Below are 144,179 nucleotides of genomic sequence, written 5' to 3' on the forward strand. Positions count from 1 at the left end.
TTTCCTTCCAACGTTCTGGTTGGAAAGCTCAAATATAATTTATATGCACACAGAGGGGATTTTCTGGCACATTGCTTGCTTAGGATGCAGGTAAGAAGCTGGAGGAGGCCTCCTCGGGGGCTTGAGGTCTGATATGGAATTCTGTATTACGGATTACACTGAGCCAGCAGAACACACGGGGAGAATCACAATCCAGCTCCATTCTCCCCATCAGCCCTGTACAAACCTGCTCTCCGGGGCGCATCATTTCCCTTACGGTCAAATGGATGAATTACTTGGGGGGGGGGGGCAGGTCACTCTCAAGTAATAAAAATGATCTATTTTATTTTTAAGCCCCAAAATGCAGTCTTGCAGCAATTAATAGGCTGAGATAAGAAATAATATCAATAGCTAGGCCCTGATGGCTCGGTGCCAGTAACCATAGCTACTCAGAAGCTTAAGGTCCAAGGAGCAAGGTTTGAAGCCAGCCTGGGAAGAAAAGTCTGAGAGATTCTTATCTCCAAGTAACTAGCAAAAAGCCAGGAGAGGAGGTGTGCTTCAAGGGGTAAAGTGTGAGTCTTGAGCAAAAAGGCTAAGGGACAGTGCTCTAGCCCTGAGTTCAAGCCCCAGTACCAGCGCGCGCGCGCGCACACACACACACACACACACACACGCACGCGCGCGCGCGCACACACACACAAAGGAAGGATAACAAAACACTTATTTCTTCTGAACTCCTCTCCCTCCCCACTTCCCTTCCCCCCCCCCCCTGCTTAGCAGAGGATGCTACTAGATTTTGGGGAGCCATAGTAAATAGTAAATATCTCTACCTCTTGTCAGAACCACACTCGCCCACCAATACCACTCAGTCCCCTCCTTGGAACTTTTGCCAACATGCTTAATGAGGAATCTTTGGCCCCCCTTTCATTGCCTTGGTGCAGAAAGTTCATTTGGCTTCTGACTACAGCTTCAACTTCTTGTCCTGGGCCCTGAGCATCGAAGGCAGATTTCTAGACTCTTTCTGCCCTAAGTCTGTTTGATTTTCCTAGGATCCTCTTAAGTGGGATCTCAGTCAAACCCACTCTGTGTCACTCTCTTAGACTTGGATTTTGTAGGAGTGTCCCTATCCAAAGTTCCAGCCTTTTTTTTTTTTTTTTTTGACAGTTTTGGGTTCTAAGGCAAGAGCCAGACATCAATCTATGGTGTTCTCCAAACGTCAGGGCATACAGACTGAATTCTTTAAGAGATCTAAGGTGAGAGAGGAATGCTTTGCCCTTGGCTATGGGAGCAAAGGAGAAATTCTTACAACACCTATGACCTGCACTGAAGCCTACTTTGTCTGCACCCTGGGGCCAGCACTGACATCTACTCAAATACAGTAAACTGAGAGAATGTTCTTTTGCAACCCCTGTGAGGTAGTCTAGCACCTCCTTTGGAGTAGAGGCATATTAACAACCATTATCTAGGGGCTCTGTCAAAAATGGGAGCAAAATAAAAGCTTCTAGTTAACATCCTGTTACCAAATGTATTTCCTTTCTCTTTCCAATTGCCCTTGAGAGGTTCTCTTCTAAGAGGTAGATTTTGGAAAGAGTCAAATACCATTTGAAGAATCTTTGTATGGTGGTGAAGTACTGGGCTGTTGGATTAGGGCTGGCAATAACTTTGTAAGACAGGGGTTTTTATTAAAATGAGATTCATTGGAATTGTAGCCACAGCAGGAAGTTCTAGATTCTCTGTGAGTGTTATTTATAAGCTGTGCTTCTCAATGTTAGGTTTTTTTTTTTTAATAAATAAGGGAAATGATCCAAATCACAAACAAAAAAAAAATGTCTGCCAAAGAAAAAGAAAATGAGCAAGAATATAGGATTTCTTTGTAATTCTAAATATTCTGTCATGGTTTAATTACATAAGAAAATAACTTTTATCAGATAACCATGGCCTCCACTTACTTGTATGTACTCTTGTGCTGGATCAGTTCAGTCTGCAGATTAATAGAGTACAATTCCTAGCTTCTTGAAGACTACTCTCCAAAAAAGCTCTGGGCTCCTATACATCCTCAGCCTTTCACCTTGTTCCCTCCACCTCAGTCTCTAACTCTGCACCTGACCCTTTCCTCACAATTTGAGGCATTTTGGAACTTGGTCAGCAGGCCATTCAAAGGCACAGACTGAATCTTTATATACATTTAAAATAGAAGAAGCTGGCACAGGTGATTCACCCTTGTAATACTAGCTACTCAGGAAGCTGAGAACCAAAGTTTGTGGTTCGAAACCAAATGGTTCAGGAAAGTCCATGAAACTCAGAAAAAGAAGAAGAAAGCCGGAAGTGGAACTGTGGCTCAAGTAGTAGAATAGCTAGCCTTGAACACAAAAGCTCATAGACTGTGCCTAGGCCCAGAGTTCAATCCCCAGGACCGCCCTTCCCCCACACACACCAAAAAAAAAAAAGTCTGGAGCTGGTGGCTCACATCTGTAATCCTAGCTACTCAGAAAGCTGAGACCTGAGGATCGTGGTTCAAAGCCTGCTCAGGCAAGAAAATCCATAAGATTCTTATTTCCAATTTTAAAACCTACCAAAAGGCTGGAAGTGGAACTCAAGTGGTAGAAGAGTAGTCTTGAGCACAAGAAGATCAAGGACAATGCTCAGGCTCTGAGTTTGAGACCTAGGACTAGCACAAAATAAGCAAGGGAATAAAGAGAAATCAAGCAAGAGAGAAGGAGGAGGAGGGAGTAAGGAAAGAAAGAAGAAAGGAAGGAAGGACAAGCTTAGCAATAATGGCTTTGGCCTATAATCCTAGCTACTCAAGAAGCAGAGATCTGAGGATCAAGGTTCAAAGCCAGCCCAGTCAGGAAAGGTTATGAGACTCCTCATTCCAATTAACCACTAGAAAGCCAGAAGTGGAGCTGAGTTCCAGTGGTAAGTTTCCAGGCTTGAACAAAAAAGCTAGGGGACAGCACCCAGGTCCTGACTTCAAGCCCCAGTACTCACACACACACACACACACACACACACACACACACACACACACACACACACACACAAAAAAATCATGTATGATTCTGCATCAGAATACTCATGTTCAGCTGTGTGTGGTGGTGCAGGCCTGTAATCTCCACACTTGGAGGCTGAGGAACGAATATGACAACTTTGCGATCAGCCTGTGCCACATAGTGAGGCCTGTCCCCAAAAGAGAGACAGAAAGGCAGAGGGAGGTATGGGCAAAGGGGTCAGAGCTAGGGTCAGGGTGGGAATTAAGCAATTTTAAGGTTGTGGGAGTCGTAGACCACTTTTGAGAGTCTGACAAAGTCTGGCTATTCTCTTCAGAATAGTACCCTAAAACAGCACCATGTACTTGGAGGAGATTCTAGACTAGGGCTAAATTTTGGATTTTACTGTTTTGATTGTATAAACAGGACTCTCCATTCATTAAGGTAAGGAAAAGAGCAGTCCGTTTCCCTGGCCTGAAGAAGCCAAGAGTCCAGTAGTCAGGGCAGAATGGTGACTAGAAATCCATAGTCCCATACTCAGACACTCATCCGGAGCATTGTGGGGACGCTTGGAGTTCTAGAAACGAATGTTGAAGGGTTGGAATGGGCTGTGCCGGAGAGGAACCTTAGAATCGAGCGCTTTGAGAGACAACTGTTTAAAGGAGATAGGCCTGCAGACAATGAATGGTGCCAGACTGACTCAGCCCGGGCTGATCAGGGCGGACCTTACCTTGGGAGGCCAGCCAGGCAGCAATTGGACCCCAAGTGTGATAAGCATGGCACTGGTGGTCTAAGCTCCTGCTGGAGGTCATGGACCGGGGCGCCAGGGCGACGTTGGGGGCCTGGGATGGGGAAAGCCATTAAAATGCAAACGAGTACAGTTTTAGGAGGGACCCGGGAGAAGGGCCGGCGGGCTGGGGAGGGCCGCCTCGCAGTCACCCCGCGTTCACTGCCGGCCGGGGTCAGAAGTTGGCTCCGTTGTTTGTTTCCTACGATGAAAGCAAACCGCGGGAGAGCACGGGGCGGCGGGGAACTCCCTCCAGCCCGGAGGGCGTGAACACCGTAGCGGCCACGTGCAAGAGCCCCAGGTGTGCGCCGGAGGTCACCCCGGGTCCGGAACAGCACCCGCCCCGAGGAGGATCCCGGCTCCCTCCTGCCTTTTGTTGGGCGAGGAGCGCGCGGCGGCCCCGGCATCCACACCGGCTGGAGGAGGAAGCGGTTCGGCCGCACACTCCCGGCTCCGGCCCCGGTGACTACGAGGGACCCCCCCCCCCACCACCACCCAGGGCGAGGGGAACGGTGGGGCGGCTTGAGTGCGGACTCGGGGTGGGGGAACCCTAAGAACAAGTCGGGGGCGGGCCCCGGTGCGGCGGGCGGGGGCCGGGAGGGCAGATCCCACCCCTTCCTGAAGGCAGCGCCCTCCCCGCCGCGCCCGCCGCCGCCGCCGCCGCCTCCACCGCCGCCGCCGCAGGTCACGGCCCCGCAGGGCGAGCGCGGCCCGCCGCACCCCAGCAGGTAGGCGCGGCGCCCCCCCCCCCCCCCCGCTCCGCCCGAGGCCGCCGGGCAGCCAGAGGGCGTCCGGCCCGGCTCCGCGCCCAGCCCCGAGGCGGAGACCGGGGCACTGCAGCGGGGCTGGGCGGGCGGCGGGTTCTCCCGGCGGCGGGGAGAAGGGCGGGGTGGGGCGGGGGGGGGGGGGAGACCGGGACCGCGCGGCTCCGGCACCTTCCCCGCTGTGCCGTGGACCGGGGTCCCCGGGCGCCCTAGCGATCGCTTCTCGCCGCGCGCCCGGAGCGCCGGGCCGGCGTCCTCGGTCCCCGCCGCAGTGCCGCGGCCCCGGCCCGGCCCTTTGACAGGTGTCCCCCCGCGCCGCCGCCGCCGCCGCGTCCCGCCGGAGCGGAGGGGACTCTGGGCGAGGCCACCCCGAGTTTGACCTCCCCGGCTCGCTCCCGGCCCGGGAGGCGGAGGGGACCCGGCGAGGAGGCACGAACTTGCTCCGCTCGCCGCGCCGCCCGCCGCTCGCCCGGACGCACGCACCGGCTCGCCCCGCTTCCCGGGGCGCACACTCCGGGGAAGAAAGGGGGGCTCCGGCTTCTCCGCGAGGCCGCGCCGGGCGGGCTTCCCAAGCCCCTTTGGTCATCTGTGGTTCTTTAAAAAGTCAGCCGCTTTGGGGGTGGCGGGGAGCCCCCTGGTAGAGCGGTTTCCCCCTCCTTGAGATGAATCAGAAAGGGAATGGGGCTTTCCCCCATTTTCATTTCCTATTCCTTTTCTCCTTCCTCTTCCCTTTCCGTCTACCTCTGTCATTAAAAACAAAAATACTTTATTATCTCCCCAGCACGTCACCGATCGTTTTGGTTAGGTTTCTGTCAGCCCGGTCTTTGTCAGCTGAGCCAGGGATTGGGACCGAGTGTGAGCACGGTGTGGCCCGGGGGAAGGGGAGGCAGGCGCCGGCTTCCACCTTCGTCCTGCGGGAGAACCCAGAACAGAAGGAAGCGCTCTGGCGATCTCTTGGTAACGAAGCCTAAAGGGCGATGTTAGTTCCTGCTCCTCCGTGCTTGAATGGAAGAAAGAGTTTAATACTGCATGCAGGTCTGTAACTCCTTTCTGAGCTGCAGTTCATCAAAAAGGGTAGGGGGATGTGGATGTGTAAACTCCACGGTAGCCGGTAAAAAGCTGACCTACTTTAGAGTTTTCCATTTCAAGGAGAAATTGTTAGGCTCGTATTTGCGATATTTCAGATCAAAGAATATTACATTCTCAACTTTCATACATGCAGTCCTCAACTTTTTCTTTTCTGTTTCCTGGAGATACCATGTTTCCAAGATTAACCAGACCTGTCTTCTTCTAATGAACAGGAAGTGTGAGCTTAAACTTTAAGACATAGGCAGAGGGTTTTTTTTTTAATGATGTGTCCTTTATTTATACATTGCTTAATAAATGTTTTTGCAAACACCCATGTTGGAAGCTCACAAGCCGGACATAGTAAATAAAAGGATAAAGAAATTTTGCTGGCAATATAGACTGACAGATCTTATGGCATGGAGCAGACACATGAAAGTGTTTGGGAAATGCATGCTGTGGTAATCCGTCATTAGCTGAATGTGTTCTGCTTTGGGTTGTTGCACTTGGCAGTATGATGTCTTGATAGCAGTTGCTCAATTTTTGTATTTCTCACCAAATGACTTTTACACAAGTTGCTTTGGAAGGGAGATATTTTTCTATGGATTTTCCCCCATGAATAGCTTTATTATAGAATTACTACAGTCCTGTTCATATGGCCTTGCAATGGGGTGTGTGTGTGTGTGTGTGTGTGTGTGTGTGTGTGTGTTGTGGGTGTGCACATGCGTGCCCTCTTGACCTGCTTTATGATTGTCAAGAGGAAGGCACGTTGCTTCCCGCTGGGGTTCACACCTCTGTGGTACAGAAGCTGGATAAAGAGGCAGCTTGGTGCTTATGAGAGAGGAAAGGCTAGTTGGTCTCTTGTGGTCTTAGCTATTTGTGTCACTGTAATCTGTCCATTAGGGAATCAGTTCAGTAGCCAATTAAGCAAGACAAATAAGATAATCTATTACCTGTCCATCTTCCTCTCCCTAAGAGGACTGGGTAGCACTAAGAACCAGTACTCCTGGAGTGGTTCATGTGAGGTCCAAACGAAATGTAAGCCAAAATTCCCCAAAGATGCTACAAAGTCTAAGTATTATTGAATCTGGCTCTAAATTGATGAAAGATCATGAAAAGGAACTAGATCCAGAAGTGCAAAAAGTATTTTCCTTATTCTAACTCTAAAACAGAAATGTTTCCCTACATATATGTGTGTGTGCATGTGTATATAAAAACTTTTATTCCAAATTTATGTTTTTAAAAACTTGTCTAATCACTTTCAATCAAGTTCATGAATTATTGGAACTTGAACAAGTTATTGCTATCATCAAGTATTTTCTTTCTTATGTTTGTGCCAATACTGGGACTTGAACTCCAGGCCTCTCTCTCAGCTGGTCTTCTACCATTTGAGCCATCCCTTCACTTCTGGCTTTTAGCTGGTTAATTGGAAATAAGAGTCTCATGGACTTTTCTGCCCAAGCTGGCTTTGAACTGTGATCATCAGATATCAGCTTTCTGAGTAGCTAGGATTGTACAATCAAGTCACTGGCACCCAGCCCAAATATTTTCTGATACTTAGGATTTTGAGAAAAAATCATTAGTGGTAATAGAAAGATCTTAACAGAGATTTTTAGATCAGTTGGAATGATATTTTAAGATAATAATGGAATCTTGGGCATTTATTGTCAAATCAATCCCATACTATTCTGAGTCAAGCCAGTTCGAGTAGTTCAGAGCTTTTTATCAAGTAAGAAATGAACAGCTCCCAAAATACTTATAAATAGCCTTGTCTAGAGCAGTACTGCCCAGTAGAACTTTCTCCAGTGATGGGAATGTTCTATAAATTTAATACTTACCCATAAATCATTTGTGGCTATTGAGCACTTGAAAAATGGCTAGTGCAATTGAAGGACTGAATTTTACATTTTATTTAGCTTTAATTAATTTAAACAGTCACACAGGGTTCAACACTATTCAGTGGCTACCACATTGAACAGTATAGTTTTAAGTTTCTTCCATTCATCTCCTATAGAGATACATTTAGTGGCAATGCTTAATTAGAAGGAAGAAGAAATTGGCATTGATAGTGTTTGGAATTATGATTTTATTCCGTCATAGAAGAGTTATAAAAAAGCACCTACATTTATTCTGAAGAAAGTACTTTTTGCTGAAGTTCAATTCTATTCCTTTTAGTATAGGAGTTGGAACTCAGCGTCTCCCACTTACTACACACATTCCACCATTGAGTTTTATCTCCAGGCCTTTTTGCTTTATCTATATTTCATATAGGGTCTTGAGTTCCTACCCAGCCTATCCTGGACAGAGATCTTCCTATTTATACCTCTCAGGTAGCTGAGGTCATAGGTTTATGCCACTATTCCTAGCAAGTGTTTGCCTTTTAAATGTCCATATTTGCTATCCAAAAAATAAATAAGTATTCACCCAGCCTTATTTAGATATGTGTGTGTGTTTTCATGGACTTAAGAATGGTTTGCTCCTTTGCTCATTGTAGATGATTTATCGTAGAGTCAGGGCTTCAAGGCAGGAAGAAGAAAACCAGGGAAGTGTAGAATGTAGGTGGTTATACGCACCTGTTCTTTCCCTGGGCAAATGGTCACAGAGGCCCTGTGAGAAGTCTAACAAATGGGTACTCCTGGCTTAAGGAGCAGCTGGAGGCTAAAACATCTGCTTTGATGGGCCCTTGTTGTCTAATTCCTTTCCTTTAGGCTTCAAGCCCAGATCCTCTTACTCAGCCCAGCCTGGAGGGCTTACCAAATTCACTTAAAATATAACCTACCATTGCTTTTAGTAAAGCTATTAAAATGGGATTTGATTTAGCTTCTACCATGTTGTTTCCATTTAAAACTCATTTGCTTTGATTAAAGCCAATATTTTGAAGGTGGAGAGGGGCATATTTTTAACTAGGCTGTTTCACAAGACACTGCCTGTCATATTTTTCAAATAAATAACCCTCCCTTATCCAGTGTAGTAACCTTAGATACTTCTCTCTAGATGAGGGCTCAGGCCAGATATTCGGGGGTTCCTCTTATCTGGTGGGGGGAATTGTTCCTTAGACAGTTATTTAGAAATGTTCCAAATGTGTTTGGGAATACTAAATAAAGTACAGGTTAAAATAGCCCCAATATTGTCTCTGCTCAGAAGGCACTAACAACCTAAGGTGACATTTCCCAAGATATTGTCCATTCTACAAGATGACAGGGATGTCTGAACAAACTTATGCAAGTGCCAGACAGATAGGTAAGTGATAGATAATCTCTATTTCTACAGGTAGAGCTTATTAAAGCCTCAAAAACTAGGCACATATACTGAACATTTAAAAAATCTTCACTGGTGTTTTCAAAATTATTTTTAATATAACATTATAGTATTTTTCAAACTGCAGGTCTTGGATCTTGAGATCAATTCAGCAGATGTGGATCAGCAGTTTTCCTATGAGACAGTGTAAAACACAGTGGAAAATATCTCTGTGTGTCCTTCATAGAGAACATTACTAGAGTTGGATAAAACTTTTTTTTTTTTTTTTGGCCAGTCCTGGGCCTTGGACTCAGGGCCTGAGCACTGTCCCTGGCTTCTTCCCGCTCAAGGCTAGAGCACTCTGCCACTTGAGCCACAGCGCCGCTTCTGGCCGTTTTCTGCATATGTGGTGCTGGGGAATCAAACCTAGGGCCTCGTGTATCCAAGGCAGGCACTCTTGCCACTAGGCTATATCCCCAGCCCCGGATAAAACTTTTTTTTTTTTTTTTGGCCAGTCCTGGGCCTTGGACTCAGGGCCTGAGCACTGTCCCTGGCTTCTTTTTGCTCAAGGCTAGCACTCTGCCACTTGAGCCACAGCGCCACTTCTGGCCATTTTCTGTATATGTGGTGCTGGGGAATCGAACCCAGGGCCTCATGTATATGAGGCAGGCACTCTTGCCACTAGGCCATATCCCCAGCCCCGGATAAAACTTTTGGTTCTTTGGTGTATAGCAGTGACAAGGCCCAAGGCAGTAGATGATTATGAACACTAGAGAAACAGGACATCTAAGCTTCTATCCTGAGTCCTCACTACCTCATATATAGATATATACTGCATTTAATATAGAGGGTATATGTGGTATGTCTGGCATCATGTATATATACGCACATACTCATACAGTCATCACTAAATATGCATGTTCATTATTTGTGTTATTGTTATTATGTATATGTGTATACATGTGTACTCAGTCATGATGCAAAATATTGCTGGTGGATACACTAAGACAGCACTGACCAAGTGCTCTAGGCTGAGTGCTCTACTTGTTTTTCAGAGCAGTCCTTTGATGTCGGCACTGCTGTTATGCCACAGGATTGTATTTCAGTCAGTAGTGAAGGGAGAATCTGAACCCAGGCAGTCTGGGGAGAGACCACACATTCAACAACCCCATGTCCTGTATTGCAGTGTGATAGAGTCACACAGGTGGGCATCTGCAGAGCTGTGACAACTCAGGCATTGTGCAGTGTTACACAAGAGCAGAAATAAGATAGCAATATGTATTTTCTAGGTAAGAGGAAGTTGGGTAGGTGAGAGGGGAGCTACTGAACATTTGGACTAGAATACACAGTGCTGTGGCCAACCTGTGTCTCTGAAGCTTGGCTCCCAACAAAATGTGCATGTCCCAGATACGTTTCCAGAGGCACCTTCCTTTCTTGCTAGCCAACCCTTAAGTTCTACACACTGGTTTGCACCAAATAAATGTCACTTTCCTTAATCCCCCATTTTCACTACACTCTACATTATTTATCTTTTCAAAATCTCTTCCTGTCAGTGCCTCATAACATTTTTAATAAAATAAATGGAAAACATCTGGGAGAATAGCTCAGTGGTAGGAAGTTAGTCCAGTATCCTAGGCCCTGGACTATAACCCAGCACCACAACAAAAATAAATAAATAAAAATAAATGAAAAAAAATGGTATCTTAAGGATTTCTTATCCAATGAGATGTTTTCTATGCTGGTTCATACCTATAATCTTAACTGTTCAGGAAGCTGAGATCTGAGGATAGCCATTCAAAGCCAGCCCAGGCAGAAAAGTCCATGAGACTGTTTTCTCCACTAAAAAGACAAAAGTAGAGCTCAATGCTAGAGAGCTTGCCTTGAGAAAAAAAATAAAAGCTTTGAGACAGCATCAAGGCCTTGAATTCAAATTCCAGGATCAGCAGAAAGCACACACACACACACACACCACACATCTTAAAATTGAGAGTGTAATCTAGGAAATAAAAAAAAAATCTAGGAGGTGAGAGTGTGGCTTAGCAGTAGAGTGCTTACCTAGCATGCATGAAGCTCTGGGGTCAATCCCTCAGCACCACATAAACAGAAAAGGCCAGAACTGGAGATGTTGCTCAAGAGGTAGAGTGCTAGTCTTGAGCAAAAAGAAGGACAGTGCTCCGGCCCTGAGTCCAAGCCCCAGGACTGGCAATATATAAATAAATAAATAAATAAATAAATAAATAAATAAATAAATAAATAAATCTAATTCCTTACGGAAGTAGATTTGCGTTTTCCTTCAAAGTCAAACTATAAATGTAAATAATAATTTATTCAAAGACTCTACAAGGTGGACTAGAACAAATAGCAGCTTGCTATCATGTTACTTCCATTCTGAAGTTCAGAGAGTGCCTCTGACATACTAAAATTTCTGAAGATAATCAGATTTTGTTCAAGGCCACAGAAGCATGCATCTTTTTCATATTTCTTTATTTGTGCTGGCACTGGTGCTTGAACATAGAGCTAGAACATTCTCCCATAGTTTCTTTGCTCAAGGCTGACACTACCACGTGAGCCACACCTCTACCTCAAGGGGTTTTGTTGTTGTTGTTGTTGTGTTCTGATTACTTGAGGTAAGAGTCTTTCAGACTTTTCTGTTTGGGCTGGCTTTGAGCCACAGTTCTCAAATCTCAGCCTCCTAAGTAGCTCGGATTCCAGGCATGAGCCACCGGTGTCTGGCAGATGAATCTATCTTAATGGACAGTGATAGAGACTTTTTCTTGGAATACAAAGGGGTGAGATGTGCTATCTTTAAAAAGATACACTAAAAGTCCTATAACACTTCTAAACAAGTGTAGACCAAACTTAAGAAATAATTGTGCCTAGAGGTAATTAACTTGCAGTTTAAGTGGTATTATTTAATTATGAAGCTATTATAATGAATTTATAATGGCAATCAAGTGAATGTAAACATACATGTTTCCATACTAGCATAACCTTACAGTTCATCATGCATTTTATTTTATTTATTTTATGTGTGTGTGTCTGTGTATGCCCTGGTACTGGGCTTGTCTTCAGGCTCTGGGCATTGTCCTTTAACTTTTTTGCTCAAGGCTAGCACTCTACCACTTGAACCATAATTCTACTCCGAGGTTTCTGCCGATTATTGGAAATAAGAGTCTCATAGACTTTTCCCCTCAAACTGGCTTTGAACCTCAACCCTCAGCCTCCTGAGTAGCTAGGATTATGGACATGAGCTTCCAGTGTGTGGTGCACATTTCAATTTTTAAGATGTAGGTCTCTTTCAGTTATATTTTTATACTCATTTCAGTCTCTTCCAGCAATTCATTTGCTTACACATTGCATATGTATGTCTCCTTCCATTTAAATCATTGTCTCTGTGTTTAGAAATTACATGATGCCATTTTGTTTCATTTTAGGGAATTTGATCACCCTGAACCACAGCCACATCCTCTGTGTAAGCATTAACTGGATCACTTCTGCCCCAGACCTGTTTAGTACCTAGCACAGAGAGAGACCCTGTGCCTCACAAAGCACATGGCCTGTGATAGACTGAGTTTTGATGAATTCACATTTTACTACCTTTGTGTGGCTATTGGACTGCACAGTTGTAGATTGAACATAATGGCTTTGTGTGCTTTTGCTCCTTACACTTTCTGATGTTCTGTGCCCTTTCACTGAGCTGGCCAAACCAACCACTGACTCTGTCCCACGGTAGACTGGAGTGACAGCAGTTTTTCATGAACTGCTACCTTGGACAGCGCCAGAAGCCAGGAGGAGCAGCAGGCATAGGTTCTAGGCACCACCTTTGCACAGGGTATAAAATTGAGCTGCACCGTAGATCACTTAAATCTGAATCTTGGGAGTAGGAACTAAATACCACACTATTTTTAAAGCTCTCCAGATAATTCTATCGTGCTTCCCTGTCTGATGAGGTAGCCCATGTGCCTCCATTTTTCTCATGGAACCCCAGGAATGCCTTATGGGCACATGGTCCAAGAAATGGGCACATGAGGCCCGGAGCTGGTGGCTCACACCTGTAATCCTAACTACTCAGGAGGCTGAGATCTGAGGATTGAGATTTGAAGCCATCCCAGGCAGAAAAGTCCCCAGGAAACTCTTATCTTCAATTAACTACTCAAAAACTGGAAGTGGAGCTGTGGCTCAAAGTGGTAGAGCACTAGCCTTGAGAAAACTAGCTTAGGGACAGTGCCCAGATCCTGACTTCAAGCCCCACAACCAACAAAAAAAAGGAAGAAAAGAAAAGGGTACATGAAGATCAGTGAACCCCAATGTTACCCTACACAGGAAGACCCTATGTTATCTTTAATGATGGAAAGTTGGTTGTTTTCCTACCAAGCTTGTCTAGCAACAAAGACTCACTTAGCCAGCGGGACCACTGTGGCAATCTGTGGATTACAGAGGGTAGCTTCCAAACTGATGAGATCCATGCTCTTCCAATTCACATATCCAGTCGTTTCTAGTTATACATTCAAAAGATATTTATGAAGTGGCCACTGTATGTTTGTGATAGGCCACATGTGTTCACTCTGGGGGGGGGGAGGGACAGTAGGATAAGTAAAATAATAGAAAAATCACAGGATACTGCAAGACACCCCAAAAGGAACAGACAATATGCATAGGGATTACGTGAGAATTCCAGAGGTGGTGACAGCCAACTGGAGCCTTGTAGAGTCAGAAGAGTCTTCATAAAAGGGGAAATTAAATAAAAAAAAACCACACACACAAAAAAAAACCAGAGCAGACACCTCTAGGGTGAGGCCCTAGTGGGCATGTTGTATTCCCCAGGGACAAAACACCCTGGGATAGCTTCTTCTTCTCAAAGACTCTTCCTGCTACTTCAGCAGATATTTCTTGATGGAGTTTGGACTCAGGACCTCTAGATTGCGAGGCAAACTCAAAACCACTTGAACTTTACCTCCTGCCCCATTTTTCTTGATTATTTTTGAGGTAGAGCCTCACTTTATGTCTGGACTAGCCGGGGCTATGATTGTTTCCCTATGTTGGTGGGGATGACAGGCGTACAACATTGTGCCAAGCCACAGTGTTTTCCCCTTGCCTGGGATGACAGGGGCATGGTACTGCATTGAGATGAAGTCTCACCAACTTCCTTTTGTGCCTAGGCTGCCATTGAATCATGACCTTTTGATCTCCACTTCCCAAATAACTAGGGTTACAGGGGTGAGCCACTGTATTGGGGGGGATGTCCTTTTTCTTTGGAGACAGGATCTCACTGCGTAGTCTGAGCCAGCCTCTGATGTGAGATTCTCCTGTGTGTGCCTCCCAAGTGACAGGATTACAAGTGTGTACCACCCCACCAGCGTGTCTTTTCGTGGAAGGCTGATTTCACTTAATATAATTTACTGAAATTTGCCCGCATTGTGTCATGTCTTTGAATTTCCGTTCTTTTCAAAGCTAATATTATTCTACACATTTTAAATTTCATTTTGTCACTGTGTGAATATACACATATATGTGTGCATTTGTATACATAGGTGAACACATTATACACACATATATACATATACAAAAGAGTACCCTTAAAATGTAACAATGGGCAATACTTATCTCTAAATTCCGCATGTAAAATAAACACTTTGCTTTTTAATTTCTTCTTTCTGATGACTACTTTAGTTGCTTGTTTATTTGTTTGTTTCAGGACTGGAAATTGAAATCAGGGCCTCCCACATGGCAAGCGCGAGCGCTATACTTGAGCCAGCTCCATGGCCCGTTTTGGTTTTGAGCTGAGTGGTGGTCTCACTAGCTTTGCCCTGGCTGGCCTTGGACAGCTATCCTTCTGCCTCCAATCCCCAGGTAGCTGGGTTTACAGGCCCATGCCACCACACCCCGCTTCTGCATTTTGAAGTATTACAATGAGTCTATTTCCCTCTCATAAATGCTGAGAGAGTCAACCCTGCAGAGACTATGAGCTATGGTGTAGTTGCCCCCAGAGCTGGTACTACTTGTCCCTCTAGCTCGTCTTTTGCCACTTCCTGCTTGACTCTTGCCACACTGGTTCCTGCACATACAAGTGCTCAGAGACCTTGAGCCTTGCTGATGCTGCCACTCTGCATGGAAAGCCTCCCACCTATCCAAAGCCTCAGATCCCTGGAGATCCAGTCCAATCCTCCTGGCTTGCCCTCTCTAGCCTCGGTGCTGGGTTCCTCCGCTCTCTCAGCTCTCTAGTTTCAGCAGCAATCTCTGCTCATGCAACTGTTGCCATCTTTATATTCATACCATCTAGCACTTAGAGCTGCAGCTGGGGAGCCTCTGGATCAGAGCTGCAGGACATTTAGAAAGGAAGCTGGGGGCTGGGGATATAGCCTAGTGGCAAGAGTGCCTGCCTCGGATACATGAGGCCCTAGGTTCGATTCCCCAGCACCACATAGACAGAAAACGGCCAGAAGCGGCGATGTGGCTCAAGTGGCAGAGTGCTAGCCTTGAGCGGGAAGAAGCCAGGGACAGTGCTCAAGCCCTGAGTCCAAGGCCCAGGACTGGCCAAAAAAAAAAAAAAAAGAAAAAGAAAGGAAGCTGGAAAAGGAGATGGAAGGCTTTCCCCGAGGCCTTTCATTCCACTCTACCCTGCTGACCCTTGTGTGAACAGTGTAAAGATTTTTATAATAATTTGCAAATAGGTAACATTAAAAAATAAAATTGTATATTAAGGTGAGTGAAAGCAGATTTTATTTTTGTTTAGGTATTAGAGCTTGAATTCAGGGCCTTTCGCTCTTACCTGGCTTTTTCATTCAGGATTTTTCATTCAGGATTTCACTTAAGATCCCAGTTGAGCCACACCTCCACTTCTGGCTTTTCTATGGTTAATGGGAGATAAAAGTCTCATAGACTTTTTCTCACCAGTCTGGCTTCAAACCACAGTCCTCAGGTCTCAGCCTGCTGAGTAGCTAGATTTACAGAAGTGAGCCACAGTGTCCAGCCACATTTTTATCTGAAAAATTCTGGTGAACTCTTGCCCCGTCCCTGGGTAGGTGGACTGTACCTGGCCTCGGATGTAGGTACATCTATTTGGTGAATGAATACCTGTTAATTGTTTTTAAAGCCCTGGTAACTCCCTATGACTAAACTCCTCTTTCTTACATTTGCAGAGCTTGTCAGTCTATAAATAGGAGATGTTTAGAATCAAAGGAGGCTTTTATAATCGTTCTCCAGGTCACACAATAATGGACAGATGCTTACACTACCTGCATATTGACCCTTTGGGAGGATAAAAGAAGTTGAAAGATCTACCACTGCGTAACTGTGGGTGTTATGTTCAAGCATCTGGGGGTGAGAACTTAACTAATGAATCCTTGCTACTTTGATGTTACTGGCTATGCCTGGGCTGGGAGAAGCCGTTAGCATGGTACTGTGGTACTGATGTTTCATGCAGAAAACCTGAATGGACACCCAAACCACATAAAACATAGCTACTGCTGTGAGGTGGTTTGGGACAATTTTCCTATACTGCAAGAAACATCTAGGATCTTTAGACCTCCATTAAGGAAGGGGGAAGGAAAATGTAAACCAGCCTTGATAACAGTGGAGTTGAATTGATGGGAGACATCTTCAGCTCTCAGCCCACAAAGGATTCTTGTGATTTTTCTTAGAAGTGTAAGGGACTTTGCCATTGTCCGGGAGCATTTCATATTTGAAATGATGAGTGTTTCACAATACGCCACATATTGAAACAACATGTTGGTATATTGCCATCCATAGCCTGGCTTTGGCCCAAAGTCCCAACCTCTTACTTTGATATCTTCTTACAACTTTTTGTATATGTTGGCTAGACTAGGTGGTCCTGGCTTTGATATTGTTTTCTTCAGTTTTTGTTTTCATGTTTGTCTAGGAAGCTATTTAAAAAATGACAGCATAACTTTAAGTATTAGACTTGTGGATGCAATAGCCAGATATAGTAGTTCACACCGATAATCTCAGTACTCAGAAGTAGAAATAGAAGGATCAAGAGTTTGCTGTGGGGCTAGGGATATGGCCTAGTGGCAAGAGTGCTTGCCTCATATACATGAGGCCCTGGGTTTGGTTCCCCAGCACCACATATACAGAAAATGGCCAGAAGTGGCGCTGTGGCTCAAGTGGCAGAGTGCTAGCCTTGAGCAAAAAGAAGACAGGGACAGTGCTCAGGCCCTGAGTCCAAGCCCCAGGACTGGCCAAAAAAAAAAAAAAGAGTTTGCTGTGTCGCCCACAGCAAGACCGTATCTCAAAAAGAGGAGGGAAGGAAGGAGGGGAAAAGGAGGGAAGAGGAAGAGAAAGGAGAAAAATGGAAGGGCGGGGAAAAGAGAAGAGAGGAGAGGGGAGGAGAGGGCCTAATCCCTTCCTATTCTTGTGACTTAGATGAGCCATTCATTAAAGCTTAGAGTTTCCAATTTTCATCACTCAAAGGTGGATTTACCTGTCTGTCTCGCTTTTTAAACTTAAGTCCTTGAGAATAGGACTGTGGCCTCATCCATCAATGGAAATTCAATATACGGATGGGGCCTGGCAGGGAAGAACTCTGTAAATATTGTGTAATCTATCTCACCTACTTCTTCCCAGGCTGTCTGAAAGAGCAAGTAGGATGCACACACAACAGTAGAGTGCAGTGTTAAGAGCACACACAGGCCCTGGAGTCAGATTCCCTAGACCCTTTCCAGGGGGGTGACCCTGACTCCCGAATTCCTGGCAACATGACATTGGGCATTACTTTTGTTGCATCTGTAAAAGACTCCCTGGGTTATGGTGGGGATTAAATATAACTGGCATGGTACATAGTAAGCATCATATGTATGCCAGTCATGAATATAGCACATGAGTCGGTTTGCAGGGGCTTAGTCACACATAGGTGACATTTGTCTTGTGAGTTTTGCCAGTGATTAGACTAACATTAAGTACCTTCAGTTCCTCTTAGCTAATAGGACATCATTTCTTCGTGATCCACAACGGTTTGCTCCAAGACCCCTCCATTAGTTATCTAGGCTGACACTCTTTCAATTGAGCCATGCCTCCAGCTCTGTTTTTTGCTAGTTATTTTGGAGATGGGGGTCAAACCTTGGTCGTCCTGCTCTCACCTTCCTGAGTAGCTAGGATTACAGATGTGAGCCACCAACACTCAGCGTCACGCTAGTTTTGTTTCAAGGAATGCTTTTCATATGAAAGAATGATATTGCTTGATGGTTTAAGAGATACTCATTGTAGAGTCTTTCCATTCCTAGGTTTCCTGCATATTTTATAAGGAATGAGCATTAATTTCAACAAATATCTTTTTACCAGCCTTTGAGGTGATCTTTAACTGACTAGTGTATTCTATTCAAAGTAATAACTATTTGTGCTAATGACAAACCCCTTTAGGTCATGGGGAGATGGTTTTTGTTTGTTTATCATGATTATCAACATTAATTGGCAAGAGGCAGAAATAAGAGCCTAATTAGAAGAAATATAGAAATAGAATCATCTGCAAAAATAAGATCAGAGAATTGATCAAAGTATTATTAGAACTAATGAGTGTTCATATAAAGGGTTGGCTAAAACATGAAAATCCAAATTGCTTTTAGTTACAGAGAAAAAAATCTTAAAGATTGTTCTTCATATTGCTTGGAAGTATTTTTCCAGTTATCATTGATGTTTTAATTGTATAGAAGTTTAGCCTTATGTGGTCAGAGCTATAAGTATTTCTTTTATGTTTAAACTTAAGAAAATATCTTCCTATCCAGCTATTAGCAAAACATTTTTCTTCAGTTTACTAGTCAATGTTTCAAGTTTTTTATTTTATTCCTTAGTTAACCTAGAATTTATTAACTTAAGGATCAAAATAGATGGTCTTTCTACCCATTTAAAATTGTATTTTCTCATTTATGAAATAATTCCTATTGATTTCTTTTTTCATTTTTATCTTGAAGTAGTTGTACAAAGGAGTTGCCATTCGACAAAGCAGTTTATGAATAGGATGTTCTCTTCACCAGTGTCACCCCTCTCAGCATTCTTTTTTTTTTTTTTTTTTTTGCCAGTCCTGGGCCTTGGACTCAGGGCCTGAGCACTGTCCCTGGCTTCTTTTTGCTCAAGGCTAGCACTCTGCCACTTGAGTCACAGCGCCACTTCTGGCCATTTTCTGTATATGTGGTGCTGGGGAATCGAACCCAGGGCCTCATGTATAGAGGCAAGTGCTCTTGCCACTAGGCCATATCCCCAGCCCACCTCTCAGCATTCTTGCCTGTCCATCTCACCCCTTCCCTCACTCTTGTTAATGCAATAGGATATACATTGGATTTTTTTTTTTTTTACCACATTCTTACTGATTTCTTTGAAGCCGTTGCTGTCAGTCACAGAGAATTTTGTCCCTTAGGACATCTGACAATGTCAGGAAATATTTTTGGCTATTCACAACAGAGATTGGGGTGCTATGAGCATCCCAGAGGCAAGACAGAGGTTACCATGGCCAAGTGGGTCCCTTCGTAACAAACCATCTGCCATTACAAATTATCAGTAGTGTCTCCTCTGAGAAAGCGTATTTTTTTTCAAATTTTTATTATCAAACTGATGTACAGAGAGGTTACAGTTTCATACGTTAGGCATTGGATACATTTCTTGTACTGTTTGTTACCTTGTCCCTCATGGCCCCCTCCCTCCGAGAAAGCGTATTTTTAAGTTTCTCTTAGATTCATGGGTTTTTCCCATCTTAGCTATTATTAAATATATACACCATGATGTCTCATTACTTCAACACTGCTGTAAGAGGCCTAGCTGAGAAGCCACCCAACCTCACGGCAGTGCCTGAATTTCCTTGGTTGGGCTCACCTTGAAGCCTTTTCTAGATGTTTTAGTACATCTTTTTGCATAAGGGTGACTCATGACCGGGACTGGCATGGTTGCTCCTCACATTGGTATTCTTTGTACCTCGGAGGTGGCCTGTGGTCTCCTCTCCTGAACTGGTGATATCAGTCCTATACACCATACAACATTAGACCACTGCAAACCACTCCAAATTGCTTTGAAAACAATGCCACAAATTTCTGGCAATGCTAAATGATACAGAAACAATTACTTCATATTTTAGGGTAGGAGTTTGTCTTGGAGCTATGTATTCTGTGGATTTGTTTCCTGGTATTTTTTCTCCAAGACTTTATTATTTTTATTACTGTACCTTATGGTACACTTTATGTATGTATTTTATATCTAGGAACATGTGCAAGGGCAGTGCCCTCTGTGGACTTTTATGAAACCTGCGTAAAACTATGGTTGCTAAAGTTTAAGGTATATTAGAATCACATGGGAACTGTGTTAAGTAGACAAGACAGCCCAGATATCAGTGGCTCATGTCTGTAATCCAGGCTACTCAAGAGGCTAAGATCTGAGCATTGCAGTTCAAAGCCAACCCAGGCAGGAAAGTCCATGAGACACTTATCTCCAATTAGTCACCAAAATGCCAAATGTGGAGCTGTGACTCAAATGGCAGAGTACCAGCCTTGCTTGAAAAAAGCTAAGGGTCAGTGCCCAGGCCTTGAGTTCAAGCCTCAGTACCAACACACACACACACACACACACACACACACACACACACACACACACACAGAGGTCTCTTGATCATTTGCCCTCTCTCCTAATTCTGGAAAGTGGGTTGAAGCTGGGGAATCTGCATTTTAGTGAAAATCTGCAGTAATCTTCAGTTCATTACAGAAAACACTGATGCAAAGTAGTTGCTTGTAAGTGACTTTTTTTTTAAAAAATGCCTGTCCATCTTTGGGGGAACATCTTTTTTCTCTTTAGCAAACATCTTACATCTTGGACATAGTGAAGGTTCTTTTTTCCATTGCATCTTGTAATTGTTATTGCTAGTACACAGGAAAGCTATTGATTTTTCAGATGTTTGCTTTGTTTCCAGCCACTTTGCCCAACCCTCTTGTCAAGTTCAGTAGCTTTTTGGTTAAACCGTCTGTAGGTGTGAGACGAAGGTATGGTTGGCACAAGTGCATCCTTTGGGAACAAATGAGCTTGGCATCCTTCTTTACATTATACTTACTATTTCCAGTTTATGTGTCAGCACATTGCAGAAAGCTTCCAGAACATTGCTAAATAAACACAATTAAAGCCTACCCTTCATTTGTTCCTGGCTTTAATAGGAGTGCGTCTATTACAACTGGTGGTGCTGGCAATTGATTTTAGATAGTCCTTTAAGAAAAATAATATGAAGGGCATAGTCTGTTATTCCCAGTCTTCTTAATGATGTTTTAAAAAGCCATGGAATGTGTGAAGTATCCTCAGTGCTCTTTAAATATGTAAGTGATCTTTGCCTTTGCTAGTAAAATGTCTAACCTTCCTCACACATCTAAAAGAACTCATACAATTGTGTTGTCTCCTCTTTTCATACATTCAAAAATTTTATCCCCTTGAATAACAACTTCTCACCAATTCCCAGAGTTTTGGTTCTAACACCAGGCTGGCTGGCTGGTAGAGCTTCAGCAAATAAAAACCAAGGTTTCAAAGAGGACTAAGGGCCACTTTGATTTTGAATATGTAAAAAAAAATTGGTAATGTGAGTTACTGAAACAAACCAGATTTGTTGGCATTAAAACTTGTGAAAATGGACTGTGGCTCAAATGGTAGAGCACTTGTCTGCAATGCATTAGGTTCTGAGTTCAGTTCTCAGTACCATCAAGAACAAATAATAGAAACCTTTGTGATGCTAAGTTCTCTGATTCACATGCTTTAATTGGTCAGATAACATTTCTGTGGCCTTATAACTGATTGAGAAACTGACTATGTCTTGCTATTATTTGTTTGTGCCAATAGTAGGGCTTGAACTCTGGGCCTCAAGCTCTTGCTCGGCTTTTTCCCCCATGGTTAGGGCTATTCCACTTGAATTACACCTCCAGTTGTGGCTTTTTAGCTGGTTAATTGGAACTAGGAGTCTCTCAGATTTGTCTGGCTTTTGTGAATCTCAGATCTCAGCTTCCTAGCTAGCTAGGACTTTAGGCATCCTTATTTGATTTTACAGTTTTGGTTATCAATCTATCCTCTCTCTCTCTCTCTCTCTCTCTCTGTATATATATATATATATATTTCTATATATATATTTCTCTATATATCTATATCTGTAGATATCTTTATATCGTCTTTATATCTATATCTAAATCTATCTATCTGCATATAGAGATAGATACCTATCTATAGATATCTATCTATCTATATCTATCTATACATAGATATAGATAGATAGATCTTCCATATATATATATATATACAAAGAAGATAGAGCCAAAAGAGATTTTCCTGAGACGTCGGTAGGTAAACCTTCCCACCGACTACAGACTCAGGACAACAAAAATGGACATTTTTTCTTATTTCTATCTTTTTAAGAAGCATAACTTTGGACCTTAAGGAACATTAGTAAAGAATTATATGAAGTTGTGCAGGTCTCTAGGTATTCTCACACTGTGAGACCAAAGGAGGATATTCCTAGGAAAGGAATACAAAGGTGCAGCACCTATGTGCATCTGTGCATCTGCTCCTATAAAATAGTATTTATTGAGATGAACTTCAGGAAATGGAAATAAGAGGTTTTTTTCTTTGTTGCTGTTTTTGTTTTCTTTTCCTTTTGATTCTTTATCTGTCTTTGGGAGGGGTAAGCTGCAGAAATGGTGGGACATAGAGTAAACAAATGCAGCTGTGGTACTCACTTGATACTGTGTTGAAAATGAACTATATAACTTATGGGTGGAGGTGGGAGAGAAGAAGTGGGAGAGAGCAAGGGACAGGGTGACATTATTAAAAAAAGAGATATATTTGTGCTGGGAATATGGCTTAGTGGTAGAGTGCTCGCCTTGCATGCATGAAGCCCTGGGTTCGATTCCTCAGCACCACATAAACAGAAAAAGCCAGAAGTGGCGCTGTGGCTCAAGAGGTAGAGTGCTAGCTTTGAGCAAAAAGGGAGCCAGGGACAGTGCTCAGGCCCTGAGTTCAAGCCCCAGGACTGGCAAAAAATAAAAATAAAAATAAGAGGGGGCTGGGAATATGGCCTAGTGGCAAAAATGCTTGCCTTGTATACATGAAGCCCTGGGTTCGATTCCCCAGCACCACATATATAGAAAACGGCCAGAAGTGGCGCTGTGGGTCAAGAGGCAGAGTGCTAGCCTTGCGCAAAAAAGAAGCCAGGGACAGTGCTCAGGCCCTGAGTCCAAGGCCCAGGACTGGCAAAAAATAAAAATTTAAAAAATAACAATAATAAAATAAAAAGAGATATACTCTTTATCTGACTGTACATCAACTTTATAATAACAATAAAATGCATTAAAAAAGCAATAACACAGAAAGATTAGTTAAATTAAATAATTATTTATTTAAATAAAATTATTTTATTTTAAAAACTACATGATTGAAAAAAGACTTTATAACTGCATCAGTTTAAAGTGGTTAAGAGTTCATTTTTTTCTTTTTATTCAGAGATAAAATTGTTCTATAGTTTTAATTTTTGAGATACGCTTATCAGATTTTAGCATCAAAAAAGTCTATGTTCCAAAAAATTGGATAACTCATACTTTTCCACTTACTAGAATAATCTATTTTAGCATTAAAATTTGCCTTTGCCTTTCTATAAAAGTTTTGCAACCACTAAAGAATAATTCTCAGAAAAAAAGAGAAATTGCTCTCATAGAGATATAAAAATGAACGTTGAGATTCATTTGAGTCATAATCCCCACAGGAACCAGGTAGATGGTATAATCACATAAAAGTGTTTGGAAAGGGACACATTATAGGTCAGTAATATTGAGTCATGCATAAATAGTGTTGAATAAATGTGCAAATGGGAGCCAAAATGGTAATTCTGTGGGTGAGTGAGAGGTGAGAATCAATTCAGCTTTTACTAGTGGAATTTGTGTGTGTAGAAACGAGGCATTTTGCATTGCTCTCAGTGACCTGTAATTTAGTTTTATATGGAATCTCCATAACTTTTTGCTTGGGCTGGCCTTGAGCCTCAATTCTCAATTCCCAGGCACTGTTTCCTAAGTAATTGGGTTTACTTGCCTGAGACCCTACCTGGTCCTCTTCCCCTTCTCTCGTGTCTTAGCCTCTCTCCTTACCTCTTTTTATTTCTCACTGAAGTGCTATCTTTGCTTTTTACCTTCACAGAGAAAATGGAGATTATGAGTCTTCTGTGAGGTTTCCCTCTTCTGTGGCTGCTTGCTTCTTGTGGTTCATTAATCCTTTGGCCACGCTCTTCTGCAGGATGTGGAGAAGTTGTGCCATCCCTTGTCTCTCCCCTTTCAACCTCCTTGCTTTCCCAGTGGCCACAAAATAGACTCAACTCGATATTTTCTGAGAAAGAAACTTCCTGACATTTATCTGAGCGTCTCTTTAATTATGAATATATATCTTCCTTTTTGTTCACAGCCAGCTTTGTCTTGAAGGCAGGTCACATTCATCATCTCTTCTTTCTGCCTCCTTTTTATCGCAAATCCTTACAGTAGAACTTGGATCTCAGCAATCCACTAAAACTGCCCTGCTATATTCCATGGCTGATGTGCTAGTTGGCAAATTCCTCAGTCCCCCTGCAAGCCTTCACCTTGACCTCCTTGCATCATTAGAGGTAGTTGACCAATTCCTCTCTCTGATTTCCATAATAAAACTTGCTGGTTTATTCCTCCCTACTTCCCTTTATAGTATCCTTTCTTCCTTCCACCCCTGGTCCTATGTCCTATCTGCAGCTCTGCTCAGCTCTCCTGCTCTCTCTGTTCTCCCTTCCCTGACTCATCTTCTCCCTTGTGCCTTCTCCCTGGGTGCTCCCTCCACCCTGTGCTCCTTCTGTCCCCAAATCAACAAGTTCAGCCTAAGCACTTGCCTGAACTCCAGACTCAGCGGTCTCTTGCCTTCTGAACAGCTCCATGAGTGCACCTCAAAGACACCCAAATACTTGACCAATCCAAAATAGCAGCTAATAGCAGCAAGGGAAATAAGAAGAAGTAGTAGTAAGAGAGAATAAGAGAGACCTGTGAAAAGGAGGAAACTGGTCAATGAGTTTTTCTTTCTCTCCAGTTGCCCCAGCTGGTTTGAAGTGCTTGCTACCCTCTCCCAACTCCACCTTTCTTCACCATAGCTGTGGCTCCCACAGTGTGGTCCCCAGGCCAGTCACATGCATGTCACCAGGAAGTATGAGGAAACACTCAGGCCATAGCCCACACCTACTAAATCAAAACCTCCTGGGTGGGGCCCAGCAGCCTCTCTGGGCAGTGCTGATCCTCCCATACAATTTGTGCATTAGCTATACATTCGTCATAGGCCAGCATCGTGCTACTTTGTCTGCAGGGAGCACCTTGATCCTCTCAGACAAAATTAATGACTTCCTCTCCTGTGTTTCCATCGTATTTTATTCATGCCAATTTGTAAGCACTTACTCTATTATAGTTAGCCCTGTATATGTCTGCCTCCTCCTTAGAGTATGAGATCTCAGGTAATTATTGATCTTCATATTTCCAGCTCTGGGCATAGTGCCTAGCACAAAATACACATAGATCATATCATCACAATTTACTATTATTTCTCACTGTTCCCATGACCCTTTTTCATTCCCTTCTTGTCCTTGCCTTTTCTTTCTTCCTTCTTTCCTTGAACCTGCCTTCTGGGTATGAATAAATAATCAGAAAGAGACCTTACCCTCAAAGGTAATGTTTTTATTGCATTTGAGCTTTCCATCCTCTTTCTGTCTGTGTCGTTCAAGGTTCAACAAGAGAAGCAGGCCACAAATGGAGCTATATTTATATACACATGCATGCGGTTGGTTAGAGTTATTGGAACTTACGAGGATATAGAGTTGCTTAAGCTGTCTGTGTAAATCTGTTGTCTTCATTTATGAGGCTTGTGCTTGACATGAGCTTGGATGAGAAAGATGGATGCAAAGGAGATAGGAGAGAAAAGCAAAGAAAATGGATCCCATAGCCAGGTCAGAGTCAAGGACATGATCAGGACATGTGAGGAAGCTGGAACAGAGTTGCTCCCCACGGCTTCTAACCTTGATGATGGGGGCAGGTTTCTACAAGACAGCCTGGTGCCATTCCTGACCCAGCCATCAGAGAGCTGAAGGAGGGTCCAGGGGAGGGAGCAGTTGCTGACCTTGCAGCTGCCTCATGTCAGGCAGGAGACTCTGCAGATACACTATGATGAGTGTGAGCTACAGAACACACACCAGCATTCCAAAGGTGAAAGCAAAATGCCCCTGTGCAGCCATAATTATTCCAGTGTTTATCCCCCACCCCACCCCCATGGCTGCTGATTTACTTCTGCCTCCAAGTTTTATGAAGATGGCTTTTGTGGCCATCCTTACTAGAAACATAGATGAAAGGAAATCCTGGAAATAATAGTTCGTGAGAGCCAAAGCCATCACGATCTCCATGTTTGATTCTGAAGTACCAGTTTTATTTTACTCTCTGAAGTAAAACATTAGAGAAAAGGGACAATTTAAAAAATAAAAAACAACAACAACAAAAAGATACAGCCAGATGCAGGTGGTTCACATTGTAATCTTGGCTACTTAGGAGGCTAAGGTCTGACAATTGCAGTTTAATGCCACCCCAGACAGGACAGTCCATATAAGACTCTTATCTCCAATTAACCACAAAAAAAGCTGGAAGTGGACCTGTGGCTTAAGTGGTAGAGCACTAGCCTTAAACAGAAAAGCTCAGGGACACTAACCAGGCTCTTGAGTTCACGCCCTAGAACCAGCATACAAAGATAGATAGATAGAACCAGATAGTGAGGAAAACTCTTCCTAGATTGGCTGGTACTAGTAGAATTGGTTCTAGAAAAATGAGTAAGGATCAGACGGGCTAAGACCTCCCTAGGAGACAGGATGATTCTCCACAGAAAACCCTCAGTCATGAGTGAAAGACAAAATTATACTCAGTGTCTTCTCTAGGGTAAAATGGATTTCTAGAAAGAGTATCAGTAAGGACTGAAAGCAGAACCACCTAAATTTAATTAATTAGAATATCATCTGAGTATCGTAGTTAATTGAGAGTTTCTGGAAAGTGGAGAGTGTAACAATGTTCAGTGGAATACAGTATGAAGAGTCCAAGAATTTGGACTCAGCTACCTCTAAGCTGTGCGGTCCTGGGCAAAATATTACAACTCTGTAGGCTTTTGTTTCTCACTGTAAATTGGCAATAAAATCAGTCTCTGCCACATAGAGTTACTATGAGAAGTTAATAAGTAAATCTACGTAAAGGGCTTGGCAGAACTGCCAAAATACATTCTTATCATCATTGGTGTGCTCATTGTTTTTCTTCCTATTTCCCCAGGACATACTTCCCAGGCTAGCTGACTCCAAAGGCTAAATAATACCTTTGAGCACTCTCTGCAGCAAGCTACTTTAGTGGATACTGTCTAGCACAGAACAAATGCCAGGAGACATTAGTTCTATTTATTTGTATGTTCCCCTTGGATTCAGATATAGTTGCTTTCTCTTTCCAACCTCAACCTTAAAAGATATCCGTGTACTTCTGACCTATACAACTTATGGGTGGGAATGGGGCGGGGGGGGAGAACTGGGAGAGAAAAAGGGAAAGGGATGACATTGTCCAAAAAGAAACGAACTCTTTACCTGATCTAGGTAACAGTAACCCCACTGTAATCTCCTTTGTAATAACAATTTTAAAACATTTTTTAAAGTTTTTTCCCCTTGCCTAGGAAATGGCCTTTGCAGTTTTTCTCCACTTCCTGCTTTGGTCGACCTTAGGCAAGCATGAGGAACAAAGCCAGACAACCACGTTTGCCCATGAGGTGTAGGAGAGCTCAAATGCCACCCCAGAGCTTAGGGAACTATCTTGTAGGGTCTACGAAAAGCAAACTGTGTGCATCTATAACTGTGATTGTTATTTTAGAACCACAATCAGAAGCTGTTCGGTATATGACAGGAAGAAGGGGCTGGATATCTCTTTGTCTTTATTAAGCAGTAAAAACAAAGAATGGAATGTTATTCTTTAATTAAAGAGCTCTTCTAACCACTGTCTTTATTTGTATTGCTATCAGGTTTTTATAAATCTTAATCTCTCATAAATTTTCATTCACATCCCCTCCTATCTTTTAATTAGATTTTTTGGTTAGTGGCCACTTGAACTGGTGAAAATCACCAAGCTAGACTTTGGAAACAATAAGGCCCCTTGGGTTTTATTACTCCATTTCAGTATTGATTGGATCCCAGACTCTGTTTTCATTTACATTTCCCTCTTTTCAAATAAAATCTACAGATTCTATCAATGCAGTAATTTCCTGTCTTTTGCCATGCCCATATTGGCTTTACTCCAAACACATAAATTTCCTTGGCAGAGTAAATGAAAGAGTGTGCACTCATTGGAAGGTGTGTACTGCAGCTCTCTTTCAGCTATGTTCAGAAGAATTAAAATACCTCCTGTGCTTTCTGATTTCCTCTAATACCTCCAATACATTTCCTGAATGCTTCCGTTTCCCAGTGTTCCAGCTGCTATTACATTGTGGGGGTCTCATTTTAGAAGCATAGCAACAGCCCCCTTCCTCATCCACACCAACCACTACATCAAACCTAGGGGCTTTCTCATAGGAAAACCTTCCTCATTTAGCCATTTCTCAAATTATGTTTCCCTGGCCCTGTTCAAGCTGTTCTCCTACCTAGAATGCCCTTTTAGCTTAAATCTGCCTGGTGAAACGTTCCCCAGGTGACCATCTTAAATGTCACCTCTCCAATCCATCTTGGCCCAGCTTTCTGGCAGGGAGAGTGCAAGCCTTACTGTGTGGGCCTTGTCAAGCTTGTCATTGGGCAGTGCTTGCCTTTACACTGGTAGCTCTGTCTCCTGAACATGCCGGAACATGGGGACCTTGCTTGCTCAGAGTTGGGCCTCTCCACTGTCTAATGCAGTGCAGCCTAGAAAAAAACCTGGACAAGCAAATACTTGTTCCATGAATAAAAATACTGTCATTTTGAGGGGGGGTGGCTATACATAATAAGGAAAGAATGACAAAGACAATTATTTGATGTTTTTCAGAAGAAACTAGAGAAACTTAAAAGACATAGGTTAGTGATTTACAGCCAGAGGATGAAATGCAGACTTCACAAGACTCAGGTATCTGTAGTATATAGTATCTATTGGAATATTGAATATACAGTGGTTGTATTTGGAGAAAGAAAAAAGCTAGATGTTTTTGCTATAAAGAAAAGAGCATTACATGTCATTTCTGTGACAACTTTGTATTTTACAACTTAATTTTGAATTATAGTGATAATTTTAGTTGTGTTTCACTAAGGTAGATTATTTTGACCTGAACCTGAATGAAGATTCTTTGCTTGACTAAGCCCTTTGGCTTTTGTGCATTTGTTTTTTTGAGACATAGTCTTGATTTATGCAGGCTTCCTAGCACTGCAATTTTCCTAGTGTTTCCATCTGTTTCTGGGATGAGAGTCACATGCTCCTGCAATTGGCCATTGGTTGAGATGGAGTCTTGTTTTGAGACACAGTTGCCTGATCCCCACTTGACAAGTAGCTAGGATCACAGGCGTGAGCCACCACGCCCAATTTGCTTGACTAAATTTTCATGAGGCTACTGAGCCTTCTTGTAAGCCCATCCACCATTTCCACCAATGCACGTCTGGCCATAACTCTGCTAACTTCGTTTAACAAGGACTTCTTTCTTTCTTTCTTTCTTTCTTTCTTTCTTTCTTTCTTTCTTTCTTTCTTTCTTTCTTTCTTTCTTTCTTCCTTCCTTCCTTCCTTCCTTCCTTCCTTCCTTCCTTCCTTCCTTTCTTTCTTTCATTTTTTTGCCAGTCCTGGGGCTTGGACTCAGGGCTGGCTTCTTTTTGCTCAAGGCTAACACTCTGCCACTTGAGTCACAGAGCCACTTCTGGCCATTTTCTGTATATGTAGTGCTGGGGAATCGAACCCAGGGCTTCAAGTATACGAGGCAAGCGCTCTTGCCACTAGGCCATATCCCAGCCCACTAACAAGGACTTTTTGCTCTCACTGTCTAGTCAAGTTGCTCATCCTCCTCTAGCCCCCAGGTGAGTTTGCCAAATCACCATGGCCGGCCTGTAGCAGGGGTCTTGTAAGGTGGATTTGGCCAGAATCCCCTGGAATCCTTCATCTTCTCCTTAGGATCTTTCCATTCACGACCCCTACTTTGGGCTTTGGTGATCTGTCCATGCTTGTGAGCCCTTCCACTACACACCACAACAACGATCCCTAACTAGATTGCATCTTGTATTTGTGTCATCATTGAAGGTCCAACTCACATACCACTGTGGTACCTCTGTGGACTGTGTCCTAATCTCCACAGGCAGAATTAAAATCATCCTTACTATAGTGTAGATGCAGGTCTTCGTGTTAACATATGTATAGCAGTCAGCAGGCCATTCCTTATACTGTCAGCACTTGTGTTTACATTTATGTTTGCTTCAGCCAGAGCCTCTGGTTTTCTCTTGTCTTTTTTCCACCCAGGATTGGGTGTTGAACTCAGAGCCTTGCACTTGCTAAGTAGGTGCTTCACTACTTGAGCCATACCTCCAGCCATTTTTCTTTTGGTTATTTTGAGCCAAGTTGGACTGCAGTCCTCCTATTTGTGCTTCCTAGGATTGTTGGAAATGACAGCGGTGTACCACAGTGCCCAGCCATTTTGCTTCTCCATAGCTGGGATACAGGCAAGCACCACCATGTCCAGCTATTAGCTGAGATGGAGTGTTCTCTTCCTCCTCCTCCTCTTCTTTCTCTTCATTCTTCTTTTCTTCTCTTCTTCATCTTCTCCTCCTGCTCCTCTTTCTCCTTCTGCTTGCAGTGATAGGAATGCTACCGATTCTCCTTTCACAGTTACTAGGCAAGTGCTCTTACCACTGAGCTACTGCCCTCTGATGAACAATTTCTAAGAAATATTTTCAATCCATTCTTTGTATTCTACAAAATTCTATAGCACAGATTTAAAGATTAATTGTACAGGTACTACCATTGGAAAAGGAGGAAAATATCACAGGCAGGTAGCAGATCTAAAGAGTGAGGCAGTGTTCATTGTCTAGAAACCAGGCAGTCAAAGCACAGTGAAGGAGATTGCTGGTGTCAACATGACAAGGAAAACGAAAGGAAAGAAGGTGGGAGAACACATTTGTGTCACAGAAAATGCTTCCCCACATACACTCCGCTCTTCTTATCTCCCCCTCCCCCATACCCATAGAGAAGTGTGGTCCACATTCACAGGGAAATAGAGATGGGACCATTAAGGTATCTGCTGTATGAACTATGACAGGAGTAGCTTGGGTGGTACCGCTAGAACTTGGCCCAGTGCCTCCTTGGGCTGGTGAATAAGCCTAGAGCCTTTGGATTGCCACTGAGGAGCCAGTGTGCAGAGCCATTTAGATTCATGCTTCATACCAACCACTATTCTGAAAATGTTTCTTACTCTCTTCAAGAAAAGTAGGATCATATGTCAGTTAGTCTAAGAACTCTCAGTAGCTCTCTTGAGAGTCCATGTTAGGATGTGTCATGGTTCTGCATGTCTAATTTCTGCATTTAGCCATGGAGACACTTTTACTGATGATTGTTTTATCTGGGGTATTATAGAGAAACAGAACCAATAGTACACACACACACACACACACACACACACACACACACACGAGATTTATTATAGAGATTGGCTTATTCAACTACAAAGGTCAGAAGTACCATAATCAGCTGTCTGACAGCTGGAGACCTAAGGAAACAGGTGGTATAATTTCGTGTGCATTGAAAACCTGAGAACTGGGCTGGGAATGTGGCTTAGTGGCAGAGTGCTTGCCTAGCATGCACAAAACCCTGGGTTTGATTCCTCAGCACCACATAAACAGAAAAAGCTGGAAGTGACGCTGTGGCTCAAGTGGTAGAGTGCTAGCTAAGGGACAGTGCTAAGGCTCTGAGTTCAAGCCCCAGGACTGGCAAACAAACGAACAAACAAAACACCCTGAGAACCAGGAGAGGACCGTTGGTGTAAGTTTAGGACTCCAAGACTCAAGAAGCTAGAGTTCTCCTGACCAATATCAGGAGTGCTCAAGAAGAGTTTGCCTTCCTTCCTTTTCATTTTTGTTTGTTTGTTTTTCATTTGTTTTTGTCCTAGTTGGTCCCTCAGCATATTGGATGATGTCATTCCCATTCACTTAGTCTCTTGACTCTAATGATAATTTATTTCAGAAACATTCAAATGGATATACCCAGAAATAACATCCCTTCCTTAGCCCAGCAAAGTTGGTATCTACAACTAACTTGCAAAGGGTATGTGAAGTGCAAGGTCCAATCCTCAGCACTGAAAAACTAGCAATCAAAAATTAACCAATTCTTTCCAATTCCTTACAAATGGGGCGGTGTCATTCTTTCTGATGGAAGCATAGAATTCATTTGTGTATATGTTCCATGTTTTCTTGCTCCATTCATCTACTGAGGGGCATCTGGGTTGGTCCCATATCTTAGCTATGGTAAATAATGCTGCATTGAACATAGTTGTGCTCACAGCTTTAATGTGGCCTTGTTTATGATCATTTGGGTAAATGTCCAGAAGTGGGATTGCTGAGTCAAAAGGGACCTCTATGTTTAGTCTTTTGAGGAACCTCCATACTGCTTTCCAGAGTGGTTGAACAAGCTTACACTCCCACCAACAGTGTAGTAGCATTCCCTTTTGGCCACATCCCTGCCCGCATTTGTTGTTATTACATTTGGAAATGGAAAGACTTGGAAAAAATCATATTAAATGAAATGAGCCAGACCCAAAGAAACATAGATCCCATGGTTTCCCTCATTTGTAGTAATTAGTATATGTCTAGGATAGTTCTGAAGGAGGATCATAATAGCTCAGTATGTGATATATATGATCATATAAGATGATGCTAAGCAAAATGATCTCCAAGATATGGAAATAAGAGGTTTTTCATTGTTGTTATTTTAATGTACTATGTGAAATTATTTCATTTGTCTTTACTATAGTTTATCCCCTGTTGTCACTGTATTTGATTTTAGTACCCTGGGCATTATATATATATATATTTATCTGAATTAGGGAAAGGAATGGGAACATTAAAATGGTGAGACAAAAGACAAAGGGTGAACCAATTCAACAGTGATAATTACAAGACAATATGTTGAAAATTAACTGTACAATGTGGGTGGGGGGAATTGGAGGGGAGGGAAAGTGGGAGAAAAATGAAGAAGAGCGTAGCAAGTTTGACAAGAAACATACTCACTACTTTACATATGTGACTGTAACTGCTCAGTAAATCATCTTGACAATAAAAGTAAGTTAAAAAAGAAAAAACACAAAAACATTTAAATAAATAAAAAAGGAATTAATCAATGCACTGGGCAGTGGCTCATGCCTATGATCCTAGTTACTCAGGAGGCAGAGACCTAAGGATCACAATTCAAAGCCAACCTGGGCTCAAGTGGTAGAGTGCCAGTCTTGAGCAAAAGAAGCTCTAGGACAGACCCCAGGCCCAGAGTTCAAGCCCCAGGACTGGCAGAAAAAAACATTTTTCTTCTATTTCTTCTATTTCTATTTCATGACATGTAATACTTGTAAGTGCTTAAAATAACAAAATGACCTCATCTATGACAAAGAAGGATTGGGAAATATAGGAGGGTTGATCATTTTCAAGGTCTTTTCCAGATGGCTGTGTGTGTGTGTGTGTGTGTGTGTGTTGGTCCAGAGCCTGAACACGGTCCCTGAGCTTTTTCACTTTACAGTAGAGTTCTACCACGTGAGCCATAGCTTCATTCATTACTGGCTTTTTTTTTTTCTTTCTGATTAATTGGAGATAGAGTCCCATGGACTTCCTGCCTGGGTTAGCTTGGAACAGTGATCCTCAGATCTCAGCCTCCTGAGAAGCCAGTATTATAGGCATGAGCCCACCAATGCCCAGCTCCAGTGTTTTATTTATTTATTTTTTGTATTGTTTCTGGGGTTCCAACTCATGACTTGGGCACTGTTCCTTAGCACTTGATCCACATATCCACTCCCATCTTTCTGCTGGTAACTTGGAGAGAGAGTCTCACACACTTTTTTGCATGGATTTCAGTCTCCTGAGTAGCTAGGATTAAAGACGTGAGCCACTAGCACCTGGCTTCCAGACTGCTTTTTTGTACAGGGTACTATATAAAGGGAGGAAGGTCACCTTTCACAAGGTGTGTGTGCGGTGTTGGCTGGTTTTGAAAGGGCAGGCAGCAGGCAGTGACTACATTTTAGCAGCTCCTGGTTTCCGTGTTTGTCATTCTGGTGATGTATGGCTCTGTGTATTCAGGGGTTCTGGGTTGCTGATTAGTTCTTGCTGTGCTGAGGGAAAGGATGCAAGATGATGTACAGCTGGCTTCAGTATCTATCTGAATTCTCAAGCAACCTCTGTTCTGGTATATTTCATGTGCTTTTTGTCCTTCCCGAGAAGTCATCAACATAAAGTAATTTCCAAGAGACTATTGGAAGGATTAGAAAAAAATAAGGTCATACTTTGCTCTGAAAGCCTATCTTACATCCTCTTTCAACTTTCTTACCAAATTCCCAAGCAGTTGTCATTAAGGTGGAGTAAGTTTTTCCCTCTTTCCTTGGACCTCAGGTGGGTTGGGCATGAAATGCAATTGTTTCTTATAACAATAATTTATAATCAGAGCTTCCAGTTATTGAGAGCTTGTCATGTGCTTAACAGTCTCATGTGTGCTGTGCTCTTCATCTTTACTGTAGCCCGAGTAGAACTATTAGGAACTATTATGAGTCCAACTATTATGAATCCCAATTTATGATGAGAGCACTGAGGTTTGGTGAGATTAAGTGATTTGCACAGCATCACCGAGTACTGAGTGGCAGTATCTGGACTTAAAAACTAGAGATTCTGGAGCTAGGAAATGTGGTCATGGTTACGATTCTTTTCTGAGTTCCCATGTGAAGAGACTGTGAACAAATGGTCGTTTTGACCTCCCCCTTTGGTAGATCACGTCAGGTTGTTTAATGAGTAGATCCAAGTCCAGTACTGGGGGCTTAATGTTCTCATGCAGTAGCCTGGCATTTCTCAGGCATGTCATTCTACCTAACCTGTAGCCACTTAAGATTCAACTTGAATTTTCCTCTTAGATCCCCACCTCTTGGACTTACTTGTCTGTCTGTCTTCTGGGTTTGGTCTTCTTGGTCTGGTTTGTTTCATGTGTGGCTGTTTCTCTTCACTGAATCAGGCCTGAGGTGCTGGTGTCAGAATCCAGGAAGGAAGAGCACACAGGCATCATGAGGCTGACTGCATGTTCTGGCGCTGAGAACTGTCATGATGGGCCCGATGGGCAGCTGGAAGGCTTTTTCAAAGCTGTGGAGCAGGGCATCCTGCCAGGGGGATCTCATTTTCAGTTCACTTATGTTCCCACTGTTCCTCAGGGTTTTTGTTTGTGCTGCCTTGGGGATTGGAAGTCACATGAGAAAACTCCATGTGGCAAAATGACTGGAACAGATTCTTGAGAACGGCTGGATCAGGCATGTGGCAGAGAATCCCTTCCTTGTCATCTATAAAATCAGTAATGATACCCAACCTTGGGAAAAACAACAACAACTCCAAGATGATGTACTGTACGCATGCGCTTGATCTGAGAGATACAAAAATGCAGCCAGGTCTTTAGAGGGAATGATATATGTGTGTCTATAAATAAACATAGTAAAATTATGTGTTTCAATGATTAACCATCACTAAGTGAGGAGGCTATTTCCTAGCCTGAATTCTTCCAGAGACTGGGAGAAACTACCTAATCATTTGGAGTTCTTGGGTATCACCTAATTCCCAGGAAAGGATTCTGTTAAATTAGAATCACCTAAGAATCCTGGGATCTCTCGAGTAGCTTGGGATAGAGTGGCTTTTCATTTGGTAGAAAATCATTTGAGGTATCTGAGACATATTTGGAGTTCACTTAACAGAGTATCTGAATGTATTAAAAGTTCTGCTGCTGTAGTAAGACAACCAACAATAATATGGCTTAAAAATGAAGTTCTTTCTTTCATCCCTGTAACAGTCTAGGGTAGATGTTCCATATGGTCCAAAGAGAGGATCATCACAGATAGCCGTCTGCCACAGAACTGCTATGTTTGGGTCACCGCTCTCTCATCTTACAGGGAATGAATGTTTGAGAAATGCTTACGCCAGTAAGTGGCACACATCCTGCTCATATCCTTTAATCAAGAATTTAATCTTCTCAAAAAAATTCCATCTTATTCATAATCATCTCTATAATAACAATAAAAATGTTTAAGGAATTTAATCCTGTAGCTATAACACAGCACAGAGGAGCTTGTGGAGGGTCCTCAGCCAGGTAGCAACCTTTCCATCACTTTTTTAGGTCAGGTGACCATTCGCTGCTTTTTCTGTAAGGATCAAAGACTTAATTGTTACAGACCAAACTTTAAATTCATTTTCTGTATGTTTGTTTTTTTAATTGTGGTAAGATATTGTAACATACAACTGACTATGCTTGGCATATCTAAGTGTATAATTTAATGTCAAAATGAGATTTCTTTCTTTTTTTGCCAGTCGTGGGCCTTGAACTCAGGGCCTGAGCACTGTCCTTGGCTTCTTTTTGCTCAAGGCTAGCACTCTGCCACTTGAGCCACAGCGCCACTTCTGGCCTTTTCTATATATGTGGGCTTCATGTATACAAGGCAAGCACTCTTGACACTAGGCCATATTCCCAGCCCCAAATGAGATTTCTGAATAGAGGATGTAGCTCAGTGGTTGAGTGTGTGCTTTCCTGCCATTCACAAGGTCCTGGGTTCAATCCCCAGGCTTGTAAGGAAAACACAACAAAAAAAAGGAAACACTGTACAAATTTTTAATAACTTCCCATTCCCTAGCCCATATTTCATCACAGCCTTTACATTTCATCACAACCTCCAGTCTGCTTTGTGCCTTACAGATTTGACTACTCTAGGTACTTCATGTAAACTGAATCGTACGGTGTTTGTTTTTGTGTGAGTGGTCTATTTCACGTAACCGGATGTCTGCGTTATGCTCTATTATGTAACAGCTATCAGAATTTCCTTCTTTTTGAAGACTGAATAATGTTCAGTCATATGAATGAGTAAGGCAGGTTTACTTCATTTATCTGTTGATTACATGGGTTGTTTGTACATTTGCTTGCTGTGAATAATGTTGCTACAAACATGTATGCACAGTTATCTGTTCAAGTCCTCACTTTTTACAGTTACATACTCTAGAGCAGAATGTCTGCATGACATGGTAAGTCTATTTTTAATTTTTGAGGGACCACCATAGAAGTTTCCAGAGCAGCTACACTTTTTGCATGTGCATGAAGATCCTAATTTTCTACATCCTCACGAACACATGTTATGTTTTTTAAGTTAATAACAGCCATTCTAATGAGGTTTTTAAAAAATGTTTTATTGAAGTGAAATATACAGAACAAAGTTGCCAGTGTTTGCTATTTTTAAATGTACAATTTAATAATATTAATTAAATTCACAACATGTTAACAGCCATTGACATTTATTTCCCAAACTTGTTTATTATTCTACTGGTGTAAAAAAGTTTTTTTTTCTTCTAAGATACAAGATCAGTTATAAAACCACAAATCATGTAGTTTTGGAAAATATAAACCTCTCAATTGGGCACTTCATGGACTTAGTATCTATTAAAAAGCAGGCCATATTTCTACTCAAAGGACATAGTGTTGAACTGCTTATGACTTCAACCCTGGCCGATGACCAAAAGCCATGAAGAACACCAATACATGATCCCAAATCTAGAACACTAAGTGACTATTTATTTGGGTGAAACACTTACTGAGGTCTAGTTAACATGCCTTAAAATTTACTTTAAAATATGACTCAGTGACTTTTTGTATATACAATCAGAATAGAAGAAGGGAGAGCAGAGCTTAGTCTTTTACTACCAAAGTAAAAAAGTAATAAAAATAGTTAACTGATTTACATTAAAAGAAGCTTGGAACAACAAATATTAACAAAGATGTGGGGAAAGGGAACCCTCATACACCGTTGGTGGAAATGTAAACTAGTGAGCCCACCATGGAGTCAACAAAAGCAAAAATTCTTGACACAAGAAAGATGCCTGCATACCTATGTCTACTGCAGCATCGTTCGTGCCATGCATGGCAATGTCACAGTGAACTCCCCTGTACAACTAATGTATGCTGATAAGAGTAAATTACCAGACAGAGAGAAAAAGTTGGGATCATAGTATAAATGGTATTTGTGACTTAATAATGCTATTGAGGACTATCCTATTTTTTTTCTGTTCTGCCACCTACAGTACACTTTGAGTCTTCTTGAGTCTTTGCGTTTTTCTGCCATAGCCCTAGACACTGTATTTTCACTACATCATTCCAAGTAAACAGGAAAGAAGTTGGACAAGAAAGCATCTTTTAATTATGAGAGGTGTCAACCTTTTCCATCTGCTCCTTATTAGACTTCATATTGCATGTCACTGACCAAATGCAAGGGAATCTAGAAAAGAACTTGTCAAAGAAAAACTAGAAATCTGTGCTTAGCCTAACCAATCAAGACTGTACCATGGGATGAGCTATCCTGAATAAAATTAGATTTCTGTTAAGTGAAGTCTAAAGAGAAGTGACCACTGGGTTGCTGATTATACCCGTCACACCTGGGCAATATTTATCATCACATCATCATTATTAGAGATATAAATGAACTCTAAGGAGGTTCTTAGCATAGAAACCCTCAGACTATATTGAATTAAATGAGGTACTAGTGAATTCCCTCTGGGGTTATCACATGCATGACACTGGGACAGTGTGTTCTGTTTGTTTCTAAGAAATTCTGTGGGCCACAGCGTGTGAGGAACCCTATAGTCATCTGCCAATTGAATGAAATTGATTGCTGTTAGAAGTCAAGAGATTATCAAAGAAAAAAGTAACCTCTGGTTCTAATTAGAAATCATCCTATTCTTTTGGAGAATGGTAATATTTTACAGAAATTCTTTAACTGTGGTGACCTGCCAGTATAACCCCCAAGCCCCTGCAGAACAATAGATCAACTTCACAGACTGAATAATACTTAGAAGGTGAATCCAGGTCACTTGACTACTGTGCTTTCCTAAGCATATTCAATAGGGTGTAATTAGCTGTTAGCTTGTGACTTATTTGTTGGTTGTTTTGCATATTTCTTTATGCTGATTTGTATCTCAATGTCTGTAAACATTTTAGCAAAAGAAAAAACAAATCTTCTTTGTCATTACCCCTTATAATTGCAAATGGGTTACAACATAATCCGAACCTTCAACTTGTTCATGATACACATGGCAAAGAGTCCCCTAAGGCTCTCAGTTCACAGTCACCATGACATTCCTGGTCATTAGTGGATAGCTCGTTAATCTTTACTGTCCCAGTCCAGCTGGCCCTGAAAGCAGAATGAAAAATTATCATGGTAGAGAGCTCATTTCCTGAAAAATTATAAAGCCAAAAAAATAGCCAAAGACCTTGAACTGTCAACTAACAACAGGCTACATCCTGAGAAGAGTGTCAGTTGATGATTTCATCCTTGTGGGAAGGTTGAAGGGGACTTCTGCAGACTTACTATGAATGAGATCACTAGGCAACATAAACCTAGGGGCCCACTGTATCACTGGCCGAAATGTATGTATGATTGTAGTTAGCACTGATTGAAAGGCTGGCTGCCTGCTACACACTGTTCTCTCTCTTATACTTTCAAGCACCAAACCCTTATGAAGTTGATACTATTATTAGTCCCATCATACTGATGAGGAAACCAACCTGTGGAGAGGACTTACTGGAAACCACATGCTAATAAGTGGCCAAGTGGGGATTATGAGCTCTGGTCATCCAACTCCAGAGTACACAGCTCTAGCTGCCTCTTTCTCCACTGCCCCTTTCCATTTGCAGCAAGGAAATCATTTTCTGACCTTGAGAAAAGTGTGCGCATGCGTGCGCGTGCACACACACACACACACACACACACACACACACACACGGCTTAAAGTCAAGGCCAAGGTGCTGTCCCTCAGCATTGTTGCTCAGGGTTAGCACTCTACCATTTGAACCATACCTCCACTTCTAGCTTCTTGCTGGTTAATTGGAGATGGGCTTTTCTGCCTGGACTGGCTTCAAACCATGATCTAAAGATCTGAGTCGTCAGTAGCTGGGATTACAGGCATGAGTCAGGCTGGTGCCTGGCTGTATGCCACATCAGTCTGTTAGAAATGTCTCTTCCTGATGAAGTATTAAAAGCTGCAAATATGGCCAACCCAGTGGACTTTAATTTTCATTTGTGGTTGGAAGTGTTTTGCTATCATTTGATACAATAGAAAGCTTGTCCTCCAGGATAGTATCCTTTGGCTTTGTTTGCTTCCTTAGTTTATACAGAAAGAACAATCTCTCTGGAATCTGGTGATAAAAGGATGAAACTCATATGTCCCCACATGGTTCAGCAACTTAAAGTAGGGGTATAAAGTAGGGGTCTTGGCTCATGTGGTGCAGTGTACAACTTTGCTTCCATGAGATTCTAAGTCTTCTCTTGGCTATTTGAAGGTAGACTTCCAGAATACCAAGAATGTCATCCGTGGAGACAGACACCACAATCCTTTTGCTACAGTTCATTTTTCCCTTCAAGGAAAAGGAAGAGCTTTGGAGATGCCAGGCCAGCAAAGGAACAGATAAGAGAAAGAAGACGGAGAGGAGTTTTCTCAATGTCACTCCCAGTGTAAGAGAGTCCTTACAATGCAGTCTCCCTCGCACCACAGCCAGGGCAACAGAGAGCGAATCACTCCCCTGAGGAACAATGTTTGTTGCATGAAAAGACCACATGGTAGAAAAGCACAGCATTGTAAATGGCAGCATTGGCTCTCTAGGAAGATTTGACCATTGGAGGAACAACTTTGCAAGTCATTTCGATAAATAGTACCATTTGGAAGTCTTCCAAAGGCAGTCTTAGTGCCAGAACCTTTTTCCACGGGATTTTGTGATTCTGGCTCTTTCCCTCCTTTTTCAGATCATTAGATGACATTCCAGATATAATTGGCCACTTAAAATATGGGGACATGTATCCTTAGTTATTTTTTCCTATGAAATAATATTGAAATATTATTATCAGCAGAGTAAATATAGAATAAAAAAAATACAATGCAGAATGCAAAGCTAGAACTCTTAGCAGTGTGTAATGTTCCTTCTGTTCACTAGCCCAGGGGGAAAAAATGGAATTTATAGTTCAGGTAAACCATTTGTGGAAATACTGGGCCATTTTATTTTTGCAGTACCCAGGATGGAAAGAAGAGACCATCTTTGTCTACCTGCTTTGACTTTCAGTACTTCTGGTCAAGTACATCATCTGAACTGACTGAGCAGCTCAGAGGGACTGCTATGGGTCTCCTGGCAATACTATAGCCATAAGTGCCAAAACAGAGCACAGCAGTGCTACATATCTACTGCCACCATTCTTTTTTTTTTTAAGGGACAAAGGATTTATTTTAATTCATTATTTCAAAGTATTCTATTCTCCATTCCTGAGACCCATGCACAGGACACAACATGACTGCAGTGGGAAAATGGAGCAGAGAATTACTACACCTCCTAGCAGCCAGGAGGGAGGCTGAGGGAGACACTGAAAATGACAGAGAGAAGGGAGAGAGGAGAGGGGAGGGAGAGGAAGCAGGAGGGGAGGGAGGAGGAGGGAGAGCAGAAGAGATTCCTGGTAGAGCCTTCAAGGACATACCCAAAATGACCTGTTTCCTCCACCCAGAAGCCTACAAGTGTTCCACAACAGCCCAGTCCACTGTGGACAACGTTTGTTTTTTTGTTTTGTTTTTGTTTTTTGTTTTTTGTTTGTTTGTTTTTGCCAGTCCTGGGGCTTGGACTCAGGGCCTGAGCACTGTCCCTGGCTTCTTTTTGCTCAAGGCTAGCACTCTGCCACTTGAGCCACAGCGCCACTTCTGACCATTTTCTACATATGTGGTGCTGGGGAATTGAACCCAGGGCCTCATGTATATGAGGCAAGCACTCTTGCCAATAAGCCATATTCCCAGCCCCTGTGGACAAAGTTTTAAAATCAGGAGTCTACTGGGAATATTATATTATCAAAACTCAAAAACATGAATATATTCTATTAAGCAAATGAAAAACACATTAGATACGCAAGCACATGTGAAACGTTTTTGCAAATGCTCGGTATCTTGACATTTGGTCATTTATTTCTAATTTTAAAAATATATGTTAGTGCCACCATTCTCGGAAAGAGGAAAAGAGAAGTGCATGTGTCAGAGTCCTTTCTAGGGACAGAGAAAGAGGTAAAACCTTTGAGATCTGTCATATGGGACATTGAGAGGTAAACAAAACCAGAAAGTGGTTCTGAAAGAAATGTTCAAGTCTCCAAATGATCTTACAATTAGCAGGAGTCTTTTTTTCCCCAGAAAAAGATAGTTTTATTAGGCTTCCATGACTATACTCTCAAGCCCTTCTATATTCTTTCCTTCTTCTGGAGTCCTTAATTTTTAAATTTATACCATCTGATCAATAATCTTTTCAGAAGACATACAACTAGAAATGAAAAAAAAAAAACAAGAACTTTTGCATACAGAGACCACAGCAAAACCAACAACAAAATGCCATCAAAACCACAGAGATAAATTAAATTGACAAAAACCATCATAAAGGGGAAAACTTAAGGGCTTAAAGACTTTAAATTCATTACAGACCAAAATGTGAACCTGATTGCAAAATTGTCTGCATCTTTAATTTGGATATTCTGGTCATGCTGCAGGTAGGAGGCAAAATTTAATTGAAGGAGCAATTTGGCCGATCATCCCAATTTTCTTTTTTTTTAATTTATTTTATTTATCATTATTGTAAAAGTGAATACAGAGGGGCTACAGTTCCACAAGTCAAAGAGTACATTTCTTTCTGGACAGTATTACCCATTCCCTCACTCTCCTAGTTTTTCCCTCCTATCTCCAGAGCAAACATAGAAGAGAGATGGAAGAGCTATGTGGGCTCACCCCTCTCCACACATACACCTGGTGTACCCATACACACATTCACATATACACACATGCATACATATCACATGCATCAACATATGCCTGGACATATACACACATAAACAAACACACATGCACACATAAATGCATATGCGTACACATGCATATACTCATGCAACAGAGACATGTACACAAACATGCATGCACCCATAGCACTGGATACATATGCACACTGATGCTAATATACATACAGATGAACATATCACATGCATGCACATGTGTGTGCATTCATATACACATGCACACACAGAACTCTCTTATTTTAAGCTCCTATCTGGTAGGCTGTATTATGTCCTTTACTGCATTTCTTAGAGTCCTGTTAATGTGTGTTACAGTCCTATTGTAGTATTTCACATGTTTCCCAATCCTTGCCAGAGTTATTTGTATACTATCTAGGATCTAGCCCAGGTCAATAAGACAATAAAAATTTATAGTTAAAAGTAGTATAATCAGATCACAGCTTTAGATGTACAGTCACAGCCAAGTGAGATAAAATCTCTGTTCTGTGGAAGACATTGGTAGGAGAATCACTGACCAAGGAGAGCCCAGGTAAAAAATGCGAGACCCTATCTGAAAAATAATTAAGGAAAAATAGGTCTGGAAATGTGATTCAAATGGTAGTGCATCTGCCTAGCAAACACCAGACCCTGAGTTCAAGCTCTATTACTGCCACTTGTACTGCCCCCTCCAAATAAGACCACAATTTAAAAAAAAAGAACATAGGAGAAAATCTTTGAGATCAAGGAATAAGTAAGGGGTTCTTAGATTTGACATCAAAAGCATTACCCCCAAATGGAAGATTTGGCAAGTTAGGTTTAACTGATGCTCTGCAGAAGACCCTGAAAAGTGCCAATAACATTCAACATGGAAAGATAATCATTTAAGTGAATGGCTCTGTTTTCCATTTAGATGAATGGGCTTACCTACACCAGGCACAAAGTTAACTCAAAATGAACCAAATCCCTAAATGGGAAGAGCTAATACCAAAAACATCATGGACGGAAACAGAAGGGAAGCCTCATAATCCTGAACATGGAAATGACTGCTTGGACAAGTTGCCAAAGCAAGTCAATGAAAGAAAGGTTCAATGAATTGTAATTCATCAAAATTAAAGACTTTGTGACCAAAGGACACACTGACAGGGTGAAATGGCTATTTATGTGTATAATGGGTAAAGCATACCTTTGATAGGAAATTCATATCCAGAATATAAAAATAACTACAGTTCAACTATAAACACCCAAACAACCCAATTTTAAAGTAGGTGAAAGATTTAAATAGACATTTCTCCAGAGAAGGCACATAAACGGCCAATAATTACACTGTCACCTACGTCTATGTAGGATGCAAAAATTACATAAAACTAAAAGTATGTAGAAAGCAAGTGAAATCTGACAAAAGCTGAAGGACTATATCTGAGCCAGTATCTAGGTTGATGATGGTTATGCGTGAAATGATGACTGGAGAGACAGACTGAATGGTGTACTACATTACTTCTTTTTTAGTATTTTCACTGCAGTGCAACCACCTGGTATGTGCTACCCGCTGATCACTCGGTAGCCTTCTCACTTATCACAAAGCAGGGCTCTGTCCTTTAGGAACTCCTCTTTTACTTAATAATGGCACAAAGTGGATCTTGGCAATCCATAGATGTGAAAGAGAAGCCATAAAGGGCTTCCTTTAAGGAAAAATGAATATAATGGGGAAAACATCGTACATATAGGATCGATGCTATGCATGATTTCAGACATCCTCTTTGGGTTTTGGAATCTATCCTCCCAAATAATGAAAGACTACTCTCTTTATATAGTAGACTGGTGTGAATAAATAGTTGTAGTCACTAGAACTCACCAAGCACAAGAGAGATATCAATAATCATGAAGTACATTAAATTGATTGCAAGTATTTCCTCAGTGTCTTTCAACTTTGCACTTTGGCCATTTGGTCCAGATAGGTGTTTAGACTAAGTCGTGGCTGGTAGAAATCATACCAGTCTGGTTGACGTCTGTTTCCTGATCCAAAAGACCAAGTGCTCCCTAATCAAGCAAGCCAGCTCTGACACCTTGCAGGAGGGACTGGTTCAGGGCCTTTAGGAACATCACTGTCCCCTGGCATCCAGTTCTGAGAGTCTCAGCACGTGACAGCGGTGACATCAGAGGTGCCCAGAAATATACAATTCACGTTCAGACTCAAAAAGAGAAATTGGGGGAGTTAGTTCTAAATGTTAAGATAACGAACACTGAGATCTCACTAGAAATGTTCTTTAAGGGCGGCGGTTGTGGCTCAGTAAGGCATTTGTTTAGTAGGTGCAAGGCCCTGAGTTCCATCTCCAGGAAAAAAATATTAACCATATTACCATTGCTTATTAGAAGAGCAGAAGAGGTCACTGGGCTACTCTATTTCTTTAGCACTGGAATTTTGTTGTGTCTGGTGAATTGTTTGTTGGTTTTAGGCATATTTAAGATATCAAGTGTTATATCAACTGTTAATTTGCTATTTGTCATTTTTCATAGAAAATTCTAAAAGTTCAAGTTTTCATCTCAATAGAGGGGTAGGGTTTTTTTCTTTTTGGTGGTACCAGGTTTTGAGCTCAGGGCTTCATACTTGTAAGCAGGCATTCTACTATTTGAGCCATACCTCCACTCCAGCTTTTTCTGTTGAGGTTGAGTCTTACAAACTTTTTTGACCTGTGCTGGCCTAAAACCCTGTGGAGGTAGGGAGGAGGAGGATTTTTTTATGCAGATATTTGAGCTTTAAAAGACATGTAATATCCCCAAGGGCTCAACATGAATATTTTATTTGCACTAATTTAATGCATTACTTTTCACAGCTTTTGTAGTCTCTGGAGTCCACCACCAAGACAGCTGCTCAGCAGCGTGTCCCGAGAAAAGTTCAGATTTGCAAAGCACTTGTCATTTCCGACGATGTTCCTAATTTATTTAGTAACCACTCATTTCTAACACTGCTGCTGGCCAGATTATAGATTAATGTACATGTCAGGTCCATAAATCCATAAATGTTACTAAGAGCATACTAAGAGCTGAAGTATGCGTTTTGTACCTTGTGCCTCTCCTGAACGTCCTAACTCAAAGCCCTTTCTGCTTTCTTAAATACAGCCATGAATAGACCAGTATAAAAACCCTTTTCCTCTTTTTAATGGAACTCTTTGTTGTTTGAACTCAGGGCCTTGCATTTGGTAGGCTGTGCTTGTCTTGAGCCAATCCTTAGCCCTCATGTCTCATGTTTTTGCCCACACTGCAGTCCTGTAAAGAAAGGCATATGCTCCCTTGCCCCACTTATTTAGTGAGAGGCAGTCTCAGTAACATTTTCTTTTACTTTCTTTTTCTGTGCTGGCCTTGAACCATAATCCTCCTAATCTCGTCTCCCGCGTTGTTGTGAGTCACCACACCTGGCCTGAGGATGGAAGTTTTTATGAGAAATTTTCTATCGAATCATTCCTGAGATGGCCACATATAATCTAATACTAGATCGTAATCATCAGTGTTAGCTGTTCAACGTCTCTCCCACAGGAAGGACAGGGCAACAATGACAGATTTGAATCATAAATTGTATTTCTTCCCGATGGGCTTCCTGACCATTTAAAAAGAGTAAGGTGAATATTTGCCTTAATTACTGAGGAGTTAATGAATGGTTATTTTCATTACAGTGGCCCAGGCATGGATGGGAAGAAATGCAGCGTGTGGATGTTTCTACCTCTGGTGTTTACTTTGTTTACTTCCGCTGGGCTGTGGATCGTGTAAGTATGTCCATAATTGATATTTTCAGGATTCAGGTGCAATGTAGATTTAAAAATAGGCTTGGTAGGGAATATCTTTTTGAATATATTTTAAGATACTTTATTTTATTTTTGTCTGTAAATAGTTGGCAAAAGGGCTACTATTCAACATTTCAGTTTTAAACTACAAAGCCAGAGCTTAGAGCCAGTGGCTCGTGCCTATAATACCAGCTCCTCACAAGGCTGAGACCTGAGGATTGCAGTTTGAAGCCAACCTGGGCAGGAAAGGACATCTTCTCTCCAATTAACCACCAAAAAGCCAGAAGTGGAGCTGCGGCTCAAGTGGTAGAGCACCAGCCTTGAACAAAAAAGTTCAAGTACAGTGCTCAGTCCTTGAATTCAACCCCAGGACCGGCCCATGCACATGCGCATACGCGCGCTCACACACGCACGCACGCGCACACACACAGTACAATGCATCTTGATCAATACCAACCCTTTTCATCACTCTTCCCTCCTTTCTCTCTTCATTCATCTACCCCTCCACTCCTCCTCCCCTCCCACACCTTAAGTGTCAGCCTCCTGGTATTCATTCTGTTGTAATTCTCCCCTGCATACCATACTTCAGTTAATACATAGGTCAGGACATTTGTGTATACTTGCATATGCCTCTGTATGTATTTACTTGTGTATTTATAATTAGAAATCGCTTTCACATACAGGAGGAAACATGAGTCCTTTGTTTCTCTGGGTCTGGTTTACACTGCACAAGCTGTCCGTCAGCTTTTTCACTCAAGTCTGGTGCTCTACCACTTGAGCCACAGCTCCATTTGGGGAGTCGGGGCAGACTTTGCTGGTTACTTGGAAATAAAGAGTCTCATACACTTTCCCACTGGCTTCTAACTGAGATCCTCAAATTTTAGCCTCCTGAGTAACTAAGACTATAGGTGTGAGCCATTGGTGCCCAACCTACAAATACTTTCAAATAATATATTTACTAGTTCAATCTTGCTCAAGTTTCCCTGGCTTTGCTCATCTTTTATTACTCAAAGTAATAGTGAGGCTGCTCAATGAATTATATGAAGCAGGTCTTGAAGAGTACTCGTATTTTGTGTTGATCTGCTGTTCTTGTGATGCACATTAGTAAACAGGTTACAGGATTTTAGTATTTGCAACATTTTCTTACTTGACACAAACAGGTTATGAGTTCCATTTTTAGTCCAGTTTATAGAAGAGTTATTTTGATGAGGACTATTATGTTCATAAAATGAAATCAGTATATTACATAGCCTGGCTTTCCATGGCAGTATACCCGTACTTGCTTATTTCAAGTAATATTCACTTTAGGGAGATTTTGTTAGTTTCTTGAAGTTCATTAAGAATGGTGGACACAAGCCAGGCATCAGTGGCTCATGCCTGTAATCCTAGTTACTCGGGGGCCTGGGAGCTGAGGATCATGGCTTGATGCCGTCCTGGGAAGAAAAGTCTGCAACTCTTGTCTTCAGCTATCAAGCAAAATGCCCAGCTGAAGGCATGACTCAAGAAAGAGACCACCCACTGTAAGCACAAATTCTGAGCAACAGTGCAGGTCCTGAATTCATGTTCCACTACCAGCACAGGAGGGAGGGAGGGAGGGAGGGAGGGAGGGAGGGAGGGAGGGAGGGAGGGAGGGAGGGAGGGAGGGAAGAAGAAAAAGAAATAAAAGAATGGTGGACACATATTCTCAAGAAATTAGAAACTCTGAAGTCTTATTTGCACAAAGTTGCGGGTATTTCTTTGTTTACATTTTTTGCCAGTTCTGAAGTTGAACTCAAGACTGCACCTGCTCAGTTTGCTTGCTCTACCATTTGAACCATACCTCCAGCCCAGCTTTTCGCTGGTTATTTTGGAGATGGAGTTTTGTGGACTTTTATGCCCAGGTTGGCTTCAAAAAAAGATCCTCTAGATCTCAGCCTCTTGAGTAGATAAGATTATAGATGTGAGTCACCAGCGCGGGGCTCAGAGTTTATTTCTTTGTTTTTTAGTTTCTACATTATAGTCATCACTATTAATTTTGGAGGTGTTTTGAAAGATCAGATAAATATTAATAATGGCATCTGAGCTTCGACGAAGTAGTTAAAGAACACTGAGCTGGGTGCTGTTGGCACATGGATATAACTATAGGAGGGTGAGATCTGCGGATCTCGGTTCAAAGCCAGCCAGGGCAGGCAAGTCCAAGAGACTTGTATTTCCAATGAATCACAGAGAAGGCCAGATGAAGCACTGTGGCTCAAGCGGTAGAGTGCAAGCCTTGAGCAAAAGGAGATCAGGTATGGTGCCCAGGCCTTGAGTTGAAGCCCCAGAACTAGGAGGGAGGCAGGGAAAGAGCATTGTCTTAGTTTTTATAAAAGAACAAATATTTTTAAAAGCAAAAAATGAATCTGATTTAGTATACCCAATCTGATGAGCAATTCTTGGGTTTGTTGGTTGATTGGTTTTACATTGCTCTGAATAAATTTCTCATTGTTTCCTGATAGGTACTTTATAGCTGTGGAAGATGACAAAATTTTACCATTAAATTCAGCTGAAAGGTAAAGTTTAACGCTAGGGAATTTATTGTTCACCCAAAGATGTAGCCAAATCTGTGTCCCGGGCAAGATTGCCTTGGGTGAGTGTCTGTGTTTTAACCCATGTCTCTGTGTTTTCTGTTACCCAGGAAGCCTGGGGTGAAGCATCCTCCGTACATAAGGTAACTCCATCAGTGATCTGTTGGGACTTAGGAAAACCTGGGAGGGTTACGAAGTTGAAAAAGGTAATCACAAAGCATGTCTCCGTTTTCCAGCATTGCAGGTGATGCCCCTCCTGCCAGCTGTGTGTTCAGTCAAGTCATGAACATGGCGGCCTTCCTAGGTAAGATGAACAGAAAGAATGCGCTATGCACTTTGGTGCATTCTTTTTTATTTTAAAATTCCCCAAAGCCAAATCCAAAAATGGTGAGATTACTTGATAATTGAATATCATATCCATGTCAGTATGTGGAAGGCAGCTTTTTGTTTTAAACTGGAAAAGTCCAATCGCCCTGCTTACCTTACATCTTTCCTTTCCTCTTCCCTGAACCATCTCATTTCAAGATACTTGAACTTTGTTTTCTTTTCTGAATGAAATAAGATATTTTATGTGCCATCAAACCCTACATGAAAATGTAACCTGGTGCCATACATTTGCTCTAAAAGAACTCTTTCGTTATTCCTTCACTGGAAAAGATGGAAAAATGGCACAGGCCCCCAGGATAAATATTGTTTGTGGCTATTGATTTTCCCCTAAAGGTCAATGTTGACATTAGAACAACACTCTCCTGTGTACTGGGCACACATCCAGCTAGGAATAGGCTTAAGAAAACAGAAACCTTTGGTTCTCCTGCCTGGCTCCAATTCCTCACTTATTCTTCAGACTCCAAGACCTTCCTTTCACCTCCTGTCCCTCTTTTCTGAATGCACTTGCACGGCCCGGTTAGTCCTCCAAAGATGGCGAGGCATCCAGGCCTCTTTCCCCTTATATCCCATCTCCTCATGGCCAGGTTTTCTCACATTTCCGAAAGTCACCTTTTTCCCTTTTCTTTTTTTTACTATGAGAGAGAGAGAGAGAGAGAGGGAGGGAGGGAGGAAAAGAGGGGGAGAGAAAGAGAGAGAGAGAGAGAGAGAGAGAGAGAGAGAGAGAGAGAGAGAGAGAGAGAGAGAGAGAGAGAGAACACCAGGGCTTGAATGAAGAGCCTTGAACTATTGCTTAGCTAACAAATGATGCTCTAACACTTGAGTCATGCCTCCAGTCTGGCTTTCCTTTTTTTTTCCAGTCCTGGGGCTTGAACTCAGGGCCTGAGCACTGTCCCTGGCTTCTTTTTGCTCAAGCTAGCACTCTGCCACTTGAGCCCACAGCGCCACTTCTGGCCGTTTTCTATATATGTGGTGCTGAGGAATCGAACCCAGGGCTTCAGGTATACGAGGCAAGCACTCTTGCCACTAGGCCATATTCCCAGCCACAAGTCTGGCTTTCTTTTTTTTTTTTTTTTTTTTTTTTTTTTTTTTTTTTTGCCAGTCCTGGGCCTTGGACTCAGGGCCTGAGCACTGTCCCTGGCTTCTTCCCGCTCAAGGCTAGCACTCTGCCACTTGAGCCACAGCGCCGCTTCTGGCCGTTTTCTGTATATGTGGTGCTGGGGAATCGAACCTAGGGCCTCGTGTATCCGAGGCAGGCACTCTTGCCACTAGGCTATATCCCCAGCCCCAAGTCTGGCTTTCTGATGGTTACAGATCCTCAGATCTCAGCCTCCTGAATAGCTAGGATTACAGGCATGAGCCACTGGCACCTGACAAGCTAAGTATACTCTTGTCAAAGGCTTTCCCTGCTCACCTTAGACTTCACCGATACAGAAAGTGTCTAGAGGGGGTGTGGGCTGCTACAGACCATTAAGGAGGTTTCTTCCAGATGCTTTAGAGCAGCTCCTCTCCTCCTGCCTTCGTTGTCTGGGTGTTCGTATCCTAATCCTGGATGTTCACAAGTACTAAAGGCATCACACTCAGAATCGCACATGAGGGGTCAGGGCTAATCCCAGTCCCTCCTTTGGTCATCGCTGCCCTCAGCCTCACAAGTGCCAGAGGCTTTGCACTCTCTTCTCTTCTCTCTTTTTCTATTCTCAGCATTGTTCTTCTGAAGATTCAATAACTTTATTCATGCCAGGGCATAAAAGGCTGCTAAGGAATGTTTCCATTTAGCAGAGCTCAAAGCCCAAGAGTGAGCCCTGAGCAGGATGACTAGGGGCCTTCCGCAGACCTCTGTAGTCAGCATGCACACTGGCAGGCTGGCACCCACCCCTCTGCTTAACCCTCATGGCACAGGACAGTAATTAACCATCCTTCCGATTCCAGGCACACTGCTAAGTGTTTGATGAGTACTACCTCATTTAATCATGATGCATAAGAATATGCTTATACAATAATCATCACAAGCCATCCCCATTAGGCTTCAGAGAAACGGGTGACTATATGAGAAGCTACCTATTGCCTCCTTTATATTCTTTAGGCAAATAGATATTTCCCAGTAGTCTTTAATCTAACAAAAACCAGTTTGTACAGCTCACAAGTTACAAACCTTATGATTAACTAATTATAAAAGCATTTCCAAAAAACGAAGCAATAAAAAAGTCCCCCTCTTCCAGATGACATTTGTCATTATCTTATTCTCTAATTCTTCCTGTTCTACCAAGAAGCAATTAAGCTTTTACCAGCTCTTGCTTGAAGATATTGTCACATTCAGTGTTTAGTCTGGATCATCTTTTCATCATTTTTAGTGCCTTCTGGTAGACATAAAACTGATTAAGATTAGTGCTCAGTGAAAGCAAACCAACAATTATTTATTTATCAACTCTGGGAGTGAAAAAGAATCCATTAACTAAAGATTCTTTCTCTGCATGGTGACTGCTTTCCGCCTCCAGGCCCGGCCTCAAAGGCTGTGGACCATTACATTAGACCCTACAACGGGCTTCAAGAAATAGCCCACATTGCCTATTAATCACTGCTGCTTGTCAGCCATATAGATTACAATATAATTTAAAAGTGAGTCTGTGTGGAATTTATTAAAATTAGTTAGCAAAGATCTTTTATCTTCTCGACAGACTAATCAAAGATGGAGAACTCAATTATTTTTCTGTTCAGAATTAGCTATGTTCTTCTCCTAAATCTGCACTTCCCTTCCACTGGGGGGGATGGGGAGGAGGAGGAAGACTAAAACAAATTTGTTGACAAAAATTTTATTTCCTGCACTAGGGAGACCATGAAGATAAAGCTAATGACTGATTAATTTTAGTCACCAAATAGCAGCCATCTCTCCTTCAGCCAAAACATACTGACAAACTCTTCTACAACAGTCATGAATAGGAATTATTGGTGTATAAACAGAAAAACTAAACAAAGCAAAAGAAAATTGGAGACAGGTGCCGGTGGCTCATGACTGTAATCTTAGGTACTCAGGAGGTTGAGATGTGAGGAACATGGTTCAAAGGTAGCTGGAGCAGGAAAGTCTGTGAGACTCTTATCTCCAAACAACCATCAAAAAAACCAGAAGCGGAGCTGTGGCTCAAGTGGTAGAGTACCAACCTTACTGGAAAAAACTAAGGGACAGGGCCTGAGTTCAAGTCCCAGTACTGGCACAGAGAGAGAGAGAGAGAGAGAGAGAGAGAGAACTTTGGCCAGCCATCAGTTGGGAATGAGGAAATGTCATTCGGAGTTACACACTTGAGAAATCCATTCAATCCCAATTTTTTAAATTTTAACTTAAAAAATCAGCAATATTTTTATTTGTGCTTCTTTTAAAATAAACAGGAAAATGACATAGGACACATCTGAATATCAAAGATACTTCTACACACCAAAAAACAGCAAAAGGGTAGAAATGTTCTTTTCTAAAACCAACTACTAGCAAAACCTCTCATTTTAGCCAGTATTTGGACTTGAACTCTGGCCTTCAAATTCTCACTCCACTTTTTTGCTCACAGTCAGCACTCTCTATCACTTGAACCATGCATCCATTCATTCCCAGAATGATTAATTAGAAATTGAGTCTGGTGGACTTTTCTGCCTTGCTGTTTCCAAACCTCAATCCTCAGATTTCAGTTTCCCAAATAATTAGAATTATAGGCATGAGCCACCAGCTCCTGCTAAAAGTCTGTAATTCTTTATGAGACAAAAGCATCTATCTATTGGTCAGAAAGTGGCTATGATAAAGTAGATCCACAAATAAAAAGATGCCTTTGAAACTTCCCTGATGCCCTGGTCTTTCCCAGAAAGGTAGAATCCAATGACTACTTGGCTGAAAGTAGACTTCCTAACAGTCTGGGTCTGTGCCCATCCAAATCCAAAGTTAATAAAATGGTTTTGGGGATAGGGTCTTAATTATTCCTACTAATCTAAAATGTAACTAGACTATACCCTTATGAACACCTAAGTGAAATGAACTCCATGTTATGGGGACAATTGTTATATCACAGTTGTAACTACTTTCAACGTCCCTTGTGTATCTGTAGCTTCTATTATTGATGATGTTCTTGTATCACCTTCCTGTGGTTGTACCTACACTAACTCTGTAATCTTACCTGAGTATATTGGAAACCGTGTATACTGGTATTGGAACTAGGAAATTGAAAGGGAATACCAAAATTGAGAGACACAGGGTAAAAAAAGACAAACAACTACAAAAGCAATACTTGCAAAACTGTTTGGTGTAAGTGAACTGAACACCTCAGGGGGGGAAAGGGTAAGGGGGAGGGGGGTAAGAGGGACAAGGTAACAAATAGTACAAGAAATGTATCCAATGCCTAACGTATGAAACTGTAACCTCTCTGTACATCAGTTTGATAATAAAAATTTGAAAAAAAATGTAACTAGAATCAATGTTTAAAGGAAATGTTTTCCTTGTCTGAGATAAATAACAATGGGGTTTGTAGATTAACAACCGCATACTAATTATAAGGCCAAAAAATAAAAAAAGGTAGTGTTTGGAAAGTTTTTTGTGCTGTTTGGAATGTAAGTTTCAAAGTTAGAAGTACTAGTCGAATTGTGGTTAAAATAGGCTTCTAAGCCAGGCACTGGTGACTTTTGCCTGTAATCCCAGCTAGTCAGGAGGCTGAGAACTGAAGATCACAGTTCAAAGACATCCCAGAAAGGAAAGTCCATGAGATTCTTATTTCCAGTTAATCACCAAAAAGTCAGGAGTGGAGCTGTAGCTTAAGTGGCAGAGCACTATCCTGCCACAAATAAACCTCAGGATAACACCCAGGCTCTTAGTTCAAGCCCCAGGACTGGCGCATGTGCATGTGTGCGTGTACACACACACACACACACACACACACACACACATTTCTGTTTGCTGCACAATTTTACCACCTGTGTATAAATAAAATGATTTCTCACACATATTACAAATAGGAATACTGACACTTCTGGGGTTACCAGATGATATATGCCCCATATTGATGGGCAAGAAATGAACAGTGCCAAGAGTGGCCATCATCTCCCCTCCCTAGCACAAGGACAAAGTGTCTGGCTGGGTATGGTAGTGGGAAGAGCCACTTCAAGGCTGGTTTAAGGCTTAGCCAATTCCAACACAGTGCTATCCCACAACAGTAAATTACCCAGCACAGACTTCCCAGAGTGATACCTACTCACCTTTAAAAGAAAGGAAATGGGCTACCTTGGTATTTTGTCATTATGCCCTGACTAATCATCATGCAGAGTTATCCATCAAGTGTCTTCCATGACGCCTTCTTGGAGCTTTGTCCTAACATAATGGCTTCTTTGTGGATGGCTGCTTTGTGTCAGTTATACCACTTGAACCACAGATCTTCTCAGACTTCCCTGCTGGCTGCAAACCACACCCCTCCAATCTGAGCCTCGAGTAGCCAGGATTAGAGGTGTGAACCACTAGCACCAGCTGGAATTTCAAATTCTCTTCCCTGTTGAACCTTAAGCTCAAAATAACTTGTCCTAGGAAATTGTAGTTGCATTTTCTTAGATGCAGATACAATTTAAGTCAATTGAAAGTTCTTTTTCTTCTATAGTCTTCCCACCTTTTCATATAATTATGAACTAAACAACAAAAAGTGATTCTTATATAAGTGGCTTGAGTATGCACTGGTTTCTAATAGAAGACAGGTTTGAAATCTAAGTTCTCTCATTCTGACTTCAAATGCTCAAATTTCAATCTTCTTCAAAGGAGAGTGGCCTTTTAAATGAGTAATGTAGGGGCTTAAGGGCATGACTCAAGTGCTAGAGCACCATTCAAGCAAGTGTAACATGTAAGCACAAGGCCTTGAATTTAACCCCTTCTCACCCCAGGACCACCCCACCATAAAAAAAAGGAATTCATGATTAATATCATTTGAAAAGATTGAGTTATCTTGATATATAAGGTATAGTTTTTAGTAAGCACCATGATCCCCAAACTGCTGTTTAAATATAGATTTCCTAAGTAAGTATGATTACTCTAACAACTCTGATTTGGATTGACTTTGCCTCCTTTTGAATTAACACTACTGGCACAATCTATGGGAAGAGAGTAATAGTAGTGAGAGATCTGATTGTATACTTCCCTTGAGCTTCCTTCCTGTCCTCGGAAATAGTTTCTGGCACAAGGACCCACTTACTTGTCCAATGGTGACGTTGAACTCTTCCCCATGTCTTCCTGTCCTGCCCTGTCTACTCTACACTGTTCTAAGCTGGGAAAGGACTGAATCAGAGAATTCCTGGCCACGCTCTCTTTGTCTCCATCTCATTTGCGGTGTGCCGGGCCTTTGCAATGCTCTCCCAAGCCAGTCTGCCCTTTGGTGACCTTGTTTTTGAAACCTCTGAGAAGAACACAGTAATAGTCCTATCACCCGTGCAACCCCCGTGTAGCAAGCACACTGCTGGCTGCAGGTTCTCCCTGCCTCTCTCCTTCCCTGGCTTAGGTCAACAGGACATCTGAGTCACAATGAGCATCGTGTGGGACAGTTCTTTGAAAATTGTCTGGCATTTCAGAGATTTCAGATGGGCTGTGGTGAAAAGTCATATGTTGCGTATTGTAGCTCTGAAACTCCGACTCATGGTCGAGGTGTGAGGTTTAACTGTTTTAATCTTAAGCTTTTGCTTTATTCCTAGCCCTTGTGGTGGCTGTTCTGCGCTTCATACAACTGAAACCAAAGGTTTTAAACCCGTGGCTGAATATTAGTGGATTGGTGGCACTGTGTCTGGCTTCCTTTGGAATGACCTTACTTGGTAATTTCCAGGTACTTCATTTGGCCTTTTTCACCTCCCTCTCACATTTAGTAAAGATTTCACTTGTGTGATTATCACAACCACTGAAAGATAGTCACTATGGCCCCTAACATTTTACGTGAAGCTGGGCACTGGTGGCTCACACCTGTAATCCTAAGTGTTCAGAAGTCTGAGATCTGAATGAAGATCAAGGTTTGGAGCCAGTCTAGACAAAAAAATCCATGAGACTCCTAACTGGTTAGCCAGCAAAAAGTCAAACATGGAAGTATGGCTCAAGTGGTAGAGCTTCAGACTTGATCCAAAAAGCCAAGCAAGAGTGTGAAGCCCTGAGTTCAAGCCCTAGTATGGGCACTAAATAAATAAATTCTGCATGATCCTTCAAAACAATTCGGAATGTTGGTTCCTAGTATGTACAGGTTCTCTCACTTTTACGCCCCACACCCAGATCCCTGGGCCTGTCTTCATCACACACAGTGGTCTAAGGTACATGCGGTGTGGTGTGATTGTGGGGAAAAGAAGCTACGATAGCTCCATGCTTTCTACAGAGGATTACAAACTGCTTTATACTTTTGTTTTTTTGTTGTTTTTTTTGCCAGTCCTGGGGCTTGGACTAAGGGCCCAAGCACTGTCCCTGGCTTCTTTTTGCTCAAGGCTAGCACTCTGCCACTTGAGCCACAGCGCCACTTCTGGCCATTTTCTGTATATGTGGTGCTGGAGAATCGAACCCAGGGCTTCATGTATATGAGGCGAGCTCTCTTGCCACTAGGCCATATTCCCAGCCCCTATACTTTTGTTTTTCACAAATTGTATCCTGATGTGCCTTTTGGAAAAATGAATGAGACTATTGCTTATTTATCATTAAACACTGATCAAATAGTCTATTTGAGGACTTCTTGCATTTCAGATGAACGAGTTTATCTGGAAGTCAAGCGTGCACATCAAGAATTTGTCTAAAACACCTATGACTTGTATTAAAATATACAATCCTAACTGCGGCCTAGAAACTTAGAAGCTCACAGTCACAACCTAGAAGAACTCATTCCCTTGTCAAGTTCCATCACCCAGCTCTGTTCCTGTTACTTCATTTGTTGTAGTAGTTTGACTTGCCTCAGTTCCGCTGGGCCACATCATCCTCCAGTGTATGCTATGTATTTATGGTTACAAACTTTCTCCTGTGAGAAAACACTGATCCTGACCTCCCTCCCCTGATTACTATTTAATGAAATGCCCATGGTGTAGGACCCCAGCATTCTAGTGAACATTTGCTAATGTTCTTACTAAAAATATGGCAGTAGATTTTCTAAGTCCCCTTCTTGTCCTAATTGCTTCCTTCCTAACTCATTATCCAGGACCACTCTTTCCAAGACTTTCCCCTGGCACACAATAGCAACTAAGTTTTGTGGGGTTTGTTTTGTTTTGGTGGAGTTTTTTTTTGCCAGTCCTGGAGCTTGAACTCAGGGCCTGAGCACTGCCCCTGGCTTCTTTTTCTTTTTTTTTTTTCTTCAAGGCTAGCACTCTACCACTTGAGCCACAGCGCCACTTCTGGCTTTTTCTATGTGGTGCTGAGGAATCGAACCTAGGGCTTCGTGTATGCGAGGCAAGCACTTTACCATTCGGCCATATTCCCAGCCCCACAAATAAGTTTTTGCTTGATGAGTTATTTGACAAGCATTCCCATATTCGCACACTATCCTAGATCCTGTCCCCCATGAAGCTAGGCAAGCAGAAAGCTACATTCTTAGAATATGCTGGTTAGGGTAGTGATCACCATGAGAATATATCTTAGAGTTTATTCCTTAAAGTTTATTCCTTGATGCAAATACTGGGGCACTGCACATTCTGACATCTCAGTTGGAGCCTTCCTTACTTGCCTGCCTCTGAGGCAGGTGCCGGCATGGTACAAGGTACTCAGTTACAATCGAGTCTTGCCATGAGGGCTTTGATGAGTTAAATACATAGTTGGTTCCTATTGAAGTCCTGGAAATGTCTTAGGGGCTGTTTGCTTCTGTGTATTTTCAAATATTCAAAACTGTGACTGATGAAGAAGAATTGTGAGAATATATACAGTGGGAATACACAGGAATCAAATAACAAATTAATTGCTTGTAGAGAGAGCAGGTGATTGATCTATAGGACAACAGACACTTTTCAATCAATACCCTTTTTAAAAAATATGATGTTTAAAAGTTTGAATCTTATAACTGCATAAACTATTCTAATTGGTTAAAATAAGTATTGCTATAAATATTAATGAAGATAGTACATGAAATAGAGTGTATACAATATGGAAAATTGTATATAGTATGTGCCCCAATCTTTTAAAAAATTTGATCATCTTAGTATTGGATTATTCTTCGTGTGTGTGTGTGTGTGTGTGTGTGTGTGTGTGTGTGTGTGTCCAGTAACTGGACTTGGACTCAGGGCCTCCAGTGCTCACTTAATTTTCTCACTCAGTTTGTGTTCTACTCCTTAAGCCATGCCTACAGTGTGGCATTTTGCTGGTTAATTGGAGATGGAGTCTCTCAGATTTGTCTGCCTGGGCTAGCTTCAAACTTTGGTCCTTAGATCTCAGCTTCTAAGTAGCTGGGATTATAGGTATGTTTTTGTTTATTTGTTCATTTATTCCATCAGCTTGCATCTCCTTTTCTAATTGAGCCTCCACATACCATTTTCTGTTTGTCTCTAGCTCACAAACGATGAAGAAATCCATAATGTGGGCACCTCCTTGACCTTTGGGTTTGGCACACTGACCTGCTGGATCCAGGCTGCACTGACACTCAAAGTGAACATCAAGAACGAAGGACGGAAAGCTGGGATTCCACGAGTTATCCTCTCGGCCTCTATCACTCTCTGTGTAGTTCTCTGTATCCTTTAGATGGGAAAAGGTTCTTTGCCAGTGAGATTAAAACACAGGCAAATTGTCTATGTATTACATGAGACGGTTGTTATTCCCAGTGGGTTAGGATAAGCTTTGGATCACCTTAAGATGTAGCACAGACGTAAACAAGTATAAGGCCCCAAACTCTCATACTGGTTGTTCAAGCCCAAGAACTAAATGGAAAATAAGCTTTGCCTAAGCAAAAAGAAGTGTAGCTGGGTACCTGTATTCCTAGCTACTTAGAAGGCTGAGACCTGGAGCATCATGGTTCCAGGCCAGTCCAGACAGAAAAGTCTATGAGACTCTATCTCCAGTTAAGCAACAAAAAGCTGGACTAGAGGGCTGGGAATATGGCCTAGTGGCAAGAGTGCTTGCCTCCTACACATGAAGCTCTCGGTTCGATTCCCCAGCACCACATATATGGAAAACGGCCAGAAGGGGCACTGTGGCTCAGGTGGCAGAGTGCTAGCTTTGAGCAGGAAGAAGCCAGGGACAGTGCTCAGGCCCTGAGTCCAAGGCCCAGCCAAGACTGGCCAAAAAAAAAAAAATAGCTGGACTAGAGGCTTGGCTCAAGTGATAGAGCATCAGCCAAGCAAGCTGAGAATGGAGGAAGTGCAAGACTTCTGAGTTCAAGCCCCAGTAATGGTCAAAAAACAACAATGACAACAAAAAATACCTACAGTATTTTTTCTCCACCTAAAATAATTGTATTTGTGACTTAAATCCTGTTATGCCATTTAATTTTACCAGCTCTAAAGTGAGTTTCAAGAGACAAAAATGTCTATATATTTTAGGAAAAGAAGCTTTGGGGGAGGGGTGTTAAGAACTAAATGCTCTATCCTAAACAGATATTTGGGTTTGGGGTGCTGTTCGTTTCCTTTCCTCCTGTCTGAGTTTGAAGCACTGACACAAACAGCCAGATGGGATGAAGAAATCAGCCTTTCATCCCAGTAAATTTGGAAAGAAAATGCTGCAGGCCTCATTTCTTATACCCTGGAGTTCAATTCACACCCCTGCCCCCAGTAGCATCAAGCAAAGAAACCAAAGAAAGGAAGAGAGCACCCCACTTTGCTTAACCTCAGGCAAAGCCCACAGAGATAGGGTAGCCTACTGGCTCTCATCCTAGCAGTTAGATCACTCATTTCATAGAGTAGAGTGATCACCCCAATAGGTTCTTTTCAGGAAACCACAGAAAAAGAGAAATGAGTTTTGTTACTGTTCTTTGGGAAATCCATTTGCATTTTTTTTAAAGTTATTTGAGATAAGGCTCTTAAATCTACAGCTAATTCAATTACATTTGTTGAATCATAGTAATCAGCAATGTTTACCAAGACCTTAACAACATATGTTAAGAACTTAATTCTTTTTTTTTTTTTTTTGGCCAGTCCTGGGGCATGAACTCAGGGCCTCAGCAACTGTCCCTGGCTTCCTTTTGCTCAAGGCTAGCACTCTGCCACTTGAGCCACAGTGCCACATCTGGCCTTTTCTATACATGTGGTGCTGAGGAATTGAACCTAGGGCTTCATGTATATAAGGCAAGCACTCTTGCCACTAGGCCATATTCCCAGCCCCAAGAACTTAATTCTTAATAATTTATTCTAAGTACTTTAATTATTTATTCTTTGTCTCGTCTTTCTTTTTTTGGCTATACTAGATGGAGTCTGAACTCAGGGTTTCACATATGTTAGGCAGGTGCTCTGCTACTTAAGCTACATATCCAGCAATTTTTGCTTTGATGTTTTTGTTGTTGTTTTGTTTTTTTGTCAGTCCTGGGGCTTAAACTTGGGGCCTGGACACTGTCCCTGAGCTCTTTTTGCTCAAGGTTAGTGCTCTACCACTTTGAGCCATAGAACTACTTAATTGGAGATAAGAGTCTCACGGACTTTCCTGCCCAGACTGGCTTTGAACCACAATCTTCAAATCTCAGCCTCCTGAGTAGCTAGCATTACAGGAGTAAGTCACTAGCACCTGGCTTGCTTTTGTTATTTTTAAAATAGAGTCTTGCTTTTTGCTTGGGCAGGCCTTCCTTCCTTCCTTCCTTCCTTCCTCTGTTGTGTGTGTGTGTGTGTGTGTGTGTGTGTGTGTGTGTGTGTGTGTGTGTGTTGGTATTGGAGCTTAAGCTGAGAGCCTCATACCTTTGTTTGGCTTTTTTTGCTCAAGGCTGGCACTCTATCACTTGAGCCACACCTCCACTTCCAACTTTTTGCTAGCTAACTGGAGATAACAATCTCTTGGATTTGTCTTCATGGGGTTTCTTTGAGCCTCGATCCTCAAATCTCAGCTTCCTGAGTAGCTACTATTACAACCACCTGTGCCATGCTGAGTTTCCTTATTTTTCTAACACCGATGGTGATAATAGAATTGCTGTAAGGATTAGGAGAGATTATTCATAAAAGCCCCTTGAGGCAGAGGTGCCACACAGAGAGAGCTCAGCCACATTCTGGATTCCAGCCATGTAGTGTATTTAACAAGCTCTATCTAGCAGGGCTCCAGTGTTGCTCAGGAGGGAGAGAGAGGTACTGTGAGTGTGGATGGTCTCCCTTCCTTGACTGCCTCTCCCTGGACTTCATCCTCATGGCCCAGGACATCCACATGTATGCCGCCAGGGTGCAGTGGGGCCTGGTCATGTGCTTCCTGTCTTACTTCGGCACCTTTGCAGTGGAGTTCCGGCACTACCGCTACGAGATTGTGTGTTCTGAGTACCAGGAGAATTTCCTCAGCTTCTCGGAAAGTCTCTCGGAAGCTTCTGAATATCAAACCGACCAGGTGTAACTCATCCATTTTTCCTCACAAGTGTGGTGGGTGTGACAATGGGAAAGGACCCAGGACACACTCGGAGGACTGGACACATAACTTCATCACACACACACACACACACACACACACACACACACACACAACTCATGGCCACATCTGCCAAATGAGCTTTTCAGGGCGCGTTCTTTCTTTCAAAAGCACAAGCCCTAATGTGTCCACGTCCACGCTGTTACACTGAAGATATATGCACGACAGAGACAGAAGCTTGTGCATGAACACGTCTCCGGCCTGCCCCTCCCAGTATGCCTTGCTCTTCCCATCCGCTCCACGTTTTCACACCTGGCCATCTCCCTGCCACAGAGTAGGGCAGGCCAGGTGAGAGTCATGCCAACTCCCGAAGTTGCCTTCAGGTCCAAAGGCCTTGGAACTAACTGGTGAGGAAGTTGTGAGAATCCAGCACCGATATTCTTGAATGCAGAATCAAGTGTCATCTGATTGGGGGATGCCAAAGGAGACCTGACCCAGTACGGCCAATGAAAAGGGATGGGCGGAGCTTCCCACGAGGCTGCCTTTATCTCCATTCAATGGCAGCTATGTGCTGCAAGGCAAGAACTAAGCCGGCCCCCGTGATGCGGACTTGAGGGTGCCTGAGAGAGAGCTCTGCAAGTGAATATTCACAGGGACTGCTCAGCCAGGCACGGCACAGAGAAAGGGGGAGTGAGAGAGTGGCTTTGTTTCAGCTCCCACAGTATGTCATGTACAGTTTTTTATGTTTCAAAGTTTACCTTTTTTTTTTTTTGCTAAGTATCACGTCTCTCTAGACCTCATGGACAAAGATGTTGTAGACCAAAGGCAGGAAATGGCTTTGTTTGGGGCTCAAATTTGACAAAGAACAAGGGGTGAGGAGGGATGTTTGAAGCTTACAACAAAAAAGAATCACCGAGCTATATCAAGAAGTCTGCGCTTGTAGAGATAATAAAAAGAGTTCCAGCTGGACACTTAGAAAAGACAAGAGTGAGCGAGCATCTTGCCGCATGTCTGAGTCAGGGGACACTTTTCAAATATGCATGTGTCGCTCAAATTTGGAATCTGTAGAAACCAATGAGAGAGTCCCCTCCTCCAAGCCACATGTTCGGGGCTCCCACATGTTTGGCGTTCAGAAGTGAAGCTACAGGTGTGCAGGTTCGCGTCTGTGTGTCACAAAGCGAAGAATTCCCAGGACACCTGCAGCCGGGCAGGCCCAGTGAATAAGATTCTCCCCTCTTCTCCGCCCCCCATTGTCCTAGCTCAAGAAATCCTCCAATTTTATTCCTAAGAGCCTGAGATATAGTGGACTATCATCTGAAAAAAAATTAATTCAACCTAAAGTTTGACCTTCTCAAGGATATCAATACCTTTTCAAGGTCATATTTATCTCCACCTTCTAGCCATGCCTGATACCTATGAGGTGCTCGATAAAAAGTGTTGGGTAGAATTCCTGATCATTTGTGAGGAAAAGGAGTGCCAGAGAGAGACTCAAAGGTATACATCAGAGAACCGAGATGGCTAGTCCTGTGAAACAAGAAGAAGAAATCATGAGTGGAGGAAGGAAGGAGACTCCCTAAATGGTACAAAATGGGAGGGACAAAATCCAGCAGAATATTCTCCTGCTTAAAAACACACCCCTCTGTAATTAGACCAAGGTGGCGGTTATTAGTTTTCAATACCTGCTTTTTTGTTTATTTTCCATTTTTAAATTTTAAAGATTTTATCAGACAACAAAGATTTATGAAGTTTTATTTTCCTCTATACAATCCCAATTAAACAGCTTTTGGTGATGCACTTGTAACACTTTCTTATGAATGTCTCTAATAGCACATTTTAGCGGAATCAAGCAATGGCTAGCATTATTCATTGGGATCTGGCCACTAAATAAAATTCTTTTATGCAAATTGTGACTTCCTTGTTTCTTGCTAGTACAAACATGTACCTAGGTGTGTGTGTGTGCACGTGTGTGGGTGTGTACACACTAATACCGAAGCACATGTAACACACATTATGTTTGTTTTTGGTACCAGTACTGGGTTTGAAGCTAAGGGCTTGGGCCTGGTCTCTTAGCTATTTTGCTCAAGGCTAGAGCTCTGCCATGAGCTACAACTCCACTTCCAGCTTTTGGGTAGTTAGTTGCAGAGAAGAGTCTCAGAAACTTTTCTGCTTGGGCTGGCTTCAACCCTCAGTCCTCAGATCTCAGCCTTCTGAGCATCAAGGATTGTAGGAGCCACTGGTGCCCAGCCTCACACATTGTATTGAAAACAAACAAGTGTTATATTGGCAACATGTTTTCTAACACCAATAGCCAATTTCTGATTCTCTGGACACCAACTGAGTGTCTACAATTTATCTCTGCTACTCAGAGTTAGCATAAGACACAACAGGTTTTCAAGCTCCGTCACATGAGCCTCCCCCCTTCAGTCACAAATTCTGGCAGTCAAAAGTCTTGTTCCAGGGGCTGGGGATATGGCCTAGTGGCAAGAGTGCCTGCCTCATATACATGAGGCTCTGGGTTCGATTCCCCAGCACCACATATACAGAAAATGGCCAGAAGTGGCGCTGTGGCTCAAGTGGCAGAGTGCTAGCCTTGAGCAAAAAAGAAGCCAGGGACAGTGCTCAGGCCCTGAGTCCAAGCCCCAGGGCTGGCCAAAAAAAAAAAAAAAGTCTTGTTCCAGTATGGAGGTTTCTCAAAAAGCTCAATATAGACCTACCCTATGACCCAGCCATACCACTCCTAGGCATCTATCCTAAATAGCAAGTCCCAAGATATCAAAAATACATTTGTAGGGGCTGGGGATATGGCCTAGTGGCAAGAGTGCCTGCCTCATATATATGAGGCCCTGGGTTCGATTCCCCAGCACCACATATACAGAAAATGGCCAGAAATGGCGCTGTGGCTCAAGTGGCAGAGTGCTAGCCTTGAGCAAAAAGAAGCCAGGGACAGTGCTCAGGCCCTGAGTCCAAAGCCCCAGGACTGGCCAAAAAAAAAAAAAAAATACATTTGTACTTCCATGTTTATTGCAGCACAATTCACAATAGCCAAAATATGGAAACAACCCAGGTTCCCCTCCACAGATGAATGGATCCAAAAAATATGGTACTTATACACAATGGAATACTACATAGCGATTAGGAATGGTGAAATATTGTTATTCGCAGGGAAATGGTCAGAACTTGAACAAATAATGTTGAGCAAGACAAGCCTAGAACACAGAAAACAAAGGGGCATGATCTCCCTGATATATGACTGTTAAGAAAGGGAGACGGAGAGACAGTAGAGATCAGGTCTGTGAAACCAAAAACTGCTTGTCAAATGGTATTTCCCACAGGATTGGGGGAGCAACCCAACAGTATGTAACTAAAACCAAACAATTACTCAACATATAAAGGTCAAAAATCGACCTCTCAGTGGAATACAAGTGCTCAAAAGCTATGTATGTACGTTCATATAAGACTACTGTCGACATATTGTCTAATATCGACATTACACTTAAAGCCCTAGGCGAATTTTCTTGGGCCTGGCCACGTGGCTACTGTATATGTTCTTGATACATTGTATATTGTATATATGTCTACCTGACCTAGAGAAGGGAAAGAAAAACAGGGCGTAAGATATCACAAGAAATGTACACACTGCCCTACTATGTAACTGTACCCTTTTTGCACAACACCTTGTCAAAAAAATTTGTGTTCAATTAATAAATTAAATTTAAAAAAAAAGTCTTGTTCCCACAGGCTACCCTCACTCCTGTCCAAGTTGGTTACAATAATTTGCTATACAGAACTCAGGAAAATTCTTTTACTTACCTCTGCTGGATTATCATAGAGGATAGAATTCAGCCAAAGGAAAAGATGCATGGAGCCCGGTGGAGATTTCCATGCGCTCAGAGCCCCCTCTCCCCCCAGCATCTCCAAGTCTCATCAGCCTGCAAGCAATCATGTTCAAGAGCTAAGTTTTCAGATCGCCGTCCTCACCTTCCAGGAGGTTGGTGGGTTAGAGATCTGATGACTAATCACATCCTGCATTTAGGGACCCTACGCGGGCCACCTCAGTAGCATAAACTTTCCTGGGATCATAGGGACTCATCATGACATTCCCATGTTTTAGGAGATGTGAGCAGGAACTCAGGACAAAGACCAAAGGCATTCTGCAGCCAACACACACGGAAATCATGGCATCTCTGTGGATTCCGGAGACACAGCATTCACCTAGGAGGCCATGATGAGGAAACCTGCTGGTCCTGGGGCTTGAACTCAGGGCCTACGTGCTGTCCTTTAGCACAGCTCCATTTCTGCCTGCGTGTGTGTGTGTGTGTGTGTGTGTGTGTGTGTGTGTGTAACTGGAAATAAGAGTTTCAAGGACTTTTACTCCCAAGCAGGTTTCAAACCATGATCCTTGGATCTCAGCCTCCTGAGTAGCGAGGATTGGGCCACCAGCTCCCAGCTAGGGAATCTGCGGTTGAATTAAGCACCTGGACCAACCAGAAGATACAACTTCCAAAGCACCTTCTCCACAGTCTTTTTGTTTATTTCTAGTTTTGCTAAAAGATTTCTCTATTCATTTAGGATTGGAAAACAAACCAAGGGCAAAAGAGTGGTGACTTGAAGAAGAGAGCAGAGCCATTCCCCTAATTATTGTACAGAAACTGTTTTGAGGCAGTTAAGAAGTTCAATGGGGGTACACACTCGTAACCCCAGCACTTGAGAAATGGAAGCAGAAGAATCACGAGGTTAAGGCCAGCCGGTGCTACCTACCAAGATGCTATCTCAAAAACAAAACAGCCCTCTGCTGCCTTCTCTTAAACAAATAAAAATTCCCCTGCTGGCTGGGAGAGAAATATTTTTAAACCAATGTTAATATTTTAAAGGTTTAATTATTTCTGACAGAGAGATAAACTGTTACTATTTGTTCGGTTTTCTTTATTGTTCATATAAGAAAGTCAAGCTTTCAAATCCTGAAGTTCATAATCTACTGGTCATAAGTGGGACTGAGAACACCATTATTTATTTGTCCGTTGTCTCTGTGTCAAGATAGGTTGGGTCTTGCTATCCCAAGATAAACCTAACAAAATTAAAGTTATTTCTCATACTGGATGTTGATCAAGGTCAGCTAGGGGTCTTATAATAACTCACAGCCTGGCTGACAGAGGCTTCTTCTCATGCTTCCATGTTGGACCCGGGTAACTGCAACTGTAGTCAGGACACAGGGGATTCAGAAGCAAGTGGACCAATGCACATTTTATTTCAGGAGGGCCAGGGTTTATATAGGGTTAGAAATCAATTCACAACTTCGAGTAAAATTAATACAGAAAGATATCCATATCAATACAAAAGTTGCAGATGTCACTACTGCAAGGGATGTTGCTACTACAAAGGTTGTTGCTACTACAAAGGGTGTCGCTACTACAAAGGGTGTTGCTACAACAACAAAGGATTAAACCAGTCAAGGCAGAACTCTAACTATCACTTAGCTACTATTTCCTCAAGACTAATTATCTTAGACCATTGACTTCTCTATTTACTGTAAAAAGCTTTCCCTGGAGCAGCTGGGCAAACAAGTCTCCCCAGGGAGGCTCTATATAGGGGAGGAGAGTCTCATGACAATGTGGCTTCCTTTGGCCAACAAACACAGGAACTCTTTAATGGAGATTTTGCCCCATAGGCCTATTAGTTTGCTAATACGGCATCAGAATTTCTGTGCGAAGGCTAAGTTCCCCACTGGTCAGAGAAATTATTCTCCCACACTTCCACAATGGTTCACAGCCCAGAACATGGGACAGACTGCTTACTGGCCCTTAAAGTGATTAAACATTACTCAGCTTACATTTCATTGGCTTGGGTAAATCACATGGTCACAGCTCACAGTCATTGGCTTGGGCAAGGATAAATACTACTTGGCTACATCTAAAAGTAGTGGAAGCATTTGTAAGCAGCCTTGTGACTGCTCGCAGGATCCCAAGCTTCTTTGATCAGTGTCATCCCTTGAGGTAGAAGCTCCAAAGAATCATCTAGAAGAAGACCATCAAGGAGAGTGGGGGCCATCTATGGGGCCTGTGCCATTCACTTCCTCACATTCTGACCATCTCTCTCCACATCTACCTGCCTGAAACATTTCTCCTAGAACATCTCAGCTTATTCTGCACATTGCTTGCTAGGCCACGTCCTCTCTGACACCCTAACATGGGAGTACCCCCTCCCCCATAGTTCAGAGCCTGGAACTCTTCTTGCCTATCTACAGTCTCTTGATGATATCATCTAGAGTTCTAATTTTAAATTTTCTCATGTGCAGACCTTTCGCAAGTTCTCTGGCCCAGATCTGTACTCTAAATGCCAAACTGTATGCGTGGCTACCTTCATGACCCCCTGTAGCAGCACATGTCATAAGGTTAGCCATCTGATAGCTTTCAAAACGTCTGCTCAGACTGAACTCTTCTTTTACACCACATCAGAGGCAAATTGGATGTTATACCTTCCACAAGTACAATGATTGTCTATCGCCACCATTTGGTCCAAGCCAAGACCATCTCCTCTGATTTTTTATAATAACCTACAGAAATTGCTTCCATCACCTGTTCTATTCACTCTGTCCTCAGTACAATAGCTGAAATTATCTAGTGAAAAAGCTGTAGAAAGGCTGGGATGAAGCTCAGTGGCAAAGCACTTACCTAGCAAGTGCAATGTCCTCAGTTTGATCCCCAGTACCAAGAAATAAAACAAACAAACAAACAAAAAGTTATATGAGAGCTGGAGGTAGGGCTCAAGTGGTGGACCACCTGCCCAGCAAACACAAAGCCCTGAGTTCAAACCCCTATCAGAAAGAAGGGAAGGAAGGAAGGAAGGAAGAAAATGAAGAGAAAGCTAAATACCTAAATTATTTCATTATCATGCCTCTGCATAAAACCTCCCAATGGCTTCCTTGTACTTAGACTAACTCAAATAATTAAAATGCTCTAGATGGCCTGGTAAGCCCTGCCTTTCCACTTTTCCTTCTCTGTTCCCATCTCTCAACCTCCTGGTTTTCTTCCAACAGCCAGGTTTGCATGGCCTCATGGTCTTTGCACGTGGTTTGACCTCTGCCTTGGACAATCTCCCTCCTAATGTCTCTACCTGATGTCTCTATATCTCCTTCACTTACTTGAATGCTATGAAGCTCCTGAATTCTCAAGCTTACCCCTTCCAAATTTATGCTAGCACCCTCTTTACAGCCTTACTATATATACTCTCAGGTGTTTGGAAAAAACAAACAACAACAACAAATATGGCCTTGAAATCAGTTAAAATTCCAACATATGTAACAATGGCATATTTTACCTTTCCTTGTTCTGACACTGAAGCTCTGTTCATCCCTAAAATGCAAATTCATGAGGGCAAGGATTTTGATCTACCTGACACCTAGAACAGTGCCTGGAATAAAGTTAAGTAGTCAAAAAATGTTTTTCTAAAATAAATCTGAGTGTGATAGTTCATACCTATAATCCTAACATTCTGGAAGCTGAAGCTGAAGATCAAATGTTCCAAGCCAGCCTGGGGCAAGTCTCAAAGAATGTAACAGCAATATTATACAAAAGTAACAGAAAATATTACATAAAATTTATAAAGGCTTAATAAAATATGGCATGTTAATATTTTATCAATATCTATAAAACATGACATCAATGTATTAAGAATAATTCATGTATAAGCAGGCATAGTGGTATATACCTGTAATCCCAGAATTCAGGAGGCAGAGGAAGGAGGATCAAAAGTTCCAGAGCAAGCTGCATGCTAGTGGCTCATGCCTGTCGTGCTAGCTACTTAGGAGGCTTGGGAGCCAGCCTGGGCAGAAAAGTCCCTGTGAGACTCTTATCGCCAATTAACCACCCATAAACTGGAAGTAGAGCTGTGGCTCAAAGTGGGAGAACGCTAGCGCTTGAGCAAAAAAGCTCCGGGACACTGCCCAGGACCTGAGTTCAAGGCCCACAAAAACAAAAGTTCCAGGGCAGCCAAGGTTATATAGTAACACTCTATATGAAAAACAGACAATAGAAAACAAAACCACTATAGAGTACACATGCTCTTTTTCTTTAAATTTAGCCAGATTTGAACAACTCAGCATTCTAGCTATTTAGAAACAACACTAAAACAGTCAGGAATTGTCCTAATTTCCTAACACGCAGCTTTCTGTGTCTCGAAGAGAAAGCTCTAGTTCTTACAATGTCTGCAGCCACCAGTACTTTGTCAAATACCAAATTCTAAACAAGTAGCCTTATACAAACTGCCAGCATCTGATTTCCTCCTTTTTTTCCCCTTTATTTTTTATTGTTATTGTAGAGTTGATATACAGAGGGGTTAGAGTTACATGAATCAGGTAATGAGTAACACGTACAATCCTTTTTGAACCATGTATGTAGCTTCAAATAAAATCCTGGGAATAACTGAGTCCTTATCTGAGGAAAACAATATATTTCATGTTTTCCTTTTTTACAGGTAGCATACATTAGTTGTCCTAAGTGGGTTTCATTGTGGTAGTTCCACACGTGTGTATAATGTACCAATCAACCTCACCCTGTCCCTTTATCTCCCATCTTATTCCCCCTTCACAGGTTTGTTTTATTGCCATAGATGCAAACAAATTCCTTGTACTATATTCATTCTCATTCACCTCCCCTTGTTAGCTTAATCCCTTCCCACCAGTAACCCCCTTCTAGCAGAGCCCATCATTCCTATTTTTAATGTGCGTCAGTTGCACTGAGAAATCTATGTGCCTATATTATGTTTTGCTCAGAACCATACCTTTTTGCTTTCTATCTCCCCATCATCCCCTTCTTTCATGTTTTTAAGACAAGAAGCTGAGCTGACCTTGTAGGTCATGTTCAATTTTCACAAATTTAATTCCTCAAATATGGTCCCTACAAACGTTGTTTGGGCTGGATAAAGAAAGTTATGTAGTTAATGAATATGCCTGTAGAAAACAGAACTAAGAACTATTTGCCAATAAATATTAGAATAACATCTAATACCTCGAGATTATTGTAAACAAAATTTAATTTGTAGTTGTGGAAAGTTAGGAGCTGGAAAAAAGAGCCTTGATTAAACACAGCATAAATTTAACTCAGTGACCAGACACTCTCCAGACCAGACGGTAATTTGCTTTTTGTATTGCCCTAGAGGAGATTGGTTTCTCAAAACACACTGGACATGTACATTATCCATAAACATTATCACTGCTTGCCTTGGAAAAGCCTTACTAGGTCTTTCACGAGTAGACAGTCTGAAAGCATTATACCTACTATTGTTAGTGTTTTTCTGGTCTATTCATTTCATTCACTCCTTATTTTATTCATTTTGTTCCATAGGTAGTAATAACCCAGCAGCTTCAAGCACAGATGATTAGGAGTGGGGAAAAAGAACTAGACCTTCTGTGAAGAAGGCAGGTGTGCCTGGCTGCGCATGAGAGTAGGGCAGAGGAAAGGCCGCAGCAGAGCCATTCCCAGGTTTCAAGCCGGCATTGGGCTTTTGGAAAAGTCCACATGCAAAACCTAGCAGGAAAAGAGATGCTGGGGTATGGAAGGGAGAACAGTGAGACAATATTGACGTTCTAAACTGTCCACGACAGCACAGCCTTTCAACCTCTCTGTGCTGGGAGGGAGGAGGCTCCTGTCTACTGTTCCATGACATCTGGTTTACTCAATTGACCATTGTAGTTACAGTGACTGCTGAACAATTAGTACAAACTGCAGTTGTATGGAGTCATTCTGTGCATCACAGACTACTGAAATACCTGACACGTCTTGTCTCTGATCCATCATGGGGCCTGGCTGCGCTACGCAGAGGTATCTATTTTCATGTAGGAGGTTGAGGCTGGCTGCCAGCTTGAGGCCTCAATTCCTCTCCACTTGGGCAAGGTAGCTGGCTTCCCCTGAACAAATGTCCAACCCTCAGGAAGTGGAGCTTAAGGAAGCCTGGAAAGTCACTATGTTTCACCTGTCTCCTTTTGGATGCAGCAGCCATCAGCCCCCCACCTCTTGTGGGGAGCTGTGTGAACAGCACATTGTAAAAAAAAAAAAAAGCAGGTGGAACCAGGTGTGATGTTGCCTGTCTGTGATCCCAGCACTTGGGAAGTTGAGGCAGGAGGATGGGAACTCAAGGTCAGCCTGGGCTAGAGTGAGTTCAAGGCCAGAAGAAAGAGGATGGGGAGAAAAAGGAGGAGCAGGAAGAGGAGAAGCAAAACAGCACATGGGACGACCTGAGTGAAAACAAGATGCACAAGGAACATCAAAACTCCTTCCCCTCCTGGGAAGGTGGCTTAGTGGTGCAGTGCTTGCCTAGCATGCATGAAACCCTGGGTTCGATTCCTCAGCACCACATAACCAGAAAAAAGCTGGAAGAGGTGTTGTGGTTAAAGTGGTAGAGTGCTAGCCTTAAGCAAAAGAAGCTCAGGGACAGTGCCCAGGCCTTGAGTTCAAGCCCCAGGACTGGCAAAAGAAAAAAAAAGTCCTTCCCTACCAAACAGTAACAAATATACTGGTAAAAACTATCAGAAACAACTTTTAATGAGTTCTGGAATCTAAACAAAACCTTGCAGCATGTTTAGAGAGCTAATTAAGGAAACCAGGTGAATTTCAGTCAAAACCAGGAGTTTGTAATGGCGTTTTAATTTATCTTAACCCACCTCCCCACTCTCCAGTTCAGTGATGGCGTTGAAAGAAAGACCCCAGTTTCTGGAGCAGGTAAGAGAACTGCAGAGAGAATCATAGGCCTTGTTCCCAAAGCATGTGGTTGCTTGTTCTGAAGGGTGCATTCATCTGGTTGAGCTGCTATATCAAAATAATAGACTGGGTGGCTTCAACAAATAGAATACTTTTTTTCATAGACTATTGTCTGGGAAGTAGTGTCAAGTTTCCATTGACCAGCATTTTGGTGTTAGCCTTTCTGATTTATAAGTAATTCCTTTTCACTGTGTCTTCATTGGAATAGATGCAGGGAAGATTAGGAGAGAGAGAGAGACAGACAGACAGACAGAGACAGAGACAGAGTTGTCTCTTCTAATAAAGCCACCAATCCTATTGGATTAAGGATATATCTTTATGACTTCAGTTAATCTTTATCTCCCAAACCCCTATGGTCAAATGTAGTCACATTAGGGATTAGGGTTTCAACATAGTTCTACAATTTAAACCACAGAAATCCATCTAGTGGCTCCCTGGGGGAGCTCACACGACTTGCCTTTATCTCGACCCACCTCTAACTAACTTCCCAACAGCTACCCAGGATCTGGTGTCAACAACACTCAAGAGATCTAGTATATAATTAAAGTGAGATCACACTGGATTCATGTATCCAGTATGGCTGGTGTGCTGAAAGACACACACAGGAAGAATTCAATGTGCCATGCAAGTAGAGATTGGAGAAATGTCTTTGTAAATCAGGAAATGTCACAAAATGCCAACCATCATAAACCTGAAAGCCTAAGACATTCTCCGGTGCCTCCGGAAAGAACCGACCCTGCCCACACCTCGATTTAGACTTCCAAGATCCAGAAGTATGAGGAAAGGATATGCTTAGTAAAGAACAGCCCCAGGAAGCTAATACAGTGGATAGGATACCCGAAAACTCCAACACCTGGATCAGGTCCTTTGTCTCCATGGTCTCCAAGAATGAATTTATGGATACAGAAGCAGCACAGGCTTATGGAAGGAAAAGACCAGCAGAGCTTCCACCAGATGGGAAGAGTCCCAAGGCAGGCCACTGCCTGGGGTGTCCTGCAGGGATTAATGAGTAAGGTGTCTCGAGGAGAAATCTACACGGCACTCAAAATCATTGGACAACCTAGGGCCAGAGCAGTTCCTGGACCCAATCAGAGGCTTCACTCAGCCTGCATGAGCTCTCCACTCACTGTCAGCCTTTTTGATTGGATGCCTGGTTCCAGGGCACACTCACTTCTGGGGTCCAATCGTGTTGTTCACATGTAAGTCTTCCAGGAAGCCCAAGGACTCAAATGCATGTGCCATTCTTTAAGGCTATGGTGAAGAATGCAAAACTTCGGTGAGAGGGGTGGTGCCGGGCTTTGCTCTGTCCCCCATCCAAGTGGGGGGTCCTGGGCTTCTCTGCCTCTCCCATGAGGTCGTCTCTCACTCTCTCACGTCCCCTGGCCAGTAGGGATTAATTGTGGGAGCGGAGACCCCAGGTAGCCTCAGTTCGCGTGTGGTCACGGGACCCCTGCTCCCTTCCCATCTCAAGGAAAACATGAACGCGTGGGTGTCCCGGAGAAAGCCTCATGGGCATTCTGGATTAATAAAGGAAGGGGCCAACAATTTATACCCTCAAAGGCGGGCGCAGGAGAGGGGCTACTGGATTTTAACGATTGGCTTGATGGACTGTCCATCAGGTGATGTCACGGAAATTCCTCTATGGGCGGAGACCACAGTCCCCCAAGGACCGGGTCTCTGGGGTCCCCGCCATTACACACGTGGCTGAGAGCCGAGAGGTGGGGGTTGCTTTGCTTCTCTTCTGGTTGAAGCCGGAAGGTGGGGGGGGGGACAGGCTAAGTGGGCCGTCCCTCTTAAAGGCACAGCTGTCCCCAACATCTGGCCCTTTTTGTTTGTTTTATTTTTGTTTGTTTTTTTAAATTAGCAGGGGATGATGTAAACATATGGCATATATAGGCATAATGCAAATGCTGACATAAGACATATATATTTGGCTCAGTCCAGAGAAGTTGGGGTTCTTAGCCTGTTTCCGCACCACTCAGGATATCATTCCTCTTTTGGAGGTGAGGTAGAAGCAGGCTTAAGTTCTGGCATCTCTGGTAGTCGACCACTGGTAACTTAAATACATGTGGTTAGTAAAACATTCTTTTTTCGTAAACATTGAGGCGAAGGCGCTAAACCTATGCACTTACTTTATAAAACATTTTTATCATGAAACGTTAAGGTTGAGTGTCAAAACCCTCAGCTCCTATTTCCCTCTAACGGGAGCCCCCTAAGATAAGCAGCAGGGGGAAAGGAGAGGAAGAAACACAGTGCAAAATTTCTTTAGTTTTTGTACAAAACTGCAAGCGACATTGCCACAGCGAAATATTGCGCCATGAGAAATGCTCAAGGAAGAGCTTAGAAAGCAGACAAACAGGGAAGGGAAGCTGGCTGCCTCCTACTGTTACCGTTGTTGTATGTAGGCAGGCTTTCTATATTCTCTTTGGAAGAGCAGAAGAAATCCAGTATGGTCCTTGTTTTCCTAGAGAAAGCAAAAAGAGACATTTCTCCAGAGCAAGTGCTCTGGGTTTAGTTTTCCAATCTTGAAAAGCATATACAAGGCTCTTTCCCACTGTTTTGGGAAGATTTAAAATTTCTTAAGATATTTAATATAAGCATAGCTATTATCCTTAATTAATCATGGGGGCTTCTCCCCCCTCTCTTTTTTAATTTTTTTTTTCTTTTAAGACATAGAAGGGCACCAGGCTGGGGATATGGGCGAAAGTCTTTTCTTCTGGAGCTACTTCCTGCTGAAAGGGGGCGAGGTGGTCAAGGGCCCCTGGTCAGCCTGGCACTGTCCAGTGTGGCTGGCAAAAGCCCATCATTACCACGAGAGTGGAATGGCCATCCGGGCCAATGGGTGTCCTGGTCTCCTCTGGGCACCCTGTAGCTTGGCACAGCAGTACAGAAAAGCGATGGCCTTGAACCGCAAGTTTCCAGGTGGTGACTTTAGGGAGGGATGTTACTCTGTTAAAAGAAACTTTTGAAAAGATAAAGCAAAGTATTGACAAGTTCTCAGAGCTGGTTGGCATGAATGACATAAAATATATCCTGGGCACAAGCCAGAAAAGTAGACTGGTTAAGGACATTTAAATCCCCCAGCATATTCTGGTTGGTTGTTGAGTATTCCCTGGCCTTGTAGGCAGATGCCCTTTTGGCTTAAGCAGGGTGATGATTTTAAGAGATTTCCCTAGTTATAAAATCCCAAGATAACTCCGTGGCTTTTAACAGCTATGGTGCCTTTGATCTGGCAAAATGTTGGCACTCTGGATGTTTAAATTTCCATTTAGGAATGTACTTTCAGGCCTTGCCTTAGCCTTGTTTGCATCTGAAAGACTCTGAACTCAAATGGCAATTTTTTCTTAATGCAGGAATCACAATTACAAATTTAGAAACACTTATCCATTTAGCTTTTTTAATAAATTAGTGAGAATCATTAGCTTGTTTTGCCATATTTTATATATATATATATATATGGTTAACGAGAATTTACTCTTATCCCCATTAGTTAATTAAACATACTTTAACACACTTGCTTGATTACACGTAACTTAAGATGGGAGTCTTGTTTATTGCATCACCATATTTACATAGAATTTGGTACCGAATCATTAGACTGACATCCAAAATAACTGTGATAAAAGTACTTTGGGGGCTGGGGATATGGCCTAGTGGCAAGAGTACTTGTCTCATATACATGAGGCCCTGGGTTCAATTCCCCAGCATCACATATACAGAAAACGGCCCGAAGCGGCGCTGTGGCTCAAGTGGCAGAGTGCTAGCCTTGAGCGGGAAGAAGCCAGGGACAGTGCTCAGGCCCTGAGTCCAAGGCCCAGGACTGGCCAAAAAAAAAAAAAAAAGTACTTTGAACTGGTAATTTTAGGAAATCCAACCAAATTACTTATCAGAACCATTGTTCGCCTTTTTAAAATATCTCCAATTACTCCATTTTTTGTTGGAAATCTGGGGCTTCTCCCTGTTTTCTCTGTAAGCTGCAAACTTGACACAGAGAGAAACGACAGGGAGCCGTGCAGGGCCACAGTGGGGGGTGGGTCTCACAGAGTGACAGCAGGTGCTAGCCCGGCCCACTTGCAGCGAAAGTCGCTGGAGGTCTGCCAGTCTCGAGTCCCCGCCCAGTTGTGGTCGCGGGAAAATTTAGAATCTAGTTCATCTGTTAACCAAGTTTAGGATTTATCCCACAACCTCAGAGTTAACGAATCTCCAACTAGCGAACACTGACAAAAACTAAGAACCCTTTTGTCTCCTTTAAAGCAGGTTAGCCAGCCTCAGATGGTAGGTAGGCGAGTCCGGTAAGTTCCCCGGCCTCAGAGGCGGAGGGAAGGGAGCCAGTGCAAGGCAGTTTCCGCCCAAAACCTCCGTGCCCCTCCACACCGCGCTGCTGCCACAGAGCGAAAAGAAAAGCAGGGGCCGGTGTGAAGGCAAGCCCCTCCAGGCGCTCCGCGAACCTCTGTGCTCACCATGTCCCCAAACATTGCCGGGGCCGCGATCTCCCGCAGCGGGCGCGGAATTCGCACTGCTGGTTCCGGGCCCCAAGCATGGAGCCGCCGCTGCCGCCTGGTGCCAGGAGACAAGCAAAGCTGCACGCCCCCCAGGGCTCGCGTTTGTGCCCATCTCCGCGGGCTGCAGAGATCCCTCGGCCCTTGGCCCGAGTGTCCCAAAAATCCAATCTGGTCTCTTGAAACACGGATTGATTCTGCCCCACCTTCTCTTTCGGTGGGGTGCCTCACGTCCCGGAGAATTCACTCACTCCAATTTTCTGAGGGCTACCGACAGCCGCGGACTTACTCCCATGGGCTCTGTGCCCCCAGGCTTCGCTCTGCCCCCCCATCCACGTGGGGGGTCCTGGGCTTCTCTGCCTCTCCCATGTGGTTCTGTCTCGCTCTCTCACGTCCCCTGGACAGTAGGGATTAATTGTGGGAGCGGAGACCCCAGGTAGCCTCAGTTCGCGTGTGGTCACGGGACCCCTGCTCCCTTCCCATCTCAAGGAAGACACTAACTCATGGGTGTCCTGGAGAAAGCCTCGTGGGCGTTCTGGTTTAATAAAGGGAGGGGCCAACAATTTATACCCCCAAAGGCGGGCGCAGGAGAGGAGCTACTGGATTTTAACGATTGGCTTGATGGACTGTCCATCAGGTGATGTCACGGAAATTCCTCTATGGGCGGAGACCACAGTCCCCCAAGGACCGGGTTTCTGGGGTCCCTGCCATTACACACGTGGCTTAGAGCCGAGAGGTGGGGGTTGCTTTTTCTTCCGGTTGAAGCCGGAAGGTGGGGGGGGGGGCGGGCTAAGTGGGCCGTCCCTCTTAAAGGCACAGCTGTCCACAACATGGTGGCCTTTGCACTGATTGCCTAGTCAAGACCTTTTTCTGTTCTCAGGTAAATATTAAAAGTCAATATAATTTGTAGAGTTTGAGAACCAAATGTTTTGAGCCTGATATGTGGTGTGCAGCTTATAATCAAGTGTTACTTTATAAATAAAATCTTTGTAGGAGCAGAAATATTTTGCAGTGTACATTTTCTGTTGGCACAGTGACAAGTCATTTCTCCATTCAAAGATATGACAGTACTTCTTTAGTGCCTTTAGAACAAAAGGTGGGGAAACACATCCAGAACTTCTACTTGAACTGCTTATAAACTAGCAGAAGGGAGGGGCCATGACATTCAAGTATTCTATGCCTAGCACTGCTTGCAGACATGACCTGAAACGGAGATACGTTTTTGGTACAAAGTGAAGGGGTGTGGTTTGAATAGCTTGGAATAGTATGGAGTTGGATAAAAGGGCCGAGGTGTCCAAAGGAATGAGACAGGGAATGAGACAGAGTGTTGCTGAAGAATCTCTATTATATCACTAATGTATGGAAGCCAAACTTAGTGGCAATGTGGACTGCTATCTTAGACCAGTGTCATTCTGCTGGGTGGAGCCTGTTCCACTCTTCTGGAGAGTGGGACAGCTTCCAGGAAGTGCTACAGTGTTGTTGCGGTGTGTATTTTTGCAAATAGAACACTTGCATGTGATGGCTGTTATGTGCATTTTTGAGGCAGTTGTGAGACTGGTCTGTGGCTATTGGTGCACCCTTGTAAATGCAGAGCTTGTTGGAGTTTATTATTTTTCACCTATTGTTTTCAAAGTGTCTATTTTGAATTAAAAATTAGTATGCCATTGCAAAAAAAAAAAAAAAACTGTTGAGTTTGGGGGCAAGTTGGGGCTGCCACTCTGGGCAGGCAGGCTTGGAGCCATGGTGGCCCTGCCTATAAGATGGTGCCCTGGCCTTCTTCTGGGATGTCCCATCCCTAAATGGTCCAGAGCTCGCTCAGGGACCAACTGTATGCTCCACGCCCACAGGGTCTGCTTTGCCCTTTGATGACCACCGCTTTCTTGGAAGAAATGTCTTGCAATAGGTGATAATGATAATGTTGACTCAAATTTTCACAGGGGGAAAAAAAAATAAGCAACTACCTCTTGAGTGACATCTTGGTCCACTCCTCAGAGGAATCCTGTGAGAAAGAATGATGCGGCACTCGAGTGATTTACCCATGGAAGAAGCCCTGCCTGTGCTGGGCTCTTAGTATTTTTGTCTGTGTTGCCATCCCAGGCCTGCGCTAGGGGCTGGGGCCCACACTGTAATGTCTAGGCTGTCTGAAGAGCCCTTCCCACCTGCTCAGCAAGGACAAGCCAACACCTCCAAAAGGCCTCCATCCCCTTCCTGTGCTCCAGCAAAGTGAGCACCATTTCCCACAAATAACCACCCTCGGGCTCTGGTGGCACCTACAACCTAAGTCTGCCACCCCCAGCCACAGTCCTTCCTAGGAATTGAGCAAGTGGGATGTCTGAGCTCTTCTTCCCAAACGGCCAGTGGCCACCAGCCCTGCGTGACTGAATGACAGCTGGCAGGCTCTGCAGGCTGCTCAGGCCCTCTGCTGCCTCCCACACCTACACCTGCCTGCTAGCAAGGGATAGGGCCCATCCTGTGAACAGACTACCTGTGGAAATGTGGCCAATTAGTGTGAAATGCATGTTTAGCAAATGTTAGGTACTGTATTTGAACCAGTAAGTGTGAATCCTACTGTTAAAAAAAAAAAAGTCAATATAATGTGCTTGTTAATCCTTGTGTTTTTTCCTATCTGATTAAATGACCCTGCATACAGCACAGATAAATGTATGTTGATGGGCACATAATGTATCATAATAGCAGTAGGAAAGAAAAATGGGGCTGGGGGAATAAAGCCTTATTAAAATTAATGGGCTATTCATCGGATTATTATAAATTTCAGATACTAACTGGCATCTCCAGAGAATCTACAAAGGAAAAAAATAGCTCAAAAAACTCAAGTAAAAGGTATAACAAAGGAATTAAAATGGCTTTGTAGGAAATATCTACTTCATACTGAAAGGCAGTAATAAAAGAATTAAGGAATAGAGATGGAGAAAACACAGAAATCAAAAAGTAAAATGATAGTCATAAATCCTTTCCAGTAGTCAAGTGAAGGCAGGTAACTAAACTCTTCGAGTTAAAGGCACTGATTGGTCAAACGGATTTTAAAACATAATTCACTATATAGTCTCCACAAGAGACACATTTTAGCTTCAAAGATATAAACAAGTAGAAAGGAAAAGGATGGGAAATCCAGGAAAACAGAGCTGGCATCATTGTGCTAATATTAGGCAAGACAGACTTTCAGACAAAATTTGTTAACATGAGACAAGAATGTTATGGGGTGAATCCATCAAGAAGCTACACAAGTTCTATACATATATATGCATATATATATATATATATGTACACACACACGTATATCCAACCATAAAGAACCAAAATAAATGAAGCAAAAATAGACAGAATTGAAGGAAGTAGTTTTAACAATATAGAGAATTCATTACTCTACATTCAATAATACAGGGCAATGAGACACAGCATCAACAAGGAAACAGAAGACTCAAACAGCATAAACTAGCAGGGCACCAGTAGCTTACACCTGTAATCCTAGCTACTCAGGAGGCTGAGATCTGAGAATCCTGGTGCAAATTCAACCAAAGCAGACAAAGCAGAGCGACTCTTATCTCCAACTACCAGCAAAAAGACAAAAGTGAAGGTGTAGCTCAGGTAGCAGAGTGCTAGCCTTGAGCAGAAAAGCCAAGTGAGGGCATAAAGCCCTGACTTTAAGCCTGAATCAGTACTGACACAAAACAAAACCAGACAAAAACAAACAAACAAAGGACTTTAAGCCTGAATCAGTACTGGCACAAAACAAAACCAGACAAAAAAAAAAAACACAAAACAAAGCATCCCACATCAACTAGATGTTATAGGCACATTTTTAAAAACAACAGCAGCACAATACACATTTCTTCCCTACTACATGAAAAACATTCTCCATACTAGATCTCATGTTAAGCTATAAAGTTAAAAAGATCAAACTGGTTCCTGGTGGCTCATGTCCACAATCCTGGCTACTCAGGAGGCTAAGACCTGGAGGACTGATGTTCAAAGCCCGTTCAGACAGAAAAGTCTGTGAGACTCCATCTCCAATTAGCCAGCACCAGCTGTCCACAAACAAGCCAGTGAGACCTGAGTTCAAGCCCTAGAACCAGTACCAAAAATAAAATAAATGAAAGTAATAGTATAACCAAATAGTGAGGACTAACAAAGCCAAAAGTTGGTTCTTCAACCCAGATGCCCCTCTGTAGACGAATGGATCAGGAAAATGTGGTACATATACACAATGGAATTTTATGCCTCTATCAGAAAGAATGACATTGTCCCATTTGTAAGGAAATGGAAGGACTTGGAAAAAATTATACTAAGTGAAGTGAACAAGACCCAAAGAAACATGGACTCTATGGTCTCCCTTATTGGGAATAATTAGTACAGGTTTAGGCCAAGTCATAGCAGAGCATCACAAGGCCCAATAGCTATACCCTTATGAACACATAAGATGATAAGTGAAATGAACTCCATGTTATGGAAACAATTGTTATATCACAGTTGTAACTACTTTCAACGTCCCATGTGTATCTGTAGCTTCTATTATTGATGATGTTCTTGTATCACCTTCCTGTGGTTGTACCTACACTATCTCTGTAATCTCATCTGAGTACATTGGAAACCGTGTATACTGGTATTGGAACTAGGAAATTGAAAGGGAATACCAAAATTGAGAGACACAGGGTAAAAAAAAGGGAAAAAACTACAAAAGCAATACTTGCAAGACTGTTTGGTGTAAGTGAACTGAACACCTTAGGGGGGGAAAGGGAAAGGGGGAGCGGGAGGGGAGTATGAGGGACAAGGTAACACAGTACAAGAAATGTATCCAATGCCTAAGGTATGAAACTGTAACCTCTAGTTGGTTCTGGGCTAAAATAGCTCTTTCTCTAGACTGTATATTCTCTGAATTTGAACTCTCTTACTTCTATCCTGGCCACTCTACTGAAATTGCATTTGTCCAGCCCTAGGGCCACTGCTAATCTCAACTTCCTCAGTCTTCTTGTTTTGAGACAAGGTCTCATTCTATAGCCTAGACTAGTGTGGAACTTGAAATCGTCCTATATTGTCCTAACTTCCCTGATTCTTACCAGCCTGACATGACTTCTCCCTCCTGTTTAGCTCTCTTGCTTCCCTCATGGTACCCCTTCCTCAACACCCAACATTTGTGCATCTCTTTCTCTGGCTTCCTTACAGCACATTCTGAGTGCTTCATAAATATTTAGCAGAACAAATTTGGGTTACATTTGCAAGATTAAATTTTCCTGGTTAGCCCTAAATGTGTTAGTAAATACTGAAAATTCTTAAATACTAGGTTAAGAACAGTATCACTTCAGGTGGCATCAAGGCCTGGGTAGGAAAACAGCCAATTGTTCTGGCAAATTATTCTGATAGGAATGAAAAGAACCGAGAATAAAGCCTACCAAAACTGGAAAAACTACCCCCTTATCATCTTTATTTTTTTATTTTTTTGTAATGTCTTAAAAATTAGAGGGGGAAGAACATTTTCCCCAAACTCCTCTGACCCTTGCAATACCATGCTGTTGGCTTTCAGCCCTCCTGGCTCCCTTCTGCCCTATCTGGTGGCTTGGCATTCTGTAGTCTCTGGAGAAACAGCACCATCTGCTGGGCCGAGTCTGTGTGCGTCGGTGTTGGTAAGAGGTCAGTGGTTCCTCTCTGCCGCTGCAATGCTAGACTTGACAATGAGCCAGCCCTCCGCAGGTCCAAACATAAAGCCCTTCAGCTCTCGAGCATGAGATCAGACTGGAGACTTCCATTCCTACTACTACCTTGGGAAATTACTGCCTTTGTGGAAGGACAACTGCAACTGATCTGCAGGGAGACAGGAGCACTACTTTTGAGTGAAGTCCTTGTCCCTTGTCTTTTCCCTCCAAGTAGGATGTGGAGATCTTTTTCAATTTTGGAAATCCCAGGGTTGTTTTTCTGCCTTCTTCCCTGCCTGAGGGGCCCTCAATATACCTGGATTTATCTTCTAATCCATTACCCTCTTGCTTAGGTATGTTGTCTTCTTCACCAAATCTACTTGGTCTCTCAAGTTCTTCTAAAGACCTTCTCCATCACACTAAATAGTGAATGGGTTTTGTAGATTCTAAAAATGACTGCCACCTTTTCTCCCTCACTCTTTGACAAACTCAACCTGATATTGCAACATTTTCTCAACACTTTAATTTAGCTGTCTTTATTACCCAGTGTAAATTAGTTTCTCTGAAACCCATTCCCTAATAGACAGTAAATGCCTTTCCACCTCAATTCTGTGCTGACCACACAGCCCAATTCCTTATTTAGCTCCTGGTGCACAATTCCCCTCCCTCTTTCCCTCTCTGGAGTCAGGCTGTCAGGACATAAAGCTGCTCTTGAATTCAATATCTGATTTCAAGTGTTGAGATAAATATGTGCACCACCACATCCGACATTTTCTCATCCTCCTTACTTTTGCGACTGACTAGTTGTGACAGCTATTACGCTCTGCCATCTGTCCAAAAATTTGTTCATAAAATGCATGAAGTTGTTCCTTTTATTATCCTTTGTGGTTTTACCATCACATTATTCTTGTTTCTACCAGTTATGCAAGCTAATTCATTTTTCCATTCTTGTATGTTTTTATAGTAATTTATTTTCTTCTAGATGATGAAAATTAGCCAGGCCTAAGTGGCTCACACCTATAATCTCAGGAACTCAGGAGGCTGAGGTCTGGGTCACTGTATTTCAAGGTCAGCCGGGGCATAAGAGTCTGAGACTCCACTTCCAAATTAACCAGCAAATGCCAGGGGAGAGATGTGTCATGTGATAGAGTTCCAGTTGAGCAAGCAAGCTAGAAAAGCAAGCAAGCCAAGCAAGAATGAGGGCTGGGTTCAAAGCCGCCCCAGTTATCAAGATAACATCTTTTATCTTCTCATCTTTGCACAACTTTCCATTATTCAAATAATTTCTACAATTATGCCTCCAGGGTTCATTAGCTTTTGCTAAATAGAAAAATAATTTCTTCAAGTACTGTATAGTTAAAACTTAAGATTCTTGAATATACAAGAAATTCTCATAAATGGAATATTTACTATCCAGTAACCACATATGAAACAGTAACCACGTTTGTATACATAATTCAGATGCTAGTCAATGATTCTCTACTGAATGATGCTTAACACACCAAACACACACTCACCAAACCTCAGCCTCTGTTTCCCTTTCACTTTTGAGGGCATGTGATATACAGCATGTGATATACAGTACTTCAGAAATCTAGCCAGGTACTTGGCTACATCACAGGTGTGTAATCCTAGTTACTCAGAAAAGCTGAGATGTGAGGATGGAAGTCTGAAGCCAGCTCAGGCAGATAAATCTGTGACATTTTATATCTCCAATTAACCAGTAAAAAGGCTGGACTGGACATGTAGTTGAAGTGGTAGAGCATCTGCCATGAGCAAAAAAACCAGGACAGGGCTGGGAATGTGGCTTAGCAGTAGAGTGCTTGCCTCGCATACATGAAGCCCTGGGTTCGATTCCCCAGTACCATATATATAGAAAAAGCCAGAAGTGGCGCTGTGGCTTAAGAGCTAAAGTACTAGCCTTGAGCAAACCAGGGACAGTGCTCTGGACCTGAGTCCCAAGTCCCAGGACTGGCAAAAAAAAGCCAGGAAAGACTGAGATGTCCTGAGTTCAAGCTCTGATGCCAACACACACATACACACATCAATATAAAACTGAAAGGAAACACTTTTTATTAATCACAACATGAAAATGACACAGAACTTATTAGAATCCAAGTGGGATAAATAATGCTGCTATAAAATTTACATTTTTCATATCCATTGCAGAAAAAATATTACATATTAGGGCTTTTCTTGGTGTTTCAGATGGGCTCCAATAAACTTTTATTTCAAAAATAGTCATTAACATATATTCTCAAACGGCTAAGACCTAAGTTAGAAAGGCAACTATCAAATCTCTGATGGGAACTGGCAGGATTAGAACCACCTGGATGGCTGCAGCGATGCCCCTGTCCCAGTGGGAAGGCTGGTGCCTGAACTGGGCTGCACAACTCACAATCTTCTTCTTCGGAAGTAACAGATGCTTGACAGGCCAAGACTCAGCAGACCTTTCCTTCCTAATTGTGCTCTTTCGGAGTAGAAACAAATACCTTTGTCTTTGTATACAGGGAGGCAAACACAAAATGCATTGCTGTCACCTTTAAACACAACTAGACAGGGTGGTGAATTACTGCGAGGAACTTCTCTTGAGTGAGGCCCTTCCAGTTTTCACAGGAACAAGGCTTCAGCATCAGTCCTCAAACCACAATGTGATCACACCGCACCCTTAGTCATTTCCTCTATCAGCCACATTCTACCTCCAGAGGACTGAGGAGTTACAGGCTCTGACAATTTCGACATGTAATTAAGTTTTGTTTTCACTGAACTCAAGACTTATTTCTGTCACTTACGAGCCTGTGCAAATTGGAGCACACCCATATGTACACCTGCTCGTGTGTGCACATATAAATTACTTTTGCATTAGAATCAAGTGAGAGCTTAAGGGGGCAGTCAGGCAAACACTCTATGTGGAGGAGGGCAGGAACAGGTCACTGAAGGACGTGATGAGGCTGTAGTACATTTTCTCGTCATCCGTTAATCCGGAGTTGCCAGGTCTCACCACCACAGCCACATGCATGTCTGCCTCCTCAGCAGCACTGGCCTCTGCGAAAACCAAGGCGTGTGTCACAAACACCAGACTACCACGTCTGAGGTAAGAATACAAGAAGCCACTTTGTCCTGATTTTTCTGTTTTGTGAGGGGAGTGGGAGGTATTGGGGCTTGAACTTGGGGCCTGGGCACTATCCCTGAGACTCTTTGTGCTTGAGAGTAGTACTCTACCGCTTTGAGCCACAGCTCCACTTCCCGTTTTCCGGTGGTTAATTAGAAATAAAAGCCTTACAGACTTTCCTGCCTGGGCTGGATTTGAAATGCAATCTTCAGTCTCAGTTTCCCGAGTAGCTAGGATTACAGGTGTGAGCCACTGACATCCGGCTTGGTCCTGAATTTTGCTAGACTATGGGCACACCGAGGTTGAATACATTATTTTTTGTTTTAATTCCACACTAAAGAAAACGAAGAACTAACTATACCTGTCAGAATAGAATGGCAGCATATCCTACGCTTCTGCTCTTTGTTAAGGACACTATGTATAAATGCAAGACAGGGGTAGATATTCTGCTTCTTGTCCTTCCTCCACTCCCTCCCATCAGTCCTACCAAGAACTGAGCTGTTAACTATAACAGCAGCATTTAAATATGCATGGAACAAAGGGATCCCATGATCTAATCAGGCCATAGTATATGTTCTCACCTCCAGTCCCCACATGTCATGCCTGCCCCCTACGTATACTGCACGTCTTTTTGCCTGGCAAATTCAGCTCAAAACATATCTCTTTCAGACCCACTACCATCCTGCATACTCCTCTAACACCCTGTATTTACCTCTAACACTGGAGGTGGACACATTACAACTTGTTTTTCTCTGCATTAGTCTCTGAGTGACTTGAGGAAGTGATGGGGATGTGGAGGATGGGGACAGGACTAAACTGAAGCAGGAAGGCTAAGTATTGCAGAAGATGCCTTTAATGCTCTTGGATGACACTCCTTTCTTTTCTTTTCTTTTCTTTTTTTTTTGGCCAGTCCTGGGGCTTGGACTCAAGGCCTGAGCACTGTCCCTGGCTTCTTCCCGCTCAAGGCTAGCACTCTGCCACTTGAGCCACAGCGCCACTTCTGGCCATTTTCTGTATATGTGGTGCTGGGGAATCGAACCTAGGGCCTCGTGTATCCGAGGCAGGCACTCTTGCCACTAGGCTATATCCCCAGCCCGATGACACTCCTTTCTCTATTTGTATTGCTGTTTAAAAAACAAGGGCTAACAATTTCTATTAAATTAGCATCTACTATGGACTACACACAGGACTAGAGATAGGAAAATTCAAAAAAGCTTCTGCCTTTGCAAAGCTCCCATTCTCATCTAAACTGTCGTGAAGCAACACTGAAGTAGCTAACTGTCACTATCTCCATTCTACAGAATGGAAGCCAAGTGGCAGGGCTAACTTTGCCAGGCTGATGACATGGCTCATGCTATAGAACAAAGGTTGGCAAGTTACAGCTATTGTAAATCAAGTTTGGGAACACAGCCACACCCAATCATTTCTGTATTGCCTGTAACTGCTTAGTACTTCAAGGACAGAGCTGAATAGCTGTGACAAGAGACAATATGGGCTGAAAAGCCCTTTATATATAGAAAACGAGTGCCAACTCTTGCTTCGAGGCACCGCTACCCTCAAGCACTACTCCACTCCAACAGCAGCATGGGTACCCAAGCTTGTTAGAAATGCATCTCTGGGGGGCTGGGAATATGGCCTAGTGGTAAAGTCCTCGTCTCGTATACATGAAGCCCTGGGTTCGATTCCTCAGAACCACATATATAAAAAAAGCCAGAAGTGGCGCTGTGGCTCAAGTTGCTGAGTGCTAGCCTTGAGCAAAAAGAAGCCAGGGACAGTGCTCAGGCCCTGAGTTCAAGCCTCACGACTGGCTAAAAAAAAACAGAAATGCATCTCTGGCAACCAACATCTTTCTACTGGATAAGGATCCATCCACATGATTTTTTTCCCCCCCACATGATTCTTCTTAACAGAGGGAGCATTTGGATCAAATGGATCAAGGGAAGAAATCTGGCAGACAAGAGGCAGAGCTCCAGGCAGGTAAAATACATGGAGCCAGGCATCCATGGCCTACGCCTATGCTCCTAGCTACTTAGCAGGCTGATAACTAAGGATCTCAGTTCAAAGCCAGCCCAAGCAGGAAATTCCATGAGACTCTTATATCTAATTAACTACCAAAATAAATAAATTAAATAAATAAATGCTGGAAATGGAGCTGTGGCTCAGAGTGGTAGTCTTGAGCACAAACTTTCAGGGACAGTGCTCAGACAGGTACAAAATAAATAAATAAGTAAAATATAAAATACAAGTGTAAATGGTGGAAGGATTGAGCAGGCTGAGTTGGAATAACACAAGTCTATGATTAGACAGATGCTTATTATAACTGAAACATCTAGAACACATTCTGTGGAGTGCTACTCTGATGGCTAGTAAGTCTCAACAGTTTCTCAGCCTTTGGAACGGAGCTGCAGTGCCTGAATTCACCAAGGGCTGGTGGTGTGGCTCAAGCACAAAGCCCCAAGTTCACATGCCATTACTCCTAACCCCCCACAAAAATGCATATGGATTGACCAAAGGGCAGCAGTGCTAAGGGAGAAGCTGTGATGGAAGAAGTCAGTGAGGCAAGCTGCTTCCTCCCTCCATCTTCCAAGTGTCTGTTATCTTATGTTCTTGGAAAAGGGCAGTTCTGTTCCCAGAGACCCAGATAAGGCAAGTGCCAGAGTGAGCCTTCTGCTCACCCCACCCACCCACCTTACAGCCTGAAACAAAGCTGCTTGCTCGCTGCTGGACGACCACCCCCCAGGACTGCAGCCTTGTTGGCCAGGTTGGATTCGAATCTAGACCACAACAAGGCAAGTTTAGTCCTTAAGAATCATTTGCACTATTGGAACGATGTTGAGACACTAAAATAATGCTTATTAATTCAAAACTCTTTTCCCAAGAAGGAAAAGATTTTTATTTCTTCCTTTCATTAAAGAAAAGAAATCCACGGCTGGGGATATAGCCTAGTGGCAAGAGTGCCTGCCTCGAATACACGAGGCCCTAGGTTCGATTCCCCAGCACCACATATACAGAAAACGGCCAGAAGCGGCGCTGTGGCTCAAGAGGCAGAGTGCTAGCCTTGAGCGGGAAGAAGCCAGGGACAGTGCTCAGGCCCTGAGTCCAAGGCCCAGGACTGGCCAAAAAAAAAAAAAAAAAAAAAAAAAAAGAAAAGAAATCCAAAGATTAAAGTCAGCTCACCTCACCAGAACAAGGCCTATTTCCTTTCCCTGGGAGCAAAACCTAGTAAAAGGGGTCGGGAATATGGCCTAGTGGTAGAGTGCTTGCTTCGTATACATGAAGCCCTGGGTTCGATTCCTCAGCACCATACATATATAGAAAGATAGATAGATATAGATATAGATATATAGATATAGAAAAAGCTAGAAGGGGCACTGTAGCTCAAGTGGTAGAGTGCTAGCCTTGAGCACAAAGAAGCCAGGGACAGTGCTCAGGCCCTAAGTTCAAGCCCCAGGACTGGCAAAAAAAAGAAAAGAAAAGAAAACCTAGTAAAAGGTTCTCAAATTATCATTCTTCAACAAACTGACACATCTAAGCTTACAGTAACAGGCAATCTCCCCACTTACCTTCTATGACCCCAACAGTTACTCAAAGGTACACTGTAGCTTCAAATCGATGTACTTTATACACAGAAATGGTAGGTAATCCTGGCTATCATGGTGATGCATGCCTATAACCCCAGCTATGCGGGTGGCATAGAGCACAGTCCAAGGCCAGTCCTGAGCAAAAAGTGAGATCCTATTTGAAAACTAATTAAAGCAAAAAGGACTGGAAGCTCAAATGGTAGAACAATTGTTTAGAAAGAATGAAGTCCTGAGTTCACACACCAGTACCACCAAAATAAACCAATAAAGGAAAAAAAAAAAAAAAAAAACAAGAAAAGGAAGAGAAATCTGACAGCAAATATTGATAATCCCTTTACAGTTCTGGTGAAATGCTTTTTCCTAAGGCTAATGCTCACTGATGGTGCGTTTTATGTGGCCTAGCTACCTAGTTATAGAATAAACCTAGGCTCCCTTGGGCACCTGTCTCTCCTCCCATGCAATCAGGCATGCAGGAAGATAGATGAACCTCAATGAATCTACTGAATTTTGAAATCTCAAGGTAACATATGGCAATGAATTGGTACTGTCTACTGAGATGGTCAATCCCAAACAACTTACCAAGGACTCCACCAAAGATATTAAGATTATTCAATGTCTATGTCAATGACTGGTAGAAAATAAGCTTGTTCTACTAGTATTTCCTTGGCGAAACATATTAAGCATACTAAACTAATGAAGGCACTATATGATCTACGTTAATTACAATTAAAAACAGCAGCGGCAGTAGTTTAGCGAACTCGTGTCTGCCTGGCATATCACAAGGGACCACAAGCTGAAGATACAGCTCATCCCTTCCTCGTGGAGGGACTGTCAAGAGTGGAGCCAAAGGATGATCCTGGCTGCTAGTGGAAGTGCTTCCACGAAGCAGCCTTCAAGAGACTCAGGAGTCCCAGGGAGCCAGTGTGTCAGTAAAGCAGGCTCACATGCCTCGGCCCTAATGCCCCATGCCAGCCTATTGTCAATGTGTTTAGAACAGCAGTTCACAGAGCCCTGTTCTGGGGGTAAATGGAAGGTATGTGATCTCAGTTCCAGAAAGATTTATGATCCAGGCAGAAAAGGAAGAAATGTGGGGGCATGTGGGAACGCCTCCTCAACAAGGGGCTTTCTGCACACCACAGAGCCTACCCTAGCCACCAATTCCCCCATGCTTGTTTCTTTATTCACTTGCTCATTCTATAGCTCTCTAGAGGACTCACATTCTTACCCAGATTTGGAGTATTGGTCTTCAATTTAGTCAAAACTACTTCTGAAGTCATTTCTATTTCAAACAAAGTAAGCACACACTGTTTCTTTCGTACATGCAACCCTTAAAGTAATAATACATAACACTAGGGATGAGAATGGTATTCAGTGGTATAGCGCTTGACTAGCATATGAAAGGTTCTGGATTTGATCCAGAGCACCCAAGGAAAAATGTACAATGCTAACATGCTGGATGTAAGAGGGCCACACTGGATAAAAATGTGAAGTTTTAAAACATACAGTAAAGCTTGAGGTAGACAGATCAAAGTAGGGGGCAGAGACTTCCTACTTACCACAGGCTGAATAACAGGCAATGCTGCCGCAACTACTTTAAAGTGCACGCTGTGCTCCCTCCCTGTCCTTTTCCTAAGGGTGTAACTGACTTCACCGCTATTAAATGCCAGTACAGGTTCACAGTAACTTCGCACCTCCTTAACGGAACACCCTGTCCTCATGTCCTGTCTGCATGTTCTTTCCTACTTGGAAGTCTTCCCGCTTTTTATTTCTGTGACAGTGCAATATGTACATATTGTGTACATATATATATATATATATATATATATGCTTCTGTAAGCATGACTGAGTGAAAATAAGCATCTTTCCAGTATCGTGTCCTCATACACTTCCCCTAAGAATTAGTACATGGAAAAGGGTGGTGGGTCAAGTGGCTTTTTGTGTCAGTATTAGAAGGGAACTCAGGGTCTGGGTATTCTCCCTTAGTTTTTTCACTCGGGGCTAATGCTCTTCCCTTGAGTCATCTCCATTTCCAGTTTTTTGTAGTTAATTGGAGATTCATAGACTTTCCAGCCCAGACTGGTTTCAAAGCCATAATCCTTAGATCTCAGATCTCAGCCTCCTGGATAGCTAGGATTACAGGTGTGAACTACCACCACGAGGCTTCATTTTTAAAATTTGTTTTATGCAATGATTTTATTTGTCGAGGATTGCCACACAAACTTTCTTTTTAAAAACATGTTGTAGCCAAGCAGCTGTGGCTCATATCTGTAATCCTAGTTACTCAGGAGGCTGAGATCTGAGGATTGTGGTTTGAAGCCAGCCTGGGCAGGAAAGTCCCCATGAGACTCTTATTTCCAATTAACGACTCAAAGACTACAAGTGGCGCTGTGGCTCAGGTGGTAGAGTGCTTGCCTTGAGCAAGCACAAAGAGGCTCAGGGACAGCATCTAGACACTGAGTTCAAGCCCCACACTGACACCTCCCCCCCAAAAAGAGTTGTAGCGTTAAATCTCAGCTCCTGTAGTTTCAGCTACTCAAGAGGTTGAGGTGGGGAGATCACTTAAGCCCAGGAGTTCAAGGCCAACACAGTTAAGTCCCTCATCTCAAAGGAATATAAAACCAAAGCAGTCTGGCTACTCACCTGAAGTAACATCTGTCAGAAACAAGATGTTGTTGGTGGAGCAGCCAATGCTGTTTGCAATCTTTCGGTAACTTTCACTCTCCACTTTGTGTCCAATCTTGGTATCAAAGTGACCATCAACAAGCTGAACAAAGAAAAAAAGACTAACATTCAATATATACTTGCAATCCACCAAATCCTTTTAGCAAGCATCCCTTTTCTCTGCAATACATGACCTTCACAGTGACTTCATTCATTCTGTTAATTTTCACTGAAAAGCCATCCAGAGAATGTTATGGAGCTCAGAAATAAACATAAACAGATCTTATACTACTAAATATTTTTTTGCCAGTCCTGGGGCTTGAACTCGGCCCCAGGCACTGTTCCTGGGCTTCTTTTGTTCAAGGCTTGCATTCTACCACTTGAGCCACAGCGTCACTTCTGGCCTTTTCTGTTTTATATGGTGCTGAGGAATCAAACCCAGGGCTTCATGCATTCTAGTCAAGCACTCTTAACATTAAGCCACATTCCCAGTCCCACTACTAAACATTAGAAGGAAGAAACTACTAGTTCTACATATATACATGATTACCAGCCACTTGGTCTTTATTAGCATTCTTTTCATATCCAAAAATCATTTAAAATACGCATGCTCTCCATCCTATCCTACGGAAGTACGACCAATTTCACAGTATTAATTCTACCAATCTATGAACACGGGATGCTGTTCTGCATCCTGAAGTCTTCTTCTATTTCTTACTCCAGAGTTTTAGTTTTCGCTGTAGAGGTCCTTCACGAACTTCCTTGATTAGCCTTATTCCTAGGTTTTTTGTTTTTAGGCTAACGTATATAAAATTTTAATTCCTTCTTTCCTCAGTTAGTATGCAAAAAAGGTACTGATTTTTGTGGGTTCATTTTATATTCTGCTATTTACTAAGATAACTATTAGCTCTATATAAACCTGGGGATGGAATCTTTAGGGTCCTTTAGTTACCATTCTATTTTTTTTTTAAATCACCATTTGTATTCAAGCTATTTAGGACTAGTGGTTTCATCATGAAAGTTTCCTAATGTTATCCTCTTGATCCAGAATAAAAAGATTTTATCTAACCTGCTTCATGAATACTGTTATTTTACTTCCAAGAAACTTCCCTTTTACAATTAAAACTTGAGATCCGGGCTGGGAATATGGCCTAGTGGCAAGAGTGCTTGCCTCCTACACATGAAGCTCTCGGTTTGATTCCCCAACACCACATATATGGAAAACGGCCAGAATGGGCGCTGTGGCTCAGGTGGCAGAGTGCTAGCCTTGAGCGGGAAGAAGCCAGGGATGGTGCTCAGGCCCTGCTGAGTCCAAGGCCCAGGACTGGCAAAAAAAAACAACAAAAAACAACAACAAAAAAAACTTGAGATCCTCCTGTCTCTGCCTCTTGAGTGCCAAGTCAGGCATACCTTACCATGCCCAGAGAAAGCATTTATAAATTCTACCTTTGTGCTACGCTCTTGTTGTCTTGGACATAATTGGAGTTAAAGGAATAATTTGCTGTTTTAAGCAACAATAATTTAAACATTCACATTTAGCATTAGCTATCATAATGTAATCTCTGATTTCAGAACTTTTCACCAACTAAATACAAGCCCAAAGATCATCCAAAGACAAATAAAAGAAATATAAAGAGGATGAGGTTCTTTTGTATATTTTATTTATTTTTGTGCCAGTCTGGAGCGTATACTTAGGGCCTGAATGCTGTCCCTAAGCTTTATTTTTTGCTCAAGGCTGGCACTCTACCATTTTAGCCATAGCTCCACTTCTTGCTATTTGGCTTCTAACCAGGATTCTAAGATCTCAGCCTTCTGAGTAGTAAGGATTATGGATTATAGGTGTGTACTACAGATACCATGCTGGTTCTTTTAACTTTTAAAAAGCTATGACTGACTTTGCCTATTAACTTTCTCAGTTTGTTTCTATTTAATGACTAAAAATTAAGATTTTTATATTTATCTCAGTAGGCAAATATCATGTCCTATATAGTGTCATCTTAGAAAAGAAGCATTGCCTTGTATTCAGAGAATAGTCATCCTTCAAGGGATTCATTGTTGGCTTAATATTTAATATAGAAGAAAGTAGAAAATTCACTAAAATTCTAATGTGACAACCTCCAAAGCCCAAGTGTTCGCTGTATACACTAAGGGTTCAAAAGTACTCATTTTAGGATAAGGATGTGTTTGTTCAGTGGTATATCACTAATATATGATAAGGCCCTGGGTTTAAGCTCTAGTACCACCACTCCAATTTAAAGTCTGCTGGGCTGGGTTACTGTTACATCTCAGTATGTTCAATGATGTGTCCAGTTTCCTTACATAGTGATGGTGTTTCTTCTAACTAAAACACATATCTTTCCAAAGTACAGATAACAACAAATCTACTCGGTATTTAAGATGTCTTCCCAGGCCTAGCGATGAAGCTCAGTGGTAGAACATTTGCCTAGCAAGTACAAGGCTGGGTTTAGTCAGTATCTTACTACCACCAAAATAAATCTTCATGCATTCCTTAAATCTAATCCTTTTTTGCATCTTAATTTTTACTTTATAGCTTTTTTCAAGACAGAGTAGACGTCACTATAATGAAAAGTGATTGGGTGTTTTCTTCTTACCTGATTTTAAACAAAGAAGCAGTCTGTTCGTTTCTTTTGGCTTATTAACTGTCTAGTATTGACAAGAGTTGATTTACATGCTGGCTCAGCACTAGCACGTAGAAACATGTATATGTGTTCACACATATATTATAGTTACTTTCCTTCATCAGAATCACTGAGTGGATGCTTAAATATAATAGACTTCTGACCTCACTCCAGACCTGCCAGTTCAGACTATTTAAGAAACAAGGAATCTACTAGTTTCACTATGTGTCCAGGCTTGACTCAACCTCACTATACAGCTCAGGCTAGCCTTGAACTCAGCCATTTGAGTGCTGACATATAGGCTACCACTGCTGGCTTGCAATCTATATTTTAAACAAATTCCCTAGGTGATTCTTATGCACAATTCAAAAATTGGTACCACACAAAACAGTTCACCTTTCCATATAAGCTATTCTTCAGCTTTTCCACTTTGTGTGTACATGTATGTGTATATGTTGGTACTGGAGCTTTAACTTAAATTGAGGTCTTGCACTCCTGCTTTTTAAACCCAAGGCTAGATAGAGCCATACCTCCATTTTGAGAAGCTTTCTGCTCATAGTTTCTTGGATTTTTCTGCCTGAGCTGGCTTTGAACCAAGATCAGTCTCCTGAGTAGCTAGGATAACAGACATGAGCTACCAGTGCCTAGTCCCATTTAAAAAAATAATAATAACACACGTACCGAATGCTGGTTTAGCTTACAACTGTAGTTAGTACATTCCTTTATCATTCAACTTCATGCTTTAAGAGTGTCAAAACTAGTAAGTCGGGCTGGGGATATAGCCTAGTGGCAAGAGTGCCTGCCTCGGATACACGAGGCCCTAGGTTTGATTCCCCAGCACCACATATACAGAAAACGGCCAGAAGCGGCGCTGTGGCTCAAGTGGCAGAGTGCTAGCCTTGAGCGGGAAGAAGCCAGGGACAGTGCTCAGGCCCTGAGTCCAAGGCCCAGGACTGGCCAAAAAAAAACAAAACAACAACTAGTAAGTCAAGTAACCTACCTCAAGAATATCCCCTTCTGTAGAATGCCCAAATAATAATTTCTGGGCCTCTACACTTCCTGAAGAATAGATGTATACCTTCATCCCAGCCTCTCTCCACTTCCTGACTGCTGGAACCACATCTGCAAAAAACCTGGAGGGAAGGCAGAAGAATTAAAAAGCATCTAGCCATATTCTTAAGGCTGGAACACAATGGCACAATATAATGCCTATGTGCTTCTGATCATATAAAATAATATTTATGACAATGAACTCCAGGAAATGGAAACCAGAGGATTTTTCCTTTCTTAAAAAAAAAAAAAAGTATCTAGCCAAATGAAAATCAGACAGCCACCTATTTTGGGCACCAATGGTAACATAAGAAGTAACTCCACAAAACAGCAGACTGAAGAATGCTGCAGGAGCGCCTGGATACCAGCAGACAGAAGCAACCATCTGAGTGAACAAATACTTTTTAAGAATTAGGAGTAAAGGGATAAAATACGGAAATTACTTTTTTGAATTCTCAAGGAACTCAAAAATATAAACGATAGCAATAATATATTATATATAATCTGTCATCATTCATATAACAAAAGGCTTATTTGTGCCCACTGTGGTAAGAAAACATGGAAATGGTGGTAGCAAATATGTGCCAACATAATTAAAGAAAAAGTCCAAGGGCTGAAAGCAAGAAATGCAATCACTGATTAGCTAGAAAACCATTTCACTTTCTTAAGGACTCTCAAAACCTGCAGTTTTACTACATAGAAAACAATTTAGAGGGGCTGGGAATATGGCCTAGTGGCAAGAGTGCTTGACTCTTATACATGAAGCCCTGGGTTCGATTCTTCAGCACCACATATATAGAAAATGGCCAGAAATGGAACGGTGGCTCAGTGGTAGAGTGCTAGCCTTGAGCAAAAAGAAGCCAGGGACAGTGCTCAGGCCCTGAGTTCAAGTCCCAGGACTGGCAAAAAAGAAAACGACTTAGAGCCAGGTGCTGGTGGCTTATACCTGTAACCCTAGCTACTCAAAAAGCTGAGATCTGAGGATCTCTATTTAAAGCTAGCCTGGGCAGGACAATCCATGAGACTCTTATCTCCAATTACCTATCAGAGTGCTGTGGCTCAAGTGGTGCCAAGCTAGTCTTGGGAAAACCAGAAAGAAACAAAACACAGGGACAGTGCCCATGCCCTTAGTTCAAGCCCCAGGACCAGCACATGCACATGCGTGGGCACACATAGACACACGCCTTAGAGAACAAATGATTTCAGACTTATATCAACTCAATCAGCAAACAGTATATGGTTTTCAGTTCCTAAACCTCACTTAAGTCTTTCATCAATTCTATGGTATTATCTATATTTAGGGAGAAATGCACACCACAAGGATATAACAAAAAGTATAAAGAATTTAAGATGTGGAACCAGTCCGTGGGTGTGTGTGGCAATTTTGTGATTTGAACTCAGTTAGAAAGGTACTTTTACCACCAAAACCATACCCCAAGCCCCTTTTGTTCTGGTTTTGTTTTTGTTAGAATAAAAACAATGATCCTATCTATTATACTACTGTGACTTACAAGGGAGAGGGAGGACTAAGCAGAAGCACCTTTGGGTTTGGGAGCTGCTGAAATGTCACTTGAACACTTACTCTCCTTTTATGTGTCCAGCTGTGAATGCCGCCTTCCACATGTGGCCCTGCAGCTGCTTGAGAGCGGTGGTCTTTCGGTCCAGAGACATCTGCCAGAACACATTATCTACTACAGCCTGGATTATCTGTTGTAGATCATCCACCCCATTCCCAGCCACTGCAGGAATTGGAACTGCCCCTTCCAGGTGGGTGTCTTCTTCAGCCTTTAATTCATAAACAATACATAGTTTATTTCTTGTAAAATTTTTAAGGATGTTAAAAATGCGAGTACCCCCAAATAAGGCATACCTATTTTCTCCAATTATCATTAGACCTGCCCTAGAACAGCTACCAAGGGTTCCTAAAAGAATGACGCCTAAGGGCTGGGAATATGGCCTAGTGGCAAGAGTGCTTGCCTCGCATACATGAAGCCCTGGGTTTGATTCCCCAGCACAACATATATAGAAAATGGCCAGAAGTGGTGCTGTGGCTCAAGTGGCAGAGTGCTAGCCTTGAGCAAAAAAAACCCAGTGACAGTGCTCAGACCCTGAGTCTAAGGCCCAGGACTGGCCAAAAAAAAAAAAAAGAATGACACCTAAAAGAAATGTTCACACCTATAATTCTAGCTTGGGATGCTGAGATGAGTTAGGATAGTGGTTCAAGAACAGACCAGGCATAAAAAAGTTCTTCTATATGAAGAGCTGGACCACTGTTATCCTAGCTATTGGGAAGCTTCACATAGGTGGATCACATCCAGATACACATCTAAACAGGAAGTATGATCCTATTTCAAATTAATGAGCAAAAATCAGGGCTGGAAGTATGGTCCAGCACCAAGAGCACTTGTCTAGCAAGTATGAGGACCAGAGTTCAAACTCCAGTACTGCCCCCCACCAAAAAAAGGGAATTTTTTAATTGGTAAGTTTATATTACCTAAGCTGAAACTTATACCAAGAAGGGTATTTTATGAGAGAACAGATGGTCAAGAAATAGTTAATTTGGGGCTGGGACTGTGGCTTAGTGGTAGAGAGCTTGCCTAGCATGCATGAAGCCCTGGGTCCAATTCCTCAGTACCACATAACCAGAAAAAGCTGTAAGTGGCGTAGTTACTCAAATGGTAGAGTGCTAGCCATGAACAAAAAAAAAAAGTTTAACTCACTCATAAAGACCAATAAACCAGGATTTCAATGAAGTGATAATTTTCTCTGTACTATAATTGAAGAAATGGAAAACATCAAATTGGGTTTATGGCTAGAATTCAATGGAAAAAGCTAATGCAGTAACAGAACTGACTCACGTTCGGCCTCCTCTATTTCCTGCAAAAATCCTAACAATATAATAAGATTACAGGTGTGAGCCACCTGTAGCTGAGATCAGATGATCATGGTTTGAGACAAACCTGGCAAAACAGTTCAAGAGATCCCTTCTCAATCAACAACTAGACACGGTGGCACTTGCCGCCTACCATCTCAAGTACACAGGAGGCTGAGATTCCCTGGGAGGATCTAAGGCAACCAGGGCAAAAAAAGTTCCAAAGATTTCATCTAGGCTGGGCATCAGTGGCCGAGACCTATAATCCTAGCTACTCAGGAGGCTCATTGAAGATCATGGTTCAAAGCCAGCCTGGGCAGGAAAGTCCATGAGACTCTTATCTCCAATTAACCACCAGAAAACTGGAAGTGGTGCTGTGGTTCAAGTGGTAGAGAGCTAGCCTTGAGCTGAAGAGCTCAGGGACAGTGCCTGTGCCCAGGCCCAGAGTTCAAGCCCCACGACCAACCAAAAAAAGAAAAAGAAAAAGGGGGGGGGGAGGGAGATTCCATCTCAACAGATGAGTTCATACTGCCTAGTGGTGCATGCCTGTCACCTCAGCTACAGAAAGAGACATGAAACAGAAAATGTGCAGTTCAGAAAAGCTTGGGCAAAAAGTAAGCCCTATCTAAAAACAACCAGTCCATAAAAGGGCCATAAAAGGTATGGCTCCTAAAAATGACCTACTTATTCCTAGCAAATCTGAGGAGCTGAGTTCAAACCCCAGGACTGCTTAAAAAAATTTTTTAAAGGAATATGTAATAGGAGACTATATATGTATGCTTCAACAGGGGTGAGAAAATGAAGTGTTAAGGAAGGGAAGTATTTCAGATCAATCTTGAGTTATCTAGAAAATTCAACAGCCTCAATGGGTATACTATTTTTCTAATCCTAATAGCAAATAAAATATATACAAAGGGCATTCTACGATATCCAGTAGAGGAAAACTGAGAGCATTAAGGCTGCATGACTTTGCAATTGAAGAAAATTGAATAAGAAAATCAATAGGAGTTCCATCAAAGAATGTGGATGACAGACTGAGGAACTGGGGAGGAAGTGAAGAGGCAGAATGACACAGAGACCAAGCTGGGTCTGAAGGCTAGACCAGAAGAGAGCTGGGTGAGAAGTATGGAGGGGATTCAGGGTACAAGGACCCAGGAGCACTGTAAAGGGAGAAGTGAAGGTTTATGTCAAGAGCCAGGAGAGTGAAAAATGACAAGGAGCTGTCAGTGACATTAATAAAACATGTAATGAGACTGCACATAACCTTTTGTATTCCATGCAGAAAGAGTTTAGTTTTACAAAATGTATGCAATTTAGATAGCTCCTGAAAGAGGCAACCATAGACAATTAACTGCTATAACCTGGTTGTTTAGTTGTGTACCCTGAATTCCAAAGCAGGCAAGTCACTGCAACTTCTAGCCCCTGGGAATCCAGAGCACTGATTACCATAGGCTCAGTGCATGTTCCAAGTCTCTAGGCATCCTCCATGCTAATGGCTCTAAGGGATATGAAAGAGAAAAGTCCCAACCTGTTTCCTTAACAGACGGACATCCTGCTGGCATTCCTCCTCTTCCCAGTGCGTCTGTAGATATTCTTTCACATTTTCCTTGATGTAAGGAAATAAAATGTCCTGGACAGAAAGAATGGGGGGGGGGGTATGAAGGTTCAGTTTTACCACTTATACAGCAAGATCCAATTCTTATATAATCTCATCTTAAATAACTGTAGCAAATTAATTACAGAAATGCTTAATGAAAACTGCTGCTGTTGTTATGAGGACAGAAACAAATCAAGAAACAAATGAACCAGACCAGGAGTTGGCAAACGATCCACAGACCAAATCTGGTCTTGCTTTTTGTTAACAATGTTTGTTGCAACACATCCCTGCTCATTTATTTACAGTCACTTTGGGGCCACAATGGCAGAGTTGAGGATTTGGACCAAGACCATGTAGTTCACAAAGCCTCAGATTGATTTGCTACTAGGCTATACACAGTCTGTCTACTCCTGAACAGCACTGACAGACCACAGATCCAATAGGTGGGGCTGGTTTCCAGCCATATCCACAATGCACACCACACATAACGCAGATTATCTGCTAAAAGAATGGTGCCAAGGGCTGGGAATATGGCCTAGTGGCAAGAGTGCTTGATTCATATACATTAAGCCCTGGGTTCAATTCCCCAGCACCACATATACAGGAAATGATTAGAAGTGGCGCTGTGGCTCAAGTGGCAGAGTGCTAGCCTTGAGCCAAAAGAAGCCAGGGACAGTGCTCAGGCCCTGAGTCCAAGCCCCAGGACTGGCAAAAAAAAAAAAGATGAGGCTAAGCAAACTGAACGCAAGAAATGGAAACAGGAAGATTTTATTGTTGTCGTTATGTTTAATGTACTAGGTGAATTTCCTTTAACATACCCCTGTGGTCACTGCATATGATTTTGGTACACTGGATGTTGTATATATGTTTACCTGAGCTAGGGAAGGGAAAGAAAAATGAGGGAAGGTGTAACAAATGATAAGAAACGTACTACCTTATTATATAACTGTAACCCCTCTGTACATCACCTTGACAATTTTAAAAAAGAAGAAAGGGCCAAGGTCCCAAAATCCCCTCTTCAAAGACATGTTTCCAATGACATTTCCCCCAACTAGAAAGTTTCTACCACCTCCCAATAGTATATCAGACAGGAACCAAGCCTACAACACATGAGGCTATGAGGGCCAGTTAAGATCTAAACCATAACTAACAATACATTCACATCACTGAAACTTACTAAGTGCCATACACTTGTCAGAGATTAAAGGATTCAGACAACTCTAAACTTTTGAGGAAAGCTTCAGAAGCTGGAGATTGTAATTACTGATCTCCAATAAAGCTCCTCTGCACTGAATAAACACAGAAAAACGATACAGCCAAAGCCTAGTAAAATATCGTGTTACTATATAACATAAAAGCACGCCGCAGTACAATTAACATATGGTGAAAATTTTACCCACTCTTACAATACACACTTACTGAGCTTCTATGTAAGAGAAATAAAATGCCTTTAAATTCCTTCTAAAAATGTCCCTAATTATATCATTGCTTAGCATGTACTACAATATTCATATGAATGCTCTAAAACACACTTTCCAAAGTCCTGGGACTGAGGGGTATAGATCAAGGGCCTGGCATGTATGCGTCCTGGGCTCCATCCTCAGCTCTTCAATAAAAGGACAAGAAAGATAAGCTAGCACTTAATACACAATCCTGTTCAGTGAACGTTTCACTGGAATAATCATAATTTGTTCCAGGTATAATCTATTTATAGACCATTTCAAAATTCTGCAGTAGTTTAAAAAAAGCTGCAACTAACCTAGTATTCTACAAATAAATCTGTGAGTATCTTCCATGCACCAGGCACCTAAGGTGTTAAGGATCACAGTACATATAACAAATGGCTAGAGGAGTAAATGAGAGTGGTTGCCTTTTAAGGACTGTCATTAAACTCCTCTAAATAGTGAAGGGGATACTATGCAAATAGCAATTTCTATCATTCTACATAGCTCAAGAGTAGATTTCAGAAAAAAGGCCTATTAAAGACTGGAGGAGTCTTTAAGATCCAATTAAAGAAGGTGCCTCATAAACAGTTTAGAAGTCAAAATATAGATGCACTTTATTGTCAAGTGCATTTACCTCAATGAGCAAGCCATGGAATCAATATAAATAAAATTGTTCTGTAAGTTCCCTTTGAAGTAAATGAGTAATAGATTTTCCCCGAAGAACAATACTTGAAAGAATAGCTATTTGAAGAAATGACTAAGTCTTCAAAGGGAATCGAACAACTCAGCACAACTGAGTCACAGTACTGAAGAACTATATTTTTTTCCGCCAGAATATAATACAAAGGCAGTATTGGTGAACTACTATTTCATTAACTTCATCAAATAAAAAAAAAAGCAAAGGAAAATTAAGCAGCTTAATGGTTCTTGAAAATAAATCACATTCTCATTCATTCTCAGCTGGAGGCCACTTCAGTAATTCTACCAACTCAGGAGGCTGAGAGCTGAGGCCAGCGCAAGCAGGAAAGTTTGTGAGACTCCAATTAACCACCAAAGAGCCAGAAGTAGAGCTGTGGTTCACATGGTAGAGCACCAGCCTTGAGTGAAAAAGCCAAGTGAGAACATAAGGCCCTAAATTCAAGCCCCAGCACTGGCACATCTGATAGATGGATTAGATAGATCAATCACCTTTTCTAAGAAATAAAAGAGGTTGAGGTTATAAAACAAACTGTCAAACAAAATAGTATTTCCAGGAATAAATAAAAACAACAAAATCCAAAGGTTCTTTCTCTCTGGGTCAGGGTAGGACAAGAAAAAGATACACAAACTTACCAGCTGAGCCATGTTTCCAGCCCTTTTTGCTTTATTTTTCAGAAATATTTCAAGCCCCAATATCAACACTGGTATGAGCGTGCACGCGCACATACACACACACCAACAATAATTTTTTTAATTGCAATTCACTTCAAAACTAAGTAAATTTTATTTGTAACTGATATTGGTACATAATTTGTACTGGTCATGCCTGCTCCAATTCTGGCAATGTACATGACCCCTGCAGAGGTACAAGTCCTGCAGAACAGATGGTACTGAGAACAGAGCCACAGTGAACATGGAAGGGATTCACAACCAACTGTGATGACCCCATAGCACATCTCTCCAGGCATCAATTTCTCCTAGAAGAAATTAGTTGGTAGCCACCATTCACTAAATGATTCTAGCTGGGTACCTTTTCTGTTCTAAAAATCAGAAAATCCTATGACTCTGAAACTAAACTGATAACTAAAACCATGCACTGCTTTTCCTTACCAGGGGTAACCTGACACAGCAACAGGCTAAACAAAGAACACTACTTCCCAAACCAGGAAACTCTTAAAAGACCCTGGACTGCTGGTATTATATCATTCCTACTTACATGCATCACATACAGATTGAACTTTAATTATAGTGCCACCAATGTGTCTACTATTCTACCCAGTGAAGGCATTCAATGCCTGGTGTCTCTTACAGTGTGAGCAAATCGGTGTGAGGCCAATGTTGACATCACATGTTATTCATTTTTATCACCTACGCCCAAAACAACTACCTCATCTGCTCCTCAAGGCAAAAAGCAGAGGAAAAACTGGCTGAATATGATTTACTTGAAGATGGACAGTCTCCAAAGAGAATGAACTTCTTAAGGGCACTTGATTGGTAATTTCCAGCAATACTTGATTTTCACAAAAGTAAACTAGGAATCAAACACTCAAATAAAGCTAAATTTAACTTCAACCTATCAACAAAGGTTATGTGAGCAGGTGCCAGTGGCTTACACCTATAATCCTAGCTTCTCAGGAGGTTGAGGTCTGAGAATCAAAGTTCTAAACCAGCCCAGACAGCACGTCCATGATTCTTATTTCCAATTAACAAATAGTTCATTCTCAACAGTGTCTAGTGAGTATCCCTGCTGAATTGGTTCACCTTTGTCCTAACTTTTCTGTGCTTTCTCTTCCCCTCCCCAAATCAGTTAAACTTATATAAGACAAAGAATATGGAGGTCAAAAACAGTGACAAAAGGGAATACATCAAAGGGTAGAAAAGAATCACCAACAGTACAATAAAACCCCTTCTTTCCATTTCTTGGAGTTTATTTCCATAAGCATCATTTTATATGATCATATGCACTTAACTACTGAGTCCTTGTGATTCCCTCCTAAGAATATCCTCCTTTTCTCTTACTCAATGTTTAGATAATGCTGTTTAATCATGTCCAAGTGTCTTTTACTATCCATTATGTGTAGGTTTATAGGCACATTCTAAGTTTTTTAAAAATGAGGGAAACTATGCAGCCTATGTTTCTTTGGGTATGGCTTGCTTCATTTAATATAATTTTTTCCAAGTCTTTCCATTTCCTTATGAATAGGATAAGGTCATTCTTTCTGATAGAAGCATAGAATTCCATTGTGTAAATGCACCACATTTTCTTGATCCATTCATCCTCTGGAAGGCATCTGGGTTGATTCTTTATCTTAGCTATGGTAAACAATGCTGCAGTGGACATGGCTTTAGTGCAGCCTGGTTTGTGGTCATTTGGGTAAATGCCCAAGAGTGGGGTTGGTAGGTCATAAGGAAATTGTTTAGTCTTTTGAGGAACCTCCATACTACTTTCCAGAGTAGTTGAACAAGTTTATATTCCCACAACAGTGTAGTAGCAAGCAACTGCTTTCTAACAAAGAAACACAGACAGGTAGAACCAGCATGGCTAAGGTACATTCATATGTAAAAAGAGGAGACTTGTCCAAGAGAAAGTGCAATACCAGAGGAGCTCTCCTGGCTCTCTTTGAACTCAGAGCCTGGCAATCACGAGGCTTGCTTGCTCACTGCTAGTGCTCTACCCCTGAAGTCATACTTCCAGCTCTGCTTCTGGCTAGTTATTTTGGAGACAAAATCTAGTGGACTTTTCTGCCCAGGCTGGCCTCCATCCATGATCCTCTGGATCTCAGTCTCCTGTAAAGCTAGGATTATAAATGTGAACCACCAGCACTCAGCACCATTTGAGCACAGGTTTATGCCACCAACAAAGATTTTTAAGTAACAATAACAATTATAAAACAGAACTCAGCATAGAATGGCAAGTCTAGTGGCTTCTGCTGGAGCAGAAGGGGGGGAAATGCCAATACTTCTACTGGTAGAGCTTGTTTCTGGTGAACCACTCAGTCTTAAGTCTTTACGGTAATAACTATCTGAATATAGAGGTGTATATGCAGCAACTAAGTGTATATGAGAAGCATTTGAAGGAATTTTCAGATTGAAGCCAAAAATTAAAAATGACATACTGTCATTCAGATTTACAGAACTCTCCTTTGCGATCATAGAAAATTTCCTTAGCCAGGCATGGTGGCTCCTCTCTACCTAGGAAGCTGAAATCTGAGGATTGCAGTTCCCAGCCAGCCTGGGCAGGAAAGTCCCTGAGACTATTTCCAATTAACTGCCATAAAGCCAGAAGTAGAACTGTGCCTCAAGTAACGAGTGCTAGCTTTAAAAAGCTAAGGGACAAAACCAAGCCGAGTTCAGGCCAAGCACTAGCACAAAAACAAATATTTGTTTACTAAGCAGTGATTCAGAAAAATAACTCAAAGAATAACTATTATTACTCACAATCTACACATACACCTGTAATGGCCTATCATTGGTTCAAGGGAAAACAAGAACACAACCGATGACATACAGCCTAAATCTCCAACCCTGGTGGTGTCTGCAGATTCAGGCATGTTTCTATGACTTATGTCACCTAGGCTGTTCTATAACTTGTGCAATACTTATCCCACACCACTTCTTGTGGGAGAGGACCAGAACATGACTAAGCCTTTCCTTGAGCTAAGGGATTCAAGGGAATTAGTGGATTCACAATGCAAATTAGCAAAAGTGATGAAATAAAAAAATACTGGTTTAATTACTATAATGCCTTTCCAGAAGGCGTGACAATGGTTAAACTGTAAATACCTTTAAGGAATGCTTTTTTCACATAGGAATTTTTTTCCTAAAAACAAAATGAAGGCAGGTACCAGTGGCTCACATCTATAATCCTAGCTACTCAGGAGGCTGAAATCTGAGGATCACAGTCTGAAGCCAGCGGAGTCCTCGGAGACTCTTATCTCCAATTAACCATCAGAAAACTCAAAGTGGCACTGTAGTTCAAGTGGTAGAGCACTAGCCTTGAACACAAAAGCTCAGGGACAGTTCCTAAGACCTGAGTTCAAGCCCCATGATTGACAAAAAACAATGTTTTCTTCCCTCATTCCACAGGCAACAGGACAAGTTCACACAGATAATTCTGACTAATAATGCTGACAACACTTTTCAACTCCCAGTCCATGCCTAGAACTTTGAGGAAGATAGAACTCAATTATTTCTTAAGTGTGCAAAACAAAATAGTCCTTGAGATTCTCTACTAACAGTTTCTTCGAAGTAAATTCATGAGATGACACTTTTTGTTTGTGCTGGTACTGGGGCTTGAAATCAAGGCCTGTCCCTGTGCTTTTTTTTGCTCAAAGCTAGCCCTCTACCAGTTTAGCTACAGACCATCTTCTGGGTCTTTTGTAGTTAACTGTAGATTAGAGTCTATGGACTTTCCTGTCCTAGCTGGCTTCAAACCATAATCCTCAGATGTCAGCCTCATGAGTGGCTAGGAGTCTGGCTGAGATGACTCTATTTAACATCCACAAAGTATTTATGAATATAGAGACCAGAGAGAGGCTTCAGAGAAGTCATGCCACAAAGACACCCAGTTTAACATGTTCAGGCTATCATTTAATGGAGTTCTTTTTTGCATAATTACCATATATATCCACAGACCTAAATTCTTCTGTGTGAAGTTTCTAAAATACTGGTTTTGATATATTCGTGTATAAAAAATAACAATAGATTACAAATAATTAAGGCTGGGTATGGTAGTGCACTATTGTAAAATCTCAGCACTGACTAAAAAGTATTCTAAATTCCAGGCCAACCCAGGGTACAATCCAAGACCAAAGAATGGCTAGAGGCCCAGTTCATGTGGTAGGGAAAGAAGTTCAATCCCCAAAACAGTAAAACCAAACAATAGCAATTAACATTTGTTTATCTATTTGTTTACCCATTTATTGACTTTTGAGACACAGGCTGGGTTCCAACTCATAATCCTCCAGTCTCAGCCTTCTGAGTAGCTTACACAAGTGAGGGATTCCATCCTTTAGCTGAGCACCAGTGAGTGGCTCAAGCCCCCAATCTTAGCTACTCAGGAGCTTAGATCTGAGGATCACGGTTGGAAGTCAATTTGGGTAGGAAAGTCCATGAGACTCTTACCTCTAATAAATTACTCAGAAAGAACAGGAAGTGATGATACTCAAGCACAATGAGGCTCAGGGACAGTGCCCAGGCCCTAAGTTCAAGCCCCAGGACTAGCAAATAAAAAGGAAATGGAGGAATTCCTTTAATCATTCTTTTGGAGCACCACATAGTCTAGTGTCAAACTCAAGCAATTTATTTAGGTTACTAGGGCAGTTCCCCTCTCAGATTTAATAACTGTCAAAAGGATTACAAGAAGTGGCTCATAGTCATCTAACAGAAAACATAAGGGGAGGAAAAAGGAGAAGGGAGATCATGCTGTTATAAAACTGATTTGTATGAGGCACCAACTGAGAATGGCCCATACTTAATGTTACATCCCTACTTGTCTCCAGGTACTCCTGAGAAGACAGCAGAACTTCAGAGTGAGTAGGCTGTTAACTGTAAATCACAAAAACAAGAAAATTCTATGACTGACAACACTTGTTCTATTGCAACAATAAAAAGTCAACCATTTAACATTTGGGTGATCCCAAAATTTTCCAGATTTTCCCCAAATGTGTGATTACAAACTTGGAGGGGAAAAAATCTGGAATTTCATCAGAACCCTCACTAAGGTGACAAGATACTGTGATTCTTCTGTAAAATTTTAAAGTAGTTGTTACACTTGGAGTCTGAAAAGTGTATATGGACTTTACATTATAACCTACCTCTAGAAATTCGCATTTTTAAACTAAATTTAAAACTCAGAATACTCAGCTTCTTGTCGTATGGGTTTTTCCTCCATTTTCCCCTACATCTCTTGACCTCTACAGAACCATCTGTAGTTTGTAGTTATTCAGATAGGCAAACAGAAAATATAAAAAGGGAGCATGCTATACGGGAAAGCTGTGGGCCTGTTAATTAGACCTGCACAAGTGTTAATTAATCGGAGGCAAGCTTTGGGTGAAAGCGTCAAGCTTGTACCGTTTTCTAAGGACAGTGAACACAATCCAGAGGTGTCTTATGGCACCAGAAATCATTGCTGTGGGCCGGAGCACAGATGAGGAAAATTAAGTGTGCCGTTAGGTTCCTAGCAAGGGTGGGAAATCCAAGAGCAACCTTTATAGCGCCTCGTTCTAGACCTAGCTCAGTCTATTTCGAGGGATTAGACCTCAGAAGGCACTGAGTCGAGGCTGTCATCTGGCTAGGCCCGAAAGACCCCAGGACGGTTCACCCGAGAGGCAAGCGTTCCTCTGCCAGGCGACGGGCGCCATCGCCCCACCTCGCTCCAGCTGAGCTGGCCCCGTAGTCTTCTCTCCAGCACTTCCATTTCTTCCTGCCCATCTGCATTGAACCCAGAGCAGGGACGAGGGAGGAAGATGGTGCCTAGAGAAGCACCCCCGCAGCCCTCCGCCTTCCGCAGCCACACCGCTTCCTCCTCCCAGCTCCACGGGACCTCAAGCCCACGCCGCCTCTCCCGAACCTCGGGGCTCGGATGCGAAATCTACAATACTTAAAAGGCATTATTTCCAATAGCACTCACACACGAGTAACTTCCCCGCTCCCTTCCGCCCCTCACCTTCACGAAAGCAATCGGGGTTGTGGTACCTTCGATATCTAGGAGGATCGCAGTGACTTCGGCGGGCACCGAAAGCACGACCATCTCCCTACCGGATGCTACCACGGGAATCGACCTGCAGGTAGGGAGGGCCAAGGAGGCGCCGGCAGCGCCCCAGAACCTTCCTGGGCTCCAGAAAGCCCCGTAACAATACCGAATCTGGCGGCGGCGAGGGGACCGAAACGCTCAGGACACAACACCTCCGCGGACGTGCGAGGGGAGAGCTGGCCGCAGAACGTTCTGCACCCGCAGCGCGAGGGAACTGTAGGCGCAGACCACGTGGGCAGCGACTGGGCGGGGCTCGCAGGTCCCGAGGGGGCGGGGCAATCCGGGACCTCCCTGTCGATTGGACGCCGGAAGGACTCGTAAGCGATCCGTCCATTCGGGCCTGGAGTGGGCGGGAACAAAGAAGCGAACGCGGGAGCCGCGTGCGCGCGCCCAGCGCCTTCTGAGTCGAGCCAGCCGGAGAGTCCACGGGTTCGTGCAGACTGGAGCTGGCGCCGAGTGGCGCGCCGGGGACGTGAGTGCCCCTCACCCCCCGTAGCACTCAGCCTCCCCGCCCTCCCGGCCCTCCGCCTCCTTCCCTCCCTCCGCCTCGGCTTTTGAATATCTACAGTAAGCTAACCCCGCCCCTGCCCTCCACACGCCGGGGCCCGGCTCCCTCAGCCCAGATCCTCGGGCCAGCCGCACCCCCCCCCCCGACGGAAGAGGCGTCCCCGCCTGGAGGGGACGCTGCGCGCCCACTTCCTGTACGGCTGGTTTATACGCGGGAGAACAAAACACGCGTGCGCGTGGCGCTCGCCGTTCCAGGCGCTCGCGCCTAGCGCACTCCGCCTTTTTCTGGAGCAGCCGGTCACGGTGCTCATCCGACAGCAGCAGTTCCGCCTTGGGGCACCGAGGGCGCAAAAAAAAAAAAAAAAAAAAAGGGGGGGTGACGGCTCTTTAGGAGTGGGTCGTCGGATCGGACGCCAGAGACAAAAGCGCGTTCAAGGCAAGAGGGACTGTGGTCCTGCAACGGCGCTGGTCGGGATTCCCAGCCCCAGGGACCTTTCCGCCCCTGCGTTTTTCGCATCTGATTCTTCGGTCCCGAGCCCGGCATTCCCCCACCCCTCCCCTGCGCGACCTCGTTCCTCACCAGGAGGGCCACGATGGAGGTCCCGCCCCGGCTTTCCCAAGCGCCGCCGCCATTGTTCCCCTCCGCTCCCGCTCCCGCAGCCTCCCGCAGCCTCTCCCATTGGCGGCCGCGGGCGCCCCGGCAGCTGGCCCCGCTCCTCCCTTCGCTCGCTTCCAGTTCCGCCCGGCAGGGGGCGCGGCGGATCCCGCGCCACGTCACCGCCCAGCCGCCCTCCCGATTGGCGGGCGGGGCGGCTATAAAGGGAGGGCGCAGGCGGCGCCCGGATCTCTTCCGCCGCCATTTTAAATCTAGCTCCATACAACGCTCCGCCGCCGCCACCCGGACTACGCGCCAGCACCCTTCGACCGACCATCCCGCCACCATGGAGGACATGAACGAGTATAGCAACATAGAGGAATTCGCAGAGGGATCCAAAATCAACGCGAGCAAGAATCAGCAGGATGACGGGTACCGCACGCCTCTCCCCGCTCCTCTCCCTTCCCTGCTCCCCCAAAGCGCACCGCGCGCGCCCTTGGTCCCTCGGGAGCCGCGTGCTGCACCCATTCGCTCCCCGAGTCAACCTTCCGCGTGCCCGCCGGGCCCCACGAAGCTTGGAGGGAAAAGGAAAGGGAGACGAAGGGGGTGACTCGAGAGCCCCGCGGAAGGTGGGGGAAGGGCGCGGCGGGGTTGGCGGAGGACGGCGGCGTCGCGGTCCCGAGTGCGCAGGCGCCGCGGGGGGGAGGGGCCTCCGCGCCACCCTCCGCAGCTGCCTCTTCATTGTGTCCCCTCGGCTCCAACGCCTCCCTCGGAGAGTTGGGCGAACTTCGGCTTGAGCACGCGGAGGTACGACTGGTACCTAGAAAGCATTACCTAGAGTGTTGGCTTGACAGCTGAGGATTAGAGTTGACCTGAGTTGCGAGGGGTTACACGGCAGAAAAGTTGGAGGTTTCTGACCCCAAAGAAGTACATGGTGGCAGCGTAGGGGACGCGCTCTGCCGGTTGGAATAAGTAAAAACCTAGGTGGAGCTTTGAGAGTTTTTGATATGTCTGTAGAGATTAAGATGTTTGGGTTTAGTGCGTAAATGATCCCTGTTTATGTCAGGGCTGGAGTTTTTTTAAAGCCAGTGTTAAAAATTTAAAAAGCAATTTTTTATTCCTAGTAAAATGTTTATTGGAGGCTTGAGCTGGGATACGAGCAAGAAAGATCTGACAGAGTATTTGTCTCGATTTGGGGAAGTTGTAGACTGCACAATTAAAACAGATCCAGTCACTGGAAGATCAAGAGGATTTGGATTTGTACTTTTCAAAGATGCTGCTAGTGTTGATAAGGTAGGAGTGCGTTTTGCATTGTGCCTCCTTTTGTGTTTCTTGCGTGTTCTGGGGTTTGTATTTTGCCGCCAACGTAAATAAATTTGTCTTCTAGGTTTTGGAACTGAAAGAACACAAACTGGATGGCAAATTGATAGATCCTAAAAGGGCCAAAGCTTTAAAAGGCAAAGAACCCCCTAAAAAGGTTTTTGTAGGTGGACTGAGCCCAGATACTTCTGAAGAACAAATTAAAGAATATTTTGGAGCTTTTGGAGAGGTGGGCTCTTCACTGTGTTTATAAAATTTTCACCCCTGGTCCAGTTCCCATAGAGCTAGTATTTTCACATGAGGGTTAGGTTCATTACTGTCTTAAATTTCCCTGATAAAATTGTCATTCGTATCTATTTTTTGCCAAAAATTGATGTGATCAGTATTTGGACTTCGTGGCAGTATTTGGAAATCGTGGCATTACGTGTGTGATATGGTGCTAAAGAATGCATTATAGGTTGATCATAAAGCAGTGATGTCTGTTCAGAAGTCAACTATTAGAATAACATTGAGGCTTGAAGGATCATGCAACATTCTTAAGTAGATAGCTTTTTGCCACTACAGGACGATCTTGACTATGTATCTTGGTTTCCAGATCGAAAATATTGAACTTCCCATGGATACAAAAACAAATGAGAGAAGAGGGTTTTGTTTTATCACATATACAGATGAGGAGCCAGTAAAGAAGTTGTTAGAAAGCAGATACCATCAAATTGGTTCTGGGAAGGTAAACAATTAAATTACATTAAACGAAAATTTTGAGGGTTTTGTGAATGTGAAATCTCAATCTATTTGAGAAGAAGAAAGTCTTAGAATGTTAGTAAAGATCCTATTTGTGTTTGTTTGTAGTGTGAGATCAAAGTTGCACAACCCAAAGAGGTGTATAGGCAGCAACAGCAACAACAGAAAGGAGGAAGAGGTGCTGCAGCTGGAGGAAGAGGTGGTACTAGGGGTCGTGGCCGAGGTGAGATTTCATTCTTAGGAAATAACTAGGTTAAATTTTATAAGGCTGAACTTAAAGCTATCACATCATGGGGGTAAAATGCTGCCTTGCTGTTGTGGGTGGGAATGAGCTTACTAGTTTCACCTCTACTAAGAATAGGCACTTTTGACAATGACACCATAAACACCACTGCATGACCACCATGGCATGGTAGATTTCCTTTGGAATCCTTGTTTTAGGCAGAAGGGCCTACCTATTTTCATCTTTAATGGGAAATTAATATATATTTCATTAACTTAGGGCTTGATATTGGCACAGTAGGATAGGATTAACTGTAGTATGAATGTCCTGCCTTTTAAATTTTGCAGTGTAAGGGACAAGAATGCTTCAATTTTTTTGTTAGGATTGGGGATTGGAAGTTATTTCCTAACAACTATTGTACATTGTTTCAGGTCAGGGCCAAAACTGGAACCAAGGATTTAATAACTATTATGATCAAGGATATGGAAATTACAATAGTGCCTATGGTGGTGATCAAAACTATAGTGGCTATGGCGGATATGATTATACTGGGTATAACTATGGGAACTATGGATATGGACAGGGATATGCAGACTACAGTGGTAAGAATATTTATCTTAACTTCATAAACCAGTGGTATTAAATGTTATAGTAGATCTCCATGTTGACATTGTGTGGTCTTAGTTTGAATTATTAAGGTGATAGCTTTTCAAGTGTATGGCAGTTAAGATAATTATACTAACAGCATGTACTTACGTTTGTGACTAGTTCGTACGGCATGCAGTTTTACCTGTTTGACAATTTCTTTTAAGTGTCTGAACCATCTTAATAGGAAATTTTCTGAATAAGTTCTGTTCTTTCTTTCAAAATAGGTCAACAGAGCACTTACGGCAAGGCATCCCGAGGAGGTGGCAATCACCAAAATAATTACCAGCCATACTAAAGGAGAACATTAGAGAAAGCAGGTGTGTATAAAAGTACAGGAAACCACTGAAAGTGTCTTAATTTAAAGATCAATAGACAAATAAGTAAAAACAATATCATGTAGCCTGTTTTTACTAAATTGTTAATTTTGTTAATTGCTTTGAGTCTGTTTTGCCTAAAGTGTCTATAGATCTTTAACTTTAAAGTCCTACCTCACCTTTTTTAGTATTACAGAAAAACTTTAAAGTTTTTCTGTTTTGTGTACCACAAGGTCTAGAGGAATAATTAAAACTTTTTTAGAACTATTAACAGGTAAAGTACTGAAATGGGTACAACTTAAGGAAAACAAGAATGTTATCTTCTAACTCTGACATTATACCTTGTTTGTACCCGCCAGCGGGAACTTCATTGCAGGCCGTGTGTCACCCTGACCACGTCTATCTCTGGGGGTCGCACGTTGCGGGCAGAGCGCAAGGCATACACCAGAAAACGCTGTCCTGTGGTATGGTCTCTTCCAACTTCATGTACCAGCGTAAAGATTAAAGTGGAAAACTTCAGACTTTGGCTTCTTTTTTTAAAAAAATCTTTTTGGAGATTTAAGTGTCATAAACTTAACTTAAATGGTTTTTTACAGGAGTTAAAGTACATAAATGCCTTTTTACAGCTTAATCATTTTGGTCTTCTGTTTAGTGTTGTATTTCAATTGTGGAGCCTCATTTTAAGTGTTCATTCTTTAAGATTTAATGCTTGCTTTTTCTTTTTATAGCTAATAGTGAAATCTACAAAACAAGAACTTTTAAATCTGGGATGTAAATTAAAGATCATATGCAAAAAAATCATTTTTGTAATAAAGCAAACCTGTCAGAAATTCATGATTGTTAAAGCATTGGATTTACTTGGCTTACTAGAGATGTTTCTAGTAGGCCTTTATCTGTTCAACCTGTGAATATGGGACAGTATCATTCCCAGGTTCTTTTCTGAATAGATTTGAATTTGACATCATTTGGGAACTCCTAGTGAGTTTCTCAGCCTTCCAAAATGCATTTTGCTAATAAATATGCATGTGATCTTTAATTATTGAAGAAAACTTATAAAGTGAGGACTTAAAACAATTCATGAAAATGGACCTTTGAAAGCTTGTCAAAATTGCACAAATCTAATTGTTACTTTGTTTTTATTTTTAGGAGATGCTAAAGAAACCCATCTTACAGGACTACATTGAAGATTTGGTCTTCTGTTGATCTGATTATTTTGTAAAGACTTTCTAGTGTATAAGACACAATTGTGTCCAACTGTATATAGCTGCCAGTTAGTTTTCTTTGTTTTTACTTTGTCCTTTGTTATGTGTTATGACTCAATGTGGATTTGTTTATACAAACTTTTATTTGTACAATTTCATGTTAAACCTCAAATAAATGCTTCCTTATGTGATTGTTTCTGCGTCAGGACTACATAGCACTGTAAAAAAAAAAAATTTAAAGAAGCAATAATTAAGGCAGTTTATTTTGTAGGAAGTTGGTCCATAGGAAGGAGCTGTGGTCCTTTATAAATAGCCAGCCACAGTGTAAGTATATTCTCTGCTTCTCAGGCTTGATTTTCCTGTTAACTAAGACTCAAATAATGTTCTTTCCCTCTCTGGTTATCTGAGACTATCTTCAAAACTTCAGTCATAGTATTGTGGTTACAAGTTTTGCAGTAGACTTTTGGGTTGTAGTCTTAAAGAGAAAGACTTGAGCTGGGGATGTAGCGGAGTGCCCAACACTCCCTAAAAACAATTTTTAGCAGCATGACTTGTTCATAATTCTCTGGCAAACCACGTATAACCTCCTAATTGCTTTGGGTAATCCGGTCTGCTAGAAAAAAAAAATGGTTAGGTAACACCACGACTTTAGTTCTTTTAATTATGAAAGAAGTCTCCAGATGACCTTGAGGAAAGAGCACTACAAAGCAGGTAGGAACCAGATACATAAGAAATTGTCCATTATAGTTTCATCAACAGATTAAGATTTGGGTTTCTGTTGAGTTGTCTTCTGTTGATAGGTAGGTCACAGCCACCGGCAGATGAACAAGATGTTTCCAGGTGGGCATTTTGAGGAGTTCGTTAGCTTGTGTTGAGTTCTTAGGGAAGGTCAACACTAGTAGGTCTCAGTGCATTTGATGCATGAATTAATAAGCATTTCTATATTCAGACATAGGAAGGAATAGTGGGGGGAAAATGCTTAAATCTTGGGTTTGTTGATGGGAGGTTAAATGGTTGAGTGTCATAACAGCTTCTGGTGCATCAAACATTTTAGGTTTTAAAGGAAATGTGGCTGACAAATTCTGAGTTTATTCAGTATGGTTGGATTTGGGGTTTTCCATGTTCCCACATAGGCTGCTAAGATTGACATGTTTACACACAGAAAAGGTGATCTTAAATTACACAGCTAGAAGTTGTTTATGCTGATACCTGCCTTTTTTCTCTAAATCCCTGCAACTTTGTTCTGATATTTGTATTTGTTGGCTACCAAGTTGAAATTCTTTGGCCTTGTTTTGCTATGACCAAGTGACAATGTTGGCTATTGTAAGGAATTGTTTATTTCAATATGGAACCTTAGGGGATGGAAGGGAGATCCACTTCAAGCTGTGTTAGTAGGTACAGTTATCTAGAGTAGTGAATCTTGTAAGTTCAAATTTATGAGTAGGTGACAAGTTGGTATTGAGACTGTCCTTTTTTTCCTGATGAAAATGAATAAAAACTTTTTTAAACTACAAACTTCAATTAAGTCTTCATATGTATGGTATTGAGAAAACACTACATTTAAAGGATGACAGGTGTCTTACCAAGAATTGAAGGGGCCGTGAGAATATGCTTGTCTTTCAAGGGCTTTGAATTTTCCTCTTTAGGGTTTTGTCAGTGCATGAGAGCCTTTAGTTGTTAAATGCTTCTGCATAGTAATGGATCATTTACTGAACAAAATAGGAATTTTTAGTCATCACATAATAGCAAGATGTGATTTGATCATTAATAAAATGTTCACCTGGACATAGTAGTTTATAAGGCCATTCTCTTTGTTAAAGATTTTTATCAGATGTGGCCTAGTGGTAGACTGCTTGCCTAGAATGCATGAAGCCCTGGGTTTGATTCCGCAGCACCACATAAAAGAACAGAAGGAGTGCTGTGGCTCAAATTGTAGCGTGCTAACCTTGAGCAAAAAGAAGCCAGAGACAGTTCTCAGGCCCTGTCTGTTCAAGCCCCAGGATTGGTGTGCAGACATCACTTGATAGTTCTGGTAAAATGCAAACATTTGGTATGGCTTGAAGTGCGTGCTCAGATGTACATGTATGAAATATGATCAGCTTTTCAAGTTTATTCTTGGTTCTGCTTACAGCAACTGCTTTAGGTAACTTGAAAGACAAAGATGGGTATGTGGATGGTAGCCTTATCACTTTCAATATTACCAAGTTGACGCCTCTTTTTAACATGAAAATACCAACACAAGCCACATAGTTACAGTTGGTTGTGTAGCTCATAGGAAATCCACAATTGTAAAAGTGCAGTTCAAATAGGTTAGAAGATGCAATCAAGCATGAATATGACACCACATTTAAATATAATTCAAGTTAGCCTTGGCTGTGAGATAAGATCATGTGGATGTGATAAACCTGATGAATTCCTTCAGGGACCAAAGGTAACTCCAAAATGCCAGCCTTCTTAATTGACTGTCCTGATCATGATACTTCGATGGCTGCTATGTTCACTGTGTAGCTGGGTATGAATCTGTACCAGCCTCAGATTTTGGAACGTAGCAACAAATGAAAACTCGTATTTTTATCCTATGGAACAAAGTAGGCTAAAGAACTATGTAAAGGGCTGGAAATATGGCCTAGTGGCAAGAGTGCTTGCCTCCTACACATGAAGCTCTCGATTCAATTCCCCAGCACCACATATATGGAAAACGGCCAGAAGGGGCGCTGTGGTTCAGGTGGCAGAGTGCTAGCCTTGAGCGGTAGAAGCCAGGAACAGTGCTCAGGCCCTGAGTCCAAGGCCCAGGACTGGCCAAAAAAAGAAAACAAAGAACTATGTAAACATTCTTGAACACTGACGTTGTTGATGTCAATGAACCTGATGGTGAAGTTGAACTTCAGATCTGGTGGTGGTATTCTAAAAGGTGTATTAAATGAGCTAGGAGACAGAAGTGATACCTAGTATTGTTTCCAATGAGTATGGAGAAACCTAAACCAATCTCTTCCAAATGCTTATTTTTTTGCATGCTTTCAGTATACAGCTCCAGGCAATCTTAATGAAGGTGGGACAAAACCCCACTTCGTGTGGAGCTACAATAATGGGGCAAGTGCTTGTGCAGTTGAGATATTCACAGAATTGGAAATGTTCTACTTAGATGGCTTCTAGGTATAGGCACCTAGACAAAAAGTAAAGGTATAGTACAAAAGCCTAAGAATGAAGTGTTTATAGTCAAGGACCACTGTTAACACAAAGGAAAATTAGTGCTGTCAAGACTGATTTGGGCAAAATCATTTGACCCTGTGGACAAAACAACAAAAAACGTTGGGCAAAAAGTTGTGAAACATTGGTGTTTAGTTGGTTGTGTCAGTTAAGAGTGACAAACCAAATGTAGATGACAACTGAACAATGCCAGCAAACAATATATTTGGATCCAACTGGAAACGATTGGAATTGCTCTTAAAGGCATATTTTCAAGGCAATACTAGGAAGTTGATTTCACAGCTCACTACCTTCATGGGTAGCTAGCTATAAAGTTATTTTCATTTTTGGTGATGAAAATGTAGCCTCTAGTACTAATAAAAGTTTACAAAAATGTAAATACTCGTATACTGCTGAATTCAATCTACATTTTAGTAGAAGTTAAACATCCCCAATATCCACACATCAATGCAGGATTGAAGTGAAACTTTGTTTCAACAAGACTTCAATGGAGCACATACCACTGAAGCTGCCTGGAAATTCTTCAGCACTTTAACAAAATCAAAGAAAAAAACCCTGCACGATCATCTCATTAGATACAGAAAAATCATTTGACAAGAATGCAAACATCCTCCCATGACAAAAGCCTGACCAGGCTAGAATGTACCCCAATATAGTAAACAATTCTATAGCTGATCTACTAAATAGGGGGAAACATCATTAAGAAAGGAACAAGACAATTGTGACCATTTCCCATATTACTCTTACTCAATATAACACTGGAATACCTAATCAAATAGGGAAGCAAGAAATGTGTCCATTTGTGGGTTTTCTTTTAAATATTATTGTAATGAACAGTGTTTTCCCACTTCTTAACAGTTTGCCCCTGTTTGCAGATACTATCTTATACTGGAAAGACCCTAAAGAGTCCACCAGGATATTTCTAGGTCTGATAAACACTTGGTGAAGTGGCAAGATGTGAAACTAGACATACAAGTCAGTAGCTTGAGTTGCAAGTAGATCAAGGAATAGGGCACTTGCCTAGCAAGCATAAGGCCCTGAGCTCAAACACCAGTACCACCCAGGAAAAACAATAGCCTTTCTATATACAAACAGTTAACAGGCTAAGAAATAAAGATTCATTTGCAGTTGCCTCAAAGACAGAATACATAGGAATAAATAAGGAGTTGAATGGCCTCTACATAAAAAGAACTCTTTAAGACCTTGTGAAGAAGACACCAAAGCCCAGCCCACATCCATAGGCTGATATAACTAATAGCATGAAAATGGCTACTTAGAGCTATCTATAGATTCAGTGTGATTTCCATCAAAACACTAATGCTATTCTTAAAGGAAAGAGTAAAATCAGACCTAAAATGCATATTGGACTGAAAAAGACCCCAGATAGCAAGAATAATCCTGAAGTAAAAAGGAAAAATGAGGGGGTATCACAATACCAGTATCAAATTGTACTACAGAGTCATGATAATGAAACATCATACTACTGGCACAGAAATAGATGCAAACACTAGTGAAACAAAATTGAGGTCCCAGGAATAAAACCACACACAGCCGGTCATGGGCTTGAACTCAAAACCATCTAATTTTTGACAAAGGAGCCAAAACATACACAGAGAAAAGACAGCCTCTTTGAAAAATAGCTTTGTGACAACTAGTAATCTACGTGTAGAAAACTGAAAGCAAATCCCTATATAAAAATCTTTCAAGGTAAATCAAAGAACTTAATCTAAGACCTGAAATTTCGAAACTCTACAAGAAAACAATACAACTTTGGAAGGTACAGCCATAAGTAATTACTTTCTGAATAGAAATCTTAATAATCCAGCAAAGATTGACAAATGGGATTACGTTAAGTTAAAAGCTTCTACACATCAAAGCAAACAATTACAAGAATGAAGAGACAAACCACTGAAAAGGAGAAAAATCTGCCAGCTATTCATTGGATAAAGGATTAAAATCCAGAACACACAATAAACTCAAAAAATTAAACACCAGGGGGCTGGGAATATGGCCTAGTGGCAAGAGTGCTTGCCTCCTACACATGATGCTCTAGGTTCGATTCCCCAGCACCGCATATATGGAAAACGGCCAGAGGGGGCGCTGTGGCTCAGGTGGCAGAGTGCTAGCCTTGAGCGGGATAGAAGCCAGGGATGGTGCTCAGGCCCTGAGTCCAAGGCCCAGGACTGGCCAAAAATAAAAAATTAAACACCAACAAGGCACTGGTGACTCAGGCTTAGAAACCTAATTAAATCAAGAGGCTGAGATTTTAGGATTACAGCTCTAAGACAGCCATCCAGGCAATTCCTTGAAACTCTCACCTCCAATTAAACAACAAAAAACTGGAACCAGAAGCATGGCTTGAGCACTAGCTGTGAGCAAAAAAGCTGAATAAGAGCATCAGGCCTAGAGTTCAAGTCCCAGTACCAGAACAACAAAAATATAATAATAAATTGACAGGCAGATGCCAGTGGCTCATCCTGTAATCCTAGGTACTCAGGCAGCTGAGATCTGAGAATCATAGTTTAAGCAAAGTCCATGAGATTTTTACCTCCAATTAAGCACCCAAGAAACCTGGAAGTAGAGCTGTGGCTCAAGTAGTAGAGTGCTAACTAGCCTTGAGCCCAAAAGCTCAGGGACAGTGCCTAAGCCCCAAGGTGGCATAAACTGATTATTTAACAGTAGTCCAAAGAATAAGTAATTCAGTAAGTAGGCAAGTGAACTAGTCAATTCTCATAAGTACACATGGCTGAAAATACGTGAAAAAGTGCTCAACATCTTTACCCATAAAAGAAATGCAAATCTCATCAAAAGGATGCTGAGATTTCATCTCATCCCAGCAGATTAAGTATCATCAAGAAGAAAAAAAAACCACAAAAAAAAAGAAAACAGAAAATGATGGTAGGGAAGAACTTCACTATGGAAATCAGTAGGGAAGCTAATCAAAAAGCTAAAATAGCCAGGCACTGGTGGCTCATGCCTGTAATCCTAGCCACTCAGGAGATCTGAGGATCACAGTTTAAAGCCAGCCCAGGCAACAGTCTGTGAGACTCTTATCTTCAATTAACCACCAAAAAACCGGAAGTGGTGCTGTGGCTCAAAGTGGTAGAGTGCTAGCCTTGAGCAAAAGAGCTCAGGAATAGCACCCAGGCCCTGAGTTCAAGCCTCACGATCGAAAAAAAAAAAGCCAAAACAGACTTGGCCTTTGACTTTGATATACTACTCTTGGGCATGTACCAATAGCCAAATTATAGCATCAGCCTAGGTGTTCATCAAAAAATGAACAAATAAAACATGGTGTATATATACACAAAGGAGCATTAATCAGCCAATAATGAAGAATGAAATCAGAATGTAAGAAAATAGATGGAACTGGATTATCATGTTGAGCAAAATAAGCCAAGCACAGAGTGCCAAATTCTGAAACTTTGTATCACATGTGGAATCTAGACCTAAAATGATAATAGCAATAATAACAAAAATTATGGAGCATATATATATGCATATGTATAAAGGGAAATTGTCTTGGGGGCAGAAAGGGGTGAGAAAAAAGAAGGCACTGATTGGTGAAGACAGAAGTATATCATATACATATGTATACACATTATGAAAGCATAATGAATACACGAAGCCCTGGGTTCAATTCCTCAGCAAGTGGAAGTAGCGCTGTGGCTCAAGCAAAAAGAAGCTAGGGACAGTGCTCAGGCCCTGAATTCAAGCCCTAGGACTAGCAAAAAAAAAAAAAAAAGAAAAAAAAAAGGAAAAGGGAGCAAGGGACTGGGAATATGGCCTAGTGGCAAGAGTGCTTGCCTCCTACACATGAAGCTCCTACACATGAAGTTCGATTCCCCAGCACCACATATATGGAAAACGGCCAGAAGGGGCACTGTGGCTCAGGCGGCAGAGTGCTAGCCTTGAGCAGGAAGAAGCCAGGGACAGTGCTCAGGCCCTGAGTCCAAGGCTCAGGACTGGCCAAAAAAAAAAGAAGAAGGAAGTAAATGGAATATAATGGGGATGAAAAAATTAAATTATACATATGTGAAAAAGAAAAAAAAAGGGCTTGGGTTGTAGCTCAAGTGAGGGGGCAGAAGAGTTACTGTGGTTACTTGGCTTGAACACTTGCTTGGTTTGTTTGCTCATCTGACAGTGTACCACTGTGAGCACTGACTCCAACTCAGCATTTGGCTGGTCAACTGGAGATGGAGTCTGCAAGCTTTTTCTGTCTTAGCTGACTTCAAAACAGGTCTTCCAGGTCTGAACCTCTTTGAGTAGCTAGGATGAGCCACTCTGGGAGGAATTTGAAAACTTGAAAGTACAGAAGCACTAAAAAAACAAAGAGAAATTCACCTGGCAAAAATCTAGAAACAAGCTGGGTGCTGGTGGCTCATGCCTGTAATCCTAGCTACTGAGGAAGCTGAGATCTGAGGATCATGGTTCGAAACCAGCTTGGGCATGAAAGTCTGTGAGATTTTATCTCCAGTTAGTCACCAGAAAAACTGGAAGTGGAACTGTGGCTCAAAGTGGTAGGTAGCCAGCACTGAACAAAAAAGTTCAGGGATGATAGTGTCCAGGCCCTGAGTTTAAGCCCACAACCAACTAAAACAAAACAACAACAAACAATCTAGAAAAGGCCTACTGCATGACAATAATGATCCTCCTTCCTTGTAAAACTTACATGTGCTTTTTTTTTTTTAATCTAGGAAGTTGGGCACTGGTGGCTCACTGGCTGTAATCCTACCTACTCAGCTGAGATTTGAGGATAATGAATCAAAGCCAGCCTGAATAGGAAAGCCCATGAGACTCTTATCTCCAATCAACTTCCAGAAATCTGGAAGTGGAGCTGTGACTCAAGTGGTAGAGTGCTAGCCTACCATTCAGAGACAGCATCCTGGTCTTAAGTTCAAGCCGCAGGACCAGCAGCACACACACACAAATAATAATAATCTAGAAGGAGCCAAGATGGTGTATCTGTCATTTCTTTGCTTGGGAACCTCAGAAAGGAAGGCTAAAAATCTGAGGTTAGCTCAGGCAGCTTAATGAGATCTTCCCTGTCTTAAAATAGCTTGTGCAGGCAAGGTCCTGAATTCAATGCCCGGTACTGCAAAAAGAAAACTCCAACTGAACACTTATAATTTATACCTGTAGTCCAAGCTACTTGGAAGGATGAGATTGGGAGAGTTGAAAAAGGATTTGAAACGTATGCAAGAGCCATTCTCAATCGATTGCTAGGTGTGCTGCTGCAAGCCTGTCTTCTAGCTATACTGGGAAGCCTAGAATAAGGATCAAGGATCATGGCCCAGACACATTCCCCCAGTAGGAATCCCCCAGGGATTGTGGAGTGAATTAAAGAAAATTTTGATAATTCAAGTTCTGGAAATAACAGAGGTGTTTAGACTTTTCAGCTTACCTATCTTGAGATGAGTTAGCTAGCTCTAACCGTCTTTCATGTTTATATTATATAGCTAAAGATTCCCCTAGCTGGTATAGAGAAGTCTGTCTAAAATCAATGTTTTTCTGTTTTTTGGTTTTTGGAGGGTTTTTTGTTGTTGTGGTGGTGGTGGTGGTTCTCCCTTTTCTGTCTCTTAACCCCTTGCAATGTTGAGGGTGGAAACCAGGACCTTGATCATGCTAGGCAAGCACTCTTAATTCTCCAGCTCTCAGGGACAGGGAGAGAGGGAGGGGAAATTGGAGGGGAAGAGAACCTTTTCTTTTTACTTTTTTATGAGGAGGGAAGAGAATTTTCAGAGACAATTAGATCTTGACTCTAATCTAAAGAATGATTCATCCATCAATGAATGCAAGACCTGATAGACTAGAAAGATGATGGGCTGTGGAAAGTGACTGTGGTTGGAAGAAGTGTGTCATTGGGGCACGCCTATGAAAGATATACTTTCTCCTCAACCCCTTCCTTTCTTTACCTGCTTTCTAGGCATGAGATGAGCAACGTCGCTTCTTCATGGCTTTCTGCTTCACTGTGGCTCAGAAACAACTGAGCCAGGCGGGCAACTACAGGCCAAAACTTTTGTGTTGTGTGTGTGACAGTCCTGGGACTTGAGCTCGGGGCCTGGGCACTATCCCTGAGCTTCTTTTGTCAAGGCTAGCACTCTACCACTTAAGCCACAGCACTGCTTTAGGCTTTTTCTGTGTAGGTGGTACTGAAGAATCAAACCTAGGGCTTCATAATGCTAGGCAAGCATTCTATCACTAAGCCACATTCCCAGCATATAGGCCAAAACTTTTAAAAGTATGTCATATGCTAATTAGAATGGATAAAGAAATGCAAGCATGGAGAATGGAAAGAAGAAATTTTAAAATGTCATTGTTCAGTGATGATACTTTATATTGAAATATCATTGCAATACAACAAGTTAGACTAACAAAAGAGACAAAACAGTGTTCTAGATTCCAGATGATATTTGCAAAATCAACAGTATTATATAACAGTAATACCAATCAAATGTATAAGCTTAATTGTTAGCTTATAAACTTAACTCTATACAAACTGCATATCCTATTCAAAATTCTATAAACGTTGAAAAAAATGTGTATGTCAAAATCAACTTCTTTTACTTAAATTGTTTTAGGTATTTGTCATAGTGAAAAAAAAATCTCACTAACACTGACAACCAGTTATCGGATAAGATAGAGGCACATGGTAAACTATCATGAAGATGCGGCCATCCAAATTTAGACTATGAAACACGCCTGCAGAATGTCCCATCTCTTCAACTAGCAAATAACATGAGTAGAAAGTAGAAGTGGCTCTGAGACATATGGTAAACAAAATTTATTATGGTGAGAAGTTAAAGTGAAAAGCATCCTTTATTTTGACATTGTGTAAGTTTTATGAAGAAAAGGAGACTGCCTTTCCTTGTTCTTACCTTGTGAGTTTTGGTGAGAAGCAGAGAATTACACAAAACAGAAATTTAAAAATCATTTTCCCAGGCTTGTTCACAAGCAGAACATAGACCTGTGGTGTCAGCTCTATCAATTAGCACTCTCCTGTACTGCACGTTAAGCCAAGTGTTGGTGAATCAAAACAGCAAGAATTTACCAGGGCACTGGTGACTAACACCTGTAATCCTAGCTACTCAAGAGGCTGGGACATGGAGGACTGCAGTTCAAAGCTTTCCCAGGCAGAAAAGGCTGAGTAACTCCATCTCCAACTAACTAGCAAAATCCGGGCTGGAGGTGTGGCTCAAGTAATAAAGTACCAGCTGTGAGCAAGCAAGCCAGGAAAGTAAGAGGCCCTAAATTCAAGTCCTAGTACTAATTTTGTATTTTTTAAATTTATTTATATAAAGCAAGAATTTTGTAGACTCAACCCTGGAATGATAACCGCTTTTCAGGAGGAGCAAGGATTCTGCCAGCAATACCCAGTATCTAGAACTGATGATGACAGTGTTGGAAACAGCAGCAAATCTCTGTGTTGAAAGAGCAGTAGCAGCAGCAATATTGCTACTGGGTCTTCACAGAGCCAATTTTGTGGTGTGGTTTTGAATGACAGTTCCTAAGTATGGCTTACAAATCCTTTTGGAGAACCTGAGATACCAAAATTAAATCTATTTTTAGCTAAAAAAAAAAACAACAAAAACAACCCAGGGGAATATACAATGAATATTTAATAAACATATCAATTAGAAGCATTTTTACAAGAGCATAGTAGGGACATTTGAAAATCTGCTCATAAAAACAATGAGGACAAATGACAAAAATGGAGAAAATTAACATTTGCAGAACTAAACTGTGTTTTCTAGAAACTAAAGTCTTGCAGCAAATACAAGTAGTTATGGTTTGTTTTCACTAAGAACAATAAACTTTGTGACATTTAAATTCTACTACCACCTTGACAATAAGACATGAGACTAGAGTAGCATGAAGACCAGATGCTTAAGGACTACCAGGACAAAAACAGGCTTGATGCTTGACTGAAACTCCAATGTTACAGAACTGCTCTTTTGTTGGTGGTGGTGGTGGTCCTGGAACTTGAACCTTAGTCCTAGGTACTGACCCTAATCTCTTTTTGCTTATGGCCACAGCTCCATTTTTTTTTTTTTTTTTTTTTTGGCCAGTCGTGGGCCTTGGACTCAGGGCCTGAGCACTGTCCCTGGCTTCTTCCCGCTCAAGGCTAGCACTCTGCCACTTGAGCCACAGCGCCGCCTCTGGCCGTTTTCTGTATATGTGGTGCTGGGGAATCGAACCTAGGGCCTCGTGTATCCGAGGCAGGCACTCTTGCCACTAGGCTATATCCCCAGCCCCACAGCTCCATTTTTTGATGGTTAATTGGAGATAAGAGTCTCATGGACTTTTCTGTATACACTGGCTTTGAATTGTGATCCTCAGATCTCAGCCTCCTGAGTAGCTAGGATTACAGTACTGAGCCACTGGTGCCCTGCAGAATTGTAGCTTTTCAACCAACCTGGCAATTCAATGAAAATTTCCCTGTACTTAAATTTGTCTTTATTTCATCCAACTCAGAGCTCATTCTACACAGAAAAGCCAGATCCTTAGGTCTTTCTGCCAAAACACTCAGTGGCAATTGTTTAATCTAACACCTATCTGGAGGTGGTGTTATGGGAGTCAGGGGGAGGTAGCCCAAGTGGGACTCAAACCCACGTTCCTCCAGAGTCCACCACGCAGAGACAGTCTCAAGCAAAGATGGATTTATTGGGGAAGTAAAAAGCGAACTGACCAGCCAGGGATGCAGCACAGACTTGGGAGCTGAAGTTGCAACAGTAAAAAGAGGGCTGATGGGCCAGGGACACAGTGCAGACTCTAACGGGCCAGGGAGACAGTGCAGACTCGCGCTGACACTGTGACCCCCTCAAGTACTCAACCTGAGGTTTATAAAGGTAAAAGCGGTTAATAAAGGTAAAAGTGTAGCGTAGCACAGATGTAGGGGGTTGACCAGGGGGTAGAGCAAGTAACAAACAAGTTAAGCAAGCCATTTACAGAAGCAGAATTTTGGGTCAGGTTGACTTAATATTTAAGTTCATTTTAACAATTGCTACGGTTTCCCTAATCAAGATGGAGTCAGCTCTACTCCCCTCCAACAGTGGAAGTACAAGTTGGGGCTGATGAAAGGCTTACTTGAAAAAAAAAATGCTTGATAGAAAAACAACAACAACAACAATAAACCCTGGGGAATAATCCATTCATTAAAAAGCTTCAGCACAGAGTCTGAGACCAGAAGACTGAAGTTTGAAACCAGCCTGGCCAGGAAACTCCCTGAGACTCTGATCTCCAATAAACTACCCAAAAAGGCTACAAGTGGAGCTGTGGCTCAAGTGGTAGAGAGTTAATTAGCTTTGAGCACAAAAGCTCCAGGACAGAACCCAGGCCCTGAGTACAAGCCAGCAAAACAACAACAACAAAAAAAGCTTCAGCATAATGGGGTGGGCACATGCATAGGCAGAGTTAAATACATTTACAGAAAATAGCTAAGATATCAATTATTTCTTACCACTGGCTTACCTTGAGTCTCTAAACAAGCAAGAAGAGAAAACTACGATAGAGCTGTCAACAGCCTGCTGGAGAATCAAAGGCATGGTTTGAATATAAACTGTCCCCCACAGGAACATGTGTTGATCATTTGGGGTCCAGGTGATGGCACTATTTTAAGCGGTACTGGGTGCTTTAGGGGGTGAGGCTCAGCTGGAGGAAGGTGGTCGCTGAGGGCATGCATTTGGTGGCTGCATCTTTTTTTAAAAAAATTATTTATTAATTAAACACATTTTTTGACAAGGTGTTGTGCAAAAAGGGTACAGTTACATTGTAGGGCAGTGTGTACATTTCTTGTGATATCTTATGCCCTGTTTTTCTTTCCCTTCTCTAGGTCAGGTAGACATATATACAATATACAATGTATCAAGAACATATACAGTAGCCACGTGGCCAAGCCCAAGAAAATTCGCCTAGGGCTTTAAATGTAATGTCGATATTAGACAATATGTCGACAGTAGTCTTATATGAACGTACATACATAGCTTTTGAGCTATTGTATTCCCCTGAGAGGTCGATTTTTGACCTTTGTATGTTGAGTAGTTGTTTGGTTTTAGTTACATAATGTTGGGTCGCTGCCCCAATCCTGTGGGAAATACCATTTGACAATCAGTTTTTGGTTTCACAGACCTGGTCTCTACCGTCTCTCCGTCTCCCTTTCTTAACAGTCATATATCAGGAAGATCATGCCCCTTTGTGTTCTGTGTTCTACGCTGGTCTCGCTCAACATTATTTGTTCGAGTTCTGACCATTTCCCTGCAAATAACAATATTTCACCATTCCTAATCGCTATGTAGTATTCCACTGTGTAAAGGTACCATATTTTTTGGATCCATTCGTCTGTGGAGGGGCATCTGGGTTGTTTCCATATTTTGGCTATTGTGAATTGTGCCATGATAAACATGGAAGTACAAATTTCTTCTAGATATCTTGGGACTTGCTGTTTAGGATAGATGCCTAGGAGTGGTATGGCTGGGTCATAGGGTAGGTCTATATTGAGCTTTTTGAGAAACCTCCATACTGTTCTCCAAAGTGGTTGTACTAATTTGCACTCCCACCAACAATGGAGAAGGGTTCCTCTTTCCCTGCACCCCCTCCAGCATTTGTTGCTGCCTAAGTTCAGAGTATAGGCCATTCTAACTGGGGTGAGGTGGTATCTCAGGGTTGTTTTTATTTGCATTTCCTTTACTACCAGGGATGTTGAACATTTCCTCATATATATGTTTCTTTGCCATTTTTATTTCTTCTCTTGTGAAGTCTCTCTTTAGCTCCTTTGCCCATTTCCTAATTGGTTTATTGGGCTTGGAGGGGCTTAGTTTTTTGAGTTCTCTGTAGATGACAGATATCAGGCCTTTGTCTGTTGCTGTGCTGGTAAATATCCTTTCCCATATGGTTGGCTGTCTTTCTATTTTGGTGGCTATGTCCTTAGCTGTGCAGAAACTTTTTAATTTGTAGTAGTCCCATTTGTCGAGTCTCTCCCCTATTTGTTGTGCCCCTGGGACTATATTCAGGAAGTTCCTTCCTGTGCCTATAAGTTCTAGCATCTTTCCTACTTTGTCCTTCAGTAGTTTCAAGGATTCAGGTCTGATATTGAGGTCCTTGATCCATTTTGAGTTGATCTTGGTGCATGGTGATAGGCTTGGGTCTAGTTTGAGTTTTCTGCATATAGCTGCCCAGTTCTCCCAGCACCAGTAGTTGAAGAGGCTATGTTTATTTCATTGTATGTCTTTAGCTCCTTTGTCAAATATCAGCTGACTGTAAGAGTGCGGTTTTATTTCTGGATCTTCAATTCTAATCCATTGGTCTTCCGATGTGTTTTTATACCAATACCAGGCTGTTTTTGTTATGATGGCCCTGTAGTAAAGCTTGAAGTCTGGTATTGTGATACCTCCTGCACTGCTTTTTTTTGCCTAGAATTGCTTTGGCTATTCTAGGTCTTTTGCTGTTCCATATGAATTTATGGATTGGTTTCTCTATTTCAGTGAAGAATGTGGCTGGGATTTTGAGAGGTATTGCATTGAATTTGTATAACAATTTGGGCAATATGGCCATTTTCACTATATTGATTCTGCCTACCCATGAGCATGGGAGGTCTTTCCATCTCCTTGTGTCTTCTTTGATTTCCCTTATTAGATTTTTATAGTTTTCATTAAATAGGTCTGTCACGTCCTTGGTTAAGTTGATGCCTAGGTACTTTATTCTTTTTTTGGCTACTGTAAATAGAATTGTTTCCATAATTTCCTTTTCTGTTTGTATATTGCTGCTGTACAGAAAAGCTGCTGACTTTTGTGGGTTGATTTTGTATCCTGCTACTTTGCCAAAATGGTTTATTAGGTGTAGGAGTTTGGGGACTGAGTTTTTTGGGTCCTTGAGATATAAGATCATGTCGTCTGCAAATAGTGATAACTTGATTTCTTCCTTGCCGATGTGGATCCCTTTGATGTCCTCCTCTTGCCTTATTGCTATGGCTAGGGATTCCAGCACTATGTTGAAAAGAAGTGGGGAGAGTGGGCATCCTTGTCTTGTTCCTGAGTTTAGGGGGATTGATTTAAGTTTCTCTCCATTTAATATGATGTTAGCAGTTGGTCTGTTGTATATGGCTTTTATTGTTTTGAGGAATGTTCCATCTAGTCCTGTTCTCTCCAAAGCTTTTTTTTTTTTTTTTTTTTTCCAGTCCTGGGCCTTGGACTCAACGCCTGAGCACTGTCCCTGGCTTCTCTTTGCACAAGGCTAGCACTCTGCCACTTGAGCCACAGCGCCTCTTCTGGCCGTTTTCTATATATGTGGTGCTGGGGAATTGAACCCAGGGCTTCATGTATATGAGGCAAGCACTCTTGCCACTAGGCCACATTCCCAGCACCTCTCCAAAGCTTTTTTTTGGCCAGTCCTGGGGCTTGGACTCAGGGCCTGAGCGCTGTCCCTGGCTTCTTTTTGCTCAAGGCTAGCACTCTGCCACTTGAGCCACAGTGCCCCTTCTGGCCATTTTCTGTATATGTGGTGCTGGGGAATCGAACCCAGGGCCTCATGTATATGAGGCAGGCACTCTTGCCACTAGGCCATACCCCCAGCCCTCTCCAAAGCTTTTAATAAGTATGGATGTTGTATTTTGTCAAAGGCTTTTTGGGCATCGACTGAGATAACAATGTGATTCTTGATTTTAGTTCTGTTTATGTGGTGAATTATGTTGATTGATTTACGGATGTTGAACCATCCTTGTGACTGTGGGATGAAGCCTACTTGGTCATGATGTATAATTTTCTTGATCAGTTTCTGGATCCTGTTAGCTAATATTTTATTGAGGAGCTTTGCGTCTGTGTTCATTAGTGATATTGGTCTGTAGTTCTCTTTTTTTGTTGGGTCTTTGCCTGGTTTGGGAATGAGTATGATATTAGCATCATAGGATGAGTTTGGAATTTCTCCCTCTGTTTCTATTTCATGGAAGAGTTTGAGGAGTATTGGTATTAGCTCCTCACTAAAGGTTTTGTAGAATTCGTTAGTGAATCCATCTGGGCCTGGGCTTTTCTTTGTTGGGAGGTTCTTGATTACTTCCTGTATCTCACTGTAAGTTATTGGTTTATTTAGTTGATTTATTTCTTCTTGGTTCAGTTTGGGCAGTTTATACTTCTCTAAGAATTGATCCATTTCTGTAAAATTATTGTTTTTTACTGAATAGAGGTTGTGGAAATAGCTCCTTATGATTGTTTGAATATTGTGTGTACTTGTTGTAATTTTTCCAGTGGAGTCCCTGATTTTACATATATGAGTCTCTTCTCTTCTTTTTTTTGTAAGTCTTGCGAGGGGTCTGTCAATTTTGTTTATTTTCTCAAAGAACCAGCTTTTAGTCTTATTTATTTGTTGAATGGTCTTTCTATTTTCAATCAGATTTATCTCTTCTTTAATCTTTGTGATCTCTCTCCTCCTAGTCATTTTAGATTCAGTCATTTCTTGTTTCTCCAGTTGTTTTAGTTTCATCGTGAGGTTATTCACCTGCTCTGCTTCCATTCTTTTAATGTGAGTGCTGAGGGCAATGATCTTGCCCTCAGTACTGGCTTAGCGGTGTCCCATAGGTTTCTTTGTGATGTATTTTCATTGTCATTGTGGCTTATGAATTCGTTGATTTCATCTTTAATTTGGTCTGCGGCCCATGTGTTGGATTACAGTGTGGGGTTTAGCCTCCAAGAATGTGTATAGCCTCTGTGGTAACCGTTGTTATTGAGGGTTACCTTTAATCCACTGTGATCAGATATAATACATGGGATGACGTCAATACTGTTGTATTTGCTGAGGTTCTTTGTGTGGGCTATGACATCGTCTATTTTGAAGTATGTTCCATGTGCTGTTGAGAAGAAGGTGTACTGGGTCTCTGTAGGGTGGAAGATTCTGTATAGATCTGTCAGATCCATTTGGGATATGGTGTTACTTAGGTCCTCAGCTCCCTTGCTGATCCTCTGGGTGTTGGATCTGTCTCTTGGGGAAAGTGGGGTATTTAGGTCTCCCACTATGATTGTGTTTGTGTCTATCTTGTTCTGTAATTCTGTGAGAATTTGCTTGACATATGTGGGGCCTCTTTTGTTCGGTGAGTATACATTTATCACCGTGATGTCTTGATTCTGGATTTTTCCTTGTATTAATATGTAGTGTCCTTCTTTGTCTTTTTGAGTTGATTTTAATGAAAAGTCCAGCTTGTCTGAGATCAGGATGGCTACACCTGCCGCTTTGGTAGGTGCGTTTGCTTGGAAGATCTTGCTCCATCCTTTCATTCGGATGGTGGCTGCATCTTGTCCTTAACTCTTTTCGGACTCTCACTACTTTGTATTTAGCCTGAGGTGAAGTACACTGTACTGCTATAACTTCCTCACCACTATGATGAATGGAAACATCTAAGCACATGAACTAAAATGAATCTCTTCTCTCTTAGGTTGTTTGTTAGGTAGTTTGACAAAGAGACAAAAAAAAAAAAAAAAGGCAACAAACACAGAAATTTGGTACCAGAGAACTGAGTTTGCTGTGTGAGTAAACCTGACTGTGTGCTTCTTAGCCCTTTGGAACTAGTCTGTGGGTGGACCTGGGAAGAGTTTAGAGAAGTAAGCTAGAGCAAGATTAGGAAGCTTAGAATGCTGGAAGCAGAGCATAAAGAATGGGATCTTGTGGGAAGTTAGAAGATCAGAATACTGACAAAGGACTTGGCTATATTTTGTCTATATCCTGGGATGTTGTTTATAGGTTTTGGACTAAATAACCCACCACAATAAATCACAAAGCAGTCTGGCATCCAGCCACTGGTGCCTGGCTGTCAATGAATTTTTGCATTATACAATGATCTTGAATCTTTGGGGGCCTGAGAGAAAATATTATGCTTTGAATATGAAATGCCCTTCTCCAGAGGCTCTTGTGTTGAATCCTTAGTCCCTAGGTGGTCTAGCTACTTATTGAGTTCTTGGAAACTGTAGGGAGTGGGGCCAAGGTAAAGAAAGTAGGTCACTGGGGATGTATCCTCAAAGGTTATAACACCCCATACCCATATCTCTCTGCTTTCTGTCTGCTATGAGGTGAGCTCCTCTGCTCTTCCATTGCCTCTCCACTATGATGGACTGAAATGTCCAAAACCTGGGCTAAATTAAATGATGCCTTTTTATTAGTGTTTATGTCCTGTATTCTGTTACATCAACAACAAAAGCTATCACTGAGAGAGCTCCCCTGCAAAGGTTTAGTGACATTTCTTCAAGGTAAACTGCATTAAGCATTTAAGAACATATTATTTAAAAATGACACAATTCAAGTTCTATACAATATTTTAACTTTACTTTCAGTAAGGAGCAAAATGACCAAGTAATAAATTAAGAAAGAAACAGAAAATGTAAACAGCATTGTAAACTATCTACTCTAATAGACCTACAGCACACTTCTCTCAACAACAGCAGAATACACATTGGAATGTTACTCATCATGAGCCATATGCTCGATCATGAAACAAGCCTCAATATACTTAGAAATTAGACCATTCAGCAATTATGAGGCACTAAACTTAAACCCTACTACGATCAAAATAAATGAAATGTTTAAAAAATATACAAATAACTTTCTCTTCCATAGGGGAATTAAGTCAAATCCAGTTACAAAAAGATTTGCAAGTATGGGGATAATAATATATCCATAAAGAGTCAATAAGTAAAATGGAGGGACAAAGAGTAAACAAATGCAGTAATAGTAGCCAGGGGACATTACTAAATTTAAAATTTTTATTTTGCCAGTCATGGAGCTTGAACTCAGGACCTGAGCACTGTCCCTAGTTTGTTTGTTTGTTTCTGCCAGTCTTGGGGCTTGGACTCAGGGCCTGAGCACTGTCCCTGGCTTCTTTTTGCTCAAGGCTCACACTCTGCCACTTATGCCATAGTGCCACTGCTGGCCTTTTCTACATATGTAGTGTTGAGGAATTGAACCCAGGAATTCATATATATGAGGCAAGCACTCTTACCACTAGGCCATATTCCCAGCCCCCTAGTTTCTTTTTACTCAAGCCTAGCACTCTACCACTTGAGCTACAGTGCCACTTATGGTTTTTTCTGTATTCGTGGTGCTAAGGAAATGAACCTAGGGCTTCATGTATGCAAGGCAAGCACTCTACCACTAGGCCATATTCCCAGCCCCACACTATTGAAATTTTAACTATACAACTTATGGGTAGGGATGCAAGGGGGGAGTTGGGAGAAAGGGAAGGCATGACATTGTCCAAAAAGAAATGTACTCTCAAGTTGATTTATGTAACTGTACCCTCTCTGTGCATCACTTTTATTATAGCAATGAAAACTACCAATAACAGATGCTGGCAGGGATGTGGACAAAAGGGAACCCTACTACATTGTTGGTGGGAGTGTAAACTTGTTCAACTACTCTGGAAAGCAGTGTGGAGACTCCTTAAGAGGCTAAACATGGAGCTCCCCTATGACCCAGAAACCCCACTTCTGGTCATTTGCCCAAATGATCACAAACAAGGCCATACTAAAGCTACCAGCACAACCATGTTCATTGCAATTTTTCTTTTACCATAGCTAAAATATGGAACTAACCCAGATCCCTTGCAGTAGATGAATAGATCAAGAAAATGTGATATATGTATACATGCACACACAATGGAATTCTATACTCCTATCAGAAAGAATGACGTTGCTCCATTTGTAAGGAAATGGAAAGACTTGGAAAAAGTCACACTAAGTCAAGTGAGCTAGACCCAAAGAAACATAGACTCTATGGTTTCCTTCATTGGTAATAAATAGTAAACATCTGATAGTCCTAGTAGAGGATCACAATACCTCAATGATTATGTACATATGATCATATAAGATGATGCTAAGCAATATGAACTCTGGTTTTTCATTGTTGTTGTTATTTTTAATATACTATGTGAATTTCTTGTGTTTTTCTTCCCTATGGTTTAGCCCTGTTGTCACTGTATTTGATTTCGGTACTTTGGGTATGATATATACATTTATCTGAATTAGGGAAGGGTAGGGGAACGTCAAAATGGTGAGGAAAAGATAAAAGGCAAACCAATGCAACAGCGATACTTACAAGACAATATGTTCCAAACTAACTGTACAGGGGCTGGGAATATGGCCTAGTGGTAAAGTGCTCGCTTCATATACATAAAGCCCTGGGTTCGATTCCTCAGCTCCACATATATAGAAAAAAGCTGGAAGTGGCGCTGTGGCTCAAGTGGTAGAGTGCTAGCCTTGAGCAAAAAGAAGCCAGGGACAGTGATCAGGCTCTGAGTCCAAGCCCCAGGACTGGCAAAAAAAACCCAAACCAAACAAATCAAATTAACTGTATAATTTGGTGTGTGGGTGGGAATTAGGGAAGAGGGAAGGTGGGAAAAAATGAGGGAAGAGGTAACAAGTTTGATGAGAAATGACACACTACCTTACATATGTAACTTTAACCTGTCTGTACATAGCCTTGACAATGAAATTAAATTAAAAAAAAATTAGAAAGTCAATAACCCAGAGAGAGAGAGAGAGAGAGAGAGAGAGAGAGAGAGAGAGAGAGAGAGAGAGAGAGAGAGAGAGAGAGAGAGAGAGAGACTAGGAAATTGAGATGGATTATAAACCAAGACAGGGCTATGAATGTGGTTTAGTGGTAGGCTGTTTCCCTGACATGCATGAAGCCCTGGGTTTGATTCCTCAGTACCATATAAACAGAAAAGGCCAGAAGTGGCACTGTGGCTCAAGTGGTAAAGTGCTAGCCTTGAGCTCAGAGAAGTTCAGGGACAGTGCCAAGGCCCTGAGTTCAAGCCCAAGGACTGGCAAAAACAACAACAACAAAAAAACACAAAACAAACAACAACAAAACAAGAAGACAGCACTGGTGGCAGTGGCTCATTCCTTTAATCCTAGCTACTCTGGAGGCTGAGATCTAAGGATCATAGTTAAAAGCTAGCCTGGGCCAGAAAGGCAAGTCTGTGAGGTTCTTATGTCCAATTAACCACCAGAAACTAGAAGTGGTGCTGTGGCTCAAAGTGACAGGGCCCAAGCCCCATGACCAACAACAACAAAAAAGGTCAAATAGGAGGAACGAGGCAGAAGAAAAATGAGGGGTAACAAGTTACACAAAAAATGTACTCACTACCTTACATACATCAGCTTGACAATAAAATTATTTTTTAAAAAGGTCAAATAAATAACATTTCACATTAAAAGCGAGAAGAGGAAGAATAAATCAAAGTGTATGCTAGAAGAAAATGAAATAACAAGGGTCAAAGTGGAAATGAATAAAAAAGACAATAAAAGAAAATGAAAAAAACAAAACAAAACAGAAGCTAGCTTTTAAAATTAAAACTGACAAAATTTTAGTTACATTAACCCATGAGAGAAGATTCAAATAGCTACAATTAGGACACTAATAAAAACTTTATAGAAATAACAAGGTTTATAAGGGAATGCAAGGAAGAAATATGTACTAACAAATTAGATAACCTAAATTCAATAGGCAAAGTCCAAAAAAAGAAAACTATTGAAATTAACTCAAGAATAAACCAAAACTCTGAAACAAGAGTCTGAATTAATCATAAAAACAGCAGTAAAAATCAACAAAAACACCTTACCATGACCAAATACTTCACTGATGATTTTCTTTTCCTTTTTTTTTTTTTTTTTTTTTTTTTGGTGCTGGTACTGGGGCTGGAACTCAGGGCCTTGTGCTCTTTACTTGGCTTTTTCCAGCAAGCCTGGCACCACTCCACTTCTGACTTTTTCTGGCTTTTCACTGGTTATTTGGAGAAAAAAGTCCCACTGACTTTCATGCCTGGGCAGGCTTTAAACTGTGATCCTCAGATCTCTGTCTCCTGAGTAGCTAGGATTACAAGCATGAGCCACCAGTGCCTGCCTGATTTGCTGATGAATTGACACAAAGTGTTTGAATAAATAGTAGTAATACTTTGCTACAAACACTTCAAATTGAGAAGAAACAATTCTCAACTCATTGTTTGAATCCAGTATTATTCTGATCTTAAAAGTCTGACAAAGGTGTAAGAAAACAAAATACAAATATATTTGTATGAGACAGATATTGATCTTATACAAATACATACACAAAAAATGTTCATATTCCCACCAGATGCAAAATATCTGAATCCAGAAGTATATAAGAAAGATTATGCCTAAGTAGGGTTTTTCCTGGAGTGCAAAACTGGTTTAACATATGAAAATCTCCATATTAATATTATGAGGAAAACCCACAATAAACTTAATAGATGCAGAAAAAGCACTTGGCAAAGTCTATAATCTTGCTTTAATAAAAGAGCACTCAACAAACTAGGTAAGTATTGAAAGTGTTCACAAAAATATATAATTTTATGCTTATTGCCATATTGCTCTCCACAATGAATAATTCACAGGCTATTTACAAAAGTTTTGTACTCATTTAATTTTGTTTTACTTCCAAGCACTATTCTGACTTAAAAAAATATTCTATGTAAGCCAAGTACATTTCTTTTCTTTTTTTGCCATTCCTGGGGCTTGGACTCAGGGCCTGAGCACTAGCACTGTCCCTGGCTTCTTTTTGCTCAAAGCTAACACTCTACCACTTGAATCACAGAGCCGCTTCTGGCTTTTTCTTTTTATGTGGTGCTGAGGAATCGAACCCAGGTCTTCATGCATGCAAGGCAAGCATTCGACCACTAAGCCATATTCCCAGCCCAGCAAGTACATTTCTTATCCAACTTGTTAGTTACCTCCTCCCTCATTTTTCCCGTCTCCCTCCTCCTCACTTCCCTCCCCACCCCCATGAGTTGTACAGTTGGTTTACACCAACTGGTTTTTTAAGTATCACTATTGCAATGGTTTGTCTTTTTATCCTTTGTCTCTCGATTTTGGTATTCCCTTTCCCTTCCATAGTTCCAATATACGTATATATAGTATCCGGAATACTAAGATCAGTTACAGTAATAGCAGGGGTAAAACCACAGGAAGGGACTACAAGAGGAAAAAAAGGTATGGTTTCACATGGCATGTTGAAAATAACTACAACAATGATATGCCACTTATTTCCATAACTTGGAGTTCATTTCGCTTAGCATCATCTTATGTGTTCATACGGGTATAGCTATTGAGCTATTGTGAGCTTCTGTTATGCCTATCCTAGAAATGTACTTGCCTTACATATGAAACTGTAACCCTTCTGTACATCACTTTGACAATAAATAAATTAATAAAAAATTCTAGTGTACTTTCTGCTTTAGTCTGCTTTTTACATTTTAATAATACTGAATTAATTAGCAGTTCCTAAGATGCAAAAGGAGTTACTAACCTTACAATCTGTCATTATGACACTATTAATTCTGTTGACTGAATCACTCAGAACATTTCATATACCATAATTTGGTCTTTGTATTAGGCATAGTGTGGAAAGTTATTATATCATAAAAAACTAAGTAAATGAAAAAATTAGATGAGCAACATATTATACCCAGTAGTACAATGGAAGGGTTTTCAATGATTAAAAGGGAATTGCTCATTATTTTCCCATATATTTCCAAGAAACAGATGCAAATGATCAATCTTTTATCAAATTCAAACAAATATTACTGTTAGGAATCATAGCAAATAAAGATGACTACTCTCAAGTGACAGTGGCTCACACCTGTCATCCTAGCTGTGGTTTGAAGCCAGTCGAGGCAGGAAGGGCCATGAGGCTCTTATCTCTAGCCACTTGAAAGCTGGAAGTAGAGCTGTGGCTCAAAGTGGTAGACCGCTAGCATAGAGCAAAAAATGCTCAGGGACAGTGCCCAGGCCCTTAGTTTAAGCCTCACAACTGACAAAAAAAAAAAAAGTCTACCGAAAATGCACCTGGCAAAATTGTAAGAGTAAAGACTTCATATCAGAGAAACCCAGATGTCTCACCAACAAAAGAAAAGATGAGTTGTTATAGGATTGAAGCCCTCTAGTCTATGATTTTAGAGAACACATTTTTATTTTTATTTTTATTTTATTTATTGCCAGTCTTGGGGCTTGACCTCAGGGCCTGGGCACTATCCCTGAGTTTCTTTTGTTCAAGGCTAGCACTCTTCCACTTGAGCCACAGCACTATTTCCGTTTTTCTGCTTATGTGATACTGAGGAATCGAGCCCAGGGCTTTACGTATGGTAGGCAAGCACTCTATCACTAAGCCACAATCTCAGATCCCACACTTTTATTTTTAGTGAAAGAACTGTAGTTTCGGGGCTGGGAATATGGCCTAGTGGCAAGAGTGCCTGCCTCATATACATGAAGCCCTGGGTTTGATTCACCAGCACCACGTATATAGAAAATGGCCAGAAGTGGCATTGTGGCTCAGGTGGCAGAGTGCTAGCCTTGAGCAAAAAGAAGCCAGGGACAGTGCTCAGGCCCTGAGTCCAAGGCCCAGGACTGGCCAAAAAAGAAAGAAAGAAAGAAAGAAAGAAAGAAAGAAAGAAAGAAAGAAAGAAAGAAAGAAAGAACTGTAGTTTCTCAGGAAGGGAGTTGTATTGTTGTTGTATAGCTATAGTACGTCTTTGAGGAAAATTATTTCTTCTTTGCCACTAACTTTTTATCTGTCCTTCCAGATTTCTGTATAATAGTGCCTATTTTTTATTTCTCATGTTTAGCTCATTTATTTTCTTAGGTTTAAAGCCTGTAGAAAGAACTAGATGGTGCCTTACTACCATTAAGAACACAAAGGAGGAAAATAATATTGAAATGTTATAGATCAACTCTTAATGCTTTAAAATAAGGCATGTGGCCTAGCATGTGAATAGTCTTCATAAATGTTTCCACTAGGATACAAGCTTACAACAAAACACCTCTGAACAAAAACTGACAGCAAGGAGGTAAACAGAAAAAGGTACAAGTTTTCTAGTTAGAATTTTGGCTTTACCAGGACAAAATGTTGGGCAAATTATTTGTCTTTGCTGAGGTTTTCATTAGCAGGGTTTATAGAATAAGCTATTCTAAACTATATAAACTGGATTTCTGTAATTAGGCTAATTTTGAGAAATAGTTAACAGGTGAATATATTCAGCAATGTTCCTGTCCCACCCAAAATATACTATCCAGAACCTTGAAAGGTTAAGGAAAGTCTGCAGAAAGGACCTGAGAGTCATCAATACTCAGGGTCCTAATGAATGGTAGAAAATTCGTGGCTTCGTGCTTGTCAGGTGGGCGCTTTACTACTTGATCCATGCCCAAGGCCTTTTCTCTCATTATTTAAAAATAGGCTGATTTGGAACGCTCTCCTCTTATCTATGTTTCCTCAATGATAGATATGCCCAACTTCTTATTGGTTAAGATCGAATTCTCAGGATTTGGCCTAGGATTTTGATCCTCCCAATCTCAGACTACAGAGGAGCTGGGTTACAGACTTCAACCTGAGTGCTTAGCTTTTTTCTCTCTCCCCTACCCCTTTTTCAGTACTAGGATTGTACCCAGATCCTTGTACGTGCAAGACAAGCATTATACTCTGAACTATACCCCTAGGTTGCAGATATATGTGTTTTTTAATCTCAAAAATGGTGTGAGTTCTTTGGATTTCTGGCATATTCTACAATATTGTGACCCAAAATTTTTTAGTGTGTGTTTGTGTGTGTGAACTTCCAAGAGTTGTCTTTTTACAGTAGCATCACAGAGGAGGAACTTCAATCCTATAGGAATGAATTGTGATGATATGTGCGTGCACACTAGTCTTGGAGTTGACCTCAGGAACACTGTCCTGGAGCTTTCTTTCTCAAGGTTGGTGCTCTACTACTTCCACAGCTCCACTTCCAACTTTTGTTTTGTGGTTAATTGGAGATAAGAATCTCATAGACTTTCCTGCTCAGAATGGCTTTGGACCATGAACCTCAGATCTCAGCCTCTGGAGTAGCTAGGATTACAGGCATGAGCCACACCGGCACTCGGCTAAAGTGGCTACTATTAAGAAAACAAATGATAACAGATACTGGTGAGGATGCTGCCAAAAGGGAACCCTGCTATACTGTTGGTCAAAATGTAAACTGGTTTGCCACTCTGGAAAGAAGTATGGAGGTTTCTCAAAAAAAAAAAAGTAGAACTACTCTATGATCTAGTAATTCCACTCCTGGGCATTTATCCAAAAGCTTACAAAACAGGATAGAGTAGAGCTACCAGCACAGACATGTTTATTGCAGCACTATTCACCATAGCCACATTAAAGAATCAGCCTAATCATACCTCAATGGAAGAATAGATCCAGAAAGTGTGGTATATATACACAAAGGAATTATACTATGCATTAGAAAGAATGACATTGTACCATCTGCAAAGAAAATGAAACACCTGGAGAAAATTGTGTTAAGTGAAGCAAGTCAGGCCCAGACAAAGAATTCATGTTGTTCCATATATGTGGAAGTCAGTTTTAGCTTATAAACTTGTAAGTAAACATGTTGGGCAGTATGCAAGGGTACATAAATTTATTAACTAGAATATGACAGATTCAAGGGAAAACTCAAACAGTATAATTCCTTAACTGTACCTTTACCATATTAGGTTACACCTCCACTTCTGGCTTTTGGTGCTTAATTGGACTTTAGAGTCTCACTACTGTCCTGGCAGCACTTACTTTGAACCATGTTTCTTATCTCAGCCTCCTGAGTAGCTAGTATTAAAGTCATGACTCATTAGTGCCCAGCTTTTATTTTCACTCTTTAAAAACTTTTTTCAGGTCAGGTTCTGGTGGCTTATACCTGTAATCCTAGTATTAAGATCTTTTAGCCTTTAGGCTTCCTGGGGGCTCCCAGTTAACCCAAATATTTATTCTTCCAACTTAGCAAAAAGGGGTAATGCAGTAAGTACATTTATATGGTCATACTTCACATATTACTGTAGTTAAACTATGGTGACAATCACTTTTTTGAAAAATAATTTTTTTTGTTGGTCACGTGAACTCAGGACTTGGGCACTATCCCTGATCTTTTTTGCTCAAGGCTACCACTCTACTACTTTGAGCCATAGCTCCACTTCCATTTTTCAAGTAGTTAATTGGAGTTAAGAGTCTCACAGATTTTCCTTCCTGGGCTGGCTTCAAACCGTGATCCTCAGATCTCAGTTTCTTGAATAGCTAGAATTATACGTGTGAGCCACCAATGCCTGGCCTGCAATTTTTTTCTTAAAAGACCTGGGCACCAGTAACACATGACTTTAATAGTAGTTACTTAGGAAGCTGAGATAAGAATCATGGTTCGAAGTCAGCCCTGGCCGGACAGCAGTGAGACTCTTATGTCCAATTAAGCACCAAAGCCAGAATTAGAGGTGTAGCCCAAGTGATAAAGCTTCAGCCTTGTGTGGAAAAGTTAAGGGACAGTGTACAGGCACTGAATCCAAGCCCTAGTATGGACACACATGGACGGACGGACACACACACACACACACACACACAGGAAAAAATCCACCTCCATCAATTTTCCATAAAGTGTGCATGCTATATTAAAAAGAATTTTTAAACAGTTAGACTTTTATTATTTAAATTTACATCTTGTGTTAGTTTGTCTCAATCTCTCTTGTGAAGCCACTTACTGGGAGACACTCACTATGAAAATGGGAGGCAATAGTAGGAATAATTTGGGGATGTAGAGAAGAAAAGTGGGAATCTGAACTCATAAAGAGACTATAATTGTGAAGGATGGAGATAAGGAAGAATGAAAGATGGGGATTTCATTTTTTCCCCCACCGGAAATGAGTCAGAAACAACTTCTCTAGTGCTGCTGCAAGTGTGGTTTAAGTGGCAGAGCATCTGCCTACCGAGCATGAGGCCCTGCTTTCTATCCCCATTATGGCTCCCACTAGCTGCCTGTGGCTCACACCTATAATCCCAGCTACTCAGGAATCTGAAATCTGGAGGAAGAAAAGTATGAGAAACTCCATTTCCAAAATAACTAGCAAAATGCTAGGCTAGTGGCGTAGTTCAAATGATAGAGTGCTAGCTGGGAAAGCAAGCCAAGTGACTGTGAGGCCCTGAGTTCAAACTACACTGCCACCAAAAGAAAAAAAGAGAGAAAGAGAAAGGAAAAGAAAGAAATAAAGAAGACATGCTCTAGATATAGCACAGAACCAGTAGCTGACTTGATAGTTCTGGACAAAAGGAAAGAAAATGGCCCAAAGTTGGCAGATGGGGCAAGATTCAGTAGGTCTGCTGGCTGTACTCACCAGGCACGGCTGGCCATTCTACGTAAACAACTCTGGGGCTTCTGGGATGGAAACATCAGTAGGTCATTTTACCTACTCAGAATTCAAGTTTCCACTTTCCTTTAAACTCACAGATGGATCTGCTTAACATCTGAGGACTTCTTGTTTAGTTTTGATTTGCTGTGTGAGACACAGTCTCTATCTTGCCAAGAGGGAACTGGTACTGAAGCTATTTCCTGCCTTTGCTTCTGAGAGTTAGGATCATAGATTATACTATATACTGTTGGACCTGGCTCTGGAGATTTTTCTATTTTCCTTTGTTAAGCATATGAGTTGTTTCACAATTATTTATACAACAATTTAGTACATACATAATGAGGCAGAGTGCTATTAGTTTCTTTTTCTTTTGTTTCATTATGAGGCTTGAACTCAGGGCCTGGGTGCTATCTCTGAGCTCTCTCACTCAAAGCTAGTGCTCTACCACTTTGAGCAACAGCGCCACTTCCAGTTTTCTGGTAGTTAACTGGAGATAAGAGTCTCAGGGACTTTCCTTCCCAGGATGGCTTCAACTTGAGAGCCACAGATCTCAGCCTCCTGAGTAGCTAGGATTACAGGCATGAGTGAGCCACTGGGTGCCCTGCTTTGCTATTAATTTCTTCATGGTATTTGTGAACAAATACCATGACACAACTGCACACCTATAAGAGGTATGCCATTATGAATTAATTATTTAAATTTATAAAGAGGACAAGGTCCAACTAAAAACACTAGGTAGTTATTACACTGCATATGCACAGAATATGTAAGTGTGTGATGTTTACATAATACTGAGGCAAGAATTATGTCTTTTGCTTCAAACTTCCACTTTCAACCCCATGAACCAATGGTACCTGGTTTGCAATCCATCCATTTACAGTGTAAAATTCCC

At 42.0% G+C, this 144,179-nt stretch overlaps 3 protein-coding genes across 6 annotated transcripts; 2 read left to right on the forward strand and 1 right to left on the reverse strand.

The window, feature by feature from the left end:
* The first annotated feature begins 4,425 nt into the window (after positions 1 to 4,425).
* Tmem150c (transmembrane protein 150C) lies at positions 4,426 to 63,966 on the forward strand. The gene is made up of 8 exons (XM_048364625.1): positions 4,426 to 4,481; positions 46,535 to 46,624; positions 49,120 to 49,173; positions 49,299 to 49,331; positions 49,425 to 49,492; positions 56,266 to 56,393; positions 59,069 to 59,246; positions 61,824 to 63,966. The coding sequence occupies exons 2-8, from the start codon at positions 46,545 to 46,547 to the stop codon at positions 62,030 to 62,032; spliced, it is 750 nt and encodes a 249-aa protein (XP_048220582.1). The 5' UTR covers positions 4,426 to 4,481; positions 46,535 to 46,544; the 3' UTR covers positions 62,033 to 63,966.
* Positions 63,967 to 85,729: 21,763 nt separating this feature from the next.
* Enoph1 (enolase-phosphatase 1) lies at positions 85,730 to 110,543 on the reverse strand. Of its 2 annotated transcripts, XM_048363967.1 has the most exons (7): positions 110,440 to 110,543; positions 109,459 to 109,692; positions 100,386 to 100,487; positions 97,568 to 97,770; positions 95,936 to 96,068; positions 92,276 to 92,399; positions 85,730 to 85,987 (listed from the first exon to the last, which is right to left on the reverse strand). In XM_048363967.1, the coding sequence occupies exons 2-7, from the start codon at positions 109,684 to 109,686 to the stop codon at positions 85,848 to 85,850; spliced, it is 930 nt and encodes a 309-aa protein (XP_048219924.1). In that variant the 5' UTR covers positions 109,687 to 109,692; positions 110,440 to 110,543; the 3' UTR covers positions 85,730 to 85,847. The 2 variants fall into 2 exon arrangements, with proteins under 2 accessions (XP_048219924.1, XP_048219925.1); XM_048363968.1 differs by lacking the exon at positions 110,440 to 110,543 and having other exon boundaries at positions 109,266 to 109,572.
* Positions 110,072 to 115,094, forward strand: Hnrnpdl (heterogeneous nuclear ribonucleoprotein D like). 3 transcript variants are annotated; one of them, XR_007213516.1, is made up of 9 exons: positions 110,072 to 110,886; positions 111,579 to 111,747; positions 111,842 to 112,003; positions 112,370 to 112,501; positions 112,624 to 112,738; positions 113,170 to 113,340; positions 113,611 to 113,703; positions 114,060 to 114,164; positions 114,847 to 115,094. XR_007213516.1 is itself a non-coding variant. In XM_048363966.1 (8 exons), the coding sequence occupies exons 1-7, from the start codon at positions 110,453 to 110,455 to the stop codon at positions 113,679 to 113,681; spliced, it is 1,254 nt and encodes a 417-aa protein (XP_048219923.1). In that variant the 5' UTR covers positions 110,072 to 110,452; the 3' UTR covers positions 113,682 to 113,703; positions 114,060 to 115,094. The 3 variants fall into 3 exon arrangements, 2 of the variants coding, with proteins under 2 accessions (XP_048219923.1, XP_048219922.1); XM_048363966.1 differs by having other exon boundaries at positions 114,060 to 115,094; XM_048363965.1 differs by lacking the exon at positions 114,060 to 114,164 and having other exon boundaries at positions 110,073 to 110,886.
* The last annotated feature ends 29,085 nt before the right edge of the window (positions 115,095 to 144,179 follow it).

The sequence above is a fragment of the Perognathus longimembris genome, chromosome 16, assembly GCF_023159225.1.
Source record: "Perognathus longimembris pacificus isolate PPM17 chromosome 16, ASM2315922v1, whole genome shotgun sequence".
Lineage (NCBI taxonomy): Eukaryota > Metazoa > Chordata > Mammalia > Rodentia > Heteromyidae > Perognathus > Perognathus longimembris.

Coding starts and splice junctions, on each gene's coding strand:
- Hnrnpdl (XM_048363966.1), top strand. CDS start 110,453: ATGGAGGTCCCGCCCCGGCTTTCCCAAGCGCCGCCGCCATTGTTCCCC. Junction 112,004..112,369: donor ATTTTGGAGCTTTTGGAGAG/GTGGGCTCTTCA, acceptor CTTGGTTTCCAG/ATCGAAAATATTGAACTTCC. Junction 112,739..113,169: donor TACTAGGGGTCGTGGCCGAG/GTGAGATTTCAT, acceptor ACATTGTTTCAG/GTCAGGGCCAAAACTGGAAC.
- Enoph1 (XM_048363967.1), bottom strand. CDS start 109,686: ATGGACGGATCGCTTACGAGTCCTTCCGGCGTCCAATCGACAGGGAGG. Junction 97,771..100,385: donor TCCGTCTGTTAAGGAAACAG/GTTGGGACTTTT, acceptor TATGAATTAAAG/GCTGAAGAAGACACCCACCT. Junction 96,069..97,567: donor GCTGGACACATAAAAGGAGA/GTAAGTGTTCAA, acceptor CCTTCCCTCCAG/GTTTTTTGCAGATGTGGTTC.
- Tmem150c (XM_048364625.1), top strand. CDS start 46,545: ATGGATGGGAAGAAATGCAGCGTGTGGATGTTTCTACCTCTGGTGTTT. Junction 49,493..56,265: donor GAACATGGCGGCCTTCCTAG/GTAAGATGAACA, acceptor CTTTATTCCTAG/CCCTTGTGGTGGCTGTTCTG. Junction 56,394..59,068: donor CCTTACTTGGTAATTTCCAG/GTACTTCATTTG, acceptor GTTTGTCTCTAG/CTCACAAACGATGAAGAAAT.